Source organism: Magnolia sinica, chromosome 16, assembly GCF_029962835.1.
Source record: "Magnolia sinica isolate HGM2019 chromosome 16, MsV1, whole genome shotgun sequence".
NCBI classification, from domain to species: Eukaryota; Viridiplantae; Streptophyta; class Magnoliopsida; order Magnoliales; family Magnoliaceae; genus Magnolia; species Magnolia sinica.
Window position 1 is genome coordinate 70231301 of NC_080588.1, and position 144179 is coordinate 70375479.

The 144179-nt window shown below is 41.0% G+C and overlaps 2 protein-coding genes, 1 long non-coding RNA gene, 1 other non-coding gene and 2 pseudogenes across 4 annotated transcripts; 5 read left to right on the plus strand and 1 right to left on the minus strand.

Moving 5' to 3' along the window:
- Positions 1–4320: 4320 nt before the first annotated feature.
- Positions 4321–4797, plus strand: LOC131228923 (uncharacterized). Its single transcript, XM_058224759.1, has one exon. The coding sequence runs from the start codon at positions 4321–4323 to the stop codon at positions 4795–4797; it is 477 nt and encodes a 158-aa protein (XP_058080742.1).
- A 4735-nt stretch (positions 4798–9532) lies between these two features.
- On the minus strand, positions 9533–9639 carry LOC131230073 (small nucleolar RNA R71). Its single transcript, XR_009163799.1, has one exon. It is a non-coding gene; the product is annotated as a small nucleolar RNA R71 (small nucleolar RNA).
- A 13891-nt stretch (positions 9640–23530) lies between these two features.
- LOC131228924 (elongation factor 2-like) lies at positions 23531–35819 on the plus strand (annotated as a pseudogene).
- A 15498-nt stretch (positions 35820–51317) lies between these two features.
- On the plus strand, positions 51318–76303 carry LOC131229443 (cytochrome P450 CYP82D47-like; annotated as a pseudogene).
- A 30917-nt stretch (positions 76304–107220) lies between these two features.
- On the plus strand, positions 107221–107745 carry LOC131228606 (uncharacterized). The gene is made up of 3 exons (XR_009163020.1): positions 107221–107295; positions 107377–107430; positions 107643–107745. It is a non-coding gene; the product is annotated as an uncharacterized LOC131228606 (long non-coding RNA).
- Positions 107746–121195: 13450 nt separating this feature from the next.
- LOC131229439 (cytochrome P450 CYP82D47-like) lies at positions 121196–124452 on the plus strand. The gene is made up of 2 exons (XM_058225400.1): positions 121196–122295; positions 123730–124452. The coding sequence occupies exons 1-2, from the start codon at positions 121354–121356 to the stop codon at positions 124351–124353; spliced, it is 1566 nt and encodes a 521-aa protein (XP_058081383.1). The 5' UTR covers positions 121196–121353; the 3' UTR covers positions 124354–124452.
- The last annotated feature ends 19727 nt before the right edge of the window (positions 124453–144179 follow it).

Sequence of the window (144179 nt, forward strand, 5' to 3'; positions counted from 1 at the left end):
TTTGTTTATTTTGTTTTTAAGAGATCCAGCCCATCCATGTCCGGCTGAACCTCTTAGCTAGGGCTAAGAGGTGAAGCTTGCAGCGTGATGGGGGACCTTTTTGCTTGTGCCTTTTGTTTAGACTAAACTAATGTTGATTTTAGTTGATTATTAAAGGAATGTTTTTCTTAGTCTTTAATGGTCTGTTGTGACTGAAATTACAATGGGTCTGCAATGGCTTTGAATATTTCTTTTTCCCTTTGATGTTTATAACGTCAGGAAGCCCTGTTGTTCACCATCGTCTCATGGGCATGGTCGGATGACGGTACCCTCCTGACCTTCATGGCATGTTGATTGGTTGGTAATTAGTTTAATCTTGTTGTTTGCTTTGTCTCTTGGGCATAGTTTGGTGATGGAATCCATTCTAATTCATATACCTTCCATCTCTTGAAAACCAGATCAAGTCAGTTCAGTTTAAATTCAATAAATCTTGATGCAGGCATAAGATTTCCCTGATCTCTATAAGTGGATCCTTTGAATTCCTAGTTTCCTTCCTTTGAATTCCTTAAGTTATTAGATAATTATTCCACAATTACTCCTTAAATTCTATTTAATTTAGATTGCATCTTAGGCTAGTTCTATTTCTATCTAGTTTCAGGAAACGTACAAGTTTCAGTCCCTGTGGATTCGACCTCGGTCTTACCGAGTTTATTACTACATCACAACCCTATACTTGGGGAGTGAACAATACCTCACCAACTGGCACATGCCCAGAGGATCCCTCTCACACATCAAGTGAAGGAAGAAAATTCCATTGTCAAATCTCGCCAAGAATCGGTCACATTTCAAGAGAAATCATCAAGTCCATCACAAACAGTTCCAGACACAATCTCTTAGCATCAAGAACCAATGGTATACCTGGAAGGAAGAATGGTTCCCTCCTACAACCCGAAGGCAGCCCCATGGCATTACCCAGAATGCGCCGAAGTGGGCAACAACGGGAGGTATTTTAGGAGAGATAACCAGAATCCAAAAGAAACCCAGGGAACTTTATCAGGAACCACTTGCAAAACCGATGTTGCTTATGACATAGTAGCCCAACTCAAAATCATTCCCGGACAAATATCTATCTGGGAACTTTTATGTACATCAAGATCGCATCGAGAGATCTTTGCAAAAATATTGAATGATGCCCATATCTCTCCTGATGTACCTCCCGAAATGGTGGCAAGTATGATTGGACAACTCCTCACGCCACGAGCCATCACTTTCTCTGATAAGGAGTTGCCACCTGAAGGTCGCAGACATGGGCGTTCACTAAACATAGTTGTCTGTCATAAGAATTTCAAAGTCCCACTCGTGCTCATTGACAATGGATCCAGCCTTAACGTATGCCCTTTAAGGACTGCCGAACGGTTAGGGATAAAACCGTCTTATTTCAAACCCAGTACCATGAGCGTCAGAGCCTTCGATAACTCTCGGAGACAGGTTGAGGCAGAAATCGACCTTGAACTACAAATCGGACCAAACATAACTCTTGTCACATTTTAGGTCATTGACATTCCTGCCTCATTTAATCTTTTGATGAGGCGGTCATGCATCCATGCTGTTGGAGCCATCCCATCTACCCTCCTTCAAATGGTTAAATTCCCTTCGGGAAATCGAATCATTTCAGTATTGGCCAAACCAGAAACCATCCTACCAGTGATGGTCAATATCCCAGAAACCGACATCCCAGTGATTGACGTTTAGCATGCAAAGGATGACATATCATATCATAGTTTCAAATTTAAAAATGTGAACACAATCGCCAATCCACAACTTCTCACAGCTGAATATGTCATCCTCCTTGTTGAACGATTAATCCTGAACTATCGTACCGAGTTCCATAAAAAAAGTACGGTGGTAAAGCCAGCACGTGCCAACGTACAGAGACGGGGACTGAGATATCAGCCGACGCCAGAGGATCAAGCTGAAAGGCTCAAAAAAGGTCAACCATTTAGGTATACACCCATCAAATTTACTGGGATAGTTTGTGGAGACACGATGACTTCTCTTAAGGATCACCTCCAGCGGCTCAAACTCACAGAACATTCCAGCCAGGAATCCACTTGGCCCCCCATATGATGGGATAAGATCCTCAGGACATCAAAAGTACATCCGACACCAGGGGCAGAACCCCCAGACCCATCACATGAGGCTAGGGGCATGTAAAAGGATCCACCTGCAAAAGACCCAGAACTAGAGGTGCGGGAATAGGGAGACCCATCTCCACCCACAGTCAAGGAGGTACACCCCCACCACCAGCTCAGCAACACGAGGGGGAAAAACAACCCATCCATTGGATCGATAAAGGGAAGTGACCTTCCCATGACTGGACAGACGTCAAGGTTCCATCACAAAGTGAATCTGAGGAGCCCGAAGAGCTCCAGCTTCTGAGTGAAGAGATCGAATCAGACTCCGACTCTGAACCCAGCCCATCAGACATCATGTTCATCAGGACAGATGACCCATAGGAACAAATAGGTCAGAACAACGGGATCGAAAAGGGCAAAGAACGATGGTCAGCCATCCCCCTAACGATCGAATCAGCCGGCGAACCATTCATGGATGCCAGCCTTTAAAAAAAGTCAATATAAATAGTAGTTGGTACCCCGAATTAGGACAAGACCAATCATGGTTTTCAACACCGTCCTATTCGGGATACCTTAGCGACACAAAAAAATCAAAAAAAATTCAAAACACAAAAACATCATATATTCCCAAAAATACAAAAAAATCAAATATTCCTCAAAACCACAAAACATCAGAAAATTCTCAAAATACAAAAACAATAGAAAAATCTTTAAAAATCACCGTGCCAAACACTTCACATGCAATGCAGGAGTTTGAGGTCGACTCATATGATTTCGATCTAGAGTTGGACTTCGAGCTCATGGGTTTGGATAAAGGCCTTGATGAGGGAAATGATGATACTGCTCTCAAATTCGAGGATTCTCTCGAAAATTTTGAAATAAAAGCCAATGTTGTAGCAGATAATTTCGAAATTGTAAACTTAGGATCAGCGGAGCTCCCCAGAGAGGTGCGCATCGGAAGATCACTCTCCTCAGAACACAAGCAGAGGATGATGGAATTCCAGAGACCGAGGTTATCCAACTTTGCTTTCTCTTATAAGGATATGCCTGGGCTCGATGAAGATCTGGTGGTGCACCATTTGCCAAAAAAGCCAGACATGAAGCCTATCAAGCAAAAGTTGTGAAGAATGAAGCCCGAATGAGCTCTGAAAGTCCGTAATGAAGTCATCAAGAAATACAATGTGGGGTTCTTAATAGTCTCCAACTACCCGGAATAGCTCACAAATATGATACTAGTCCGAAAGAGGATGGGAAAGTCAGGATGTGCATCGACTTTAGGGACCTCAACAAAGCAAGCCCTAAGGATGACTTCCCTCTGCCTCACATCGACACACTGGTAGATAATACTACTGGACACAAGATCCTCTCCTTCATGGATAGTTTCTCTGGCTACAATCAAATCAAGATGGCCATTGAAGATCGAGAGAAGACTTTTTTCATCACATCGTGGGGAACTTTCTGCTATCAGGTTATGCCTTTTAGGCTGAAGAATGCAGGAGCTACATATCAGCGAGTCATGACTGCCTTGTTCCACGACATGATAAACAAGGAAATGGAAGTCTACGTAGACGACATGATCATCAAATCTTGCACGATTGAAGGACACTTCGAGGACCTTAAAAAGTTCTTCGATAGGCTAGAAAAGTTCAAGCTCCGACTCAATCCACAAAAATGTGTCTTCGGTGCAATCGGAGGCATGCTGTTAGGATTCATTGAGGGTATTCGGGTGGATGAGACCAAGACCAAGGCACTCATCGAAATGCCACCGCCTAAGATTGAAAAAGAAATTTGGGGCTTCCTTGGGCGAATCCAGTATATTAGCTGATTCATTGCACAACTCACTCCGGTCTGTGAGCCCATATTCAAGCTACTACGGAAGAACTCTCCAAAGGCATGGAATAACGATTGTTAGGCGGCCTTTAACAAGATCAAGAAGTATCTACTAAATCTTCCAGTGCTCATGCCACCTACCCTAGGAAGGCCATTACTATTATATATCTCTGTCGCAGCAGAAGCAATCGGATGTGTCCTTGGCCAACATGACGATACAGGGAGAAAGGAACAAGCGATCTACTATCTAAGCCGACGATTCACCAGCTATGAAGCCAAATACTCCAGCTTAGAGAAAACGTGCATCACCCTAGTTTGAGCAACACAACGGCTATGACAATTTATGTTCGCTCACCCAATCCTTCTGCTCGCTCGTATGGACCTGTTGAAATACTTGTTCGAAAAACCAACACTAACGGGCAGGATCGCAAAATGGCAGGTACTGCTTTCAGAATTCGACATCACATATTGCACCCAGAAAGCAATCAAGGGGCAAGCACTAGCCGATCACTTAGCAACACACTCTTTGCCTAATTACCAACCGTTGAAGACCTTCTTTCCTGATGAGGATATCCTCCTCATTGAGGAAGAAAAAGAAAAGAAGGCAGGAGCTTGGACACTCTTCTTCGATGGTGCCGCAAATTCAAAAGGAAGTGGAGTAGGCACCATACTCTACTCTCCCGATGACGTTCCCCTTCCCATATCCAGAAGGCTGGCATTCCAATGCACCAATAACATAGCTAAATATGAAGCATGCATCATCGGTCTAAAAGAAGCCATCATCCTCAATGTAAAGAAGTTACGAGTCTTCAGAGACTCACAACTAATCATCAATCAGATAAATGGCAATTAGAAGACCAAAGATAAAAAGCTGATCCCATATCACGTCTATTTGGAGAATTTAATGGAAGAATTCGACGAGATCACATTCTCTTACATGCCCCGAGCCAAGAACCAATTCGCAGATGCTCTGGCTACTCTCGCCTCCATGCTGGAGATCCCAAAGGGAGTTACTGAATGGGAACTCACGTCGAACTCCAGAGGGAGCCCGCATTCTGTTCACAGATCGACAAAGCTGAAACTCCCTCGAATGATCAGCCGTGGTATACAGACATCAAGGAATATCTCGAGTATTGGAAGTACCCGGAAGAAGCAACACCAGCAGATTGTCGCAATATCCAACGCCTATCAGCACAATTCGTGATTACTGGGGGCATTCTCTACAAGTGATCTTTCAACCAAGTCCTTCTCCGCTGCGTGGATGAAGCAGAAGCGACACAGATCATGTCAGAAATCCACGAAGGACTATGCGGCCCACACATGAATGGACATATGATGACAAAGAAGATCCTATGGTTCGGCTACTATTGGCTTCCTATGGAGACAGATTGTTGTAAACACGTCAGGAGATGTTTTAAGTATCTAAAGCATCCAAACCAGATCTATGCCCCTATATCTGAACTCTACAACTTGACGGCACCATGGCCCTTCTCTGTATGGGGGCTGGACATCATCGGTAAGATCAGCCCCAAAGCTTCAAATGGGCACGAGTACATTCTGGTAGCGGTAGATTACTTCACCAAGTGGGTAGAGGCAGCCTCCTTCACCACCATCGCAGCATCTTATGTGGTCAAGTTTATGAAGAGCAACATCATTAGCCGTTATGGGGTTCCTCAGGCCATTATTAATGACAACGGAACTCCGTTCGTGAATAAAATGATGGGCGACTTCCTCGACAAGTTCAAAATTCAACGCTATCGGTCAAGCCCTTACCGTCCCCAAATGAACGGTGGAGTCGAAGCTGCAAACAAGACCATTATACGTATATTGGAGAAGATGGTGAAGACATATCCTGACTGGTAGGAAATGCTTCCTTACACACTCTGGGCCTATCGAACGTCTGTACGGTCTGCTACAGGCGCAACTCCATATGAGCTTACATACGGAATGAAGGTAGTACTACTAGTTGTTGAGGGTCAAATATTGCATATCAGACCCATTTATTGCATAGATTTACAAGCATGACACCGTTTAATAGCCTAATTTAATTGAATTTGTGATGCAGGGCGTCTTCATGAGCTTGGACTGAGAAAGGACACTAAAAAGCATGGATTTACCGATCTGATGACACTAAAGCATGGGACGGACTCTAGAAGACCAAGAGCGACGAAATTATACACCAGGGGTCCGCGGAAATCGAGGAATCGAAGCTCAAGTGGCCTGAAAAGTGTCCAGAATGCAAGATCATAGGGTTCCCACCATCTGATCAGTTCGAAACTTCACACGTGGCTTGAGGACCAAAAACTAACCGTACACGTCAAATTTCAGCCATTGGATCCTCGTGAAAGTGGCTGAACTAACAGATCAGTCCATAAAATTCTGATTTGGGGCCCACCCGTTGTCCAGATAAGCTTTAACTTCGGCCCCCACGGCTTAAATGAAATGAGGAACAAGATGGTTGGTGTGGATTTCTCATAATAATCATACAGTGTACATAGTACACTTTTTGCACTTAACTTGCATGGCAACACAGGATTCGAATTCTGGTTTTTCTGCCACTGTGAACGCGAACAGATAGTCACGGCTGACATCTAGTGGGCCACTACCTTCGATCACACGGTCAATCCAGACCGTCCAGTCACTCCAGAAGATCGAACCGACCGTACAAAAAGAGTTTCTCCAAACCCATGCACGTATATATGCGTAGGTCTCGGTTTAAATGCAGGACGGACGGCTGAATGAAAGCATCCATGGACCACACCGATTTGGATCCAAAAACAGTGATTCCAGCCTGGTTTTTCGAGCAAAACACAGTGGACGAAGTGGATTTCCCAAAACAACATCTATGTGGGTCCCACCAACTTCGACAGCGATCCAGCGTGCGCAGGCTCTGTTTTCGCGTCCGGTTGAGTCCGGGATTCGCGGGGGATAGTGGGCCACGGTCATCGATAATTTGAGTGATCCATACCGTCCAATGTGTCCACAGGGAGGCCAATACCCTAGCCAAGCTTTCAGAATTGATAGGAAGATCGATATCAGGCTGGAAATACGCTCCAAACACTAGTCGTTTTGCGTTTTTTCTACGCATATGAACTCAGCTGCGTAAACGGAGGAGAAACCAACTCCGACTCCCGGCCGGATGGCAACACACCTCTCCAGGGCCTACCTACCTATAAGAAAAGGAAAGAAAGAAAGAAGGAGAGGGCGGAGACGTGAGAAAAGAGGGAAGAAACAAGAAGACAGGGAGCCTTGGCTGCTGCTGAGCCGTGGGAAGCAGCAGGTGGGGTCTCCGTTTTGGTTTTGTGCTCGGTGGGAGGATTGGAAGCAGCAGCTGGTTCTTTTTTTTGCTAGACGTGGCTGGAGAGAGAGCAGTGGCTGGAGAGAGAGAGCGTGGCTGGGACGTGAAAGAAAAAGGGAAAGAAGGAGGCCGTGGGAGTACAGGGAGGATTTGGAACGAGAGCAGAAGGAGGAAGCTAGTTTCTCTCTTTCCTTGTTCTTTTCTTTCCTTTATTTGTTTTTCTGTGGTTCTAGCATGATCATGCTAGGCTAATCCTCTTAGCTAGGGCTAAGAGGTGAAGCCTGTAGCGAGATGGGAGAGTCTATTCCATGCAAGTAGATTAAATTTCTGAACTTAATTTGATTTAGTTGATTATTATAAGGAATATTTGTATTAGTCTTTAATGGTCTGTTGTGACGGAAATTACAATGGGTTTACAATGGCTTTGAATATTTCTTTCCTTTTTTTATATCTATGAAGTCAGGAAGCCCTGTTGTTCATCATTGTCCCATGGGCATGGTAGGATGACAGTACCTTCCTGATCTTCATACATTGTTGATTGGTTGGTAATTAGTTTAATTCTATTGTTTACTTTGTCTCCTAGGCATGGGTTGGTGATGGAATCCATTCTAATTCATATACCATTCATCTCTTGAAAACCAGATCAAGTAAGTTCAGTTTGATTTCCATGATTCCTGATGCAGGCAAAAGATCTCCCTGATCTCTACAAGTGGATCCTCTGAATCCCTAGTTTCCTTCCTCTAAATTCCTTAAGTTTTACATTAATCTCTCACCATTATTCATCAATTTCTATAAGTTTTAGATAATTATTCCACAATTACTCCTTAAATTCTATTTGGTTTAGATCACATCTTAGTCTAGTTCTAGTTCTACTTGGTTTCAGATAACGTACAGGTATCAGTCCCTGTGGATTCGACCTCGGTCTTACCGAGTTTATTACTACATCACAACCCTGCACTTGGGGTGTGAACAAGTTTTTGGCGCCGTTGCCGGGGACTGACGGTTACGATTTTCTGAAATTAATTGGTTTTAGGATTAGTTTAAGATTAGGATTTTACTGACCTTAGTTTTATTTATTTATTTATTTATTTCTATTTGAGTTCAAAACTAACTTGTTTCCTATTTTTTAGGATCTGGACATAAGTTTCTCAATTGGTAATTCCTTCCTAATCTCTCTACTTTTTCTGTTTTTAGAATTAGGGTGTAAATTTTAGAATTTTTCTAATTCTAGGAAATAGTTTATTTTTTTAGAATTTAGGTTATTTCTTTCCCTTCTTAGAAATTAACTTTCTATTTTTGTTTCATCTTAGTAACTTTCTAATTCTAACACTTTTAGAATCTAATTTTGTTTCCTAATTTATTTTTAGAATATTTGTTTAGAAACTAACCTTCCTATTTTGTAGGCCTTTAAGATAGAAATTTCTAATTTGGTAAGCTCCTTCCCTACTCCCTATCTTTCAGTTCTCTTTTAATAATCTACTTTCTAGTTTAGATCTTTCCCAATTTATTTTAGAAATCTCCACTTTCTTTTAAAAATTCCTTCTTTTAGAAATTGATTTACTGCTATTTTCTTTTTAGAATCTAACTTATTTTTGTGTTATTTTGCAGGTCCTTAACTTAGGGGCATCAATTTGGTAATTTCTTTCCAACTCCCTCTCTCTTTTTCTTTTTAGATTTCCTTTTCCTTTCTTAGGATTAGACTTTGAATTTGATTGAGGGCTGCGAGTGTTTCATGCCCAAGTGGGCCCGTGACAACACTCGACGTCTCTTGACCGAAGGAGGATTAGTTGAGGGGTTGACTATCCATCGCAAGATTAGACACCGCTCGAACTCCCCTGAGTTAACTGAGGTTATGGCTGAAGATCAACCTCCTCTACTTCCACCTAGGGTAGAGGATACCCAAGATGAGAATGAGGTGCAACAGGCACCCCCGCCTCGTACTTTACGAGATTATCTACAACCGGCGGGAGTGAGTATGCCCTCATGCATGATTTTTCCTGAAAACACAGGACAAATGGACATCAAGCCAGGAGTTATCCAACTCCTTCCCAAATTCCATGGACTTGAATCAGAAAGTCCATATTTACATTTGAAAGAGTTCGATGAGATTATAGCTACATTATGTTTTCCTAATGTGTCTGAGGATACAATTAGGCTGAAACTCTTTCCTTTTTCCTTAAAAGAGAAAGCTAAGACGTGGTTACATTCACTGCGTCCTAGATCCATTGGCACATGGAACGATATGCAGAGGGAATTCATAAAAAAATTCTTCCCACATCATAAAACGATTACCCTCAGAAAAGCGATCATGAACTTTGCCCAAAAGGAAGATGAAACATTCTTTCAATGTTGGGAAAGGTTCAAAGATTTGGTCAGTTCATGCCCACAACACGGATTTGAAACGTGGCGCATTACAAATTTTTTCTATGATGGACTGACATCTTCCATGCGCCAAATGGTCGAGACAATGTGTAATGGATAGTTCATTAATAAAGATGTCGACGAGGTATGGGACTACCTCGATAGTTTGGCTGAAAAAACACAATCTTGGGACTATTATCCAAAGTCGAACACCACGTCTAGGCCGACTCAATTAAAGGAGAAAGGTGGATTATATCTCTTGAAAGAAGAGGATGATCTCAAGTGTAAAGTGACTACGCTCATAAGGAAAGTTGAGGCCATGGAAGGAAAGAAGGAAAAGGTCAATGAAATTGTTTGCGGCATCTGTGATTGCAACATTCACACAACTGAAAACTGTCCTACAATACCTGCCTTTCGAGGAGTGTTGAATGAACAAGCCAATGCCGTAAATAACTATCAAAGACCTTTTACTGGACCTAACTCCAACACATACAATCCTGGCTGGAAAAATCATCCAAACTTTAGTTGGAGGAATGGACAAACGGCGACTCCTCCAGGTTTCTTCAATCAAAATCCAAATCAAGTGAAACCTCAAGAGGAACCGGTTCAAAATCCCATACAAGAGCTGGCTCAGGCAATGCGGGGAATTACAGATTTTATGCAAAAGATAGATTCTCGTATGACAGTAATAGAAAAGGGGATACTTCCTGCACAACCTCTCCCCAATCCTAAACCGCAGTACGAGAATAATGATCACAGCTCTTCAAATCAGATGGGACATGCTAAATCCATCACCACTCTTAGGAGTGGGAAGATCATTGATAAAACTCTTCCGGTTAGGCCCGAAAAGCCTCAAGAACCAAAAGAGGACAACAATGATGGATCCAGTGATGCCCCACAGAAAGTAGAACCGGAACTTTTAGAGAAGCCAGTTGCTCCATTCCCCCAACGGTTGGTTTCACCAAAACCTCTCTCTAACTCTCAGGATATTCTAGAGGTGTTGAAACAGGTGAAAGTCAACATTCCTCTACTTGATGTCGTTAAACAGATACCTTCATATGCCAAATTCCTGAAAGACTTATGCACGACCAAAAGACGAAAAATTATTCAAAAGAAAATCTTCTTAACTGAGAAAGTGAGTGCCATCCTGAAGCAAGACGTGCCGCAGAAATTTAAGGATCCCGGTAGCCCAACCATATCATGTGTAATCGGGAACCATCGAATTGATCACGCACTTCTTGACTTAGGAGCGAGCGTCAATTTGATTCCCTACTCGGTATACAAACAGTTAGGTTTGGGTGAATTAAAACCCACCCTAACCACACTACAACTTGCTGATCGCTCTGTTCGTGTACCAAGAGGGATAATTGAGGATGTGTTGGTCCAAGTTGATAGATTCTACTACCCTATACATTATCATCCCGGACACCGAACCCATCAATAACATGAGCACTCGATTCCCGTCATTCTTGGTCGCCCATTCCTTGCCACGTCAAATGCAATTATCAATTGCGGGAATGGTATCATGACTATGTCTTTGGAAATTTGACATTGGAGTCAAACATTTTTTTAATAACGGCAGAAAAACTTCGAGGATGAAGACGATTCCCACAATACTAACCTGATTGATTCTTTTGTGAAAAATAGAGCACTTCTAACCTTATCCTCTGACCTTTTAGAGATGTGTCTAGCCCACTCCCATGATTTTGATGATGATATGATTAGGGAGATGAGGACTATGCTGGATACCGCGCCGGTACTTGAAGATAACCGATGGAGGCCACAATTTGAAGAATTGCCCCAAACCGATGTAGTGCCTCTACCGTCTAACCTCAAGGCACTAAAGCTTGACCTAAAATCTTTGCCCTCTGATTTGAAATATGTCTATTTAGGTCAAGATGAGACATACCCAATGGTGATTTCTTCCCACCTTGAGCAAGAATAAATGAGTATGCTCATTTCTACTCTCATTGAGCATAAGAGAGTCCTTGGATGGACGATAGCGGACCTCAAAGGAATCGATCCCTCGATTTGTACTCACCACATTTATCTATAGGATAATGCGAAGACCTCCCGGCAACCACAATGTAGATTAAATCCAAACATGAAAGAAGTGGTTAAGGCCAAGGTTCTTAAACTATTGGATGTGGTATCATATACCCTATATCCGATAGTCAATCGGTGAGTCCGACTCAGGTGGTTCCTAAGAAGTCCGGAATCACCATCGTAGCCAATACCAACAATGGACTTGTGTCAACTGGAGTTACTACTGGTTGGAGAATGTGCATTGACTACAGGAAATTGAATATAGTCACGAGGAAGGACCACTTCCCTTTGTCATTCATTGATCAAATTTTGGAAAGGCTAGTTGGTCATTCCTATTACTGTTTCCTTGATGGTTATTCGGGCTACAATCAGATAGAGATAGCTCCTGAAGATCAGGAAAAGACTATATTCACATGTCCCTTTGGTACATTCGCTTACCAAAAGATGTCATTCGGACTGTGTAATGCCCCTGCCACTTTTCAGCGATGTATGCTTAGTATCTTTTCTGATATGGTAGGGCAATATCTAGAGGTCTTCATGGACGATTTCTCTGTTTACGGTCCATCTTTCAGCAAGTGCTTGGAAAGTCTTAAATGTGTGCTGAAAAGATGTGAAGAAAAGAACCTGGTACTTAATTGGGAGAAGTGTCATTTCATGGTTCAAAAGGGAATTGTCCTTGGGCATATCATCTCATCCAAAGGAATCGAGGTAGATAAGGCAAAAATCGATCTTATCTCTAACCTACCTCCACCCAAGAACATCAGAAACGTGCGATCCTTCTTAGGACACGCAGGATTTTACAGGCGATTCATAAAGGACTTTAGTCTCCTCTCTCGTCCATTATGTAATCTTCTTCAAAAGGATATTCCGTACGAGTGGACTGAGCAATGCCAGGAAGCTTTCACCAAGCTTAAAGGCACATTAACCACTGCACCTATCATGCAGCCACCTGACTGGAACCTTCCTTTTGAGCTTATGTGCGACGCTTCTGATTATGCTCTTGGGGCGGTCCTAGGCCAGAGAAAAGACAAGAAGCCCTACGTCATTCACTACGCAAGTAGGACTCTAAATCCTGCCCAAGTGAACTACTCGACTACGGAAAAGGAACTCTTAGCCGTAGTGTTCGCCTTGGACAAATTTAGGTCCTACTTGATCGGATCCAAGATCATTATCTACACAGATCATGCGGCACTTAAGTATCTTCTTTCGAAAAATGATTCTAAGCCCCGCTTGATACGATGGATCCTTCTACTCCAAGAATTTGATTTGGAAATTAAAGATAAAAAGGGAGTAGAGAACGTAGTGGCCGATCACCTTTCTCGCCTTAATACCTCTGATTCCCTTGAGGCGACCCATATCAATGATATGTTCCCGATGAACAATTTCGAGTCTCCCATTCACCTTAGTTCGATATTGCTAATTATCTTGCTACGGGTGCTATACCACAGTGGACTACGTAAGATAAGAAGAAATTTTTACCGAGGTGCGCAACTTTTCGGATGATCCTTATTTATTTAAATATTGCCCAACCAAATTCTAAGGAGATGTGTACTAGACAATGAGCATCAGAGCATCTCCTTCTGTCACTCTCAGGCTGTGGTGGTCACTTTTCTACTAAAAAGACCACGGCCAAGATTCCGCAGTTGGCTTTTTTTGGCCCACTATGTTTAGGGACACTCATGAGTTTTGCAAAGCTTGTGAGCGTTGTCAAAAATTGGGAGCATTGTCCCGTCGAAATATGATGCCTTTGAATCCCATTCTTATCATTAAAGCATTTGATTGCTGGGGTATCGATTTCATGGGACCATTCCCCCAATCATTTGGGAATCTGTATATTTTGCTCGCCGTGGATTATGTCACTAAATGGGTTGAAGCGATTCCGTGTCGAAAGAATGACCATCGCACGGTCATTAAATTCCTAAAAGAAAACATCCTTTATCGATTCTGAACGCCTCGAGCCATCATTAGTGATGGGGGCTCACACTCTTGTAATAGACCATTCGAGAGCTTAATGAGGAAATACGGTATCTCTCATAAGGTGAGCACCCCATACCATCCACAGACAAGTGGACAAGCTGAGATTTCTAATAGGAAAATTAAACACATTTTGGAGAAAACGGTTAACCCCGATCGTAAGGATTGGTCAATCCGATTGACCGATGCCTTATGGGCATACCGTATTGCCTTTAAAACTCCTATTGGAATGTCTCCCTTTAGACTTGTCTATGGGAAAGCTTGTCACTTGCCGGTGGAGTTGGAACATAAAGCGTACTGGGCGATCAAAAATCTGAATTTCAATCTGGACAACGCTGCTCGCTACGCAAACTTCAATTAAATGAACTTGAAGAAATCCGGAACGATGCGTACGATAATGCGAGAATTTACAAGGACAAGATGAAGGCGTTTCATGATCAACATATTCTACGAAAATCATTCACGCCAGGCCAAAAGGTCCTTTTGTATAATTCTCGATTACATCTCTTCCGGGTAAGCTTCGATCTCGTTGGACCGGCCCTTACATTGTTGTTACTGTTTTTCCTCATGGTGCCGTCGAGATAAGAGATCCGGACAATGACAAGGAGTTTAAAGTAAATGGACATCGTTTAAAGCCATTTGTCGAGAAATTTGATTCAGAGGACATGTCCATGCCTCTGACTGATCCTGTTTACCAGGATTGATCTCCTAGTCTGATGGAGGTATAGGTAGGTTTCCTGTTTTCTTAGGACTAGAGTAGTTGCTTTATTTGTCTGGCTGAAGACGGTAAACTTAGCACTCCTGGGAGGCAACCCAGCTCTTCATTTCATTTCGTTTATATCATTAGTTAGTCCAATGTTTGTGGGTAACATTACTGCAAACTCTCACGAGACTACAACTCGTCCACTAGGGGTAACCTAGGGGTTTAAAGGCTTGTTGCATGCGCTAAATGCAATCGAGAGCACCTGCGAAAGTGGTATAGGTAGGATTTTATTTTTGTTAGTTTTGTGTCACTTTCTCTCACGTGCTGACCGGATTCCATGCTGCGATCTCTTGAAAAGTCTCTCACGATTCATCATCCAGGTACTATCTCCCCTTCACTCTTTCTTTACTTTTGTTGTCCTATGCGCATTCCATACTCATATCCTTTACATTGAGGACAATGTAGCTTTTAAGTTGGGGGTGGGAGATTAGGTTACCTAATCAATATTTTCTTGAGCAAAAATTGTGAAAATTTTTAAATTTTTTCTGGACTTTCTGGTGAATTCAAAGTGATTGGACGACCATCTTTGATTTAGAATTACAGGATATGGAATGTTGGTGATTTACTGCTCTTGGATTCAGTTGCTCGTTAGATTTCACAGTTACATTTAATTATTAATCCATGATTAGAAGTTGTAAACATTGATTGAGTCATGATTTCACATGTCACATCTCGCTTACACATTAAGATTTCAGTTTGAAACTGAAGGGTTAATTTGGTGATCAGTAAGCATAGAAGGAACCAACTTGAACAATTGCCCGTCAAGATCAATTAAAAGGAAGAGATACCGTTGAAAAAGGTTAGGCAAAGAATCTTCACTATAGGTTTGCTCCCTATAAGTGTGGACTTCATTCCCCTTCTTGGTTTTCAGTTTAAAAAAAAAAAAAAAAAAAAAAAAATGGAGGAATGAAAAGATGATAGTTGAGGCAAGCTTGGGTTATTATGTATTCTCTTGTTGATTAACAACGATATCCTGAAATAAAGAAATGAATATTAATGTTGAAAGTTGGGATTACACTTTACATCTGTGGAACTCAATGTTTAGGATTATTTCTAATTAAGGGACTAATACTTTGAATGAAGTTTATCGTGTGTTTGAGTCTAGGAGAGAGTAAGGCCCAACATTCATGAATTGTTGAATTTTAAATATCTAGATTGTGTTCCAAAATCACTTGAGTTCATAGAAATTCTCCTGTAATTCTCAACTTATTTTTCGCATACTTTGCTCGGGACTAGCAAAATGCTGGTTGGGGGTTGTGTTGAGGGTCAAATATTGCATATCAGACCCATTTATTGCATAGATTTACAAGCATGACACCGTTTAATAGCCTAATTTAATTGAATTTGTGATGCAGGGCGTCTTCATGAGCTTGGACTGAGAAAGGACACTAAAAAGCATGGATTTACCGATCTGATGACACTAAAGCATGGGACGGACTCTAGAAGACCAAGAGCGACGAAATTATACACCAGGGGTCCACGGAAATCGAGGAATCGAAGCTCAAGTGGCCTGAAAATTGTCCAGAATGCAAGATCATAGGGTTCCCACCATCTGATCAGTTCGAAACTTCACACGTGGCTTGAGGACCAAAAACTAACCGTACACGTCAAATTTCAGCCATTGGATCCTCGTGAAAGTGGCTGAACTAACAGATCAGTCCATAAAATTCTGATTTGGGGCCCACCCGTTGTCCAGATAAGCTTTAACTTCGGCCCCCACGGCTTAAATGAAATGAGGAACAAGATGGTTGGTGTGGATTTCTCATAATAATCATACAGTGTACATAGTACACTTTTTGCACTTAACTTGCATGGCAACACAGGATTCGAATTCTGGTTTTTCTGCCACGAACAGAGAGTTGCGACTGACATCTAGTGGGCCACTACCTTCGATCACACGGTCAATCCGGACCGTCCAGAAGATCGAACCGACCGTACAAAAAGAGTTTCTCCAAACCCATGCACGTATATATGCGTAGGTCTCGGTTTAAATGCAGGACGGACGGCTGAATGAAAGCATCCATGGACCACACCGATTTGGATCCAAAAACAGTGATTCCCTCCTGGTTTTTCGAGCAGAACACAGTGGACGAAGTGGATTTCCCAAAACAACATCTATGTGGGTCCCACCAACTTCGACAGCGATCCAGCGTGCGCAGGCTCTGTTTTCGCGTCCGGTTGAGTCCGGGATTCGCGGGGGATAGTGGGCCACGGTCATCGATAATTTGAGTGATCCATACCGTCCAATGTGTCCACAGGGAGGCCAATACCCTAGCCAAGCTTTCAGAATTGATAGGAAGATCGATATCAGGCTGGAAATACGCTCCAAACACTAGTCGTTTTGCGTTTTTTCTACGCATATGAACTCAGCTGCGTAAACGGAGGAGAAACCAACTCCGACTCCTGGCCGGATGGCAACACACCTCTCCAGGGCCTGCCTACCTATAAGAAAAGGAAAGAAAGAAAGAAGGAGAGGGCGGAGACGTGAGAAAAGAGGGAAGAAACAAGAAGACAGGGAGCCTTGGCTGCTGCTGAGCCGTGGGAAGCAGCAGGTGGGGTCTCCGTTTTGGTTTTGTGCTCGGTGGGAGGATTGGAAGCGGCAGCTGGTTCTTTTTTTTGCTAGACGTGGCTGGAGAGAGAGCAGTGGCTGGAGAGAGAGAGCGTGGCTGGGACGTGAAAGAAAAAGGGAAAGAAGGAGGCCGTGGGAGTACAGGGAGGATTTGGAACGAGAGCAGAAGGAGGAAGCTAGTTTCTCTCTTTCCTTGTTCTTTTCTTTCCTTTATTTGTTTTTCTGTGGTTCTAGCATGATCATGCTAGGCTAATCCTCTTAGCTAGGGCTAAGAGGTGAAGCCTGTAGCGAGATGGGAGAGTCTATTCCATGCAAGTAGATTAAATTTCTGAACTTAATTTGATTTAGTTGATTATTATAAGGAATATTTGTATTAGTCTTTAATGGTCTGTTGTGACGGAAATTACAATGGGTTTACAATGGCTTTGAATATTTCTTTCCTTTTTTTATATCTATGAAGTCAGGAAGCCCTGTTGTTCATCATTGTCCCATGGGCATGGTAGGATGACAGTACCTTCCTGATCTTCATACATTGTTGATTGGTTGGTAATTAGTTTAATTCTATTGTTTACTTTGTCTCCTAGGCATGGGTTGGTGATGGAATCCATTCTAATTCATATACCATTCATCTCTTGAAAACCAGATCAAGTAAGTTCAGTTTGATTTCCATGATTCCTGATACAGGCAAAAGATCTCCCTGATCTCTACAAGTGGATCCTCTGAATCCCTAGTTTCCTTCCTCTAAATTCCTTAAGTTTTACATTAATCTCTCACCATTATTCATCAATTTCTATAAGTTTTAGATAATTATTCCACAATTACTCCTTAAATTCTATTTGGTTTAGATCACATCTTAGTCTAGTTCTAGTTCTACTTGGTTTCAGATAACGTACAGGTATCAGTCCCTGTGGATTCGACCTCGGTCTTACCGAGTTTATTACTACATCACAACCCTGCACTTGGGGTGTGAACACTAGTCGAAATCAAAATCCCATCACTTCAGATACTACTAGAAAGCTAAGTTGAGGAAGGCAAGTGGCAATAAGCAAGGTACGATCAACTGTATCTGGTAGATGAAAAGCGCATGCGGGCGCTAAGCTACTCCCAATATTATCAAAGAAGGATCGCCAAAGCCTACAATAAGAGGGTCCGCAAAGAAGTTTCAAAGTCGATGACATAGTCATGAAACGCATCCTATTGCCTCACTTGCCAGATCCCAAAGGAAAGTTCAGACCCTCGTGGGATGGACCATTGATCATTCGGGAAGTACTCCCAGGAGGTGCTCTTCGGCTCACCAGTCTGAAAGGAGAAGATCTTCCCAAGCCCATCAACGCCGACAATTTGAAAATCTATCACGGGTAACCATACCTAACCTTGTCAATAATTACAATTGCAAAGCTGTACCCATCACTTTCCCACAAAAAAATGTATATACATCTGCCACCTCTCCCGTCAGAAACACCTGTCATTTCTCCCACAAAAAAGGAGAAAACCAAGGCAAATAAAAAAAAGAAGAAAAAAACAAAAACAAAACCAAAAAAAAACCCCAAAAAATAAGAAGACCTAAAAGGGAAAGGAAGAAGTCCATCCCACATCTCCAAATAACCCAACTAAAGACAGCTTACGATTGTACTCAAAGATAAGGATAGGAAGGTTACCAATTGGCTGGTTATGAAGGAAGTTTCTCCATCACACCCAGCACTCGAAAATAAAAAACAATTAAAAACTTGAAAGGGCGGCTCGAGTAAGAACAGCGAATATGTAACGGACTTAGTGAAAACCTGAAAAGGCACTAAGGGTAAAAACAGCACAGCTGCCAAGGGGCAGGCAATAGCAAAAACTCTGGACATGGTGAAAATTCGAAAGGACGTCATCGGCAAAAATGACGAGAAAGCCAAACATAGTGAAAACCTGAAAGGGCGCTACGGACAAAAAGGCAAGAAATAAAAATAAAATTATAATAATAATAAATAACAGTGCAGGTACAGAAGAAGCTGAGGCAGCAAGCACCGCGACGAGACACAAGGAAAGATCAACTTCGGATCAGTACTCCATCAAACTTTGCTCAAATCCAAAAGACGTGATCCTGAGCATCCTCTTAGGAAACCAAGACCCTAAGGACACAATCTAGACTACTGCGCACAATGTGGGCTGAGCCCAAGATTCTGATCCCAATCGTCCAAAGCACAAATCCAAACACAAGCAAATTTGGCACAAAATAAAATCTTTCACTTCTTTAAAGTCCTTTTTTAAGTACACTGTTTTCTTTCCTTTTTTTCTCAAAAAAGACAAAATCCTGCATGCATGCAAAATAAGCCGTCAGCTACAAAACAAGGGTCACAGGTAAACACCTATCTCTCATACATCGATAATCTCTGCCTGAGCCTCTCTATCTCCATGCGCAGGTAAAAGGCTTCATCCCTATCTAGGCGATGTGCCGCAAACATACTCTTGTCATACCGCCGTCCCACTGCCAATCGGCGAGCCATATCCTCACATGTGTGGCGAAGGACAGCGATCTCGGTGATCAGGTGACCATGGGTAGCTAGCAAGAAGGATGGATCAATGAAAGGCCGCTCCTCAAAGGCCTCGAACGAATCAATAACACATGAAGAGGATGAAGCAATATCGCCTACCATATCCTGATCAGCAACCTCATTCGCTAAATGCCATCTGGGAACCTGACGATAAAGTGACTGCTCGGCCACCCATCGCTGATATGGCACTGTGGCCAAAGGAGGAGCCCAAGACTCGAGCTCCAGCATCGTCACGTCCAGAGATCCCTGCCAGGAAATCCAGACTCGCTTGTACAGGGCAGTTAAGTCAGAAGGAAGAGGGGCATGCCCAAATCCAGAAAGGGCGAACTTCGGAATATCCTGCCAGAAACCAAATTGTCGGAGAAAACGCACGGGTTGATAGGAGCAGTACCCTCGAAGACCCAGCAACAACAGGAGAGTGCAAGCCGCACTACAGATCAATGGCGAGCGGCAAAGCTAGGTAGCCTCCCAGCTAATCTCCCACCCTCGAAGCTGAGAGAGCATGCGGCGGTATAACTGCTCAATGGCCTCAGCACTAAGGGGAAGGCCATCAAGCAACAAAGATAGCACATCATCGCGGCAGGAATCGGGCCACACAAGCATAGGGGTCATATAAAGATGTTCCCACAACCACACCTGGGAGAGGTATAAATCAAGTTCGAGTTGTAAGTAAAAAAAGAAGCAGAGGAAAGGATCAGAGCAAAGAGTACCTGAAGAAACGAGCAGCAGCCCCGAAGAATACGGGTACGTCCAAGTGAGCACTCGGTCAGCCCCAAAAAGAGCTCTGTCAGCACCACGGAAGTAATGCTCTTATGGTGCAAGACACGGCGGAATACATCCAACAAAACTGCCAACGATGACTGTCTTCATCCTAAGAAAAGCAGCTCGACTAAAACATAGAATATCAATGCATTTAAGCACTGAAGCTGGCGATCCGATCCAGGACCTCCGCGAGTGGTAGAAAAATGGTCATACAAAAGCTCCAATGAAAGCTCACCAGCCCGACCCTCTGCGGTAGGAAGAGCAGTAAGAAATTCAAACTAGGAGATCAGATCAATGGAAGGACCGGCTCGGACGAGGGAACATAAGGCTCTCGAGTCAAGAGAAGGCCGGACAAACGTGAAAACTCCTCCAATGATGGGCTTAGCTCCAAATCATTGAAGGAAAATAGATTCAGAGAGGGAACCCAATCGTTCAAAGCTATGCTCAATAACCGCCAATCTAGGCGAACCCGGTGGAAGTGAAGAACCTCTCGGAAGCCCAAGGAGCTCAGCTCGAAGAACTCAGACTCAATCAAGCTCTCGATCTAGATATGCAGTCACTTAGAACAGGTGTCACGCGGCTGTAAACGACAAGTCCGGACAGGTACACCCTCAATAATGTGAAACCCAGGATCCACGGGTGAATCATCAAAGATGGGCATCCCCTCATCCAACAGATCTATCTTGTGGTGTAGGAAAAATCCGGACTCACCCATCGCATCCCGCAAAGTATCCTAAAAAGTTACAATAGATGGCCCTGAGCTGCCAACGATCGCCACATCAGGGGCACTCTGAAATGAACAAGCCCCAGGAGCTGCAACACCTAGAGTATCCCAATGACTGACAGGATCTGTACCCTGGACCCTGACAATAGTTGACTGTCTCATCACTGCCTCGAAACCCGCATCAAAGATCTGACCCAAGCCATCGACAAGAAGCCTGTCACCTATTAAATCAAAGCCATCCAAACTGCCAAGATGGGGCCCGCCACCCATCCAAACCGGATCCATACCACTCAAACCATCCATCATCACCATGTTACCATCCATACCACCTATAGCCATCCCTCCATCAATCAAACCATCAGTCGCTATCATCGAGCCATCCTCACCCTCTAAACCATCCACCCTCATACTGATAACATCTACAAACCCTGGTGGCCCATCAAACCCATCCAATCCACTCAATCCACCCTCATGACCACCATTAATGGAAGAAGGATCCAAGCCATAAATAGCATTTACCTCTTCCAAATGGTCCATCATTCCTCCACCAACATCCATCAATCCATTCATAAATGGATCTTCTCCACCATTTATGGGCCCACCTACCTCCCCACTATTAATAAACCCACCGATTCTCTCATCATAACCATCCATAATATTTACCAAAAGGAAAGGAAAAGGATAAAAGAAGAAGAGGACAAGAAAGAAGAGATAAAAGAAAAGAGAGTGGGACAAAGGGAATGTCAAAGGACGGACGAGGAAAGGACTAAGGAAATGAATAGAGAAGAAGAGTGGTTGCTGGAAGAAAAGAGGAACGGGGGTGGTAATTGAATTACCGCTGAGAGAACTCGGAGTTCCGCTTCAGGTACTGACATCTCTGAATCACTATGGCATCTGACAAGACAGACAGAAGGACCCAGTTTTGGACCAAATTTGGCCACGGTCCACTGTAGAAGGCTGAGGTCGAGGAACGCACATCCACATGCTCAATCGAGATCGCAAAAATGATCAAGAAGTGACCTAAGAAGGCAACATTGAAGTTTCATATAAACATGAGGATTACATAGCTAAGGATACATAATCACATGATATAATGAACTAATCATCATCAGGAAGATAGGTATCTGTACCCTTACGATGAAAGTGAGGTCCTAGGATTCCTCCTCCAGCAAAACTGGCACTGCCGCCTGGAGCATAACTAGGTTGTAGAATCGGACCAATGCCATATTGCTCACACCAGGAACTATACTCTCTCTCTCTGGGTCGACGAATGCACTGGCCTCAAAACCCTCCAAGGCAGCAGTCAACTCCCTCTCAAGCATAGATCTCGAATTAGATGGACTGGACGGTGGACTAAGCGGAACCATTGGGCTACCGGTCAACTGTCAAAAGAGCCTCTCTCCAAGGTACCATTTCATCACTCGACGGTCCTTCAGAATGCGACGTCACAGTGAGGCTTGAAAAGCCTCCTGAGCTCCTGGAGTAAGCGCCGCATTTGATTGGAGATACGGCCTGGTGTGGAACTGCAAAAAAGGGAGAAAAGTTAAGGATCGACAGATAAGCAGAAAGCAACACATGGACGATACAGGGCGAGACAAATCACTCACATCATCTGGAACAAGGGCATCGATATTCGATCTCCAAGCGAGATCAGAAATAAGCGTGTGCAGCTGTGGTTACCCTTGTACCACAGCATCATGCAAGGAAAGGGACGCGAATGATCGATCAAGGTAGGAGCTAGATGGGGAAAATGATCGAAAAAGTAGACCTGCATAAAACTACGATCAGAAAAGACACACCAGATCATCCCCAGGGGAAATATTACAGAAATGGACATCAAGAAAGTACCTTAATGACTGGGTAAAAGCTAATCAAAGATCGGCTGATGCAGTGGCTGGCCTTGTCCAACCCTTTGTACAAATGGGCCAAGAGCACCGCATTCCACTTGTATGGCGTGGGGAAGGTGATATCTGCCACGAGTAACAACAGACAGGAACTCACAAGCTCATTCCCGTGGTAGAAAATCATCGCACCCATGGTATACAAAATCAAGGCTCGAGCCTTCACCACAGCCGCGGCTTCAGTCTCGTGGATGCATTGGGCAAAATTCGACAAGAGCCAAAGCAGCTTGAAACGATGACTAAAAAAATTGGTCGCATCTGGCATCATCCCCAGCAGCTCTATCCAGTTATCTTCGGAGGGTACCGGGAGATCATCCTCAAAAGGGACAGATCCCCCATCATATCGGAGACCTAGTTGTATGTATATGTCATAAGGAGTGATCCCCCACTCCCCAAAAGGCAACTGGAATGTGTGAGTCTCGGGGTTCCACCGTTTGGTCAAGGCGGATAAAAGGGACATGTTTGTCTTGCTCAGACGAACTCAAAATAGATTGGTGAATGGAGTACGCGCCAACACCTCAAAGAACAGATGTTGTGGATCATGGAACCAATCGGGCCAGTGTGTCCTAACCCCACGCCCTCTGAGGATCACAGGCGCACTGCCCTCCCAAGCTATGTCAGATAGGTGCCGACTCTCTCACGGCACATAGCATGGATCAGTCGATTGGCGAGACGGACAGGCCTCATTCCTACCCCGACGTGGCATACTGCACAAACAAGGCCCACAGGTAAGTATCCTTCTCACTATGAAAAGCAATGGGCTCCAATCTCAAAGCCCATTCTTAAAGCCCATTTTCAAAGGCCCAAGCCCATTCCAAAAGGCCCACTTCACAAAGCCCATTTTTGAAGGCCCAAGCCCATTCCAAAAGGCCCACTTCACAAAGCCCATTTTCAAAGGCCCAAGCCCATACCAAAAGACCCACTTCACAAAGCTCATTTTCAAAGGCCCAAGCCCATTCCAAAAGGCCCACTTCACAAAGCTCATTTTCAAAGGCTCAAGTCCATTCTTAAAGTCCATTTTCAAAGGCCCAAGCCCATTCCAAAGGGCCCATTTTCAAAGGCCCAAGCCCATTCCAAAAGGCTCACTTCACAAAGCCCACTTCAAGGCCCATTTCAAAAAGCCTATTTCAAGGCCCATTCCAAAAGCCCACCCCCAAGGCCTCTTCCAAAAGCCCACCTTCAAAAATCACCACCCATAACAAACCCATGCATCTGGACACATCAAGATCATGATGTGGGGCCCACTTGGAAAATCCCATCCGTCCATCATCCACAAAGTGGACAATTAACAAAGCCTACACCACCCCACACACTCAAGCAGGCCCCAGATCATCCATCCAACAGTCCAGATCATTAAAATATATATGATAATAATTTTAAAAAAACAACAAACAAACAAAATCCCAAATAAAAGGGTGGGGCCCCTTTCTTATCACACCCCACTCCATCAAAACACAAAACAAAAAAAGAAAAAACAACAAAACACAAAAAATACAAAAAAATAATAAATAATAATAAAATCCAGCCAATGACTTGGCCCAAGATACAAAATCCAGCCAGATCCAACGGTTAAGATCAAGTCAAGACAGATCGATGGTCCTGATTGTGGCCCTCCCAAAATCCATGAAGAAATCCAACCCAAGCTCTTTAAATGGATGGTCCAGCAAGATCCATCAAGAATCTAGTGATCAAGATTACCTGGGAATGAGGGAGGAAGAAAATACAAGAATATAAGCCAAAAATCAAGAAAAAGCTCCTTCAAGAACACTTCCAGGGACCACAATGGAGTCCCTGGACGACCATGGGTGTGTTTCAAATAGAGGGTGGAGGTCCACCGTTCGGACTAGCGCACCCGACGAACCAGCGATCCGTTTGATGGACCGGCGGTAGCCGGACTACAGCCACCGGTAGTCCGACTGTCGCCACCGACCGCCTGCTACATGGGACAGTGTGCTATCCCCCATGGTAAATTGCATTGACCGGTCCTTCCTTTGGACCGCTGGATAAAAACCATAAAAAAATAAAAATATATATATAAATAATAAATAAATAAATATCCCTAGGGAGTCTAGCTCTATGAAGGATGATTATACCAAAATACCAACAAATATATATATATATATAATAATAATAAATAAATAAAGAGAAAAGTGAAAAAAAAAAAGAAAAAAAAGAAGTATGTAAATGATTACTATAAATGAATAAAAAGAAGCAAAAAAGCCCCATTAATTTATTAGTGGAGCTGTCTACGAGTTAATAACAGCTGAATAATCTCAACCATCTGCAAGATGGAACGGAGCTTTTAAAAAAAAAAAATCATCAACCCCATTAAGTTATTAGTGAAGGCCATCTGACTCTTCTGTAAAACAAAAACCGGACGACGACGCCCTACCGCGAGATCGAACGGATATTTTCCAAAAAATCCAAAAAAATATATTTTTTAAATAAAATCTCCAAGGAGTCTAGTTCCAAAGAGGTAAGATTTTAAAAAAAAAAAAAAAAACGCGGCGCGCAGTATACTAAGGAATCTTCCATATTCTCCAGTTGCGGTCAGTGCAAACAGCTAAATAAGATTTAATCTCTCCCGGTTTCCCCGGAGGATGATCGAATCTGTACATGATACATGTATGATTGGCCCGATCTCTATATCTAGACAATCGTACGAATGCTAGTAAAAGTGAGTGGATCTATCTCTGGAAAGAACAATCAAAACTCAAAGTGATAACAATCCATTGTAACCAAAGTATCAGAATCAGCAGATTGCATGGCAAAGGAATACCTGCACATACCCAGTCCGGGATATTGGTAAAATTTGATCGAGTCCAAGTCGGCGTAGTGAGTTCCCCATAAGGCCGCACCAACGCGTAGGGCAGCTAACTACTTTGACGATCAAATGGATTGAATACTCCTAGGGTGATTACGTAGCAAAGGAACGGCAGACCAAATAGTACAAGAATCCTCGTAGAGCTGCACTAACGCGTAGAGGCCCTACTTTCAAACTCACCCTCCAATGCTATTAACAATCTAACGTGAAAGGGTAGTGATTGGTGACCCATAAAGCCGCAACGAATGCGCAGGGGACAATCACAACGTTTTCCTTAACCCTCATGATATGTGCCAGTCAACTTTTTCCAAACAATCATCTGACAATGATACAATGGCAGGCAACAGATTTGAATCACTATCCTTTCTGACTAGAAATGTGGGGTGTCTACTTGCTTTAACCTTCGGTTGCCCACAACCTCGGTCAAAGAGGGGCATCTGTAGACACCCCACCCATGCTAACATCTCAAGAAGGCTAAGACAACCCAAAAATCATGATCAAATCTTAAACCAAACCCTAATCCCAGCCATAACTTAACCCTAACCCAAAAATCTCAAAACTTCCAAACCAAGACCCAAAACCATGATCCAAACTGTTCAATCCACACATAACCCCCGCCTATACCTTATACCTTAACTAAAACCCATTACTTGAGCTTAAGCCCTCTTGTCTGAGCCATAAAACTCCAAAATGAGACCATCGATCGAACCAACACATCAAGCAAAACCTGCACGTGCGAACTCGGCCTGAACGAAGTTCGGGCAGTAGTCTGACTACCGCTGGTGGTACTCGGGGTGTCGCCACTCGAGGCCCACATGTGGACAGTTGTCCCAGCGTCCAAAAGTCAATTTTTTCCTAGATTTACCCCTCCCATCTTCACTATTTACCATTTTACCAACCCCAAGAGCCAATGAGAGCGTGCCACATGGCACTCTTCTCTCCTTAGCCAATCATAAGCCTCCATGTCATCATTTTAACCCTCACCTACCCCCTATTTACAACAATGCCATTGGAGAAGGTTATAAATAGCCCTCTCCTCTTCACGTTTCAACAACAACTCTTCACTTCTAAGCTTAAGTGAGAAGGAGAATGAGAGGGAGAGAAAGAGGAAGAGAGTGAGGGTGCGGAGGAGCTCCTAAGCCTTCAAGTCCAGATTTTTCAGCTATCCCCTTAGCCCACTCCCTATTTTCGAGTCATCCCAACCTCCAACCTAACTCAGTGAGATCATGGTTCGGTTCATGTTTTAGCCTACTCAAGATCAAGCCAAAGATCTATTCTATACACAAGTATTCATCATGACATCTACTTCCTTCTCACCCCCCTGCTTCTCTAGACTTCTAGTGAACGTATGCTCTGTGACTTGCCATACATCGGATCCTGTCACATTAGAAATTTCTAGTAATCTAGTCTATTTTATCTCTTTGGACATATGCTCTATGGCTCGTCGAAATCTCAGACCTTGCTACATCAGAAATCTGTGTGTGTGCCTAGTCCCATCTCGACCACAGCATCCATCGTCCTATGAGATTGTTTTACCACACGAAGTAGAGACTGTACGTTCGTACGGGTAGAGAGGGTGCCTAACACCTTCCCTCTTTGTAACCGAGGTCCCTTACCTGGAATCTCGGATCACAGATCAGGAGTCAATCTAAGGCAGGAGAGTTATCGAATTTCTCCAACCTTACATATTCTGCGGGTTCTAGCCGATCGCGGGATTCTGAGATTATTCGGCTAGTGGCGACTCCAACATCCACAAATCAGCCTAATCACCCCCATCAAAACACATACCATACCAATCAGCATGGGCGTCAAATTTTCAGTGTCTATAGCCTCACAAGCAAAATGGGCTCGCATTGTTAGGATCATCTAACGATAGGCTTTAATTTACATGTTTATATGATCAACTAGTAATAGGCTTATTGTTTACACCACCTGGTCTGACACAGCTCACATTATCTAAGGAGAAGCCGTCATGTTTCATATATATGAAGCTAGCGGGCCCTCTTTTTCGGGCTGCTCTTTCCTTTTTAAAAAAATGCTATCATTTTTCAACACACTTGTACAAATGCCAGGAGGTAAATTTGCTCTCATCAGGAGAGATTGTCAACACTTATCTGTCAGCGACATGTAGCATATTAAAGGCAACCTCACTCATTTATACACACGTCCACCAGAAAAAAGGCGAGCATTATTCTTAAGGCATGTGACGGATGCACAAGCCACACTGTGACCCTTGCGTATGTAGGAAGTTTCCAAAGTTCTGCTAACAGTAGAATATTCTTCACAATATAGCTTACGCACAGCATTGTTTACACCCCATTCAGGGGCCGACAAACTAATCAGAATACTCAATCCAACCCAGTCAACTCAGTTCAACTTAGTTAATCCCATCAACCCAACCAACCCGAAATCAAGCTCAACTTTAGGCTCATGTCCAAGCCCTGTTTAAGCCCATACCTAGGCCCACTAGCACTTGGGATCGCAATAACGAAAAATCAAGAGAAATATGGGTAATACACCACCGTAGTAACTCACCTACGAAAAATGGAGAGGATCCATGTGGTGGGGTGGTGATATTAGTTGGAATTCTTAGTAAGCGCCTTAGCAGGGTAAAAGACACTGCTGCTCTCACCCTTAGCCAAAATTATGCCCTATGCTATCGATCCAACCTCCTGCATTGCACCATGTGGTAGCAAGCAATCTAAGCCTTTGAAACCTCATTTACTCCTCGACTTCTCAAGATTTTCCTAAAAAATTAGCCCAAGACCCTATCAATACCCATTCACATTTTATTTTCAAATATTCTCTTAACCTTTTAACATTTACAAGTGAGCTTAAGGAAGAGTAGAGTAAGAGAGGGAGAGTGGGATCTAGCCCACCCATCTAGCAAAGAAGAGTCAGTGTAAGTGATGGAGCCTTTCTAACCTTAGGCCAGCCTTACCTAACCAACCTTTAGCCACCTAAGTACCCTGAAAGACCAACCTAAGCCACCTCAGTTGGTCCTTGTAACAAGTCTGTCCACCCACTTACCCTACTCTAATCAAGCTTCATTCAATACTTCCATCAACATCATGCATCATTCTCTCTACTCCAACCTCCCTACTAGTCTAGTTGGTCTAAGCGTATGCTATGCGCCTCGTTGGTGTACTGGATCTTGCCCATTAAAAACTCAGATTGACTAAGCCTCGATCACTTCTTCAAGTGGGCAAATCATTGTAGATTTATCTGATGTGGGCTATTGCTTGTTGTAAGCATCACATCATCACACTGCATTGCATAAACATTTGCATGATCAATATGCGTGAGTTAATCTCAATCCCTGATAGTTTATTTAGTCATGTGAAGTAAAGACCGTACAATTGTACATGCGAAGAGGGTGCCTAACACCTTCCCTCTTTGTAACCGTGGTCTCTTACCTAAAATTTTTTGTCGCAAATCAATAGTCCATTTTAGGACAAAGAATCATCCAATTCCTTCTCCTAAGGTTTCTAATTAAAGGGTATAGTTGATTGTGTAAATCTGATTAACCGGCTAGTGGAGAGTCTAGTAAAATATAATACACTACACTACCAAAAAATCGAATAAAGGCTACGGACTTTGAAAGCTTTTGGCTACAGATATAAACCGTAGCTATATTGCTACGGTTTTAATCCGTAGCTAAAAGCTACAACCTCTTCCGCCTCATTGCTAGAGGCAGACGCTTTGTAGAGGCTCTATAGGGTTCACTACAGTGCGTATGTTTTATCTAAGCCGTCCATCGATTTTGATACTTCGTTTCAGGCATGTATGTAAAAAAGGAGGTAGATCGAAGGCTCAAGTTGACCACATCATAGGAAATAGTAGAGATTAAGCACCTACCATTGATTTGTGGTGTGGTACATTTGGGATTTCGATCTGCCTCATTTTTCGGATGATGCCATAAAAATAGCTCTCAAAATGAATGGACGGTGTGGATAGACCACATACATCACAATGGGGCCCACGGAGCGCCTAATAGGACCGTCTGTTTCCGCTCAGTCCCATGCCCGAAAAAATCCCTCCATGCCCAAAAAGATCCCGCGCCCAAATAAAAAAAAACCCTACTCTTTTCCCTCTCTCTCTCTCTCTCTCTCTGTCTGTCTGTCTGTCTTGTTGAATCCTTGGTCTTCCAGTAACCCACCTCCCACATCCCACATCCCTTAGCTTCTCTCATCTTCCCGTAATTGCAAACCTCTTCAAAGCACTAAATTCTTTCTATCTCTCTCCCTGAGAACTTTCATTGATTTGGGCTTTTTTTTTTCTCTCTTTGACCCTAAAACGATTTGGGTTTTTCTTTTTGATCTGAAACCATATCTGATTTTTATTTTTTTATTTTTTACTCTTCTGATTTTTTATTTTATTTTTGTAATTTTTAAAAATTTGTCCGTGTATTTGTTGTCTATCTAAGAATTACCTTTGATTTGGTTTTTCTTTTCAATCCTGCATTAACCTGGTTTCTTTATATGCATTTTGAATTTTTTGAAGCTTTGTTTTGAAAGATTTTTTTTTTTCTGAAGCTTTTTGTGTTGCTATGTTCAATATATGATGGCAAGAAAGGCTCTGCTGTCACTATTTGCTCTTTGTAGGTGTCTGGGCTTTGGCACTTCATTTTTGCTTGTCTATGGCTTACTTTGTGGCAGTTAGTTTTGATAGCATCTTTCATGGCCTGTTTGCATGGAAGGTATTCAAACATGTTTGGATTTATTTGTTAACTGACGTTTCCTGGCAGTGTGCTACCTGGAGTTAACTGACGTCTCCAACATCATCTTCACCACTCTAAGTGCGGCCAACAGCCCCCACCCATCACCTCTTCCCTGGCCATTTCTGGTAAACAATGGAACCAATGATCTAGATAGTCTGGGTTTTTATAGATGTATGCCATTTATACAATGGATGCAGATATAGAATAGTCTTGTCATTCATCATTTGTTGTGAATGTTTAAGGTGTGCAGAACATGTGTTTGATGAAATGTCTCTGTTTTAACAATTTTCAATTTATATTTTCACATTAGTGGGCTCACTTATTGAATGGTGCATTCAGTAAATGGCAAACAAATGATAGACCATTAATATCCCTTAATGAATGTACCTACATGATTAAAAGACTCGAAGATTTGGATTGACTCATTCAGCCCTGAGTCGATTTGAGACTCACCTGAATTGGGCCTGAATCGGCCAAACTTGCCCAAGTCAGGGGTGACTTGGGGTGGATGACTTGTGGTGTCGAACCGAATCGGGTTCCAACGACTCTGGGCTGACTCGTTGAAGTCCCACCAGACTTGGACGAGTCTTAAAACCATGCATGCCTACTAATTGAGTGATCCAAAACATGAAATTGGTGGGCCATCTCTTGGTTTTGCCATAATAGCCTAATTGCATTATGGACAGAATTTTCTAAATTGTGGGATTGACAGATTAATTTTGAATTATCAGTGTGGGCAATGATGGGCTCTTTAAGATATTGATATCAAAGGAGGAATGGTTTGGGATCTATGAAAGTATGTCTGATTGGATGTTGAAGATAGTTCACACCAAATTTGGATGTAATTCTCTCAGTTTCATGATCTGAGTCTATCCTACCGAGTGAATGATCTAGTGTGTAAGCTATTATCCAATCAGCCTGCAGGCCAGTTGATCTAAACCGTGCTATTGATGGGCCAACTTATGGATTTGCCATCAAGTAACTATGGGGTTGATAGCTTGCTTTTGGACTTTACAATGGTGAATTCCTAATTAGGGATTTACATTGTTGAAACCCTAATTAGGGATTTATATGTATGATTTCCTATTCTGTCAGTGAATGATGATGCTTGATGATTTTCATTGCAACCGTCCAATAACTGTTCACCAATCTGAAAGTCATAAAATCAAATAAAAAGTATCTTTTTTTCTTTATTATGTATCAACTGGGACCCATACCATATTTTGTCCAGTTCATCCATCACACTTTGCCAGAGTATCAAAAGATCTCCTGATGTCATAATTTTATCCTTATCAGAGGCATGATATCTGAGAAGGTTGTTCCAAGTTCATTTAACAGCCATCTTCTTCTTATTTATTTATTTATTTAGTAATATAAATTATGCTTTATATTGTGTTTAAAGAAGGATAATTTCTGCAATTACTTCATATTTCTTATTTGTCAACTCCTACACTTCTCCCACTATCTTGTATTAAAAAATTTCAGTCTCATACTACATTATTTTGATAGCAGAGAAAGTTCTAATATCTCAAGTGTTTATTTTCCATTCATTCTTAATCTACTCCTGCATTGTTGGGTGAAGTTAGTCATTGTTTTTATTTTTCTACTCTCTTAGTTCACTATGTGCATCCAATCAGGTAAGTTTTGGTCTATCATTTGTCTGTAATTTACTGAATGCACCATTCATGGACAAATCATTTTATCCCCAAAAGCATCTGTTGCAATATGTTTTGGGTTGATTTTTGTTTCCACCACTATTTTAAATCTGTCGTTTATAACAATTGCTTGAAGGCTTTTCTTTTTTGGCTACAAATAGAATCAATCAGATACTTTTATGGGTTATATGTTGCGGAATTCATGAATTAAGCTAAATTAAGTAGTTTGATTTGGTATTCTGCTACAATTTTAACCTCAGGAACATAAATGGCTAATCTAAATTCTATTTATTTTCAGTCAAAACTATTCCTTGCTTCAAGCATTATGTTTGTACAAGTTCCTAGTTATGCACCAAGGGCCTGTTTGGATGACATTCATTTTTCATTTTAAAGTAAAAATAAAATTCTCCCATTTGGTCTTTTGGTTTGGATAATATCCAAGAAAACAGTTCAATCGTTATTCTCCTTAACAATCAGTTTGAGGTCCTTGGAAATACAGCAGGAGCCCTTGCCCATGCCAATACATGGTCCATGTGTAATAAGTCCATTATGAGGATCTTGGTGGGACAATACTATACACTTTTTTTTATTGATTTTTCTGAAATGCAAGTATATGATGTGCAGAGATACAGAGAGTGCAAATGTAATAGTGACTATTGTACATGACGGACTAAGATTTTGGGACATACGGTATGGATGAATGCTTGGTTCACTAGTCTTTTCAAATGAAAGATCACTTTGCTCTGTTTTTATTTTGATATATTTTCATGCTTATTGATCAGCAAGATGTGACTTGGTGACCAAGTTTTGTGAAATTTGTGAAACTACGTGCCATGTTTGGCTTTTCAGGTTTCCGTTGGCGATGGCAATGGATTATCAACAACTGTAAGATGGCAACTGTAAGTTGTGAACTTCCAACAACATAAGCAATGGTCAATATGCTTGTCAACTTTTTCCTTAGTGGCTTCAGTGAAATGGATGGTCCAGTTCATCCATCACACTTTGCCAGTGTATCAAAAGTTCTCCTGATGTCATAATTTTATCCTTATCAGAGGCATGATATCTGAGAAGGTTGTTCCAAGTTCATTTAGCAGCCATCTTCTTCTTATTTATTTATTTATTTATTTAGTAATATAAATTCTGCTTTATATTGTGTTTAAAGGAGGAGAATTTCTGCAATTACTTCATATTTCTTATTTGTCAACTCCTACACTTCTCCCACTATCTTGTATTAACAAATTTCAGTCTCATACTACATTATTTTGATAGCAGAGAAAGTTCTGATATCTCAGGTGTTTATTTTCCATTTATTCTTAATCTACTCCTGCATCGTTGGGTGAAGTTAGTCATTGTTTTTATTTTTCTACTCTCTTAGTTCACTATGTGCATCCAATCAGGTAAGTTTTGGTCTATCATTTATTCGATTCACCACACCGATTTTTAGCTACAAATGTTCTTAATTACTGTCCTTTGAAACCGAATCTAAGAGAATCAGTTGACAGAAGCATTTCAAAGCATCTGAGTTTTCTTGATTTCCATTCTTGTAAACAGAATTTCGAAAACCATTCTTGTAAACCATTTAACACCCTCACTCAGATGAATATGCGGGCTGTTTTCGTATTTGTCCTTGACAGCCTATTTTCAGGCCATAGAATGAAGGTCTGGAACTTAGGATTTGGCAACTGTGTTCCTAATCTTGAACCAGCAGGAATTGATCTTCTTTCTAAAATGCTCTGCTTGGAACCGAGTTGCATGAAAAGCTATTGTCTATGCTCCAAAACTCATGGGAAATGAGAGCTATTGTCTTTGCTCCAAAACTCATGGGAAATGAGAGCTTTGGTGTGGAGTAGAAATGAGAAGATAGTGATGCCAACAAAATGTGGGTCCAATGTTGCAAAAATGTGGGAAATGCTTTTATCATATTTGTTGTTTATGTTCATAGGTTATGGTTCACCCAGTGAATAAATTCTAACCTGCTAAGTGCATGGGTTATGGTCTACAAGCAATCTGTGAGTTATTTACTACATTTAAAAAAGTAGGTGTTTTGGGCAGAGGTTTGTGGGGTATGTCCTAAATTTGGGTTTCTTAAGGGCTTTTTGGGGCAGAAATCTGTGGAGAGCTCCACCTCAAGATTTGCTTGAAGGACTTGCAGGAAGATTTCATGGGCGGGGCTGAGATTCTTATTTCGGATCCTGTTGTCTTTTTTCGTGAGACGGTGCTTGAGAAGTCAGTCAGGATTGTAATGAGCAAGTCCCTTAACAAGCACAATCGTCTCTACATGGAGGCCCATCCCTTGGAAGATGGGTGTATCGGCCCTAGGGATGACCCAAAAGCCCGCTCAAAGATCCTATCTGAAGAGTTCAGGTGGGACAAGGATCTTGCCAAGAAGATCTGGTGTTTTGGACCCGAAACTACTGGCCCAAATATGGTTTTTGACATGTGAAAGGGAGTTCAGTACCTGAATGAAATCAAGGATTCTGTTGTGGCTGGGTTCCAATGGGCATCAAAGGAAGGAGCATTGGCTGAAGAAAACATGCGGGGTATATGCTTTGAGGTCTGTGACATTGTTCTTTATGCTGATGCAATCTACAGGGGCAGTGGACAGATCATCCTGACAGCAAGAAGGGTCATATATGCCTCCCAACTAACTACAAAACCCAGGCTTTTGGAGCCTGTCTATTTGGTGGAGATACAGGCACCTGAACAAGCGCTCGGTGGCATCTATGGTGTCCTAAACCAAAAGCATGGTCATGTCTTTGAGGAAATGCAGAGGCCTGGCACGCCGCTCTATAACATCAAGGCATACCTACCTGTCATTGAGTCGTTTGGGTTCTGGGGGACTTTGAGGGCAACAAAATCTAGACAGGCCTTCCCACAGTGCGTGTTTGATCACTGGGACATGATGTCGCCTGATCCAATGGAGGCGGGATCGCAGGCGGGGCAGTTGGTAGCTGATATCCGAAAGAGGAAGGGTCTGAAGGAGCAGATGACACCTTTTTCTGAATTCGAGGACAAGCTCTGAGGCGTCTGATTGGCAATGGAGAGATTCAAGTAGTAGGTAAGTTGGTGTCCATTTTGTCTTCTCTTTTTTTTTTTTTTTGTTTTTTAGTTTTTGTTCTTGTTTGGTTCAGACGCTGCCAGTCTCTGTTGGCTAAGCGGCTGTTTTTTATCCAGAGTTTTGTCTGTCTACATGTTCTAAGGGGATGAGGATATATACTCTATTTTACCTAACTTTTTCAATTATTATTTTTTTTAATTTGTGATTCTGTTTTGAAAAGGATTCCCGAAGCTAACTCCAAATACTTGGGACAAGTCTAAGGTGATGATGATGTTGAATTGGATATTATTACTGATATGAAAATGCATACGCTGCTGATCAAATTAGCTGGGACAATGATTTGACTTTTTTTAAAAAGTAAAAAATAAAAAAAATAATGATGACAACTCTACCATGATGCTGGTGACAACCCATGTAAATGCTGTATATTTCTTTTTCAAATTCCTTCAGCATAGTTGATGGCATATAATATAACGTTTCTGCTTTTATAGAATCTTGAGTCTCAGGTTTACATCATTATGACTAAATTACTTCTCCTAGTTGTTTACAGATAGCACGGGCATTTGGGGCTTCTGAAATTATTGCTGTTGATGTTCAAGATGATAAACTTTGCAATGCAAAGATGCTAGGAGCAACTCACACAATAAATGCGGCAAAAGAAAATGTCGTTGACAAGATAAAGGTGCTCTTCTATACCGAACCATTTTATTTAAAGCTTGAAACTAGATTAAGAAAGGTCCTTATAAAGGATGTGGTCCTTTTCACATGGCTGAAAGAGTTTTGAATGATTAACTTCTTTTATAATCATCAACCTGTTTATTTACTGGATTAAACTATTGAAATTTTGAGTACAACAGTTGCTCTATTATCATGATTGATCTGAAGGGTTCTCCCTCCTGTTTTATGTTGAAGTCAAGAGTTTCTTATGTCCACATACACCTTTACATGTGCCCACATGGACCTATCAGGCAAATCTATTGGACATTCAGATTAATGCCATGCATCAGGTGGGCCCAAGCATGTAAATTATGTGGTCCAAAAATCAGGCCCATCCAAAAATCATTGATACGCGTCGCATGTATCGATGATATTCAGGAATATTTGTAAATGGGAAGTGCAATATTTTGAGATATATCAATGTATGGCTACAACACTGAGTATGTCTAATATCCCCTTAAAAAAAAAAAAAAGAACAATTGTCTATACTGGAAAATGCTTTTTTATCTTCATTGATATATAGAGGACATGGTCCTCTTTGGGAGTTTATTAGTTAGTTTTCTTCTATCATACTTCCAAGAGTGACCCATTACTGACAGATTTTTCTCTAGGTTTTCTCCACATTGAGCCCACCTGATGCACATGTCAGACTTCCCATGCAAGTGGTAGGCTAGTACTGTGGCCTTGTATGAGGTGCATGTGGGCTTAACAAGCTTACTTTATTAGTTACTTCTTTTTTCTTTTCTTTGAAAGTTGCCAATTACATGCACTTTCATCTCTCTTCATATTTTTCAGTTTTACCACTCTTGATTCCCTTTCCATTTTCAAATTTTCATCACTTGACTAATGCTATGGTATTTTATTCTTATAATAAGGTATGTATGAATCATCTGTAGGTGTTTTTGAACTTGTTGTACTTCTATGGAATGTGTGGTGTAGTGAATGATTGCTTGCTTCAACAGTACTTTAGCAATGTATGAACGCTGTTTGGAGCATTAATTCAGTTTACATCAGGGGAATTTTATATTTTACTTGCATTTAGTTTTCATCATTCTTCAATTGATTGATTCTTTGTTTTTATGTTGCAGAGTCCTCTAGTGGTGGTTCGCCCTTGAATATAATTACAGAAGACGCGCGGAGAAGTTATCGGTATAGCTGTCAGATGTGCAAGTGGACTATTGATACTTGCATCCATTTTTTATCTATGGCGGATGAAGGAATCACCTGGCCATATGCAAGTGCACACAAACTCACCAAGATTTGTACTTTCAACATTATTGTAATTGTAATTGAATTGAATGAATGAATGATTGTAATTGATTCATTATTGAATGAATGGTTGTAATTGATTCATTGACTAAGTGAATGAATGATTGTAATTGATTGAATGAACGAATGAATGATTATGCAGGTGGTAATTGAATGAATGAATGGTTGTAATTTTATTTAAATATAGGCGATAGCTACAGATATTGACCGTAGCTGGTAATCTTACAACCGTAGCTGTTATTAAATACTGAATATTGCTATGGATTATTCTGTAGCTATTTTAATCTATGGCTACGGATTAAATCCATAGCCATAGGTTTTAGACCTATTGTTACGGTCGTGCTACGGACTAAAACTGTAGCCATAGGTCTTTTGCTAGGTTCTTGCTGAACTTTTAGCTACAGATATAATCCGTAGCTATAAGTACTTTAAGGCTACAGAAGCTATGGCTACGGTTTTAATCCGTATCCATTGCTTCTATGGCTACGGATAGAATCCGTAGCTATAGCTCTTTGACCTATGGCTACGGCATCAATGGCTACGGTCATGCTACGGACGATAACCGTAGCCATAGGCTTTTGGCTACAGTTTTTATCCGTATCCTTTGCCCCTTTTTTTGGTAGTGACACCTCCTACACACCGGCGAAAGCCCTTCAAAAGGCGCATGTGAGCGTGATCTAGCATCCCTAGAATGTCGACTCTATTGGGGATATGCTAGTTTCATCGACCACGATCCGACTTGAAAAATAAGACTTCACATATTTTTAGGGATTTCAGTTCTAGCACACTTACATTTGCACCTACCATTCATCCCAACCTCCAAAATACCAAAAAAGAAGAAGAAGAAGAAGAAGAAGAAGAAGAAGAAGAAAATCAAAACCATTGCGCCCGTCCGAGCTAAACGCCCTCGAACAAACCCCTTTTTCTGCAGTCCAATTCACACATGATCTCTCGAACAACTATGGCTAACCATCTAGAAAAATCTTACCCCTTCCCCACTCTCGATATGCCGGAAGTTGACCCTCCACAACTACAGCCAACAGAAATCGTGCTAACCTCATGCATTGAGGAGTTGGCACGACACATGAGACCGATGCAGGAAATGCTTCTCCGGCTCATGCAAGCCCAGGCAACACACGAGGGCGATGCAAGAAATGCTTCTCTGGCTCATGCAAGCCCAAGCCACATCGGCCAACAACTAGGCTAGCCCAGCACCACAATAACAACCTCCAGCTCTAACATTCCTCCCAACATCCAGTTTAGTTCAACGATAGCCGTCAAACTCTGCACAGGACATCCAGCACCAGCAAGGGCAACCCTCAACCTTAGGACATTTCTTTTAGTATCCTCCTGCAAATGGGAGTCAATCTTAAACCAATAATGCAGTTGGGATTCTTGGTTAATTTCTAGTAGTGGCGGCTTCCCCGAAAGAAAGCTAGGGGCAGGTTGTAGCGGATGCCTTCAGCAGGGGTTAGCACAGAGCCCAATTCAATCAACAGGCAATGGTGGATACCCGCAATGTGGGCCACTTCCTAATCACTCAGTATCCCTTGACTAGGAGTGCCTTTCAATTCCAATAATTTCCTACAACCAAGAACATATACATTCCAGCAAGCTCTTCCCTCACAGGAGCCATATGGTTAAAGAAGTCGACTACTATACTAAATAAGTTGAATATGCCTTGTCGCAAGAGATGCCATTCCCTCAAACTAGCAGATAGGAAATAGACAAGTTGCGGGAGCAGCTCAAAGCAATGCAAAACTAATAACTTCACAAGTACAAGGGAGTAGATCTTCCCTCTACCTATTTTAGGAACTTATATCCATTCCCAGATGTACAAGTGCCTCAAAACTTTAAGGTACCTAATTATTCAAGAGATATGCCGGTAGCGGCTACTCCACGACACACCAAAAGACTTTTTGTGGGGAGCTCAATGCAATGACACTGACTTCAACCATACAAGGAGCATCCCACAATAGTCCAATTTGGGAACCACTGACTTCAGCCATACAAGGAGCATCCCACAATAGTCCAATTTGGGAACCAGTGGTCCTAGATGGGGCCTTCTCAGCCTCCTAGCAAGGGGCAGCCCGAACCTGTCATTCTTTAAGGGCATTCCCTACTCCTGAACATATAGACCTACAAGGAGCACCTCCTTTTCTGCCTCATGGATTGGACCATGCCAGGAGGATCCCTGATCAACAGCCAACACCGAGGAATCGATTTTCATTCCCGGTGTTTCTTCCAATATATAGGCCCTCTTGCCTCCAGGTGACCAACCTAGAAAACAGACCATAATCATCTATGAGGACAGACCCAGAAAAATTCCATATAACACGGGCAAGATAGTAGTCCTACAGGTGAGATCCCCATACGCCGAACAACAAACCTCCGAATCCTTGACCGCGTCACCATGAGTTCCCGAGGAGAGCTACTAGTTCCGGAAAGGAGAGTGGCTCCCTCCTACAATTCAACTCATGCAAATGCTACCACATATGCAATCTTGGCAGACAGGTGCAAAATCCAAACCATCCAAAGGAAGGATGCCGCTATAAATTCTGTCCCAAGAATCAAGTTGGTCCACTATCGAATCCATCAAATTATTTCTAATATTACCATCAAATAATTTCTGATATTATGGTACACGTAATGAATAGACCACCTTTATCATTTTGAGGCCCACCTAATGAATGACTTAGATATTTCATCTGTCTGCCACGCTGGTATATGCGATTGGTGTGTGCTGACTTCTACACAGCGTGTGGGCTTGACAAAGCTGTGGTGCAAAACGAGGGAAGCCGATTAGGTACTGACAATGTCAGTCACCAAGTTCTGTGAGCCCTACCATGATGAATGTGTTGTATCCGTGCCGTCCATCCATTTGGAGAGATCATTTTATGGAGTGAGACAAAGAATGAGGCAGATCTTAAGCTCAAGTGGACCCTGCCAAAGAAAACAGTGGGGGAGTGACACCCACCGTTGAAACATTCCTAAGGCCTATCATGATGTATTTTTGAGATCCAACCTGTTCAAAGGTTAACATAGAGATAGATAAAGGGAAATCACAAGTATCATCTTGATCTAAAACTTCTGTGTGCCCTAAAAAGTTTTGGACGGTGAGTGCATCTGTCCCCACTGTTTTCCATGGTGGGGTCCACTTGAGCTGTGGATCTGCCTCATTCTTTGGCCCATGCCTTAAAATAATCTCTTCAAATGGATGGACAGTATAGATATAACACATACATCATGGTAGGGCCCACAGAACTTGGTGACGTCCCTTCAGTTGCCAATTGGCTAGTGACATTGTCAGTATCTAATCCGCGTCCCAAAACCGCATGGTTACGCCACCATTTGGCAAATATTTGCCAAGAACGTAATCCAAAATATCCTAACAGTATTTTTTATTTTTTATTTTTAATGATGAATATGTAGACGTGTTTGTCTGAAATAATTTATATTGTGCCCATCGAAAATAATCAGGAGGCCATAGTTATTTTTCTTTTGCATGAATTGCAGTTAGGGCCCACCATGATGTCTCCATGCTATCTAACCAGTCTAAAACTGTAGCTCCACGATAGAATGCGGACGCCAAAAACATCAAGTTCATGAGTTTAGCCGACGTCCTTGTACTGTGACTCACTCATTATGTTTACCATGGGGTAAGATTTTATTGGCCCAGCCCCACGGGAGATAAGGTGGAGTAAGGACATTCTCATGTCTGACAGCAACGTTAGCCCAATCAAGTATGGCGGCTTCAAGGCCTCACCTCCCATCACAGTCACTTAAGTTGACTAAAACTTGATCACCTTATCTGATTTTGTCCGCCTTCCCATCTATCGATTCTGAAGTGGATGAGGTCCAGCCCAGCTTGTCTGGGCAAAGGCTCTGTGAAGCTTATTATATATGAGCTTTATCTATGCTGGCCATCCATTTTTCCAAATAATCTTAAGGTACGAGCCAAAAAAAATGAGACGGATCCGAGGCTCAAGTGGACCACACCATAAGAAGCAGTGGTGATAATGATGCTGATGATTGAAACTTTTTTAAAGCCCACCGTATCGTTTATTTGCCATCCACATGTTTATAAGGTTACATACATAGACCTTAATGAAGGGAAAACTGAAATACGGAATGCAATTCCTATTGTGCTGTCCACTTGAGCTTCTCATATATACCTTAAAATTTTTCGGAAAATTAGATGGACGGCCTGGATAAAAACCATACATCAATAGGAGCCCAACAAAATGCCTGCTTCAGCCGAGTCCATCCAGGTGGGCAGGACGTAATCTGCAGTCTGGATTCCAATTGCCTATTTTCTAATTCGGTACCCTGTAGCATACAAGAAAATTCTAAGGGTTCCTTGTGATGAATGTGTCTTACACGTGCAATACATCCGTTTTATGAGCTCATTTTAGGGCATGAGCCCAAAATCATTTTAGGGCATGAGCCCAAAATTTAAGCATATTTAAAGCTCAAGTGGCCAACACCATAGGAAACAGGAGGGATAATTACACCTACTGTGGAAACCTTCCTAGGGCCCATAGTAATGTTTATCTATCATTCAACCTATTCGTGATGTTACACATGCATGGATAAAGGAAAACAATAATATTAACTTTATATATATATAAAATTTGTGGCCACAAAGAAGTTTTTAATGATAGTGTTTACACCCATTCTAGCGTGTCCATGCAGATTAATAAGATACTGCTACATGTTGGCACTACTTACTAAATGATTGACAAAATTCTAATTGCGTATCAAGGATATCTTTTTCCCCACATCCTTCAGTAGCACATCACCTATCAAAAGCAAAACAACACAAAATTGTATGCATGTCAGCAGATGAGACACTATGATGAGTGACACATAGCCCTAACATAACTATGGCGTGTGATTAAAGCAATATGGCCGACAAGTCTATAAAGACTAGCCGAGATAGGGATCCGATCTCAAACATAATCTTGCCAAAATTGAAGATCCTCCAAGAGACTATTAGTGCTCCCACGACGATTAGGAAGGTTCGAGAAGTAGATTCTTCTCAAAGCAAAAGGAAATAAAAGACATTGATGAGGAATCTTGGTTCAATGAGACTAATCCTGCAATGTCCATAAATCTCTGTAATCATACTGGTAGATCTATAAAAGGTTTGATACTGTTACCTTAGGAGATCTCTTTGGCCAAGCTAGCTAGGAAGATTTAAAAAAAAAAAAAGAGCTCTGCACTAGAATCGTTAAGGATCCTGAACCAATAAGGAAACCCATCAAGAATTTGCCACCACTCGAGCTATATATAAGGAGCACACGATAAAGAGCTTAAGGCACATGCTAAACACAATTAATCTACATAACACAACACTACTTAGCTTAAATTAGTCCATCCACTTCTGGCCAGCTACACTATAGAATGTTCATAGTTTATGTTAGCTTAAATTGCTACTGTGTAGCATCATTGCTATAGTATGTATAGGAGTAGTATAAATTATATCTGCAACCTACCATCATTGGATGCCAGATTAATCGAGTCCTTACTTGGAAGCTCAAATTACCAGTCATATCCTATTGACCATTGGCCTTTATTATTTATCTACATAGGCGATCACAAGTATTTATCTTTCATTTCTCTATTTATTTTGTTAATCTACTAATTGTACCCAGCTTTAAATACATATGAATAAAATTAGCATGTTAGCCTTTCAGTTTTAATTTTTTTTATCTATTAATGTTTTATTGAGAAATGCAAGGCCTGCAATCACCGTTGAGAGAAAAGTCCTTAATGCAAGGTAAAAGGAATTCATTCAGAAGGATTAACCCCTACCTTTCTAAATTTATTGATCATTGTAGCAATCGGTGGCTGAGAAAGCAGTCAATCCTATGGATTCGATCGGTCTATCTCAACTCTAAGGTCACCAAAGTTCAATCGAACTCAAGTCAGGTATGACTTTGGCACCCCCGCACTTTTCTAATCACACACATATGACTAAATACAAGCCTTCATTAACATGCATGGCCTCATGTTTGATTAAATAGTGCAAACAAGTGTGTGTTAAATTCCTACTTTTTCCTATGTAATGGCCCACTTAAGCTGTGGATATGCCTCAATTTGGGGGTCATGCCCTAAAATGAGCTAGTAAAATGGATGGACAGATAAGACACATACATCATGGTGGGCCCCACAAAGTTTACTCGCTTTAGTTACTAAGATAACAATCGAGGTCAGTGCAGTCCACTTTTTGTAGAGGTCACCGATTGCCAGCCCAACTACTAAAAGTTCCCACATTTTAAAACTAGGAGAGACTATTATGATATTTTTTTAAAAAATCCACCTCATCCAACCATCTTGCCAGTTCATGTTAGGACATGAGCCCAAAAACAAGGCAAATCAAAAACTCAAATGGGTCAGCTGACAAAAAAAAAAAAGGGGGAGGGAAATGCCCACCATTGAAACCTCATAAGGATCTAAAACTGAAGTGGGCTACTCAAACCATTCACAGGCTCATAGAATTAGGATGAATTGAAAACACACATAAAAAAACATGTAGTGCCACAAATGTTTCAACAAAGAGCGTTTAAATCCCTATTATTTCTTATGATGTGGCTCACTTCAGTTTTGGATTTGCCTTTTTTTAACTCATGCTAACATGAGCTATCAAAACGGATGGACAATGTGAATTTTTAATATAGAGTGGATTGCAAATCTATTCTTAGCATAGATGGATCGAAAGAAGCTCGAACATAAGTAAACGTAGTCTGTTGAATCCAGCCCAGTCCTACATGAGGCATGACATAACTGGGTCTCAAGCGTGTCCAGATCGAAGAGATTCATTCAAGATAGGGAGAAATTATTGTTCGAAGTGCAAATAGTAAATCAGCCGTAACTTTTGAATTCGAGGATTCTCCATGAGTAATTATTCCCCAGATAATAAAGAAGATTAATGGATTCTGAGTAATTATCCTTGAGGGAGATGGTGCTCCACCTCATCACACCCATCCCTACATCAAAACTGATCATGGAAGATTTACTATTCGTACACTGAACAACAATTTCTCCCTATATGTAAAGAATTTCTTCAACTCGGATGCGCCAAATGCCCAGTCACGTCATGCCCCACATAGCACTGGACCCGGATCTGACGGGCTTAGTCCGCTTATTCCAGCTTCTTTTAAATATCTGTGCCAAGGACATGTTCTTTTCAATATGGATGCTCAGCCCTACATTAATTTCTCACCAACATCATTGTCTTCCCCTACCTATCTTCCCTCCGCAGGATCGGCGTCTTATTTAAGAGAATGGCCCTTCTTTGCTAGGGCCAACTCACATGCTAACCGAAGTTTCATGCATAAATACACGAGTGCGGATCGTCTGTTTCCTGGATGCAGGAATTCCCTGACTCCAGCGTGTTCATTGGTCCACGTCACTTGTAAGTTCCACGTCACCAGTTTTTTTTTTAATATATTAAAAAATATATATTTAATAAGAACTATAACGGAGACGTTAGACATGGAAACGAACTGGCTACTCCCCATACCACCGGCCAATGGCTAGTGGTCAGTGCTCTATGGGCCCCATCATGATGTATGTGTTTCATCCATGCTGTCCATCTATTTTTATAGATAATTTCATGGTATGAAATCAACAATGACATATATCCCAATCTTGAGTGGACCACATTGCAGGAAACAGTGTTGAATGAACGTGGACCATTAAAAACTTTTTGAGAACCATACAAGTTTTTGATGAAGCTGGTCTTTGTTTTTAGCCTTCATCTGGGTCTGTACGACCTAATCAACGTATTTGATGTCAAATAAACAGTACAGTGGGCCTTAGGAGAATTTTAATGGTGGATATACAATCACTACTGTTTTCCTGTGATGTGGTCAACTTGAGATTTACTTACCTCTCTTTTTTTTTTCCAAAAAATACCTAAAATGATCCCTGAAAATGGATGAACGGAATGGATGAAACACATACATAATGGTGGGTCCCACCGAGCACCAACCACAGCGACCGGGCTGGTGGCAGGGGAGTAGCCAATCTGTTTCCGTTGGACACGGGGACGCGGATTTCCGGCCAAAGCCTCTTGCAATAAGTTCCTGCCCAAGGATTCTGGATAGGGCCCACTGCGACGTTTGTGATAAATCAAACCCGTTCATCCATTTTTAGATATCATTTTAGGACATTATACCAAAATTAAGGTGTATACAAAACTCATATGGGCCACACAAAAGGAAACAGTGGGGATTTAGTGACCACCGTTGAAATATTTATATGGCCACAAAAGTTTTGTATCCATCTAATTTTTTGGTGTTTTCACTTCTTCCCAGTAAAAATGATCTTATAAACGGTTTGGATGGCATATAAACATCAAGACGCCTAGGAAGGTTTCAACGGTAAGAATTTCTTTCTCCACTGTTTCATCTTGTATGGCCCAGTTGAGTTTTCGATCATCTTAATTTTTGGTTACATGTCGTAAAATGATCTCTAAAAATGGATGAATAGATTGGATTGCTTATAAACATCATGTGGACCCCACCTTACAGACCAGCGCTAGAACTTCGTGCAAAAGGCTTTCCCCAGTTAAACAGCCTCTGTTATACGGTTTCCATTCGAAACGGCTTCGCTACTCCCCTGCCACTCGGTGCTATGTGGGCCCACCATGATGTATGTGTTTCATCCATGCCGTCCATCTATTTTTCTAGTTAATTTTATGGTATGAGAACAAAAATGAGGTATAACCTAATCTCAAGTGGACCACATTACATGAAACAATTTTGAATGAACGTCAACTATTAAAAACTTTTTGGGGGCCATAAAAGTTTTGGATCAAGCTGATCTTTGTTTTTTTTTCCCTTCATCTGGGTCTTTATGACCAAATAAATAGATTGGATGTCAAATAAACAGTACAGTGGGCCTTAGGAGGACTTTAATGATGGATATTCGATCATCATTGTTTTCCAATGGTATGGTCCATATGAGAAATATATCCCTCTCATTTTTGGGATGAAGCCCTAAAATTATATGTAAAAATAGATTGAAGGAATGGATGAAACACATACATCATGGTGGGGCCCATAGAGCCCTGACCACCACCACCAGGATGGTGGCAGGGAGAGTAGCCAATCCGCTTCTGTTTCCATTTGGGATTCAACGCACACATTGTGATGTCACCTATTTATATGGATCCCACTATGATGTATGTTTTGTATCCACTCTGTCCATCCATTTGGAGAGATCATTTTAGGGCATGAGCCAAAGAATGAATCAGATCCCCCCCACAAAAAATAGTGGAGAGAGTCACGCCCACTATTAAAAACTTATAAGGGCAACAAAAGTTTTCGACCAAGCTGATATTTGTGTTTTCCCTTCTTTAACGTTTGTGTTAACTTATGAAGAGGTTGGATCTCAAATAAAAATCAAGGTGGACCTTAAGAAGGCTTCAATAGTGGACATCACTCTCGTCACTGTTTTCTGTGGTAGGGTCCAGTCCAGCGTTGGATCTGCCTCATTCTTTTGATCATGCCCTAAAATGATCTCTCTAAATGGATGGACAGTGTGGATACAACACATACATCATGGTGGGCCCCACGGAACTTGGTGGCGTCACTTCAGTAGCGAGTCTAAGTACTCAACGTTTCGGTAGCTAATCCGCCTCGAATTTCTTTCCTCTAAAATTTAATTAAGCCATGTCATCTCATAGCAATTTTATAAGATAAAAAAATTATTTACAAAATCTGCTTGATTAGCAAGGAATATTAGCTACGACCTAAGATGAGTGATGTCCGTAGGATCCTCACCACTGGCCCACCTTGATCTATGTGTTTTATATCTACTCCATCCATCCGTTTTCTCACATTATTTTAAGACTTGACCCGAATCAATATAATTGACTTTATCGGGGGCCAATGCAACTAGTAGGTTGTTGAAAAAAGTGACGGGTTGCCGAATAAAGTTACCTGGTTCCACTAAATGAATTGACGAGGTTGCAGTACAAAGTGACGGTGTTCACTAGACAAAATGACGAGGTTGCAGTACAAAGTGACGGGGTTCATTAGACACGGTGACGAGATTGCAGCACAAAGTGACGGGGTTGACTAGACAAAGTATTGAGGTTGTAGTACAAAGTGATGAGGTACAATAAACAAAATGATGGGGTGTTAACAAACAGAGTGACGAGGTTACAGTACAAAGAGACGGGGTTCAATAGATAAATTGATGAGGTTGCAGTACAAAGTGATGAGGTTCACTAGATAAAGTGACGAGGTTGCAGTATAAAGTGACGGGGTTCACTAGACACAGTGACGAGGTTGTAACACAAAGTGACATGGTTCACTAGACAAAGTGACGAGGTTGCAGTATAAAGTGACAGGGTACAGTAGACAAAATGACGGGGTGTTAATTAACAAACAAAGTGACGAGATTACAGTACAAAGAGATGAGATTCACTAGACAAAATGACGAGGTTGCAGTACAAAGTGATGGGGTTCACTAGACAAAGTGACGAGGTTTCAGTACAAAGTGACAGGGTACAGTAGACAAAATGACAGGGTGTTAACAGATAGAGTGACGAGGCTGTAGTACAAAGTGACGAGGTTCATTAGATAAACTGACGAGGTTTCAGTACAAAGTGACAGGGTTCACTAAACAAAGTGAGGAGGTTACAGTACAAAGTGACGTGGTTTTAACAGATAGAGTGACGGGGTTATTGGACAAAGTAATGAGATCTCACTAGATAAAGTGAATGGGGTGCTAGACAGAGTGATAAGGTTATTGTAGATAAAGTGATGGGATTACTGGACAAAGTGATAGGATTCGTTTAGATAAAATGACGGGGTTGCCAAGTAATTTGTCCAGTAATCCTGTCACTTTATCTAAATGAATCCCGTCACTTTGTCCAATAATCCCCTCACTTTGTCTACAATAACCTTGTCACTCTGTCTAACACCCCATTCACTTTATCTAGTGAAATCTCATCACTATGTCAAGCAACCCCGTCACTCGGTTTATTAAAACCCCGACATTTTGTCTACTATACACCTTTACTTTGTACTGCAATTTCATCACTTTGTCTAGGAAACCCTATCACTTTGTATTGAAACCTCGTAACTTTGTCTAGTGAACCCCGTCACTTTGTACTACAACCTCGTCACTCTGCCTGTTAACACCCTGTCATTTTGTCTACTGTACCCCGTCACTTTGTGCTGCAACCTTATCACTGTGACTAGTAAACCCCGTCACTTTGTACTGCAACCTCGTCACTTTGTTTAGTGAAACCTGTCACTTTGTACTGTAACCTCGTCATTTTGTCTATTGAATCCCGTCTCTTTGTACTATAACCTCGTCATTCTGTTTGTTAACACCCCGTCATTTTGTCTAGTGAACCCCATCACTTTGTAATGCAACCTCGTCACTTTGTCTAGTGAACCCCGTCACTTTGTGTTGCAATCTCGTCACTTTGTCTAGTTAACCCCATCACTTTGTACTACAAACTCATCACTTTGTCTAGTGAACCCCGTCACTTTGTACTGCAACCTCGTCAATTCATTCAGTGGAACTAGGTAATTTTGTTCGGCAACTCGTCACTTTTTTCAACAACCTACTAGTTGCATTGGGCCCCAATAAAGTCAATTATACCAATTCAGGTCGATTCTTAAAATAATGTGTGAAAACGGATGGATGGAGTAGATATACAACACATAGATCAAGGTGGGCCCACTGTGAGGATCTTACGGACATCACTCATCCTGGGTCGCAGCTAATATTCCTTGTTAATCAAGCATATTTTGTAAATATCTTTTTTATCTTATAAAATTGATGTGAGATGACATGGCCTAATTAAATTTTAGAAGAAAGAAATTAGAGGCGGATTAGCTTCCGAAATGTTGAGTAGCTAGACTCGCTACTCAAGTGATGCCACCAAGTTCCGTGGGGCCCACCACAATGTATATGTTGTATCCACACTATCCATCCATTTAGAGAGATCATTTTAGGGCATGATCAAAAGAATGAGGCAGATCCAACGCTAGACTGGACCCTACCAAAGAAAACAGAGACGAGAGTGATGTCTAGCTATCATTGAAGCCTTCCTAAGGTCCACTGTGATTTTTATTTGAGATCCAACCTCTTCATAAGTTAACACAGACATTAAAGAAGGGAAAACACAAATATCAGCTTGATTGAAAACTTTTGTTGTCCTTAAGTTTTTAATGGTGGGCATGACTCTCTCCACTATTTTTTGTGGGGGGGGTCCACTCGAGTTTTGGATCTGATTCATTCTTTGGCTCATGCCCTAAAATGATCTCTCCAAATGGATAGACGGTGCGGATACAAAACATACATCATAGTGGGACCCACATAAATAGGTGACATCACTTCGGTAGCAAGTCTCACTACTGAATGTGTGCGCTGAATCCCAAATAGAAACGGAAGCGGATTAGCTACTCTCCCTACCACTAGCTCGGTGGTGGTGGTCGTGCTCTGTGGGCCCCACCATGATGTATGTGTTTCATCCATTCCTTTAATCTATTTTTACATATAATTTTAGGGCTTCATCCCAAAAAAGAGAGGGATATAAATCTCATATGGACCATACCACAGGAAAACAATGGTGATCGAATATCCATCATTAAAGTTCTCCTAAGGCCCACTATACTGTTTATTTGACATCCAATCTGTTTATTTGGTCATAAACACCCAGATGAAGTGGAAAAACAAAGATCAGCTTGATCCAAAACTTTTATGGCCCCCAAAAAGTTTTTAATGGTTGACGTTCATTCAAAACTATTTCATGTAATGTGGTCCACTTGAGATTAGGTTATACCTCATTTTTGTTCTCATACCATAAAATGAACTAGAAAAATAAATGGACGACATGGATGAAACACATACATCATGGTGGGCCCACATAACACCGAATGACAGGGGAGTAGCAAATCCTTTTCGAATAGAAACCATATAACATACGCAGATTCACCGAGAAAAGCCTTTTGCAGGTAATTCCAGTGCTGGGATGTAAGGTGGGGTCCACCGTGATGTTTATAAGAAATCCAATCTATTCATCCATTTTTAGAGATCATTTTAGGACATGTAACCAAAAATTAGGATGATTGAAGACTCAATTGGGCCATACAAGATGAAACAGTGGAGAAAGAAATTCCTACCATTGAAAGCTTCCTATGCGTGTTGATGTTTATATGCCATCCAAACCGTTTATAAGGTATTTTTTTACTGGGATGAAGTGAAAACACCAAAAAATTAGACAGATACAAAACTTTTGTGGCCATATAAATATTTCAACGGTGGTCACTAAATCCCCACTGTTTCCTTTTTTGTGGCCCATTTGAGTTTTGTATACACCTTAATTTTAGTAGAATTTCCTAAAATGATATCCAAAAATGGATGAACGGGTTGGATTTATCACAAACGTCACAGTGGGCCCTATCCAGAATCCTTGGGCAGGAACTTATTGCAAAAGGCTTTGGCAGGAAATCCGCGTCCCCGTATCCGACGGAAACGGATTGGCTACTCCCCTGCCACCAGCCGGGTGGATGTGGTCGGTGCTCGGTGTTATGTATGTGTTTTATCCATTCCGATCATCCATTTTTGCTGATCATTTTAGGGCTTTTTTCAAAGAAAAAAAAATGAAAGGTAAGTAAATCTCTGGTGGACCACATCACAGGAAAACAGTAGTGATTGTATATACACCATTAAAATTCCCCTAAGGCCCACGGTACTGTTTATTTGACATCAAATACATTGATTAGGTCGTACAGACCCAGATGAAGGGAAAAAACAAAGATCAGCTGGATCAAAAACTTGTCTGGCTCTCAAAAAGTTTTTAATGGTCCACGTTCATTCAACACTGTTTCCTGCAATGTGGTTCACTCGAGATTGGGATATCCGTCATTGTTGATTTCATACCATGAAATTATCTATAAAAATAGATGGACAGCATGGATGAAACACATACATCATGATGGGGCCCACAGAGCACTGACCGCTAGCCATTGGCCGGTGGCATGGGTAGTAGCCAGTCCGTTTCCGTGTCTAACGTCTCCGTTATACATCTTATTAAATATATATTTTTTAATATATTAAGAAAACTGATGACGTAGAACTTACAGTGACGTGGACCAATGAAAACGCTGGAGTCAGGGAGTTCCTGCCTCCAGGAAACAGACGATCCGCCCTCTTAAATATACAAGAGTTTACTCTGCGGATGTACGCTATCTATATCTATGGATTTGCTCTTCCAATTGCTAGCTATTTGCAGCGTTTTAGCGACGCTTTTGTTCTACAAAACATACATAGCACGTACAAGTAGGCTTGAGGGCAAGAGCAAGAAAGCACCCGAACCAAGTGGTGCGTGGCCTTTGTTGGGCCATCTCCATCTACTCCATGGACGTGATCCACTTGCTCGAACACTCGGATCAATGGCCGATAAGTACGGCCCGGCTTTCATCCTACGGCTAGGTACGCGTCGTGCACTCTTTGTAAGTAGCTGGGAGCTAGCAAAAGAGTGCTTCACCACCAATGACCTGGTCCTCGCCACCCGTCCCCGATCAACGGCTGGAAAGTACATAGGCTACGATTACGCCATGGTCGGGTTCGCACCTTACGGTCCCTACTGGCGTCAAATACGGAAGATCCTCACCGTTGAGCTCCTATCCAACCGTCGGCTCGAGTTGCTGAAGAACATCCGTTACTCGGAGATTGACATGGGTGTAAAAGGGTTGCACCGAAAATTAGAGGAGTGTCGTGGGGGACCGGTTGTAGTCGAGATGAAGCGATGGTTTGGAGACCTGACTTTCAACATGTTGACCATGATCGTGGCTGGGAAGCGATATTTCGGTAGTAACGGAATAAGCGATGAGGTCGAGGCGAGGCGGTTCCAACATGCGATGGATCAAATGGCTTATCTAGCTGGTGTGTTTGTGGTATCTGATGCACTTCCTTTTCTCAAGTGGATGGATGTGTGGGGCCACGAGACTGCCATGAAAAAAGTCGTTGAGGAAATGAACAGTCTAGTCTCAAGCTGGCTGTACGATCATAGGCTAAAGAGGCAGTCCGGCAAGATCGATGGTGGCGATCGTAACTTCATCGACGTGATGCTGTCCATCCTGGAGGAGGAACCGCTCCCTGACCATGATAATGATACCGTAATCAAGGCCACTTCCATGGTATGTGTCACCTCACCGTTCTAGTGAGGGACCCGGGTGGGATCTAGCTGGGCCCATGGCTGGCGTTAGGCCTCTCTTGCATGGCCTATTGATTTTTCAGGCTAGGCTTGGGGCAAAGCCATTTTTAGCCCAACTCGCCAGGCCCAGGCCTTCCTAGCCCGACCCGACCCAACTTTATATTTACGTGTCATATCCTGCAATTATGCCTTCCTAATCCTTGATCGGGCAACCCATGCATTTTTAACATACACCATTGATTGCTTTCCTCTTGATGAGTGTTTATTTCGGAAGCGGATTGCGTCCTGCCCCGGCCTGGACCCAATCGGTCCAGGCAGGGTAATGTGGGGCCCACCGTAATGAATGGATTTTATCCATGCCGTTCATCTATTTTTTAATATTATTTTAGTCTATGATCCAAAAAATGAGGCATATTCAAGGCTCAAGTGGACCACTAAGTGAGGATACCGTTAAAAACTTGGGAGCCACAGAAGTTTTGAATCAAGCTGAAATTTGTATTTATTTATTTTTTTTTTCCCTTCATCCAGGCACATGTAGCATTATGAATAGGTTGGATGGAAAATAAACATCATGGTGGGCCCTAGGAAGGTTTCAACGGTGGCTTCATTGTCACCGTTGCTTCTTTGGTGTGGTCCACTTGATGCTTGGATCTATCTAATTTTAGGGTTGATATCCTAAAATGATCTGAAAAAAATGGATGAACGGCATGGATAAAGCCCATATATAACGTTGGGACACACAAAGCCCCAATCTTAACTGATTTCCTTCCAGTGGGGGCAGGACACAATCCGCTTCCGTGTTTTTCTTTGTGCATGTACGGCCTATTCATCTATGGTAGCGATCATATTAATTTACAAGCTGGATCTGTGGCCCAATTAATCAATTTTAAAAATTATTTAAGGTCACGATTGATAGCCGCCTAAAGTAAATTAGATATAATTAGAGATCTTAATCTCCAATTTACGATGATGGTTAGCATCAATTTGTTATGTATTAGAGATTATCAACTCTAATAATCTAATTTATAATCACTATTAGCATGAACTTATATTTTTTTTATAAAAGAGAATTTATATATATATATATATATATATATATATATATATATATATATATATATATATAAAACCTACCTAACTAATATTCACCTACCTAACTAATATTGAATTTACATTTCAATACCTTAATCCATATAAATATCATTCCACTATATTCTGCTAGGCGGTTCACGCCGGCAAATAGGTTAGTGAGCTCGAGTTAGCTCATTGTTTATGCAAAAAACCGGTGCCACTCCTTCTGTCCTCTCACCTGTGCAAGAAGGAGACAAAGGGGACCCTGGCTAGAGCCGGGGAACCTTTGATGCTTAAGTCAGTTTGACGGACGTAGTAGGAAGTTTTTAGGAGAGTTTTCTGCGTACCTTTCACCTTGGAAGTCTCCTGTATTTATAAGAACAGGAGGGCCCCGGTGTGCAGGGATTCTTCTCCTGATTTCTTAGAGATTTGATTTTGATCTATTTTTGGACTCCGTCCGATCCCGAGATCTTTGGGATCGAAGATCCTTTTACTGAATTTTCGAGACAGTATTTCCATTTACACCATCTTTTCCTTGTTTGGCTTGGTCTTAACCGACTCTGGTGACGAGTGGGCCTCAGCTGGGTACAAGGGTAAAACTATTTACCATCTGTCAGATGAAATGGAACAGATCCGTAATTAATATCCTTTCTTAATCCGATAGCCAACTCTGTAACCGCCCCAAACATGAGTCGGTTTTATAGTCAATCGGGTGGCTTCTAAATTTTGGGCCTTGATCCACCTCTTTAGATGTTGCCTCCTCGTTTGCCGAGTCAACTTTATGTATTTTATATACTTAGCCTTATGGCTCATGACTTATAAGTTTTGGTTGGAATTTATTCCCCGGAACCCGATCTAAGTCTCTCCTTTAGGCTTTTTGCTTACCTGGTCAAGCTTATTGCCTCAGATCACCGGGTAGTGTCAGTAGAGTTGGTCCATTCCATAGTCGAGCCTTCGAACTTGTACTATTTTTCCCCTAACAGTAAGCCCCCTACTCCTTGCATCAACGTGGTTGACGCTATGGAGTAGAGTAATCGCTGAGTTGGCTTGAGCTAGGATCGACTTTATGATGGACCATTTAATGCTCGCAGGAGTCTTATGTCATCAAGAGCACGCAACGGTTCGTCGATCGAGGTTGCACGAGATGGCAGCTATCGGAATGCTTCTTCCTGCTTATAGGCGTTGGACGCGTGGCGATAGTGGCTGTTGCGTCGTTCGAAATGCGCCACGTGTCAAGCGGGGGAGTTGAAACGACCGTTGATTTGATTCTTCCTTAAATGCCCTAACCACATGGCGCGACTATAAAAGGAGGAGGGGGACGCGCATTTCCCATTTTCACGCGTCTTCCTTTCCCTCTGATTTTCACTGCTCTCCCAATTTTTCGCTATTTTTCACTATTTTCCCCCTTCGTTTTCGACTTTCGCTTTCACGTTCGCCTCTTTTTCAGCCCTCCTTGCTATAACCGGTGAGTTTCATACTCTCTCCCTCCCTTTCATTTTTAGTTTTAATGGCAATGCACGGCTCCTCAAGCCCCCGAGAGGGAGTTTCCGATTAAAAGGGTGAAGCGAGGCGTCTCTGGGACGTCTCAGAATCACCTTCATTACTGGCGGAGATGGCCGTAAGTGCCAATGAGGCTTTCCAGCACTCTGAAAGGGTGGCTGGATCCTCAGCGAAGTATCCTATTTTTGCGGGTCCCTCCTGTGGAAGGGCGTCTCTGGCAACTGCCCCAGGCAGACCTAATCCTCCTGAGGAGGAATCGGAGGAAGAGGATGAGGAGGCCGAAGGAACCAGTGAGTCGGTCTCTACCCGGAGATCGGCGAAAGCTGTTGAATCGGCGGCCAAGGGAGGGGAGACTGGAGATGAGAAGAAGGGTCCGGTTCCCTCTGTTTAAACCGAGGCGGATCTGGACAGAATTAGGGTCGGGTATCATGTCCCGGACTCGGTCATTATCCGTCTCCCTCTGCCAAGTGAATTACCCGACTGTCCTCCTGCTGGGATGGTTGTTATCTTCCAAGTCGCTCTACAATGCGGCTTACGTCTGCCCCTTCAGGGAATAGCTCGGGATCTGCTTTCCCGACTTCAGATAGAGCCCGAGCAGATAGTCCCGAATGGGTGGAGGAACTTGTTCAAATGCTCGGTGTTATGGGCTGAGACAGAGCAGCCCCCACTGACTATCGATATTTTCTCCATCTGTTTCAAGTACAGCCGAATTCGCAGTAGCCCGGTTAGTACTTTTTGTGTGCTTGGCGGTACAAGGGCGGACCTTTGATAATCGACCCACCTACCTCCAACAAGCACTGGAGAGACAGATGGTTCTGGGCGTGTGGCCGTTGGGAGATAACCGAGCCTGGGCCCATCAAATCTCGTGTTCCTTAGGCGTTCTCCCAAGTAGGTGACTCGGCACGCACTTTTTCTTTATCTTCTCGTACCAGTGTCTTTGAGTCTAACTGAATGCATTTCTCAGATATCCCTATGCGAAGGCCAAAGCTCTGAGTAGGCGTTTTAGCTCAGATTAAGGATCTAAGGGAGCTGAGTCCGGAGCAGTGGACTTGGAAGAGACTTCCCCAACTGGAGCATCTGCTTGAATCGGGTTTGGACTCGACCTTAATAGGTACTTTCTAGTTGTCTCATTACATTCCCTTTTAATTTGGTTTAACTCATCTTATATTTCCTGATGCAGAGATGGCTGAGGCAAGGCCCATTCTTCATTCGCCTTCCAAAATGAAGGCCCCTCCAAGGTCAGAGGCTCGACCTCCACCTCCAAAGAAGTCGAAGACGGTTTCGAAGGCTAAAGGGCAAACTGCCCCGGCCATCCCAACTGTGATAATCCCCAACTCGGAGGGGGCAGAAGTGGCGGACGCGGTGGCCTCCAAGGTTCAAGTAGCTCCCGAGCCTCAGGTGGCTCCTGAGTCAGTACCTATCGCTGAGCAAGTTCCAGAGCAGACGGGGGAGGAGAGGAGAGGGGAGCCTTTAAGAGGGGAGACGACTCAACAGGAGACATCGCTCTTCCAGCGGGCCTTGTCGGACATGGTCCCTTGGGCAATTTCTCACAGGAGCGAGAAAGAGTTCGTTGCCTTCTTCAAAGCTCCCTAGAGGCGGACTCTCTCTCATGCGGCAAAGATTCTCCTCGAGATAAGACTTGAACTTCTCACTTATCTTGCCGATTCCTTCGAGCTTAATCTGACTTTGCATTTTTCTTTTGTAATTCGCTCCTTGTTTGCTCAAAGCTAGCGTAGATCTGGCCGAAGCTTAGAGTCGGACAGCGGAGGCGGAAGCAGCTCAGAAATGAGCAACGGAGGGGAAGCACAACTTGAAGCTGCCATGACTCAACTCAACATAATGGTCGGCGACTTAGGGCTTGTCAGGAAGGCCGTCGACGACTCTAAAGCCGTGGGTACTCATTTGGCCTCGCAATTGCAAGAGGCTTGGGAGAAGAGTCGGTTGAGTCGTCAGGCTCTAAATGCTTCCGAGCAGAAGTTGTCTCGGCTTAGGATCAAGATTAAGACTGCCATTGAGCAGGCCAAGGCCCAAGCCTTAAAGGACTTTCTTGAGTCCCGAGAGTATCTAGAGGAGCAGGATCGCTTGTATCAGGATGGTTACACTAAGTGTGTCAAACTGATGAAGGAATCCTTCCCCAATCTTGATCTTTCAGGATTTGATGAAGTGCCTTTGGGTCTAAAGGTCTGGGGGCCAAGGCAGTTTGGTCTACCGCTGCTGCGACTGATTCTAAGGTTGCTTCTGAGGCTACTCCTGAGGCAGCGCCCGAGGTTGCTCCGAGTGGCGGCACCAGCTGAGCTTGAATCAACTCTTGAGTTAGCTCCTGATGAACCTTGGAGCTGGTTTGAAGATGTCAAGCACTTTAAGCACACCAAGCTTCAAGCACTTCAAACACACCAGGCAGGCTCAAGAGCTTCTGCAACTGAGAGGGGACATAGCGTATCGCGGCCGACTCTTTTTGCCTATATCTTTATTATTCCATCAATATAATTTCAAAGTAGAAACTAATGTAATCCGATGTAAAACACATACTGATGAATGAATATACTTGGTTTTCTTATTCATTTGACTCAGTTTACATGTTTTTCATTCTTTACTTGATCCAATCTTTCCAATTGCTTAACGGCATTCCAAGGATAGGGGAGGAATTGCCTAGTTAGATCTTCTAACCGATACGTTTCGGGTCGGATGGTGCTCGAGACTATATAGGGTCCTTCCCAATTGGGTCCCAGTGTGCCTGCACCATCTTCCTTAGTGTTCGGGAACATTTTTCAGAGGACCATATCTCCTACTCAGAAGCGTCTAACCTTGACTCGAGCATTGTAGAACCGAGCTACTTGTCGTTACTGAGCTATTATGCGTAGGCAAGTCACCTCCCTTTATTCTTCCAAAAGGTCGAGTCCAAGATCTAACAATTCTTCATTGTCTCGCTCATTAAACGAACTGACCTGAGCTAAAGGCAGTCCGATCTCGACTGGAGTGACAACCTCCGATCCATATGCAAAGCAGAAGGGAGTTTCTCCCGTGGCCGTTCGAGCAGTGGTCTGGTATGCCCATAGTATTTTAAGAAGCTCTTCGACCCATGCTCCTTTAGCTCGGTCGAGTTTGATTCGAATGTGCTGTTTAATGATCTTGTTGACTGCCTCAACCTGTCCATTAGTTTGAGGATGATGGGGGGATGAGTAAACATTTCTGATTCTGAGATTATCGCACATCTCCCGATATCGCTTGTTGTCGAACTGCTACCCATTGTCGGTAACTATGGTCTGAGGTATCTCAAATCGGCAGACGATGTTTTTCCAAACAAAATTCGTGATCTTTTGCTCGGTTATCTTAGCCAGTGGCTCGGCTCCGGCCCACTTTGTGAAGTAATCTACTGCAACAACGACAAACTTGGTCTGGCCTTTCCCTAAAGGGAGCGGTCCGATGATGTCGATTCTCCACTGTGCAAAGGGCCAGGGGCTGACCATAGGGGTTAGTTTCTCGGGTGGTTGTCTCGAGACGGTTGCAAATCGTTGGCATTTATTGCAACTTTGGACGAGCTTGCAAGCATCATACTGAATGGTCGACCAGTAATACCCTTGTCGTAAGACCCTATGTGCGAGTGATCGTTCTCCCGAGTGATTCTCACAAATCCTTTCGTGGATCTCCTGCAGTACATAATTGGCTTCACAATGATTTAGGCAGCATAGCAAAGGAGTGAAAAATCCTTTTTTATATAATACTCCATTGATTATGGTGTAACGGGAGGCTTGGACCTTCAATCATTAGGCCTCGACACAATCCTTGGGCAACTTTCCTCTATCGAGATATTGGACAATCGAGTCGAACCAAGTAAGTTTCGAGTCGATTGGATGTAAAGTCAAGTTAAGCGGGTCGTCGATACTTGGATTAGCAACATACTCGATCGGAATGGACCTAGGTATACATTTTCGTCGGCAGATGCAAGTTTTGCCAATAGGTCGGCCTTGGCATTTTCTGTTCGAGGGATCCGAGTGACAATATATAGTTGAAAATCATCGATCAACTCTTTAGCTTTCTTCAAGTACGCTTTCAGTTGCTCTTTACGTGTTTGGTATACGCTAGTGACCTGATTGACGACCAACTGTGAGTCGCTGAATACGTTGAGATGAGTGACGCCCAGACTGGCTGCGAGTCGGAGATCAAGCAACAAGGCTTCGTATTCTTCTGTGTTGTTTGAGGCTTGAAATCAAGTCTTAAGGCATATTGCATATAGGTTTGGTCGGGAGTTTTCAAGACGACTCCGCCCTACTTGCTGTAGAGTTGGATGAGCCATCGACATAAAGCTGCCAGGGGGTTGGGTCGGGCGATGACTCGGGAGAAGCAGTCAGCTGTTTAGTTGACTCATCTGTAAACTCAATAGACAAGTCGATGAAGTCGGCAACGGCCTGTCCTTTAATTGACACCTTCGGCTTGTATTGAATGTCAAATTCACTAAGCTCTATCGCCCACTTTGTCAGTCGGCTGGAAGCTTCTGGTTTCTGAAGGATTTGTTGCAGCGGAAGGTCTGTCATGACGACGATAGTGTGAGTTTGAAAATATGGCTGAAGTCATCATGAGGAGACAACTAGGACTATGAATACTTTCTCTATAGGCGAATATTTTTTTCTACTGGTAATAACGCTTTACAAACATAATAAACCGGCAATTGCTTTCCTTCATGTTCACGTATCAAGGCCGAGCTTACGGCTACGTCGGAAACCGCCAGTTACAGTATCAAAGCTTCCACAAGCTCGAGTTTTCATAAGACAAGTGGAGATCCGAGGTATGACTTCAACTGCTAGAACACTGCGTCACACTCTTCCGTCCACTCTACCGTTTACCAACGCTTGATTGTTTGAAGAACGGGAGGCACTTATCGGTAGCTCAGGAGAGAAAGCGGTTGAGCGCTGCTACTTGGTCCTGTCAGCCTTTGTATATCCTTGATCATTTTTTAGGATTCCATGTCAAGCAATGCTTTGATTTTTTTCGAATTAACTTCAACCCCCCACTGACTTACCAGGAATTTGAGAAACTTAGCTGAGCTTACCCCAAAGGCGCATTTACCCGGGTTCAACTTCATCTGGTATTTGCGAAGGATGAGAAACATCTCCTCTAAGTCAGCAATATGATCGGCCGCGTGTATGCTTTTAACGAGCATGTCATCAATGTATACTTCTATGGTTCGACCAATCTGCCGAGTGAACATTTTGTTTACCAATCATTGGTAGGTTGCTCATGCATTCTTTAGACCAAATGGAATCACACGGTAACAGTAAAGTCCTTTTGTCGGTGATAAAGGTAGTCTTTGATTTATCTGATTGATGCATTGCAATTTGATTGTATCCAGAATAAGCATCCATAAAACTAAGAAGTTCATGTCCAGCCGTGCTATCCACCAGCTGATTGATCCTTAAAAGAGGAAAGTTGTCCTTTGGGCAGGCTTTGTTTAAGTCGGTATATTTAATATAAACTCGCCACTTCCTATTGGCTTTCTTAACGAGTACGACATTAGCTACCCATTCCAGATAATATATCTCCTCTATGAATTTAGCCTTGAGGAGTTTACCGACCTCTTCTTTAATGATGGCGTACCTTTCGGGGCCGAGCAGTCGTCGCTTTTGTCGAATCGGTCGGTAGGTCGGATCGATGTTAAAGCAATGAGTCATCACCGAGGGATCGATCCCTGACATATCTTCATGGCTCCATATAAATACATCATCGTATCGTCAGAGTAAGGATATCAGTTTGTCTCTTAGGGGTGACTGCATAGACGAGTCAATCTGTACTATTTTGGACTCGTCTGTCTCGACTTAGGGCACTGGGATAAGGTCTTCTACCGGTTGTCTTTGCTCATGTGTCTCGGCCCGAGGGTCCAACGATTCAATCGTGGTTACCTCGGATGGAGCCTTCACGGCTGTCGCATAACAGCATCGTGAGTCCTGTTGGTCACTTTTTACGACTCCTACTCCTAACTTGGTTAGAAATTTCATAAAGAGATGGTACGTCAATACCACAGCTTGGAGAAGGCACAGATAGGGCCGACCGAGTATAGCGTTGTAGATTGATGGTTGGTCAACTATCAGGAAGTTGACCATTACTGTCACCTGGTGCAGAGAGTTACTTGTAGTGAGTGGCAATGAGATGACTCTTTCGGAGAGTGTTCATCCACCAGAGAATCTGATTAATGGGGTGTGAACTGGCTGTAACGTCGATCGTTCGACACCCATTTTGTCAAACACTTGAGTGAACAATACATCTGCGGATGACCCTGTGTCAACGAGAATGCGGAATACCTTATGGTTCGCTATCGTGAGGGTGACAAGCGTCTTCATCAATGAACGAAATGCAATATTTCTCCATTTTCTTTTCTTTCGAAGGTCGAGCTAGTATCAGGATTTCGGACTCGGGTCGACTGATGCTCTTGGCATTATTTTTTCGAGCATTGTTTGAATCGCCTCCGCCTCAGGAACCACCAACGATGGTTCAGATTTCCTCCGTGGGTCGGTTGTCACCTGAACGTTCTTCCGTTGTCTCGGTTCTTTCGACGTGCTCTCTAAGACGGCCTTCTCGGATGAGTCGCTCGATTTCTTCATTCAAATGGTAGCAGTCACTCGTATTATGCCCATGATCGCGATAGTAATGATAGTACTTATTCTTGCTCCGTCGGTTTGGATTGCTCCAGAGTCTATCTGGCCAGTTGACGAATCCTTCGCCCTTAATTTCCATCAATACCTGCTCTTGCGATTTATTGAGCGGGGTGTACATCGAGAACTTACGATCTGCCCGTTTACCTGACTTACGCTCATCACGTGTCCGATCATCTTTACCCTTCTTTCTACCAGCCAAGTCAACTTCTTTTTTTATTGACTCTTTGACCGAGACTTTCGCGTTTTGGGCAGCTTCGCCCATGATCCGAGTCTTTCTTTGGCATCCGCATACTTATCTGATCGGGCTATGAATTGAGCCAGATTAGTAGGCGGGTTCTTGTCCAAGGATGCCAGAAATGGTTTGTCTCTGACACCTTGCATGATCGAGTTGAGTATTGTTTCGTCTGAATATTTCTGGACTTAGAGCAACTCGCAGTTGAAGCGTTTAATATAATCTTTTAGCAGCTCTCCCTCTTTTTGAACTATGTTGTTCAAGTGCGCAGGTGGCTTCAACTTTTTCTTCTCACCAATGAAATTGGTGAGGAAGGCATCGCTGAGCTCTGCAAACGAGCCAATGGACTTTGGTTTCAATTGTTTAAACCAAAGTCGAGTTATGTCGACTAAAGTGAGGGAGAAAACTCTCGGCACATTACAGCGTCCGAGGCATCGTGCAACTCCATATATGTTCGAAAGGATTCGATGTGCTCAATTGGATCGGTCTTGCCAGTGAATGACATAATCTACGGAAGACAGAATCGTTCCGATAACCGAGCTTGCATTCTCTTCTATGAACGGAGATGCTTTTGCCTCAGGCCTTGTTGGATATGTATCACGGCCTGCTTCATGTCCGCGATCTCTTCTCGCATTTCCGTCCTGAAGTCCTAGAGGTTAGCTTTCCAGGATTCGTCACTATTTCTAACGCCCTGAAAATCGGGGGTCGAGCACAAACTCGACTCCCGAGTTCCAACGCATCACTTATGCAACATAGATAACCATATTAGTGCATTAAACATGAATGAGATTATATCAAAATAATATATCATACTCCAGAGACAAGTAAATTTTTGCAAGCGGAAGACTGTATTAGATGTATAAGATATATGAACTGTAGTAAGTTTCTGAAGTATGATCAGGTTACTAGGTTAAACATGTACATGTATACTCCCAAAATGTAGAAAAAGAATATACATGTATACTCCAAAATACAATCATAATTAGTGTAATGATATCTAGTCAGCATCCCTATAAGCCCCGTCGATCAGAACACGGTCTACATAGACACGCCTGATAGCTGCATATAGGAGAAACTCTCCTCATCATCCTCAAAGTCCAGCTCCGCCTTGCAGACTATGCCATCATCTGAACTTATAACAGGGTCTGGTTGGTGTGTACAATACCGTCCCGTAACGTGGGAGTGAGTGATCAACTCAGTGGAACAATAAAGCAAATGTTAACATGTTATCAATTCAGTCAAGCAGTAATGATAACGCAATACAAGCAAATATCCCTAAGTACTGTGATTAATGCAAGAATGATATGAAATAATGATGCATGCCCTCGCCTGCGCTCCCTCAGCGACTTCATCTTACGATCGAGCATGAAACACTGCCTCAGTGCTTGACCTACTACGCCAAACGCACACGTAATGCGGTGCATGAGCGTGATTACCAAGTTCTTATTAGTCCTTTTCATACAGCAGGATTGGGAAGCTAAAGTACCTCCCTTATATAAATTCTCAAACAATGATTCATTCTAGGGTCGTCAATCCTAGTAAATCTCATACGATGATATGGTTCTAGGTCGTTGCAAAGGGCTCGTAACCTTATCAGTGCAGGCCTAGTGTACTCTTATTACTACGTAAGGGCTCGTCGCCTCTACACAGTCTTAGTGTATGCTCGAGGTCACTACAAAGGGCTCGTCACCTTATCAGTGTTGTCCGACAGCTCGAATACAGTGTCTCATACCACCGTATTCAGCTCACGAGTCTGGGTTGCTCACTGGTCACTACGGGGAGGCTCGTCACCCCAGCGTAGGCCGACAGCTCGACCACGGTGTCCCATACCACCATGCCCGGCTCATGAGTCTTAGCGGATCGAGGTACCAAGGTTAAAGGGGTTTTCACTGGTGAGTTTGGTACCTTAGATTCAAGCAGTAGCGTCCATACATGGTGAACATACATCGGGTCAATCGGGTTACTTAACGAGCTCGATTAGTACGAGCGCATGTTAAGTTGATCGATATGAAGTGCGCGAGCACTCTGTGTGGCCTAACCACTATCGACAACGGAAGTACGGATCAGGCTCATTGAACACGTCCTGTGGGCAAAAACAACCTCAGCCACCAAATCAGAACCTATTACCGATTGCCTGGACTATTTCATAGTCCCAACCACATTCAATTATAACAGATAATCATACAAGCTATCAGAATAGTAATGGATCAACAATTCCAATCATACAAGCATGTGAGCATTTGATGATTTCAACTTAACCATGAATTCACACATAAGCAGTGTCTAAGTAAAACAGACAAAAAAGATAAGTTACATGGAGGAAGTCATACACATCATTAAGGTAGTTGAGAATCTCTTCTCAATACCCATATAAAGTACAATTTATTACACACTTGTTCATTCAGACATTTTTACAAACACTTAGACTACATATTCCAACATACATGACGTATGTTAGTGATAGCACGTATTAGGACAAATCCTTACACTAGGGAGTTACGCCGTATACCACATGCACATACCCACGGCGGATAATCATGGCATGCATGAATCCGGGTTCCATATTCATTTAATCATTTTCGCAAACACTTGGGCTACACACTTTAACATGTATAACGTATATTGGACATGGCGTGATTTAGGGCAAGTCCTTTCGCTAAAGAGTTGTCGCATATATAACAAGCATATATCCACGACAGATAATCATGTTAGGCATAATTTCAAATTCCATACGTATTCAAATATCACAACATATATATAAAATACACTATTAGTCACATAGTTCATATATACTTGTAAAACGAAACAGACGACGCATTTTTCATGTAAAATAGCACCCACGTCAGCTATAAATCATTAACCAACATTGAAAGCTTTGAAAACCATAACCTATACGTTTATAGTCCGCACCTTTCGCCAGTAGACCCATAACGAAGTCAGTTTTAAAGCTAAGTCTTTGTCCACGACAGATTGGTAACCTATAGCATAAATTAGGTTAGCTATTTCATAACTTACACTATCTGAAACCCTAAAACAGATTAGGGTTAGGTTTTCTTACCTAAGAAAGGGATTGGTATCACCCGTATAGCGACACAAGAGTGGTGGTTAAGCACGTGGAGCGTCAGGGAAAGATCCCAACATCTATCTCTCACTCTCTCTCTTCCTCACTTTCTTCTTCTCTTTTCTCTCTTCTTTTCCTTAGGGTTTACAAAATTCATATGGCATATGAGAGGGAGTGTTTAAGGTCCTTATATAGGCCCAGGTTTGATGGGAATAGCCCCAGGGCCAAGGTATGCTTAGGTTTATCCAAATACGGACTGTTCCAGTCCAATGGAGCACTTCTGGTGGCCCCTTTTCCACGTGCGGTCGGACTTAAGCTCCCTGACCATGGATCTAGGTCAGGCTGAGTTTTCGTTTCGATCGGGTTTATAAATCAGCCGTGGCGAACCAGTTTCAGTTCAACGGTCACGGTCACTCGATCAGGGTCTCAAGTACACCTACATGTGTGGGATATTTCTCCTGATCCAATAGTATATTTGGGTCAAATTCTGATGGTTTGAATCCTTATATTTGGCCTGCAAGCGACACAACTCAGATTACTTAAATGTAGATTTTATTTCTAAATATTTTCACGTTTCTCACACTCTTTGCTCCGGGCTCAAGTTGTGCATTTCTAGAGACAATCAAGAGTTGATTTCTGAGGGGGTTGTCAAGTCCAGTAATGCAGTCATATCCGTATAGTTTTGGGGTAATCGGACTTTCGATATGCGGTCCAGGTCCGATACGGAGTTTCAAGGTGTTCCCGAGAGCAACTGGGTTTTGAGATGGATCCTAAGTTTCAAGATAATGTAGCGTTAATGATTCTATATATTTTAGGTCTTGTAGTTTATATTTAAAGTAGTTCGAGCTAATTCTATTGATTGTTCAATTTAGCACTTAACTAAATCGTGCCCTAATTACGATAGAATAAGGTCCTAAAGCAGTTCTATGCCCCTTTCTGGTACTTTTAATTGGTATATTATTTTAATTATTTTTATAATAGTTCTTCATCAAGTTCACTTCATCCCTACGAAATTTCATTAGATTTCATGTTGTAGAAAAATTCTAAAACTTCCAGAAACAGCAGCTGTCCAAACTAATTATTTTCAAATAGTTGTCACAACAACCTATATTTAACTATATTAAATATTTTATTATATTTTTTACTTATTTTTATATGAATTATCAATCTTCAATATGGATTTTGAATCACCTAAATCGGAGTTATAACGAGGGAGATATGACTTTTCAAAGTTGGATGAACATTACAAAATTTTTCTGCCAAAAACAGGCCATCGGCCCGCTTGGCGGCGAGGTCTCGCCAAACTGGCAAGCCCCTCGCTGGTCGCTGGACTCTGGGGTGATGACTCACCCCAGATGCGATGTCCCCCCCCCCCCCCCCCCGGGGGGTGCCAGATACATGCGGGACCCACCTCAGGTCCCCCTAAATTGTGTCGTTTGGCCCCCATGTTTGTGTGAGGCATTTTCGGGTCTAATTTACAAACCGGAATGAGTTTATTTAATGTGCAATATATGGTTTTGGGGTAGGAGACGCTAATCTATCCAAATAACCTATTTATTTTGTTAGATTCTAAAAGGCTAAGGGTCAAAAACCCATTTTATCCATTTAGTTACTATTTATGGTAAGTTTTAGTTTCTGTATTTTTCTTCATCATTTATACCCTAGGATTAGTGTGTATTATGAATGTTCTTAGAAAAATTTGAAGCATAGGATGGTGGAAGGTGAGATTTTTGAAGGAAATGGGAGATTTTGAAGGAAATGGGTTGAAAGGAGATTTGAGACTTTGGGATTGAGTTTTTGAGAAGTAATTAAGGTGTTAGGATCGACCCATTGCCTAAGTACATCTAACTCCAAGTTGGCAAAAATCTGGGGTGTTACAATCTACCCCCTTAAAAATAATTTCATCCCCAAAATTGACTAAGGGTAATAAGTAAGGATTCCATTATTTCTTTTTCCTATACTTTATTGGTTTCAAGTTAAATGTGTGGCAGGGTATGCACTATCTATGCTAGTCTGGCTCATTTTAGTTTACCCTCCTTAAAATTGTTTCTCCCTAAAATTAGCTAAGGCTCCTATTAAGTTCGTATTCAACGAGCACATTGTAGATACATTGACCTCGGCTACTGTAATTCAGCTCGTACCCATTGTTAGGCGTATTCTCTAACATGAATTAGTTTAACACTTGAACCCTAATTGCTTTCCTTCAAAGACTTCATTATAGACATTCTAAGGAAGATTCAGATCCTATTTAGTGACCTATCCCTTCGCACAGCCTGGATCAATTTCCTTCGATCCTTGGCCAGTGGGGCAGGGGCCCACCACGCTTCCGCTGCGCCACTCTGATCCAATAGATGTATAGACTGACTTAACTAGATTAGGTTCATAATGTTCTACCCCCCTTAAAAATTATTTTCACTCTCAAGGCTCAAGGATCTATGTCCTGATCCGTATGTCGGAACAAGGTGTAATTTAGGACCTATCCTTGACATGAAATGAGATACGATCTCTTAATACATTGGTCTTCCTTCCATCGATGATGTGTGCTATGGCATTGGTACCTTTGGTTATAGAAAGGAGCTAAAAATGATGGGTGTTGCGTTGATTTCGGGAACGGGTGTAAGTTTATGGCAAGATGCCTAATTCTACCCAAGAAGGAACTTTTACTACGGTCCCGACTTACCCTCTTTAATCATGCCCAGTTTAATACGATAAGATAATCTATATATTATTAGTGCATAAGGAAGTTGGACAAACAGGTTAACGGGCAGACTATTCTTCTAAGTTCATATGCACAATTATTTATGCCAGAATGGTCTGTGATTCAGGACCTAATCCCTATTTGAGAAATTTCTTGGGCCTAAAAAGAAAAAATATCTATTCGCTATATACTTTTGATACTTCTCAAAGATGAAGTAATAAACTTTTAGTTGTAAGTGGTAGGGCCAACACGGAAGGAAAGTTGTGTAGTGGGTCTGAGCCGGATACGTAGACCTTCTGCCTAGCTAGGACAGAGAATTGCCGTATCAGTTCTTAATCCTAGTTGATCCCGAGCTTCTGCTTGATTAGAGCATTGAGTTCATTGGTAACTACCAGGATTGAAAATTCGATTCAAACCACGAATACATCGCTTATATATTATTTCTCTACTCCGTGTTCCCGATTAAAATAAGTCCTTGAGAAGGCAATTATAGGCGGTGTATTGTTTTGATCTAATGTTCAATCCAAGGGATATATAAGTTTCCTCTAAGCGTGAATAGTTTCTAAGTCAAACAAGCTTCCTAAGAGTTACTAAAGAAGCCTATAAGTACCAAGAGGATTTAACGAAAGAATAAGGTCTCACTCCAACCTAATCAAGCCGACCAACTAACTCTATCATTCAATTGTCTTAGCATAATCAGTGTTTTACATTCCTTAATATAACTAGTTGCCTAGTCATAATTTATGAGTAGCGGTAATCCAATAGTTGGAATCCAAAGTCTACACTCATACGCTAGTTGATTTCATACCATCTCTAATACAAGAAATTGTTTTATCGCTTAGGGTCAAACGTTGTCTGATTGGAATTGAGTTGCCCGAACTTGAATGTAATTGTGCTCGTGCATTCACACATGACCATACCAGCTAAGAAGGTCTTGGGGTTCACGTTATTAATTTATTGAATTTCCCACACTGTTAACTCCTTTGAAATCTAAGAGTACCAACCTTAGGTCCAAAACTCTAAGAGCCTATTTGGCCAGAGGTATTAAGTTGTATTAAATGGATTTTGTTGCTAATCCCACCTCCGGATGTGGAAATAACATGTTTGGAAGGAGGGTGGGATAAAAAAAAAATCAATTTCATAGGCTTTGGAAAATAAGCCTTATGTTGGAAAGTGTGAGATGGGATTTTCAAATCCCATGATGATAAATTTCAAGTGTGATTTGAAAGGAAATCTCGGGATTTACTTTTAATTGCATACATTCCGAACATGGTGTTAGAACCCATGGGATACACCCAATCTAGGGACACTACCTTACACATGCATTTATTATTACTTTTATAATTCCATCCACCCTAATCTCACATAGGTTAGAAAATTCATATGGAATGAGAGAGTGAGGGTTTAGAGCTCAAATGAGAGAGAATGGAAAGGGTCGGCAGCTATGATAGAGGTTTTTGAAGGGGTGATGCAAGGGTTGCACAAAAATGAGAAAAGGAGCGTTTGAAGGAGGGGTTTGAATGAAAAATCTGGGATTTTTGGAGAAAAGGAGAGCTTGGGGTGGTGGTTTGTGAAGGAGAGGTGGCGTAGGAGGTGTTTTAACTGACTCCACATGCGTCCGTGGGCCACACAGCACCCAGGACCCAACGGCCCGAGCCAACCCGCCCGGCCAGGCCCGTTTGGCGACGAGGTCCTCGCCGGTCGCTGGACTATCCGACAAGGTCCTCCTGCCCCCTGGGTCCCAAAAAGGTGTGGGTCCCACCCTGGGTCCCCTTGGAGATATGTTATTAGGTCCCCGATTCCGTTTTAAGTCGTTTCGGGTCATTTCGAGCACTTTCAGATGCAACCTCGTCTTTTCTCGATTGTTGAAGGCTAGGATTGGGTAAATCATGGTCTAGACCCATTAATTGATGGTCTAGGGGTGATTCGGGATCAACTCATGCGAACACGGATGGGTATAGTCCCGAGCAAAGTGATCGATTTCGGTGAATTTTGCCAATTGGCGAAATCGGAGAAACCTATGCTTGTTTCTACATTTCTCTCACACCCAACTATGTCGAAAAGCGTCAACGTACGTCGTGTGACCATAACCCAGGTCCGGTTTAATCCAAATCATGCTCTGATACCATCTTATAACGCCCTGAAAATCGGGGGTCGAGCACAAACTCGACTCCCGAGTTCCAACGCATCACTTATACAACATAGATAATGATGATTAAATATTGTCCATATTAGTGCATTAAACATGAATGAGATTATACCAAAACAACATATCATACTCCAGAGACAAGTGAATTTTTGCAAGTGGAAGACTGTATTAGATGTATAAGATATATGAACTGTAGTAAGTCTCCGAAGTATGATCAGGTTACTAGGTTAAACATGTACATGTATACTCCCAAAATATAGAAAAAGAATATACATGTATGCTCCAAAATATAATTATAACGAGTGTAATGATATCTAGTTAGCATCCCTATAAGCCCCGTCGATCAGAACACGGTCTACATAGACACGCCTGATAGCTACATATAGGAGAAACTCTCCTCATTATCCTCAAAGTCCGGCTCTGCCTTGCAGGCTACGCCATCATCTGAACCTACAACAAGGTCTGGTTAGTGTGTACAACACCGTCCCATAACATGGGAGTGAGTGATCAACTTAGTGGAACAATAAAGCAAAGGTTAACATATTATCAATTCAGTCAAGCAGTAATGATAACGCAATACAAGTAAACATCCCTAAGTATTGTGATTAATGCAAGAATGATATGAAATAATGATGCATGCCCTCACCTGTGCTCCCTCAGTGACTTCATCTTACGATCGCGCATGAAACACTGCCTCAGTGCTTGACCTGCTACGCCAAACGCACACGTAATGCGGTTCATGAGCGTGATTACCAAGTTCTTATTAGTCCTTTTCATATAGCAGGATTGGAAAGCTAAGATACCTCTCTTATATCAATTCTCAAACAATGATCCATTCTAAGGTCGTCATTCCTAGTAAATCTCATATGATGATACGGTTCTAGGTCGCTGCAAAGAGCTCGTCACCTTATCAGTGCAGGCCTAGTATACTCTTATTGCTACGTAAGGGCTCGTTGCCTCTACGCAGTCTTAGTGTACGCTCGAGGTCACTACTAAGGGCTCGTCACCTTATCAGTGTAGGCCGACAGCTCGAATACAGTGTCTCATACCACCGTATTCAGCTTACGAGTCTGAGTTGCTCACTGGTCACTACGGGGAGGCTCGTCACCCCAGCATAGGCCGACAGCTCGACCATAGTGTCCCATACCACCATGCCCGGCTCATGAGTCTTAGCGGATCGAGGTACCAAGGTTAAAGGAATTTTTACTGGTGAGTTTGGTACCTTAAATTCAAGCAGTAGCGTACATACATGGTGAACATACATCGAGTCAATCGGGTTACTTAACGAGCTCGATTAGTATGAGCGCATGTTGAGTTGATCGACATGAAGTGCAGGAGCACTCCATGTGGCCTAACCACTGTCGACAACCAAAGTACGACTCAGACTCATTGAACACGTCCTGTGAGAAAAAACAACCTCAGCCACCAAATCAGAACCTATTACCGATTGTCTGGACTATTTCATAGTCCCAACCATATTCAATTATAACAGATAATCATACAAGCTAATCAGAACAGTAATAGATCAACAATTTCAATCATATAAGCATGTGAGCATTTGATGGATTTCAACTTAACCATGAATTCACACATAAGTAGTGTCTAAGTAAAACAGACAAAGAAGATAAGTTACATGGAGGAAGTCATACACATCGTTAAAATAGTTGAGAATCTCTTCTCAATACCCATATAAAGTACAATTTATTACACACTTGTTCATTCAGACATTTCTACAAACACTTAGACTACATATTCCAACATACATGACGTATGTTGGTAATAACACGTATTAGGGCAAATCCTTACACTAGGGAGTTGCCCCGTATACCACACGCACATACCCACAGCGGATAATCATGGCATGCATGAATCCGGTTTCATATTCATTTAATCATTTTCACAAACACTTGGGCTACACACTTTAACATGTATAACGTATATTGGCCATGGCGTGATTTAGGGCAAGTCCTTTCACTAAGGAGTTGTCGCATATATAACAAGCATATATCCACGACAGATAATTATGTTAGGCATAATTTCAAATTCCATACGTATTCAAATATCACAACATATACATAAAATACACTATATGTCACATAGTTCATATATACTTGTAAAACGAAACAGACGACGCATTTTGCATGTAAAATACCACCCACGTCAGTTATAAATCATTAACCGACATCGAAAGCTTTGAAAACCATAACCTATACGTTTATAACCCGTACCTTTCGCCAGTAGACCCGTAACGAACTCAGTTTTAAAGCTAAGTCTTTGTCTACGGCAGATTGGTAACCTATAGCATAAATTAGGTTAGCTATTTCATAACTTACACTATCTGAAACCCTAAAACAGATTAGGGTTAGGTTTTCTTACCTAAGAACGGGATTGGTATCGCCCATATAGCGACATAGGAGTGGTGGCTAAGCACGTGGAGCGTCAGAGAAAGATCCCAACATCTATCTCTCTCACTCTCTCTCTCTCTCTCTTCCTCACTTTCTTCTTCTCTTTTCTCTCTTCTTTTCCTTAGGGTTTGTAAAATTCGTATGGCATATGAGAGGGAGTGTTTAAGGTCCTTATATAGGCCCAGGTTTGATGGGAATGGCCCCAAGGCCAAGGTATACTTAAGTTATATCCAAATACAGACTGTTTCGGTCCAACGGAGCACTTCTGGTGGCCCCTTTTTCACGTGTGGTTGGACTTAAGCTCCCTGACCATAAATCTAGGTCAGGCTGATTTTTTGTTCCGATCGGGTAGATCAGCCGTGGCGGACCAGTTTCAGTTCAACGGTCACGGTCACTCAATCAGGGTCACAAGTACACCTACATGTGTGAGACATTTCTCCTGATCCGAGGGTGTATTTGGGTCAAATTCTGATGTCTGAATCCTTATATTTGACCGGCAAGCAACATGACTCAGATTACTTAAATTCGAATTTTATTTTTAAATATTTTCACGTTTCTCACACTCTTTGCTCCGGGCTCAAGTTGTGCATTTTTAGACACAATCAAGACTTGATTTCTAAGGAAATTGACAAGTCCAGTAATGCAGTCATATCCATATAGTTTTAAGGTAATCGGACTTTCGACGTGCGGTCCAGGTCCGATACGGAGTTTTAAGGTGCTCCCGAGCGCAACTGGGTTTTGAGATGGATCCTAAGTTTCAAGATAATGTAGCGTTAATGATTCTATATATTTTGAGTCTTGTAGTTCATATTTAAAGTAGTTTGAGTTAATTCTATTGATTGTTCAGTTTAACACTTAACTAAATCGTGCCCTAATTACGATAGAATAAGGTCCTAGGGCAGTTCTACGCCCCTTTCTGGTATTTTTAGTTGGTATATTATTTTAATTATTTTTTTAATATTTCCTCATCAAGTCTAATTCATCTCTACCAAATTTTATTGGATTTCATTTTGTAGAAAATTTCTAAAAATTCCAGAAGCAACAGCTGTCCAAACTAATAGTTTTCGAATAGTTGTCACAATAACCTATATTTAACTATATTAAGTATTTTATTATATTTTTTACTTATTTTTATATGAAACTAAACTTATCACGCTTCAATCTGGCTTTTGAATCACCTAAATCGGAGTTGTAACGAGGGAGATATGACTTTTCAAAGTTAAAAAAATATTGCAGAATTTTTCTGCCAAAAACGGGCCGTCGGCCCGCTGCGGCCCTACCAGGCCCGCTTGGCGGCGAGGCCTCGCCAAACCGGTGAGCCCCTTGCTGGTCGCTGAACTCTGGGCCGATGGCTCACCCCAGGAGTGATGTCCTTCCCCCCCCCCGCGGGGGTGCCGGATACATACGAGACCCACCTCAGGTCCCCCCGAATTGTGTCGTTTAATCCCCGTGTCCGTGTGAGGCATTTTTGGATCTAATTTGCAAATCAGAATGAGTTTATTTGACTTGCAATATATGGTTTTGGGGTAGGAGATGCTAATCTATCCAACTAACCTATTTATTTTGTTAGATTCCAAAAGGCTAAGGGTCAAAAACCTATTTTATACATTTCGTTACTATTTATGAGAAGTTTTAGTTTTGGTATTGTTCTTCATCATTTATACCCTAGGATTTGTGTGTATTATGAATGTGCTTAGAAAACTTTGAAGGATAGGATGGTAAAAGGTGAGATTTTTGAAGAAAATGAGAGATTTTAAAGAAAATTGATTGAAAGGGGATTTGAGACTTTGGGATTGAGTTTTTGAGAAGTAATTAAGGTGTTAGGATCGACCTATTACCTAAGTACGTCTAACTCCAAGTTGGCAAAAATTTGGGGTGTTACACTATTGGCCGTACCCTCAACCGGAGGCCTGCTGCGCCTCCTTCGATCTATTTCATGTCGTAGATCGGAGGCTGGTAGCGGGGCGGTCACGGAATGAGCGAGTGTAGGTTCTGGAGGACCCTGGTGCTGACTCTACTGAGGGATAAACCACGGAGCGACAGGCTGAGGGTTGGCGAATTTTTGCGGAGCATTCGCCTGGCCACTATTATATTGAGGCAAAACTTGCTAGCGATGGATTTACTCCAACATCTGCTTCATATAGTTCAGATTGATCCTAAGCTCTTGGACTTTCTTATCTAACCAACCATTTTCTTAGTTTCGTTGATTGTGCCTAGTTAAAACGGAGGTTGCTAGACGGGCGGCAGAACCCTGTCGATTATCGGGTTGGTTTTGGGCCCCTTGGGCTCCGTTCGTACCCAGCGGACCTTCAATTGCCGGTGGTCCAGTGATAACGACCTCAGTAGGCTCATTTTGAGCAGTTCTTCTAGTTTTCGCCATTGGAACCTATCTGAAGCTTTTTAATAGAGCCTGGAAAACGACTTTTCGTATCGTTTCCCATAAACGGCGCCAATCTGTTGATACAAAAAACTGGTGCCACTCCTTCCGTCCTCTCACCTGCGCAAAAAGAAGACAAAGGGGACCTTGTCTAGAGCCGAGGAACCTTTGATGCTTAAGTCAGTATGATGGACATAGCATGAGGTTTTTATGAGAGTTTTCTGCGTACCTTTCACCTTGGAGGTCTCCTGTATTTATAGGAACGAGAGGGCCCCGGCGTGCAGGGATTCTTCTCCTGATTTCTCGGAGATTTGATTTTGATCTGTTTTTGGACTTCATCCGATCCCGAGATCTTCGAGATCGAAGATCTTTTTACTGAATTTTCGAGACAGTATTTCCATTTACACCGTCTCTTCCTTTCTTGGCTCGATCCTAACTGACTCTGGTGACGAATGGGTCTCGGCTGGCTACAAGGGTAAAACTATTTGTCATCTGTCGAATGAAATGGAACAGATCGGTAATCGATATCCTTTCTTAATCCGATAGCCGACTCTGTAACCAACCTAAACATGTGTCGGTTTTATAGTCGATCGAGTGGCTTCTAAGCTTTGGGCCTTGATCGGCCTCTTTACATGTTGCTTCCTCTTTTGCCGAGTCAATTTTATTTATTTTATATATTTAGCCTTGTGGCTCATGACTTTGTAAGTTTCGGTCGAGATTTATTCCCCGGAACCCGAGCTAAGTCTTTCCTTTAGGCTTTTTGCTTACCTACCTCAGTCGGGCTTATTGCCTCGGATCACCGAGCGATGTCAGTAGAGTGGGTTTATTCTATAGCCGAGCCTTCGGACTTGCACTATTTTTCCCCTAACACTTATCATGATGTCTACGTCAAATTCATACTAACAGACAGGTGCATTCTTTCATTTTAGGCCAAAGGCTCAAAAATAAATTCCATTATTCATGATTAAGGTGAATCACATTATTAGAAATAATATACAGAAAACGCTCACCCTCCGTATAGTTATCATTGGGGTGTGGCCCACTAAAATGATAGATGAGTAAGAATTTTGTAAAACAAGCTTAAATTTTAGGTTTATGCTGAGATAAGCCTTTATTTTCTTCCATTGGATGAGAGGTGAGGAGGTTTTTCCTTTATTTTTTTAATCTTTTCTCATGTCGTTTCTTGTCACTTTATGCAGGCTCTCGTGCTAGCTGGCTCAGAAACGACAGCCGTCACTCTGACATGGGCCATCTCCTTGCTACTGAATAATCGCCATGTAATAAAAAGGGGTCAAGATGAGTTGGATGAACACGTAGGCAGGGACCGACTAGTGGTTGAGTCAGATATCAAAAACTTAGTATACCCCAGGCTATCCTCAAAGAAACAATGCGCCTATATCCTGCCGCACCACTTTTGCTACCACACGAGGCTGCGAAAGACTGCCACGTGGGAGGCTTCCATGTCCCAGCTGGGACTCAAGTATTCTTTAACGTCTGGAAGATCCATCAGGACCCACGGGTATGGTGGGAACCATCTGAGTTTCGACCTGAGAGGTTTATAACCAGCCACGTGGACGTAGATGTGAGGGGCCAACAATTCGAGTACCTCCCATTTGGGTCGGGCAGGCGGGCCTGTCCGGGTATCACATTTGCCATGCAAGTCATGCACCTGACGCTCGCTCGTCTGCTTCATGCCTTTCACCTGGACACACCCAATGGCCAGCCTGTGGACATGACTGAAGGATTGGGTATAACTATCCCTAAATCAACACAGTTGGAAGTCCTGTGGACCCCACGCCTTCCTTCTCATCTTTATAACTAGCACGAATACCATGATACGAGGGTGTAATAAGCAAGTCAGATTATTATGTCGGCCATGGAGCAGTAGATGATGCCATGTATAGGTCATGGATGTCAACCATACAGTTAGACAATGCACTAGTCATCATCAATATTCCACTACTCTTTAATGGTTATTGGCTAAACTCTTTCGTGTCATCAGTACTGGCCAGTCATTGATTTGAATAATTGAGAAAGATTCGCCCACATCTGAATCTCATCAACTAACATGTGCCGCTAGATCTTAAACTGGCGGCCACACAAGCCCAAGGGACCAATCAATCACCACATACTTACACCCCTTGAGATGAAATGGCCACCATCTGAAAAGAAAAATCAAAGCAAGCATATAGGTAACTATCCAAATAACCAACTAGCACATGATCTAGTTTCGTGATTTAAAAAAATGTCATTGGGATGCTTGGATTTGGATCAGCAAGGAACTTAGATGACAAGATCCAGGGGAAAAAATAATAATAATCTCCACTGATGTATGCATAGAGATCTTACTCTGATACACAGATCAATAGTCATTATCCTCGTAAGATCCTAAATGCATGAAATCTTGAAGTACCACAAAGATAAACCATGCCTGTTACTAGCATTGATGCTCATATGAGCTTCGGGACCAAGACGGTTTATATAGAAAAGGCCCTTGCGTACCAAAATCTTCCCATGGAAGTGTATGCAATCCCACTTTCATCCATGTGAATGATCACCTACCTAGGGTCCCTTGCATGCCTATATACCTAACCCATCCAGTCCGTTGATCAATTAATGCCACCAACTAGAATTTTTCAACATTGGTCTCACATGTGTATTTTACTAATGTCAGTACCCACATAGCTAAGTACCATTCTTTGAGTGGCTGTCAATAGGCCCAGTGGCCTATTGAGCTTCTAAGCCTGGCCCACCTTGGGCTGGAGTATCAAGCCCTAGAGAATATAGGGTTGGGCTTGGACGTCGGTATCAGAAAGCCCATAAGCCCAGCCCGTTAGGGTTTTCAAACTTTTTAAATACAAAATATTTCCATCTCCCCCCTCTCTCTCATTGCCTTTTTAGCTAAAATCTCTCTCTCTCTAGCCTTATTTAATGTAATCTATTATATATTCTACTTTCAATAAAAGCTGCATCAGAAAAGAGTAGCAACATAAAAGGTGATTTTCTTTTCCAACCTTAATTTTCAACTCCTTTGGGAAATTCGTTGAAATTTCATGCTTTAACTTCTCCCTTTCTTTTTATCTTGGGAAATCAGATCAGTTAAAATACACCTCCCTCTCTCTCTCTCTCTCTCTCTCTCTCTCTCTCTCTCTCTCTCTCTCTCTCTCTCTCTCTCTCTCTCTCTCTCTCTCTCTCTCTCTCTCTCTCTCTCTGCAGTTGCGATAGTCAAGTTACTCTAGCAGCCAACAAGGCCTGCAAAATCCTCAAGATATAGATATTGGTTGTCGAAATCTCCCGTGAGAAAGTTACTATTCTTTTATTTACAAATCCCGTCGGAGAAATTCCCCTCTTTTCTTGTTGGCATCCCCCTCTCTCTTGTCGGTACCTTTCAAGTTAGGCTTAGGCTGAACTATTTTAGGAGATTATGTACCTACATTGGGTTTGGACATACATTCAATAATGCAAGGCAGGCTGGGATAGAGCTTGGGCCAGCCCTAACTTGGCGCATTGGCACCCTTATCTTTGACTAGTCCATTTAATCAATGAAATCCAAGTGGCTATCTATATGTCCTATGATAGTGAGGCGATTTTCAAAGGAGCAAGAAAAAAAAACAGAGATAAGAAATACAGAAAACTGAAGAGAGGGGAAAGGACTCCTGGATATGCTTGCCCTTTGTCCAAATATCCCCTAAATTTCTTTTCTTAGATTTTTGTAAGCAACAGCGTTAAGAAGGGTAAAAGGTGAGACCAGGCAAGTTGCGCCTCCTGGCATGCATGCGTGATTTGTTGGGGGTGCGAAAGCAACCTCGGAGTTGAATAACACAAGTAATAGGAAAATACAAATAAAGTAACTAAAGACAACACACGATTTTATATGAAAAAATTATTGTCGTAAAAAACTATGGTGCAAAACAATAAACAATTTACTTTGGAAGTGAATTGCAAGAGACGAAATCAACTTACAAATGTGAAAACCCAAAATCCTTTTCAAAACCCTAGCTCTTATTTATCATATTCTAAAATATCTTAACTTGTGTGCTCCACCCTAATTCGCACAATTACAAACCCTTATATAGAGTTACACCCGAATTAGGAAACAAAATACGCATTTACGCAAAAATTATGCATACTGTCAATTAATCGACATCAATCAATCAATTGAATATGATCAAAAGTGTCCAAAGAGCTAATATGATTTTTTAGAATTATCTTCATCGATTGAGCCTATATGTTTAGTCGATTGAACATGTCTAAATTGTCTAGAGAGTTAATTGAAAATTTCAAGATTTTCTCGATTGATCAAGACTAAAGTTGATCAATCGAACTCCCCAGTTTCAACACCGATTTAAGTCACCAATTTTAACATGATTATTTGGACCGACCAAATCATTATTGAAGAGAGGGATTATCGGTCCATGTTCATAAATAAACATATGATTTGCTAATGCATATGATTAGGCATGGCATGGCTCGCTGTTCAGTGACCTGAACCATTGATCTGATGCACATGATTAGGTATGAGCATGACTCATTGTTCAAGGACCCAATCAAAGATGAGATTACCCCATGTAAGCCCGGTTTGATAAGATTTTTGTCAATGTGTCTCTGCGGGGTGTGTTGTTTATAAAGGGTATAGAGAGTGATCTTCGAATTTTACTTAGAGATTTTTTGTACAATAAAAGAGTGGAAAGATGCATGTAAGCATTATATTCTCTGATTTTCTTGTTTTAAAGAAAAAAATATTGTGTTGTTGCCTCACGAACATAAATATATTATCAAACCATGTAAATCTCTCATGTTTTACTTATTGGCTTTTGGATTTTGGCTAAACTCTTTTCTTAGTGGCTTTGTTCTAGTTGCATTGAGCACTCATGCCGGTGTTTTCTCACAACATTTTTCCTGGGAGTTTGAGGAATTCACCATTTTATACAGTTTATGATGTAGAGCGGGTCGCGGACAGTTTCATGGCCAAGATGGATTAAAAAAGGCCCGGTCAACGACAGAAGTGATCCGGACCGTCAAACCTTAGATCGGGCGTATCTCGTAATCCGGAATGAGTTACCTGACGTAAAATATATGACGCCGGGTTGCGCAGCCCGGAATTGCGAAAAACTCCTTGATCGACAGTCGTTTCCCTATTTTAATTTCGTCTTTACTATAAATAGTAAGTTTTAGTTTGATTATAACTCTTCATCCGCGGGCTTTAGGAGCTGTGTCCAACGTGAAAAGAGCTTAGAATAATTAGGGGAACGGTTTGGTGATGCCAAATAGGAAACTTACTATTTTTGGCCAAAAACCTTGCGCACTAGTAGACATCACGACCGTCTATAAATAGTAAGTCGCAGATTCTAAGAGTTTTAGTTATAGTTTGATTCTGATTTCTTTCCCATTGCTTGGTACCCCTATTTAAAGGGTTGTGAACTCGTTTTTAGTGATGAATTAATCAATTTCGAATTTATTAGAATTTATTTCTATTTTCTTCTTTCTTTCCTCGTGGATTTGAGAAGTCTCTGTGAGGAGTCCAGAGAAACTCCGTGGATTTGGAGTAGTTATCCTCATCACGTTCATCCCTGCGTCAGTTTAGCAATTTATTAAGAATTTAAAGAAAACGCCATTTAACATGGCATATTGCTGACGAGTGCGGATCATCAGTGTTGATGGCACACAAAAATACAGTGGCATCACTTCTCAATGGTCCACGTCATGGCCGATGGCGCTGCTCACAAAACAAGCCCATTTTCTCTCTCATGAATGGATTGCATACTACTCTACCTAACTTTTACTTTGTGGAACTTGTCTAGCCCCAACATGATTTATGTGTTATATCCACACAATCCATCAATTATTTCAAATTATTTTAGATCATGAGCCCAAAAATGAGGCACATCCAAAGATCAACTGGACCACACCACAGAAAGTAACAAAGATTGAACAACTAACGTTGAAACCTTCCTAAGGTTTATTTGCGTCTAACCTCTTCAGAAGGTGACGCACGAAAGGATGTGAGGTCGAGCACCGTCTTCCTCAGGGGGATAACTATTCCGAATCCACGGAACTTCTCCAGACTCCTCACAGGGACTTCTCGAATCTACGAGGAAAAGAAATAGAAATAATTTTAAGATATAGGAAAGAAACTTGTTGATTGATTGATAGATGAAATAAACGAGTCTACAAGCATATAAATAGGGATACCAAGGTTAGGAAGAAGTTTAAGAATTAAACTATAACTAAAACTCCCTAAAATTCGTAACTTGCTATAAGTAGTAAATTTTCTATATTTATAGTAAGTGTCCTATGTGGCTTAACCACGTTATTCTCCTAATTTTTCTAAACAATTTTCAAGTTGGCGCAACTGCTAAAGCCACCGGATGAAGAGTTATAATTCAACTAAAACTTACTATTTATATAAAAACGGAATTAAATATAGAATTCGACCATGGATAGGATGGAATCTCACAAAGTTGGCCCACCTTCTACCCCTTATTCCCAAAAGCTGATATTAACATATTTGGGTCTTGGAATTAAGCAATTTTAAGATTGATGAGCCCACCTACTACTCAATTTGCAAGAGTATAGATTGACAACTTTGAGATCTTCACTAATTTTAAGATTAATGGGAGCCACTTGCTGCACCCAATTCTCAAAAACTGGCATGGACAACTCTTATAAAAAAGGCCATATCCCACCTGAACGGACGTGAAAGAATCCATGAAATGTAGGTATTGCAGTGTAAAAGCTATAAATAACTTAAAAGTAGGGAATAAGAAAAAATTATCTGAGCAGTGGCGGTCATGTAATTGTTTGTTTCCCAAGATCAATCTACACAGAGATACTGGCTTATGACAAATCTATACTTGAGCCCTCCAATGCCTTGTTAAAATAGTCAATAACCTGCTCCAAATCATGTAATTGGACTATAAGTTTGAAGTTCAAATAAGATACTAAAGAAAGGCTCAAAAAGTTCCACTGATAAAAGAAAATTTAGAAACCAAATCATCCAAATGGTCACATTCTGACATAGAGGAGGATGATCAGATGGCAACATTCGCCAATAAACCAGGGACAACTTGAAACAAATGCAGACATACACAAAGGCCATGAAAGAGGCAGTAAATCCTGATAAAACAATCCTAGCTTCTAATCCATATATGGTATGTTGGTTGGCTAAAGTAGCTCATCCTGCCCAAAATCATATATGGTATGTTGAGCAACTCATTCTGGTTTGTGAGATATGCCTGTTTTAAAATTCTGACGGTCTTGATGGCTTCCGCCTTTGATTGGGCCTTCTCTGGTCCATCTTGGACATGAAAGTATTCGCAACCCGCTCTACATCATAAGGTCACATGGACAAACATCAGCTTGATCTGAGCCTTCAATGGTTTTTAACGGTAGGTGTTTAATTCCCATTGTTTCCTATAGTGTGGTCCACTTGAGCCTTGGATCTGCCTCTTTTTCAGTCTCATGCCCTAAAAGGTATGAAAAAAATGGATGGACAGTGTAGATCTAATACACATATCATGACAGGCCCACGGAAGTTTCACATGTCAATACTTTCCGTTTTCTTCCCTCCAGCAAGCAATGAAATTTCTTGATAGGTGGGCAAACGCATGGAATCAATGTATGATCCAACCAAACATGCAAGTTTCCTTTAAGACCATCTAATGTACCTGATAGGTGACCGCTGATTTTTTTCAGGCCAGATGATCTGTCGTGGGTCCCACCTGATAGACGTCTCTGATGTCCTACACAAGTCTGCCAGCCTATCAGACTAACACTCGCCAGGTTGCCATCTTTGTCCGCGTGCAAAGGTCACCACATCCATCGTGCCTCTCAAATATCAGTAACACCGACAGCTGAAACGACGAAAACACTCGTAAATGGGCCGTGTCTAGGCTTCTCCATCCAATCTTCGATGCAAAACTAGACCCAGGCTCGGAAGAGCCCACTAGCTAAGCAACTCACCTCAGCTCAAATGCAGCCAGACGACAGCCGTCCATCATGAGGTCCTTGAGCCTCAGAAGATATAAGACTCAAAGCGAGCTGGTCTGTATGGGCTCCAGCAAGCCCAGCCCACTTTCCTCCTAATAAGTGTCGAGCCCTATGGAACAACTTATAATATCAACAACAGCAACTTTGCAACTTCAATCACCAGGATATCATTATACTTTGGCTATTTCCTACAATTCTTTGGATGTTGTATCTACTACACGACCCAATTTCATCAGCGCCGCAGCATACAAATCGAACATGTTTTAGCCAATAGGGTATTTTCAACTGGACCTTATATTTATACTCGGAGATTACACTCATCTGTTGAGGAAGATAGAAATCAATTTGAGAGAATAGCAATCCGCGCCAATTACAGAGAAGTAGACTCTACCCCAATTTGATAGAGTTGTAATTGGGTCCAATTTTATTTTTATTTTTCCAAAATCGGCAGCCTTACAATCAACCTTTAAGTAATATCCATTCCCAATTCAGTAGATCTGTTGCCAACCATGGGAAGACACAAACAGTCGTCTTTGATGATTTCTTTCTTACATGCTGCCATCAACAATCAAAACCCCATTATCTTTCCCATTATTCCAGAAACATATAACTAACGTTAGCTACAGAATTCAAACTACAGGGAAGAAATGGAGATGTACCTCAGGAGTTTCATGTAATTATTGGGTATGACTCAAACTGAAATAGTCATACGCTCACTCGAAATAGAAAACTAACTTAGATTCAAAATAGTAACGTCGCAAAAAACAACTAATTCTAATTCCAATGAAGCTAAGACTTGAAAATCAAGTTTACTTGACTTCTAATGTCTTCCACTGGTCCTGTCTCTAGTCTAATATAGGCTCAACCAAGTCGGAATGAAATGTAATCTCCCAGCTTCCCGAGTCAAGGATGACTCGTCCGGGTGACTCAGTGTATCCAATCAAATTGAGTCCACCCAACTCCGAGTTGACTTCCACAAGTCACAAGGTACTTTGGGACTGGATTTTGAATATGTTGGGTTGGACCTATCCAAAACTTTAATCTTAATCTACTTAAACCAGACCCATTGTTAGTCATGCCAGAGAAGGTACACATGAAAGTTCGGGACTTGTGTGGGCTGTTCCTTGTAGCTTGCGCTGAAGAAATGGTGCGCCCAAATAGGTCTATGATGCTTGATACAGGCAATAGGAAATGGTGGAACTCATTGTTGCAGAGTCACGGTCCCAAATTAGGTTTGTTGAAGTATTTTTAACTTTTGATTTTGAGGACACTTTTTTATTGAAATAGGACCATTAATTGGATGTTTATTTTCAACAAATTCTATAGTCAGATAATCACATTCATGTAATTTTATGTTCATGTTATATCAAAACTGGGACCTTAATCTAAACAATTTACTTTGAATTTTTTTATTTTTTATTTTACGCCGCATTTCAAATTTCTAAGTGCATGGAAACATGTGCAAATTAATCGCAATGACAGGACAGGTTCATCCAAGTGGTGAATCTTTTTACCATTCCGGTAGATTACAAATCAAAGGGACAGGTTCCTCCAAGTGGTGAATCTTTTTACCACTCCGGTAAATGACAAATCTATCCTAGGATTCAAAACAATTAAAAAATAGTTATGACAACACGAGCAACAATGAACAAAAGGAAATGGTGGAACTCATTGTTGCAGAGTCAGGTTCCCAAATTAGGTTTGTTGAACCATTTTTAACTTTTGATTTTGAGGACACTTTTTTATTGAAATAGGACCATTGGTTGTTTATTTTCAACAAATCCTATAGTCAGATAATCACATTCATGTAATTTTATGTTCATGATATATATCACAAGTGGGACCTTAATATAAACAATTTACTTTCAATTTTTTTATGCTGTGTTTGCAATTTCTAAGTGCATGGAAACATGTGCAAATTATTCGCAATGATGGGACGGGTTTGTCCAAGTGGTGAATCTTTTTACCATTCCGGTAAATTACAAATCAAAGGGGCAGGTTCCTCCAAGTGGTAGAATCTTTTTACCATTCCGGTAAATGACAAATCTATCCTAGGATTCAAAACAATTAAAAATCAGTTATGACAACACGAGCAATGATGAACAAAAGGAAATGGTGGAACTCATTGTTGCAGAGTCACGGTCTCAAATTAGGTTTGTTGAACCATTTTTTTACTTTTGATTTTGAGGACACTTTTTTATTGAAATAGGACCATTGGATGTTTATTTTGAACAAATCCTATAGTCAGATAATCACATTCATGTAATTTTATGTTCATGATATATCAAAAGTGGGACCTTAATCTAAACAATTTACTTTGAATTTTTTTTATGCTGCATTTGCAATTTCTAAGTGTATGGAAACATGTGCAAATTATTTGCAATGACAGGACGGGTTTGTCCAAGTGGTGAATCTTTATACCATTCCGGTACATTACAGATCAAAGGGACAGGTTCCTCCAAGTGGTGAATCTTTTTACCATTCTGGCAAATGACAAATCTATCCTAGGATGCGAGCAATGATGAACAAAAGACACTCCATGTAAACTCTCATATACAGCTCCATCTTTCTTGCCAATGTGTTATATGTGTAGAACATTAGAACTGTGCAAATGGTGGACCACGACATGAAGATCACTTGATGCAAAAATCCATCTAGTGTGCCCATCATGCAAGCCCCACAATGTTGAAATCAGTGGACCACTCATGGTCTGAATCAAGATATGAGCATGGCTTATTGAGGCGGTGGACCATTATAGGCATGAGCGAGCATGGCATTTTCAAATATTAAACATATTTCCCTTCCCTTTTCACATGTACATGTGCGAAGCCTAGTTATTAGGCTTTAAGAAATTCTTAGGGTGTGGTTTATATCAAAAGAATGCATATACAAAGAAATGTATTTTCTTAATAGATAATTCTTGGTGAGAAATTTTTTAATAAAAAATTAAGAGAGGTAACCTAGTACTCTTGATTTCTACTATTTTAGTGAAGAAAAAATCTCTATATTATTATTCTATGAGCATAGTTATATTATTGAATTACATAAATTTATGTGCCTCTTGTATCTTATTTTTCGCTTTAACTTTCAACCTTAAGTTTAAACCTTTTCTTTTAATATATATATATATATATATATATATATATATATATATATATATATATATATATATATATATATATATATTACTATGCTTGCATCAATCATGTGCAATTAGTTTATATAACATGTGCTATTTAATAACTAAATGTATCGGCTTTGCAAACCAAGTTATCTACCAACATTCACATGATTTGGATGTTTTACACGGATAATAGATCAGCAAGCAAGTGGTGATGTATGTTGATGTCCACATCCACTGCCCTTTATAGCCATCCATTCCACAAATACACCATTAGTTTTAATTTTAGTAAAATGGTGCTTCATGAATACCACACAAATATGGAAAGGGTGAATCTAGTCAAACTTGGTGGCTGTGAATATCGATTCCTCAAAGAACAAATCCTTGATCAAAAGGTCAATTTGTTTTTTCATTAGGAGCTAGAGCTAGGCAAAACAGACCTGATCCAGTAGATCCGACCCAATTAGACCCGATCAGAACCGAACCGACAGTCTGGATCGGTGCGGATCGTATAGCTTCATCCAGATCCAAAATCTTTTTGGGTCGAGTTCGGATTGGCCCTGATCCGACCCGACCCGAAAACCCAGACCGAAAGAGTCCGAACCGACCCGACCCGGGATGTAAATATCCCTCTATTTTGTAAAATTTTTTTTCTTAATAAAGTCTTACCACCCATCCATCTTTGGCTTTTCGTTTGGTGCCAAAAAACCCTGCTCAATGTACACCCAAGCCCCCAACTCTATTTCTCTATCTCTCTCTCTATATCTGTCTATCTCTCTCTATATCTGTCTCTCCCTTTCTGTTGAAGAAGAAGGCAAGAGAGAGATAGAGAGATATCCCTCTCTTTCTGCTGTTCGGTTTTGAAGCTTTATGGGATTTCTCTGTTGGAGAGAGATATCCATTGAGAAATGGTGTATAGTTGTCTTCGGAAGAAGGAGAAAGAGAGAGAGTCTCAGGCATTGAATGGTTCGCATACAGCTATTTACAGGGTGTCGAGCGAATTGGCTAGTGTAACGTTAGCAAGTTTTGTGGGTCTGATCACGAGGTATGTGTTATATCCAAACCGTCCATCCATTTGGCAATATCTTATTAAGGCTTAAGACAAAAAATAAGACAGATCTAACTATTAAGTGGACCACACTACGGAAAGCAATGGGAGATTGAACGTCTACCATTAAAACCCTTTTTGGGTTCACAGAAGTTTTGGATCAATATGAAATTTGTTTTTCCTCTTCATTAAGGTCCTTGTGACCTTATGAATAAATTGGATGGAAAATAAACGTTACGGTGGGCCCTACAAATTGTTTAATGATGAAAATCATTATCTCCGTTGCTATTTATGGTGTGGTCCAGATGATCTTTGGATATGATTCATTTTTTGGATAATGCTCTAAAATGATCTCTAAAAATAGATGAATGGTATAGATATAATAAATACTTCACTATGGGGCCATGTAACTTTGATCTCCAACCGTTCGTACAACTCGGAGCTCGAGGAGCGTCAGTGCTCGTCTTGGCACGACATGTACCTAGAGCCGTGAGTGGCGGTTTAAGTCTCCCAACGAATAAGGAGAAGCATGTGAACTTTCACATACAGCTCCCTCTTTTCTGCCAACGTGTCATATTTATAGAAAATCCGAGTCGTTCAAAAGATGGGTCACAATATGAAGATTTTCTACTTAGAAATTTAGCTGATCCACTCATTATGTGGGGCACACATGAATGTTGAATCAGATAGGTAGGTTTCATTGATTTTGGTGGTGTGGCTTGTGTGATCAGTGGACAAGATTTATCCTTGCAATGGATGATCTTTGTGTTGTGCCCCACCTTCTTCACGGCTCAGATTTTCCATATTAGGACGTATTGGCTGGAAATGCTGGGATGTACCGTGCTCGACATGGCAACCTATGTCTCCAATGAAGAATGTAGGCTAGAGCAGCTGTATAGCTGGTGTCAGCTATAGCCATTAGTACAAAGCTTCTTCAAGAAGCACATTTCGTACTGAGTTATTTTATCCCACTAAGTAAACTATGTGGGGCCCGTTTTGAATTTTTTTTGGTTTATCCACACCGTTCATCAGTTTTTTCAGATCATTGTAAGGATTGATGCTAAATTTTAAGTATATCTAATAATCAAGTAGATCGCACCATAAGAAACAGTGGGAATATAACATATTGAAAAAATTTATATTCATGTTTATCCAACTACAATAGTTGTTCATGTACCTATCCATGATCGAGAGTGGTATAACGTAGGGAAAATATCTCATTTTACCTCCAACCATAGTGGTAATGATAATCATTATTATTTGATCTAATGAGATCAAAATCTATAAAATCATGAGTAGCTTAAAAAGAGTAAGCTCGGCTGCATATAGTGAGGACACACGTGCCACATATCTCATTCGCATACCAAATTAATTAGCTAACCACTATAGTGGCTTCATGACTGAAGTTGGGTATCGACCGAAACACTGTTACAACAAATGATGAGTCCAGCCGATGCACTATGGCAATGCACATGATCTTTGGAGCCAAAATTATTAGAGGAACGAAGTAATGACTATGTTAAGTTGGCCTAACGTCATGGCACATTTAAGTTGGCCTAACGCCATGGCACATTATTCATATTCATGTGAAAAACAAGATGATTATTACTGATACATATATAGCAGTGCAAGAGCAAATCTCATCCTAGTAATTAGAATAGAATGTGTGTGCAACTAATGGCCAACCCACAATGAACTACAAGCATACATGGTATCGTCTTATACACCACCATTATCTTTGGGTTCAGACGATTATCTCCACATTAGTGGACAAGAGTGGCTACAAAGATATCTCTCCATGTAATCGTCCCAAAATTTTATAAATAAAAGAAATATTAAAAAGTCTCAGGCCCTTACTAACCTAACACATATCAAAATTAAATCTTAGGAGTATCATTGTCTTTTTTTTTTTTTAATCCTAGCTTATCTTAGCATAAGACAACCCGTTTACAATACTACTACGTTAGACCGACTTTAGTATAGGATAGTATAATTTCATTTGTCTACGCTGCTATGTTAAACTGACCTAGACTACGAGTAATGTAATTCCCTTCCATCTACGCTAATTTCTAGATCAAAGTAGACTTAGATCTAAAATGCCTTATTATCTATGCCTTTGAAACTAAATCATCGATGGATATTTTTGTAAATTTTTACTTTTATTTCAATTAATATAATTGAGTTTCTTTTACTCTCATGTTGTGCAAATCGAATTATTTCTACTACTAAGACGAGGAAAAAAATTCCATTTGGCTAAGGATAAATAGGAACTCATTAGAAGTACACATCCAATTCCCTTTGGCAAATAACTTTTTTTACACACACCCACATCGCACATACACACCCACCCACACCACATAGGCGCTCGTTCTCATGCTTTCAATTTTGAAACGAAGTCTTTCCATAACTTGTCATGGAGTTGGACCCCTCTCCCTGCAAATCACTTGATTGCTTATATAAGTGGTCGAACTACTTCAATTCTCTAACACAAATGTCTGTCCATAATTTCCCTATCTGTCATGTCAATTGGGGTCATAGGTGTTCAGTTCCGATCGAGCAATAAAATGATCTTGTATACTCAGCACAATCCACACATATCAACAATTGAATTTCAAGCCAAACAATTACTCATTCTCATAACATTACAAATATAATGGCTAATCCAAACAAGCCCAAATGACTAGACTGGATTGACTCATTATGTGCCACCTGTCCGTAGAAGATGGGCTAGGCTGCACCCTGCTTTCAGAGCTGTAGCTGCGATAGTTCTCACAATATCCATGTAGCATCAACTCTCCATTAGTTTTGCCAGCTCATGGATTTAAAAAATAGGCAGATCTATAACTCAAAGCGGGCCAATGATGATTGAATGACAACCATTTGATATTTTTGTTCACATCCTGAACGTGTGTCAGTCGTAAGACATCCAAGTATCTGAACAGGTAGGCCTATCTTAAAGATCATTGGGTGGGAAATTCAAGTTGATCCATGTTGGGGGCCGTTAGATAAAACCTTAGGATCTAGCCTCCCAAAAACACTAGAATTATGGGATAATAAAGCAGTGAAATAAATCAAAGCACAAACCACACAACACGAGATTTTTATATGAAAAACTCTCAAAGAAGTAAAAACCACGGGACCTCATCTAGAGCAACAATTCACTATGAAGTAGAACGTTACAACCAATCACAAGCACACAACGCTTAAATCAAACCTTCTTCACTCACGCAAGAGTAGATAAACAATAAGAGAATAATGAAAAACGAAGAGATCTTACCGATTACGAGGATGTAGAAGCGCTGAGGTGTCGACTACAAAGTAGATCACCTCTACGAACAGAACCTCCCTTCCACAAGCTTCCTCTCTCTCTTTCTCTTTCTCTCACCCTTTGATAGCCCTAAACCCTTTAGCAAACCCTTGTAAAGCTTTAGGAAACTCTCTTGCATTCACTAGAACAACCCTAGGGACCCATACTTATAGTTTAGGAAACTCCTTTCCGCACCTCTGTAAAAACCGCCTCAAATTTAAGCAGTCCACACAAAATCCGGACATGAATCTGCATAACCTCGACTGGTCGAGTAGGGTCCTCGACCGGTCGAGCATCCCACTCGACCGGTCGAGCCTCTCCCTCGACTGGTCGAGCACCATGGAATTTTCAAACCAAAACTCGCTATACTTTGAGTGGAGTACCACTCGACCGGTCAAGCAGCTCTGTCTGCTCTTCTATCCTAGGGAGGAAAAACCTAGAGGTAGGCATCGAGCCGAGTCGAGTCGAGGTGGTCCAAGCTCGGCTCGGCTTGTCCATGGTGTACTCGAGTTTGAGTTCGATCTCGAGCTCAACATTGAAGCTTGGCTTGTTTGCCAAAGTTGTCGAGTCGAGTTAGAGTCGAGCTAGTGGTTCAAGTTGAGTCAAGTTTACCTCGAGTCGAGCTCGAGCTTGTTCATCTAATCTTTTACCATCTAATCTCCTCCTGATGCTTCCAGTTTCATTACTATATTTTGCACCCAATTTACATTAGTTAGGCAAAAAAAAAATAATCAGTCCTTGAAGCAGCTTTTACACTACTACTTCATGCTTAGATCAGCCCATGAATAGTCCACAAAATATTGAGCACCCAAACTATACAACCACAAGAAAAAATGTTGATTCAACACTCACCATTAAAAACTTCCTATGGGCCACTGTAATATTTATTTTCCTTCCAACCAAACCTCTGAAATTTACTGGATTGGATGAACGAAACTCTGATTTTCATGGAATACTGGCGTCTTTCTTGCATCTGGATTGGATGGCTACAATCAGAGTTTGTGGGCTACGAATCAGACTTTCGTTCTTAGTTAATGGACGGGTTAATTAGATTAAGAAGAAGAATATTAAGAAGAAGAAGAAATAGATTCGTGCATCCTGTCGAAATGTCGATCGAGATTGGCCGATTGGGCAAGATCAAGTGGACCGTGGACGCCCGGGCAGCATTACTCGTCGAGCGGGTGTGCGACGGTAGCGGGCTGGGTGGGAGGAAGAAAGGGAAAGGGAGGAAGAAAGGGACAGCCGTGCAGGTGGGTGGGATAAGGTTTTCCTTTACTGATATATATATATATATATATATATATATATATATATATATATATATATATATATATTATTGTTGACTAGATCTGGACGGCTCTTTGCTTCGACTCGCGAACTCCGAACCGCTTCAACGTCTCGAACCTGCACACTTGCAACAAGCAAAGGAGACCCTGGTCTAAGCAGGGGACCCTCTGATGCCTAAGTTAGGTCAAGGGAATCTGGGTCTAAGTTCGGGTTTAATAGGAGAGTGCAAGATGTTGCATACCTGTAGCAATGGAGTCTCAATATATTTATACATAATTATCAGACGGTCTAGGTCCATTAATCTCGGTATGATTCACTCAATTAGTGGGATACTATGATCGTGGAGATATGAACCGTAATCCGGAGATTGTGTAGCGTATCGTGCGTATCTGCGAGTGAAACAATCGGTCGTGTCCACTTAAGGTAGTTTCTTAGTTTATCGCATGAAGCATCCACATCCCGCCTTGGCCTCGACTCGGGGTTCTAGGCCAAAGAGGCCTCGGCTCCGAGCCTTAGACTTAGACCAGCATACGCATGGGCTTTTGCCATTGAGTTGTTAAGCGAAGACCACGTCCCGAGTCCGAGCCAAGCCCCGGCCTAGACTTATGGTGGACTTGACCTTACTTGTCTGTTGAATACTTCGGAGATCTCCACTTCGAGCTCTGAGGGAGGCGACAGACTTATCCTATCGAGTTGAGTTACCCCGTTACGAGTGATACAAATGTGATTGGTCTTACGATTTGTATCTGATTGGGTAGTAGTGGAGCGGTCCGAGATCTTGCAAGTAGGTTTCGATATGATCTTCATACTGACTACCTTGGTCTTGGATTACTCCGAACCGATAACTTTAGTGCTAAAGTTTCATTGAGGTCAAGCCGAGTATCGTCGTCCTTCAGATCAGTCTTGTTTTATTCTTATGTATCTGATCCGGTTAGTGTGGTGTCAGACCTCAGAATTGAAGGGGCCCGGATCTTCGCATAATAGAAGCCTCCTACTCTTCGAGTTTGGCCACAGACTCGAAGAGTAATCATGTACGAAAGATCAACCGCTTCCTCTGTCTTATCTTCCACGTGTGCGATTGCAATTATAATTTCTACATTTGAATTGTCGCATCCTCGGAATTTTTCGTACACAGGTTAACCTTCAGCGGACACGTGGCGATGGTTAAGATTTCGAATCGTGGCCGAATTTATGGTTGTTCGCCATTTATGTCATGGGAGGCGCTTGAGTGACGCTTCCCTTGCTCAAGTGCCGCTTCCGCTGCCCCGAGCTCGCAACCCAATGCTGGACACACGCGGCCTGGCAGAGCTTGAGCCACTGGTATGCAGCCACGTGTGTCCCAAAGTCGACTCGTGACGAGTCGTCTGCGGCCATCATGCCTCACCATTAATGTGAAGATCCTTCCCAAGCTATATAATCCCCAGCGTTTCAGAAATGCTCCTCACTTCTACATTCTGAATTCGTGTGGCTGCTGGTTCCCTGAGGAGGCAATTTTCGGTAAGGGCGATTCCAACCGATTTGAATTTTTCAGCGAGGCGATTCCTACCGATCTGGGGTTTCTGACGGAGGCGATTCCCGGTGGACGTCCGGTGAGCCTTTCCTTCCTTCTTTTAGCATCACTTCTTTTTCCTTTGCTTCTAAGGGATGTCGTCCGATATGGATATAGTCCGAGAAGACTATGATGATTCCCAGCCGACAAGCTCGGATGTCAAGAGAGGGGCATCCGAAGGCCCCTTAGAAGCAGTGTCTCTGTTCCCTCAGCCCCGAAGAAACAAAGAGGTGGGGGCTCGGACCCGTCGGGCCAGCAAGAAGAAAGCCACCCGAGCCCCCCGAGACTCGACTACATGTGTCACCGATATGCCTGCGAGCGGGCAGGCCTCAGAGATTGTCCCGGGAGGCTCCGTATTGACGGAGTCCCAATGGGGTGGATCCGTTCGGAGTTTGAGATCCAAAACTCCATACAGATTAGGGTGTTAGAGCCCCTCGACACCGCTGGTGCGCCTACTAAAGGGTAAGTCACCATTTTTCTTTGCAGTTGCAATGTGGGCTCCGACTCCCCACGCACCCTTTCATCCGAGTCTTGACTGCTTACCTGGGACTAGCTCCCAACCAGCTTACCCCTAACGCCTGGTGGGTTTTGATCTCTTCCTTCATCATCTGGCGTCAAGTTGGAAATCCAGAGCTGACACCAGAGGAGTTAGTAAGCTTGTACCGGGCCAAGCATGACAACCAAGAGCCGTGGTACGACTCGAGGCAGCAAGGGGTCAAGGCTGGTCATGAATCTTCCGTTCTTTAACAAGAACTGAAAGAACAAATGGTTCTGGGCTTCGGGTGAATGGGAGGCGCCAGCGGCAGAGCTTGGAAACTTGATAACTCGGGTCCCCACCCAACTCACTACACCAGGTCGGACCTCGAACATATTTCTTTTTATATCTTTCTCCCTTCTGTTGTAATTGGACTAAGGTTTTTCTTTTATTTCTGTAGATTTTTCGAGAAGTTCACCTCTCCTTACCTCGGACCTGAAGAATCAGGTTGCTAAGGAGACCTCTACTCCTGGTCAGATTTGATCACAGTAGCCAATCTTCATTGGTCCAGACTTTGCAAGTCCAAGCCTCTCTCCACTTCCTTCAGTAAGTTTATTTTGTGCTTCTTACCTTGAAAGGACTGAACCTCTTGACTTGGTTACTGATTTGTTGCTTTACGCGTAGGCATGGCTGAGGCAGCTAGGTCCCGAAGGAGGAAAGTTGCCCCTACAATCGACGAGACTGTTGGTAAACGAATTCAAAGAAGTCTGGCCTGAGAGTTTACCTAATGGATTACCCCCATGAGGGACATCCAACATCACATAGACCTCGTCCCTAGGGCTAGCCTGCCCAATCGCCCTCATTATCAGATGAGTCCGAAGGAGTGTGAGATACTTCAGGGACAAGTGGAGGAATTGATCCGTAAGGGTCTCTTGAGAAAGAGAGCATGAGCCCATGTGTCGTACCAGCATTATTAATGCCAAAAAAATATGAAAACTGACGCATGTGTGTCGACAGCCAGGCAATTAACAAAATTATCATCAAATATCAGTTCCCAATACCACGGTTGGATGACATACTCGATATGCTAGAAGGGGCCAAGGTGTTCTCTAAACTAGATCTAAAGAGCGGATACCATCAGATTCATATCCGACATGGTAATGAGTGAAAAACGACATTCAAGATCAAGGAAGGGTTGTATAAGTGGCTGGTCATGCCCTTCGGCCTATCGAACGCACCAAGCACTTTTATTCATTTGATGAATCAAGTTCTAAAACCGTTCACTAGCTGATTTGTGGTAGTATATTTTGATGACATATTGATATATAGCCAGCATGAGGCAGAGCATAGGAAACAACTCAGACAACTGCTAAAGGTCCTACAAATTAACAAGTTGTACCTCAACTTGAAGAAGTGTAGTTTTTTAACTGACAGCCTGTTATTTCTAGGATTTATTATAACGTCCACAGGCATTCGTGTGGATGATGAAAAGGTGCGAGCTATTAGGGAATGGTCGATCCCGACAAACATTAATGAGGTGAGGAGTTTTCATGGGTTGATAACTTTCTTTCATCGACTTGTGTAAGATTTTAGCACCATAGTCACGCCTATAACAGATTGCATGAAAAAAAGATCGTTCTAGTGGACCGATAAAGCTGACAAGAGCTTTCATGAGATCAAGCATCGTTTATCTACAACACCGGTCTTGGTACTTCCTAATTTCAACAAATTGTTTGAGGTTGAGTGTGACACTTCATACGTCGAAATTGGAGGAATATTATCACAGGAAGGCAGGCCGGTAACTTTCTATAGCGAGAAGTTCAACGAAGCCCGAAAGAAGTGGTTGACTTATGAGCTTGAGTTGTACGCAGTTGTTTAGGTGCTGCAACATTGGCGGTATTATCTGATTCAAAGAGAGTTTGTTATGTGCACTGACCATCAAGTATTAAAGTTTATTAATAATCAGACTAACGTGGATCGTGTGCATGCTAGACGAGTTGCGTTTTTACAAGAATTTACATTCGTTCTGAAGCACAAGTTAGGGCAGCAAAACAAGGTGGCTGATGCACTTAGTCGTCGTGCATCACTACTTGTTACGATGAGCAACGAGGTAATCGGCTTCGATTATCTAAAGGAGCTGTATGCTAAGGATGAGGACTTCAAAAATTCTTAGATGATGTGTCAAGAAGGTCACCCTAGTGACCTTCATATATACGACGATTTTCTCTTCAAAGGGATTCGATTGTGCATCTCCCAAAGTTCTCTGAGGGAACAGATTATTCAGGAGCTATATGGAGGTGGCCTTGGTGGACACCTTGGGCGAGACAAGACGCGAGCTCTTGTGGAAGAGCAGTATTACTGGCCACAATTAGTACGTGATGTGGGAAAAGCTGTACAACGTTGTCATATTTGTCAAACCTCTAAGGGGTAATCTCAGAATACGAGCCTCTACACCCCGTTACCGGTGCCTGATGGTCCTTGGGAGGATTTATCAATGGACTTTGTGCTTGGTCTCCCACAAACACAACGAAGCATGGATTCAGTATTCGTGGTGATAGATCGTTTCTCCAAGATGGCACACTTTATCCCATGCAAGAAGACCCTCGATGCAACACACGTGATGAATCTATTCTTCAGGGAGGTCGTACGGCTACACAGGGTCCCCAAGACCATTACTTCTAATCATGACAAGAAGTTCATTAGCCACTTTTAGTGAACTTTGTGGACTCGATTTGATACACGACTTCAATTCAGCAGTGCTTACGAGCCACAGACTGATGGGCAAACCGAAGTCGTGAATCGCACGTTGAGAAACCTCCTTCACTATATTTCAGGAGAAAAATTGAAGCAGTGGGATTTGGCCTTGTCTCAAGCAGAGTTTGCATTCAACAATATGGTGAACCGCTTGACAGGGAATTCACTGTTCTAGATTATCTACGGACGAGTGCCTCGCCACACACTTGACTTGGTCCCTCTGCCCAAGCACCCAGGCACGAGCATTGCAGCAGAACATATGGTAGACAATATCATGGGCATCCATGCGGAAGTGTAGACTAAGCTACATGCCTCGAACGAGAAGTACAAGGAACAAGCGGATAAGCACCGGCAACAAAAAGTGTTCGAGGTGGGTGAACGCGTTATGGTGCACCTGCGCAAAGAGAGATTTTCGACCGAGACGTACAACAAGTTGAAAAATAAGAAGATTGGACCCGTCCCAATCATTCGAAAGATCAATGACAACGCTTATGTTGTTGATCTTTTAGATGACATGGCAATCTCATGGACTTTCAATGTCGTGGACCTGACCAAGTATCATGAACCAGAGCAGGATGAGAACTCAAGGATGAATTCTTTTGAAGTTGAGGGGACTGATGTAAAGCAAATCACAGACAGTTTCATGGCCAAGATGGATCAAAAAGGGCCCGGTCGACGACAAAAGTGATCCAGACCGTCGGACCTTAGATCGGGCGTATCTCACAATCCGGAACAAGTTATCAGGCGTAAAATATATGATTTTGGGGTAGAACAAGCTACTTTAGCCAACCAACCTTACTATGCCGGGTTACGCAGGCCAGATTTGCGAAATACCCATGAATCGACGGTCATTTCCCTGTTTTAATTTCGTTTTTACTATAAATAGTAAGTTTTAGTTTGATTATAACTCTTCATCCATCGGACTTTAGGAGTTGCGTCCAACGTGAAAAGAGCTTAGAATAATTAGGAGAACGGTTTGGTGAAGCCAAATAGGACACTAACTATTTTTGGCTGAAAACCTTACGCACTAGTAGACATCACGACTGTCTATAAATAGTAAGTTTACTATTTATAGTAAGTCGCGAATTCTAGGAGTTTTAGTTGTAGTTTGATTCTGATTTCTTTCTTATTGCTTGGTACCTCTATTTAAAGGGTTTTGAACTCATTTTTATTGATTAATTAATCAATTTCAAATTTATTAGAATTTATTTCTATTTTTTGCTTTCTTTCCTCGTGGATTCGAGAAGTCTTTGTGAGGAGTCCAGAGAAGCTCCGTGGATTCGGAGTAGTTATCCTCATCACGTTCATCCATGCATCAAAAACCCTCAAAGAAGTAAAAATCACAGGACCTAGTCCAGAGAAACAATCCACTATGAAGTAGAACGTTACAACCGATCATAAGCACACACCGCTTGGATCAAACCTTCTTCACTCACGCAGGAGCGGATAAACAATAAGAGAATAAGAAAAACAGAGAGATCTCACCGATTACAAGGACGTAGAAGCGTTGAGATATCAAGTGCATAATAGATCACCTCTATGAGCATAACCTCCCTTCCACAAGCTCTCTCTCTCTCTCTCTCTCTCTCTCTCTCTCTCTCTCTCTCTCTCTCTCTCCTTTGATAGCCCTAAACCCTTTAGCAAATCTTTGTAAAGCTTTAGGAAACCCTCTTGCATTACCTAGAAAAGCCCTAGGCACCCCTATTTATAGTTTAGGCAACTTCCTTCCGCACTATGGCGAAAACCGCCTCAAATTTTCGTAGTCCGCATAAGATCCAGACTCAAATCTGCGTAAGCTCGACTGGTTGAGCGGCCCACTCGACCAGTCGAGCACCTCCCTCAACTGGTCAAGCACCCCGGAAAAAATAAACCCAAAGTTGCTAGATTTTAAGTCGAGCCAGGGCTCGATTGGTCGAGCACCACTCTCGACCGGTCGAGTGAGTCTCACGACCGGTCGAGCCTGGGAGGAAAACCCGTCAGAAGTCTTACACTTGACACTGGCTCACCTGATACATGGCTTCGATTTGGCAACTCCCATGAATGAGCCTGTGGACATGACCGAGGGCATTAGTTTAAGCATAACAGAAGAAAGCCGATTGGAAGTAATCTTCAGCCCACGTCTTCCCTTTAAGCTTTATGAATAGAAGAGTGAGTAAATGTAGAGAGCCCAGATCATGTAGTTGCGTGCATGATCAAAGCCATTCATCACATGGGCCCGTCTTAAACATTTCCTGATAAATTGGTGAGTGGCTGGTTAGAAAAAAAAAATGATGAGTTGTCTATGCTCAGTGAAATTGTTTTGCCTACCTGATAAATGGGCCAGCCGAATTTCTGAACAAGGGAACATTCAATATGGGTACCACCAAATGAATGTTCCAGATCTCACGTACATGTGCGATGATGGCATCATCAATGCTAGATTTTTATACCAAGGTTGTGAAGCGGGTTATAAACCTTTCCTTATAATAAATATTTCTTATGAAGTGTGCTATGTCATTCTCTGGTATACATATTTATAGATTCTTATGAAATGTGCTATGTCATTCTCTAGCATATATTTTTGGATAAGGGGCACACCCAATTATTTAGATGATCCAACTGGTGTTCTTGTCTTTTTGAAGAACTTTCGAGGCAAAAATCAGCCTCATCAGCTCATCAAGTGGGCCATGCCATTAAAAAAAATAAAAATTGATGGCCACCAACATCATACAAAGTACGCATGTGACTCACATAGTTTTGGATATCATAAGCACATGATACTTTGGAAAGTATTTGCAAGATGATTTGCAAGATGGTGCATAGCTAGCAATCATAGTTTATTGGACTTTGTCCGAGCTTCCCATCTAGATGAGGGGGTTAATCGTGCTTGATAAAGCTGGGTTAGGGGCCATTAAAAAGAAATCCTAGGGTCTGAAGGGGTGTGTCCGGTCTCCTTTATGTTTTGTAATTACCTTACATGATATGTGTGGCCTGTCCTTTTTTGGGGCCCACCCGAAGGGCTATATATTTTCTGGTGTTTAATGAAATCGTGGCATTAGCCTACTTCCCCTAAAAAAAAATTAAAAAAAAATTAAAAAATTAAAAAAAAAAAAAAAAAAAAACACGTTAGGCTCACAGGATTGGCTGGGAGCCATAGTTTTTTTTTTTTTTTTTTTTTTTTTTAAAGGTGGGAGTACACCTGTAATTTTGATGATGAAACGCTCATAGGATTGGCTTGGATTTGGTTGGGCTCACAAGATGGGCTTGGAATTGCTTCGGCTCATCCATGCCCATTGCATCCCATGATCTACATCCTCAGCTAGACTTGAGACTCTCCTATCTGGATAGCTGAAATTGAAAAGCAACAATTAATTTCACTGGGAATAATAGTTAAAAGAAATATTGGTAGAAATGAAACACTTTCTGATATTATTTGTTTCAGTACCGATTTTTCTGAGAAAATTGGTCTAATTTTCCATTTTATTTTGGTAGATCACTACGCCAAAAGTGCCGATTTGCGACGGACTTCGTCTGTCGATTGTTTGGTTTAACGACGGATTTAATTCATCGCTAATGGAAAAAGTCCGTCACTACGCCCGTCTTTCTCAAAAATCCAATCCAAACGTCGTGGAATTTCGCGACGGATTGAAATCTGTCGCTAAAATCTGATTTACGACGTATTTTGGTCCGTCGTAAGTTTTGATTTAATTTGTTAGTCGCAAATTCCCGCCCAAAATACCAAACAGCGATGCTTTTCGGTTGCTTTTGCGACGGATCATGGTCTGTCGTAAAAGGACTTTTGCCCTGACATTCTTTTTTTCAGAATATCGTGGAAAATCATGTTTTTTCTAGTCAAGGATTGTTTTTTAATACAAATTCAGTGGTTTAATTGTACATATTTGTATCTAATATTATTTTTTAACAATTGATTGAATGCAAAAAAACAAAATAAAATAAATAAAAATTGTTTTTATATCAAATGAGTGGAAATTATTAATTTTTAAAATTTAAAACTAATATTTAAATGATTTGTAATATGACAAGAAAAAAAATATTGAGAAGTTAAAAACAATTTAACAATGTTTAAGAAAAAATGAGATTTTGAAAAAATAAAAATCGTGATTTTAAAAAAAATCTATTTTGTGGGAAAAAAAGAATATTGATTAAAGTTGATAATTTTTTAAAAAAAAAAAAAAAAGAATTTGATTTCGAGAAAAAAATAATATCTTGAAAAAGAAAATTAAAAAGATTTCAAAAAATGTGAAAATTTTGACAATGTTGAAAAATGAAAATATTTTGAAAAAGAAAATGAGAGTTTGTATTTTGAAAAATAAAATAAAATTGAGAAATTCAAAAATAAATGCTTTAAAAAAAATGGAGTTAGAAAGAATTGAAAATTTTAAAATTAAACAATAATAAAGAATCGATACTTCAACAAAAAACAAACATTTTGAAACAAAAAATAAAGAAGTTGAAAAAGTTTGTGATTTTTAAAAATAATTGAAATGTTAAAAATTTGAAATTAAAAGGAAAAGTTATATATAAAAACACTGAGATTTTGAAAGAAAAAAAATATATCATTTTAAAAAGGAAAATTAAAAAGTTGAAACAAAATGATATGCTTTTGAAGGAAAAAAATCGGCATTATGGAATTTTTGAGAAAAAAATAAATTTTGAGAAATTTTTTGAGATTTTGAAAATAAAAATTCAGAATTTGTATTTTATTTTTTTAATATTTTATAATAAAATTGATATTTTGTTAAAAGTTTTCAAAGAAAAATTAAGCGTAAAAAATATACATTTTGAAAAAAATGTTATTTTTAAATGGAAATTAAAATTTATCTGTGAAAAAAATATGTAACCTGATCAGGGCGAGCAACTAGTCAAATTGAGGGTATTAATCAGTAAACTAGATTGAATGGACCAAACATATAAAATGGGCAAAATATGCTGGTCAAAATTGTGACCCAACTTATTGACCTCGCGATAACCTAAGAATTAATGTTAGTAAGTTTTGTGGGGTCCATCATGATGTGTGTCGAATATCAACAGCGTTTATTTGATGTGTCCCTTTTAGGTTATGAGATATCTCAAAAATCATCCGTATACGAAACTCAGGTGGGCCATACTATCTAAAACTATGTGAAGACATCCTAAAAAATATAAAAGCACTTGGTGGGGCCGACATGAGTTTTGGATGCGGCTGAAACTTGGTCTGACCTCTCATCCAAGTGGAATACACATAATTAGTGGGTTAGATATGTGAATCACATTTAGGTGAGCCCAATATATAATTATAAATGTTTTAAGGAAACCCTCTCTATTCCATTTAGGTGAGTTACTAATTACCCTTAACATACTGAGTAAACTCTGTGGGGTCCACCGTTATTTATTTATTTTATCCACTCCATTCATCCATGTTAACAGATAATTTGAGGTCTAAAGAACCAAAAGAAAGCATATCTAAAGCTCAAGTGGACCACACCACAAGAAATAGTGTGATTGAACCTCTACCATTGAAAAATTCTTGGAGGCCATAAAAGTACTTTTAGATCAAGCTGATGTTTGTATTTTCTCTTCATTCATATCTTTTTGATATTATGAAAAGGTTGGATGACAAATAAACATTACCGTGGGCCCAAGGTAGGTATAATGATGGAAATCATTATTCCACACTGTTTTGTGTGGCATGGTCCACTTGAGTTTTGGATTTATCGAAAATTTGGGATCAACCCACACCGTTCATCAATTTTTCAAGATCATTTTAGAGAACTATCCAAAAAATGAATCATATCTAAAGATTAAATGGACCACACCATAAATAAGGAGAACGGATTGGCTATTCCTCCTAACACCAGCTAATGGCTGGCAGTCGGTGCTCTGTAGGTCCCACCATGTTGTATGTGTTTTATCTATGCCATCCATCTATTTTAAAAGATTATCTTACAACATGAGACAAAAAAAATGAGGTATATCCCAATATGAAATGGACCACATTATAGGAAACAGTGTTGAATGAGCGTCAACCATTAAAAACATTTTGGGGGCCATAAAAGTTTTGGATCGAGATGATTTTTGTTTTCCCCCTTCATCTAGGCCTATATGACCTAATAAATAGATTGGATGTCAAATAAACAGTACAGTGGGCCTTAGGAGGATTTTAATGATAGATATCCAATCACTATTGTTTTCATGTGGTGTGGTCCACCCGAGATTTATATACCTCTCATTTTTGGAATAAATCCCTAAAATGATCTTTAAAAATGGATGAACATAATGGATAAAATACATACATCATGGTGGGGCCCACAGAGCACCGACCACCAGCAACGGAGCTGGTGTCAGGGGGAGAAGCGCGACTAGCTACAGAAGTGACGTCAGTAAGTTCCGTGGGCCCCACCATGATGTATGTTTTGTATCCACACCTTCCATCCATTTGGAGAGATCATTTTAGAGCAATATCTGAAGAATGAGTTAAATCCAAAGCTCCAGTGGACCCCAACACAGAAAAACCGTGGGACAGTGACGCCCACCATTAAAAACTTCTAAAGGCCACAAAAGTTTTAGATGAAGCTAATATTTGTGTTTTCCCTTATTTCATGTCCTTTTTTTTTTACATTTGAATAGGTTGGATTTTAAATAAACATTATGATGGGCCTTAATATAGTTTCAACGGTGGGAATCACTCTCCCCGCTATTTTCTGTGGTGGGTCCACTACAGATTTTTATCTGCCTAATACTTTGGCTCATGACTTAAAATGATATCTCAAAATGGATGGATGGTGTAGATATAACACAGATTTATATGGAGCTCATTTTTTGGTGGACGTAGCCAAAGGTCTGGCTTTTAATGGTGGACGTTCAATCTCTACTGTTTTCCCGTGGTGTGGTCCACTTGAGATTTATATCGATCTCATTTTTTGGGATTCGCCTAAAATGATATCGAGAAGTGGATGGACGGCATGGATTAAAACATATAAATCATGGTGGGACTCGTAGAGCACTATCAGATGGAAAGCGCAAGTGACGTTACATATTTACTGAGAAAATATGTGAGTTTTGTGTTTGATGTAAAAAAGTGGTGACTCATTCATATTAATAGTGGTAATGCTATAGAATTATCCAGACCATCTAAATAATGGGTCTAGTTGTTAATGGTTAATATTTATACTTTTTTCTATATAAAAATATCTTAATCATTCAGTAAACGGTCCCTTAAATGTATGGGTATTAATGTAATTGATCTGTTAAATTATGGAAAACTCACAGTTTGCGGATTTGAAAGTAATATCTCATTTCAGAAGAGGGATTGCCAAAGCCCTCTTTCGAATGACGCCCGAGCTCTGCTTGGTTTCTCATTTTCTTCTTCCGCCGATGGGTGAGCTCCGAATCTTTGAAGGATTTCAGGCATGCCATGGGTGAGCTTCTCTCAAAATCCCTGTTTTTATTCCAAAATCTATTCCATCTGTCATTGCTTTCTCTTTTCTTCTCATTGGGCCATGGTTCCGGTTGGCATTGATATGGGCCCATTGTTCTTGAAATGGACTGGTTAAATGCTGCATTACATAATGGGCATGGCCAATGCGGCTATACTATAACTGATTTTCAAAACCAAATAGGTATGGATCTTCAAAACACAAGGATCAATGAAATTAGCCGAACATGCAGTTATTTAGGTTGTCCATGTTAAATCTATATTCTGCATTCTTATTGTCTTTCATTGAGCTATTTGCTTGCAGGCAATCATTTACAATGCATTTGCTCCATCTTATGATATCATGGGCTGTTGCTTGTGATGTGTGCTACTTGGAACTTCAAAATCTAAAACCTGGCGAGACGCCAATAGAATTTGCAGAAAGGTAATTTTTACTGCCTTGCAATTCCTATGAGATGATCCTGGGCATTTGTCACTCTTTGTTCTAATCTCTAAAAGAAAGTCTATGTTGGTTCTTTCTTGCAATTGGAATAACCTTTTGTCTGATAAAATGGCTCTTGTTGCAGTCAGGGACATAATATCTATTCGAGCTGGTCTTAAAAAGGTTCCTTGGGATGGATATCTGAAATGCTCTCGTACTGGTCCAAAACACACCGAACAGAAGTATGTTAGATGTATCTTTTTCTCTTAAAAACCTATAGAGGATCTGGCATGGACAGTCATGGCCTGCCTGATTTTAGTTGAATATAGAGTTTTTTGGTGTATAGCCCTGCCCATGGTGGAACACTGCAAGATCTGACCCGTCTCTCAGGTAGGCCCATGGCATGGATTCCCAGGGCCCAATAATGAGGCCAGTGAATTCATCAGGTGGGCCAGTGTACAAAACAAATGGACTTCTGAAACAAGTTCTTTCAGCTATCTATTCATTTCATACCCTGTTACTGGATGAGTGGACCACTCTGATTTTTGGGAGATGGTGGTTATGCAGTGGGGCACACCAGATGGTCAGCTTGGTTTTTCACCATGTGTAGTCTTTGCATGTGTCCCCAGCTTGTAGATGGGCTCTCCTATACACGCCTGTGGCCTTGGAAAATCTGATGGATATAAAGCTTATCATACAACTTATGAAGAAAAGGAAGGTCTTGACTCTTGAGTTTTGCATACCAGCAACATGACAATCTAATACAAAAACATTGGCAATATCATAGCACTATTGTTTCACATTTTCAGGCAACAAATCTTTGCAGAGTCGGTGCTACGATATCTCGAGGAAAAATGAAGAAAAATCAGGCTCGTGTATGGAATTTTCCTTTTTCCATTTAATGTCCCCATGGGGCTCGTTATGTTCTATTTCTGGTTTGAATTATTTTAGTCATTTCTTTCAGTTAGTGCTCATTGTCAAATGAATGGTGAAGGTTAAAATGGTGAAGGTCTAAATTCTATGACTGAAGTTTATTTGATTGGTGTTAATGCAATCTCTATTCAAAATGGAGTCAACAATTATAAGCTCAATTTCTGCACATGTACACCACTTGAGCGGTGGGCGAGCTCTTCCCCTTCCCATTAGTACTCTACATATTATTACATTGAATTGATTTTTTTAAATGTCGGTATTAAGCTAATCAACAACATTAGTCCATGTAATTACGAAGATATACTCACATGTGCAACACATGCATTTTACTAGTTTATTTATGTAAAGTAATAGCTCCATAAACTACCAAACAGAATCTGCACCAAATATCCAGCTGCAACCAGCCAACCACATCTTCCAAAATTGTTTATCCATTTCAAAATAAGCAGTTTGGAGCATTTTATGATTGGTGGAACTGGATTTTCTTTCATGAATGTATATATACACATCATTTTCCTACTTTATGTAATTGGTTTGAGTTGTTGTCTATGCTGTGAAGTCTGTGAAATCTATTGCATTTATAATTTTATTTGGTCTTTTTTAATGGTTTTTTTTTCCTCTTAATGCCTTGTGGTTGCAGGGCTTGTAATCTAGAGGCACTGAAAGGATTCCCTTTCTTTTTTCTCGTATTTTCCAGTTAAAAGTAACTTGTTCAAATTGGGTGTTCTCCAATTCCCATCTCTTTAATGGAAATTCTTCTTCTGAATCTTTTATGCATGAATAACGGGTTTCAAGTTTTGGGGTGTCTGATTGTATTTAAAGTTTAGACTTTTCATTCTCCATTGAAAGGAGGAGAGATTTTAGAGATGACCTTCAGGAAGGTATATCCTCTATTGTTTGTTAGATTCTAATTTCAGAGGGCTTTTGTTTTTCTTAGATTCTAATTCCTGAGAATCCAATTTTCTGGAACATTTCTTGGTTGGTGGAAAAAGAATCTCGTCTGCTTCTTTTATTTTCATTTTGAAACAGTGGGTTTTTTTTTAATTAATTATTTTTTTTTATACATGATGCTTGCAATCTCTTCTTCCAAGAATATTTTCATCCAAAGAGAAGACCATAAGCCAAACCGACGAAGATTCATTCGATTCTTCCGATAAGTAATAAGCATCTCTTTACCCTTTAAATCCAACCAAATCTCTTAAATCCTTTTACCAATTTATTTATTCTGTTTAATTTTACTGCATGCCTTATTTCGTATTTCGCAGAAATTACCAAGCTCTTTTGCAGATTGCAAAACTGCCTTTTCTCTTCAATTCAAGAATGCGCTAAATTTTCCAAATGGCCCTCTGCTAGATCCGTAATTCATGTTGGTTTTCTAAGGAAATCAGTACCCAACATTCGAAATTTTTTCGGGGAAGTTTACCTAATGATTTATTAATTGGAGAATTTTAAAATTGCATTGATTTTTAGTGTTGGATAAGGTATTTCAATGAAAGATAGAGACATCTGAATTTCTCTGTCAAAACAGATGGCACAAGAGCTACTCACTCAACTCATACAGAGTATCTTTATAAGAAATCTATGTCAATGCTGCCAAGATGGTCCCATTATCAATTTATTGCAGCCCATTTCTTTTAGCTGAGACTTCATATTCAAGGAAACGAACTGAGAAAAAGACAACACGGTAGAAAAATAACTACCCATTGTAAATGAAAACAACAAAGGAGAATATTGTAGATAGCTTTTTGAACTTAGGTAATTCGATATCCTTTTAAGCTTTAACTTGGGATGTAAGAATGGCATTTTATGTGAGGAATTATGGAATGTGGAGCCTCAGGAAATGTGGATTTTACTGAGGATTTCAATTCCTTGTGTGTGGGCCTGTTGTCTGGTGATCTAGGCCATTGAGATGTTGAGCCTGCAATGGATGGACCATGCTCCCAAAAATCTTCCACCTTTTAAGATAGCAAAAATCAGTTGATTGCCTAGAGATGAACGGTTAAGAAAAAAATATAGGACCAGTTTCAATGGAAAAGAGAGAGCCAAAGATTGGGTGGATAGGGTCTTTCAATCTTGAAGACTTTTTGGGAGATGGGGGATGAAAGAGCAGCCCATCATATCAACAGTTTGGATCGCCCAACTGTGGGTCCCACACACATGGTATCTAAAGCCTGAGCAACTTCTGGATTTGATAACCCCACCCAAGAAACTTGGGGTGATTTTGGATGAAGTTTGTGTCTTTATCCTCTTCCAAGCTTTCCCTCTTATATCTAGTATTTCTTTCTTGCAAGAAATAACAGTGGAATTTGAGAGAACCTTGACTTTTTCAGCTCCCCCACCATCCTTCAGGAAAAGCTTATCTGGTATGCATTGATTTCATTGATTTTTCTGCCTATTTGTCTTTATCCCATCCAAAATTTTCCTCTTATTCTTTTATCTTCTATTGATTTTAGTTGCAGAATCAGAGTCTAAGGCTTGGGAGTCTAAATCTCAGTAACTTCCAGTCTCAGATGTCGGACATCTCAGACAGACGAGACTTCAGGTTTTCTAATCTTAATTTTCTCTGTTGTGCTCTGTTCCTAATTCTTGTTTGGGAATTGATGTGTACACTGTATTTGTGTAGGCCTTGGCATGCTTTCAGGAAGTCACCAACAGATATTGCCAAGAAAAGAAATCTGTATGTCTTGATTCGCCCAACATCTTTCCATATACATTGTTTTATAAAGCAGAATTGTATTAGAAATTGCAGTCTTAATTGAGTATGGAGTCCTGATGTCACTAATAATCATTATTTGGTTCAGACCAGAAATTAAATAGGAATTCGAGTTGTTAATGGAAATGTGCATCTAGATAGTGCTTGCCTATAACATTGGACTTGCTCTTGTATAGACATTGTGCCGAATGTTTATCATCAATGCTGGCCCTGGTTTTAGGTTGCTGTGGAGGACAGTGTAGTCTTTTATCGATAGAAAAACCACTTCAAAGATTCATGTACTCTCAATGAGGCTGTTCTTCTATTTGTATTTAATTAATTAATGTTCCGTCTTCTAGAAATACTGTGACAGTGTCTAGCAGTTGTTTTTGACATGCTTCTCTAATTTGGAAGGGCAGGGTTCTCAGAGTTTGATGAATATGTTCCCATGGTAGACAAAGCTATGGATTCAAGCTAGAAGAAAGTAAGCGTCCCATAAAAAGCTCCTCTCCTAAAGTATGCAAGTATATATTAGATTTCATTAGGGAGTTGCAGGCTTTTGCAAGTCAATGGTTATATGTTGTTATATGAGGTATCATATTTAGTGGATTCCATTTATGTGCATGTATTTTTCACATGAGGTATCATATAATGCTTTGGGAGGGAGTTTATTTTCAGTATGATTGAACCTTTTAGTTTGATGAATAGGATTTATTTTTTGAATAGAATTCTTATTAAACAATCGTATGAATTATTTTTTGAATGACTATAAGGTGTAAGATTCCAAAAAAAAATCTGACGATATTTTTATTTAATTGATTTTTTTTAATTTACAGATATTTTAGCGACGGACCAAATTCGTCGCTAATTTCTAAACAAGCTGAAAATCAACGACAAATTTGGGTCCGTGGACGGACCTTATCCGTCGTTAATACTTTTAATGACGACGTTTTTTCCGATTATTTGCGATGGATTTTTATTTCTAATAATCTTATCCATCGCTACTATGCGACGGACCTTATCCGTCGCAGATTAAACAACGGATTTTATCCGTCGAAAAAGAAAAACGACCCAGTAAACAGCGATGGACCAAGCGACGGACGAAATCCGTCGTATATTTGGCTTTACGACGGATTTGGTCCGTCGTAAATTCACGATTTTGGCTTAGTGAGACCACCTCATTTTCACAAAAAAAGAATTGGTATACATGTCAATAAATATCCTTGACCAAGGGCATATCTTTTATTGCCGCATATTTGACAAACTTGTTTAGGATAAATAGTAGTGGACCGCACATGGTTAAGATCATATAATAATGGGGCCATTGTAGAAATACAGATGGTTTTTAGACACATTGCCATATATGGAAATAGAAATCGTTAAGATAGACTAACAATGAGACCCAGATGGTTAAGAACATCCTGCTGCAGACTCCACATGTAAATAAACATGGTTATGATTGACTAGTAATGGACCCACGATTGTCTATAATGGCTCGGCACGGAAATAGATATGGTTATCTTCAATTAATTACAATGGCCTATATGGTTAGGATTACGTAATTATATGCCCTAAAAATATAAATGGTTAGCATCACAAGCAAAATGGGCTCGCATTGTTAGGATCATCTAACAATAGGCTTTACATGTTTATATGATCAACTAGCAATAGGCTTATTGTTTACACATGGTCTGACACAGTTCATGTTATCTAGTGAGAAGCCGTCATGTTTCATATATATGAAGCTAGCGGGCCCTCCTTTCCGGGCTGCTCTTTCCTTTATTAAAAAAAAAATGTTGTCATTTTTCAGCACCCTTGTGCAAATGGCAGGAGGTAAATTTACTTGCATCAGGAGAGATTGTCAACACTTATCTGTCAGCGACATGTAGCATGTTAAAGGCAACCTCACTCAATTATACGCACGTCCACCAGAAAAAAGGCAAGCATTATTCATAAGGCATGTGACTGATGCATGAGCCACACTGTGACCCTTGCGTATGTAGGAAGTTTCCAAAGTTCCGCCAACAATAGAATATTCTTCTCAATATAGCTTACGCACAACATTGTTTACACCCCATTCAGGGGCCAACAAACTAATTAAAATATTTAGTCCAACCTAGTCAACTCAATTCAACTTAGTTAATCTCGTCAACCCAACCAACACGAAATCAAGTTCAACTTTAGGCTCATGTCCCAGCCCTATTCAAGCCCATACCTAGGCCCACTAGCACTTGGGACTGCAATAAGGAAAAATCAAGAGAAATATGGGTAATACACCACCCTAGTAGCTCACCTACGAAAAATGGAGAGGATCCATGTGGTGGGGTGGTGACGTTAGTTGGAATTCTTGGTAAGCGCATTAGCAGGGTAAAAGACACCGTTGCTCTCACCGTTAGCCAAAATTATGCCCTATGCTATCGATCCAACCTCCTGCATTGCACCATGTGGTAGCAAGCAATCTAAGCCTTTGAAACCTCATTTACTCCTCGACTTCTCAAGATTTTCCCAAAAAATTAGCCCAAGACCCTATAGATAGCTCTTCACATTTTATTTTCAAATATTCTCTTAACCTTTTAACATTTACAAGTGAGCTTAAGGAAGAGTAGAGTAAGAGTGGGAGAGTGGGATCTTGCCCACCCATCCAGCAAAGAGGAGTGAGTGTAAGTGAGGGAGCCTTTCTAACCTTAGGCCAGCCTTACCCAACCAACCTTTAGCCACCTAAGTACCCTGAAAGACAAACCTAAGCCACCTCAGTCGGTCCTTGCAACAAATCCGTCCACCCACTTACCCGACTCTAATCAAGCTTCATTCAATACTTCCATCAACAACATGCATCATTCTCTCTACTCCAACCTCCCTACTAGTCTAATTGGTCTAAGTGTATGCTATGCGGCTCGATGGTGTACTGGATCTTGCCCATTAAAAACTCAGATTGACTAAGCCTCGATCGCTTCTTCAAGTAGGCAAATCAGGGTAAATTTATCTGACGTGGGCTATTGCTTGTTGTAGGCATCACATCATCACACTACATGGCATAAACATTTGCATCATCAATGTGCGTGAGTTAATCTCAATCCCTGATAGTTTATTTAGTCATGTGAAGTAAAGACCATATAATTGTACATGCCAAGAGGGTACCTAACACCTTCTCTCTTTGTAACCGTGCTCTCTTACCCAAAATTTTCGGTCGCAAATCAATAGTCCATTTTAGGACAGGGAATCATCCAATTTCTTCTCCTAAGGTTTCTAAAGGGTATAGCTGATTGTGGAAATCTAATTAACTGGCTAGTGGAGACTCTAGTAAAATATAATACACAATGCCTCCTACACACCAGCGAAAGCCCTTCAAAAGGCACACGTGAGCGCGATCTAGCATCCACAGAATGGGGAATCTGTTGGGGATATTCTAGTTTCATCGACCACGACCTAACTTGAAAAATAGGACTTTATGTATTTTTCGGGATTTTAGTTCTAGCACACTTACATTTGCACCTAGCATTCATCCCAACCTCCAAAAAAAAAAAAAAAAAAAAGAAGAAGAAGAAGAAGAAGAAGAAGAAGAAGTAGAAGAAAATCCAAAACCCGAAAATCAAAACCATGCGCTCGTCCGAGCTAAACGCCCTCGAACAAACCCCTTTTTCTGCAGTCCAATTCACACCTGATCTCGAACAACTATGGCTAACCATCAAGAAAAAGCTTACCCCTTCCCCACTCTCGATATGCCGAAAGTCGACCCTCCACAACTACAACCAACAGAAATCGTGCCAACCTCATGCATCTAGGAGTTGGCACGACACATGACACCGATGCAGGGAATGCTTCTCCGGCTCATGCAAGCCTAAGCCACATCGGCCAACAACTAGGCTAGCCCAGCGCACCACAATAACAACCTCCAGCTCTAACATTCCTCCCAACATCCAGTCCAATTCAACCATAGCCATCAAACTCTGCACAGGACATCCAGCACCAGCAAGGGCAACCCTCAACCTTAGGACATTTCTTTCAATATCCTCCTGCAAACGGGAGTCAATCTTAAACCAATAATGCAGTTGGGATTCCTGGTTAATTTCTAGCAGTGGCGGCTTCCCCGAAAGAAAGCTAGGGGCAGGTTGTAACGGATGCCCTCAGCAGGGGTCAGTACCGAGCCCAATTCAATCAACAGGCAGTGGTGGATACCCGCAACGTGGGCCACTTCCTAATCACTCAGTATCCCTTGACTAGGAGTGCCTTTCAATTCCAATAATTTCCTATAACCAAGAACATATATATTCCAGCAAGCTCTTCCCTCACAGGAGCCATATGGTTAAAGAAGTCGACCACTATACTAAATAAGTTGAATATGCCTTGTTGCAAGAGATGCCATTCCCTCAAACTAGCCGATAGGAAATAGACAAGTTGCGGGAGCAGCTCAAAGCAATGCAAAACTAATAACTTCACAAGTACAAGGGAGTTGTTCTTCCCTCTACCAATTTTAGGAACTTATATCCATTCCCAGATGTACAAGTGCCTCAAAACTTTAAGGTACCTAATTATTCAAGAGATATGCCGGCAACAGCTACTCCACGACACACTAAAAGACTTTTTATGGGGAGCTCAATGCAATGACACTGACTTCAGCCATACAAGGAGAATCCCACAATAGTCCAATTTGGGAACCACTGACTTCAGCCATACAAGGAGCATCCCATAATAGTCCAATTTGGGAACCAGTGGTCCTAGATGGGGCCTTCTCAGCCGCCTAGCAAGGGGCAGCCTAAACCTGTCGTCCTTTAAGGGCATTCCTTACTCCTGAACATATAGACCTACAAAGAGCACCTCCTTTTCTGCCTCATGGATTGGACCATGCTAGGAGGATCCCTGATCAATGGCCAACACCGAGGAATCAATTTTCATTCCTGGAGTTTCTTCCAATAGGCCCTCTTGCCCCCAGGTAACCAACCCAGAAAACAGACCATAATCATCTATGAGGACGAACCTAGAAAAATTCCATATAACACAGGCAAGATAGTAGTCCTACAGGTGAGATCCCCACACGCCAAACAACAAACCTCCGAATCCTTGACTGCGTCACCATGAGTTTCTGAGGAGCTATTAGTGGCTCCCTCCTACAATTCAGCTCATGCATATGCTACCACATATGCAATCTTGGCAGACAGGTGCAAAATCCAAACCATCCAAAGGAAGGAAGCCGCTATAAATTCTGTCCCAAGAATCAAGTTGGTCCACTATCTAATCCATCAAATTATTTCTAATATTACCATCAAATAATTTCTGATATTATGGTACACCTAATGAATAGACCACCTTTATCATTATGAGGCCCACCTAATGAATGGCTTAGATATTTCATCTGTCTGCCACGCTGGTACATGCGATTGGTGTGTGCTGACTTCTACACAGCGTGTGGGCTTGACAAAGCTGTGGTGTAAATCGACGGGAGCGGATTAGGTAATGACAATGTCAGTCACCAAGCTCTGTGAACCTACCATGATGAATGTATTGCATCCGTACCGTCCATCCATTTGGAGAGATCATTTTATGGCGTGAGACAAAGAATGAGGTAGATCCACAGCTCAAGTGGAACCCGCCAAAACAGTGGGGCAGTGACACCCACCGTTGAAACATTCCTAGGGCCTATCATGATGTATTTTTGAGATCCAATCTGTTCAAAGGTTAACATAGAGATAGATAAAGGGAAAAAAAAAAGTATCATCTTAATCTAAAACTTCTGTGGGCATTAAGAAGTTTTGAACGGTGAGTGTCTCTGTCCCCACTGTTTTCTAATGGTGGGGTCCACTTGAGCTGTGGATCTACCTCATTCTTTGGCTCATGCCTTAAAATAATCTCTTCAAATGGATGGACGGTATAGATATAACACATACATCATGGTAGGGCCCACAGAACTTGGTGACGTCACTTCGGTTGCCAATTGGCTACTGACATTGTTAGTATCTAATCGGCATCCCAAAACCACGGGGTTACGTCACCATTTGGTAAATATTTGCCAAGAACGTAATCCAAAATATCCTAACAGTATTTTCTTTTTAAAAAATGATGGATATGCGGACGTCTTTGTCTGAAATAATTTATATTGTGACCATCGAAAATAATTAGGAGGCCATAGTTATTTTTCTTTTGCATGAATTGCGGTTAGGGCCCACCATGATGTCTCTATGCTATCTAACGATAGAATGCGGACGCCAAAAACATCAAGACCATGAATTTAGCTGACGTCCCTGTACTGTGACTCACTCATTATGTTTGCCATGGGGTAAGATTTTATTGGCCCAGCCCAATGTGAGATAAGGTGGAGCAAGGACTTTCTCATGTCTGACAGCAACGCTAGCCCAATCAAGAATGGCGGCTTCAAGGCCTCACCTCCCTTCACAGCCACTTAAGCTGACTAAAACTTGATCACCTTATCTGTTTTTGTCCGCCTTTCCATCTATCGATTCTGAAGTGGATGAGGTCCACCCCAGCTTGTCTAGGCTAGGGTTCTGTGAGGCTTATCATATATGGGCTTTATCTATGCTGGCCATCCATTTTTCCAAATGATAATCTTAAGGTATGAGCCAAAAAAAATGAGACGGATCCAAGGCTCAAGTGAACCACACCATAAGAAGCAGTGGTGATAATGATGTCAAAGATTGAAACCTTCTTAAAGCCCACCGTGTTGTTTATTTGCCATCCACATGTTTATAAGGTTATATATATAGACCTTAATGAAGGGAAAACTGAAATACCGAATACAATTCCTACTGTGCTGTCCACTTGAGCTTGGATCTATCTGATTTTGGGCTCATATATACCTTAAAATTATTCAGAAAATTAGATGGACGGCCTGGATAAAAACCATACATCAACGGGGACCTAACAAAATGCCTGCTTCAGCCGAGTCCATCCAGGTGGGCAGGACGTAATCTACAGTCTGGATTCCAATTGCCTATTGTCTAATTCGCTACCCTGTAGCATACAAGAAAATTCTATGGGTTCCTTGTGATGAATGTGTCTTATACATGACGTAATCTACAGTCTGGATTCCAATTGCCTATTGTCTAATTCGGTACCCTGTAGCATACAAGAAAATTCTATGGGTTCCTTGTGATGAATGTGTCTTATACATGACGTAATCTACAGTCTGGATTCCAATTGCCTATTGTCTAATTCGGTACCCTGTAGCATACAAGAAAATTCTATGGGTTCCTTGAGATGAATGTGTCTTATACATGCAATACGTCCATTTTATGAGCTCATTTTAGGGCATGAGCCCAAATTTTAAGCATATTCAAAGCTCAAGTGGCCAACACCATAGGAAACAAGAGGGATAATGACACCCACTGTGGAAACCTTCCTAGGGCCCATAGTAATGTTTATCTATCATTCAACCTATTCGTGATGTTACACATGCATGGATAAAGGGAAACAATAATATTAACTTGATATATAAAAAAAAAAAAAAAAAACTGTGGCCACAAAGAAGTTTTCAATGATAGTGTTTACACCCATCCTAGCGTGTCCATGCAGATTAATAAGATACTGCTACATGTTGGCACTACTTACTAAATGATTGATGAAATTCTAATTGCGTACCAAGGATATCTTTTTCCCCACATCCTACAGTAGCACATCACCTATCAAAAGCAAAACAACACAAAGTTGTATGCATGTTAGCAGATCAGACACTATGATGAGTGACACATAGCCCTAACATGATTGTCGCGTGTGATTACAGCAATATGGCCGACAAGTCTATAAAGACTTACCGAGATAGGGATCCAATCTTAAACATAATCTTGCCAAAATTGAAGATCCTCCAAGAGATTATTAGTGCTCTCACAACGATTATAAAGGTTCGAGAAGTAGATTCTTCTCAAAGCAAAAGGAAATAAAAGACATTAATGAGGAATCTAGGTTCAATGAGACTGATCTTGCAATGTCCATAAATCTCTGTAATCATTATAGTAGATCTATAAAAGGTTTGATACTGTGACCTTCGGAGATCTCTTTGGCCAAGCTAGGAAGATTTAAATTTAAAAAAAAAAAAAACAGTTCCACACCAGAATTGTTAAGGATCCTGAACCAATAAGGAAACCCATCAAGAATTTGCCACCACTCAAGCTATATATAAGGAGCAAGCGATAAAGAGCTTAAGGCACATGCTAAACATAATTAATCTACATAATGCAACACTACTTAGCTTAAATTTGTCCATCCACTTCTGGCCAGCTACACTATAGAATGTTCATAGTTTATGTTAGCTTAAATTGCTACCGTCTAGCGTCATTACTATAGTATGTTTATGAGTAGTATAAATTATATCTGCAACCTACCATCATTGATCGAGTCCTTACTTGGAAGTTCAAATTACCAATCACATCTTATTGACCATCGGCCTTTATTATTTATCCACATAGGCAATCACAAGTATTTATCTTTCATTTCTCTATTTATTTTGTTAATCTACTAATTGTATCGAGCTTCAAATACAAATTAATAAAATTAGCATGTTAGCCTTTCAATTTGAATTCTTTTTATCTATCAATGTTTAATTGAGAAATGCAAGGCCTGCAATCACCGTTGAGAGAAAAGTCTTTAATGCAATGTAAAAGGAATTCATTCATAAGGACTAAGCCCTACCTTTCTAAATTTATTGATCATTGTAGCAATTAGTGGCTGAGAAAGCGGTCAATCCCATGGATTCGGTTGGTCTATCTCAACTCTAAGGTCACCAAAGTTCAATCGAACTTGAGTCGAGTACGACTTTGGCACCCCCGCACTTTTCTAATCACACACGTTTGACTAAATACAAGCCTTCATTAACATGTGTGGCCTCATGTTTGATTAAATAGCACAAACAAGTATGCATTAAATTCCCACTTTTTCCTGTGTAATGGCCCACTAGAGCTTTGGATATGCCTCAATTTTGGGCTCACGCCCTAAAATGAGCTAGTAAAATGGACGGATGGATAAGACACATACATCATGGTGGGCCCCACAGAGTTTACTCACTTTAGTTACTAAGATAACAATCGAGGTCAGTGCAGTCCACTTTTTGTAGAGGTCACCGATTGCCTACAGCCCAACTGCTAAAAGTTCCCACATTTTAAAATTAGGTGGGACTATTATGATATTTTTTCAGAAATCCACCTCATCCAACCATCTTGCCAGTTCACGTTAGGGCAGGAGCCAAAAACAAGACAAATCAAAAACTCAAATGGGTCAACTGATAAAAAAAAAAGGGAGGGAAATGCTCACCATTGAAACCTCACAAGGATCTAAAACCACTGTTGAAACCTCACAAGGATCTAAAACCACCGTTGAAACCTCACAAGGGTCTAAAACTGAAGTGGGCTACTCAAACCGTTCACAGACTCATACCACTAGGATGAATTGAAAACTGATGTAGAGCGGGTCGCGGACAGTTTCATGGCCAAGATGGATCAAAAAAGGCCCGGTCGATGACAGAAGTGATTCGAACCGTCAAACCTTAGATCGGGTGTATCTCGCAATCCGGAATGAGTTATCTGATGTAAAATATATGATTTTGGGGTAGAACAAGCTACTTTAGCCAACCAACCCAGCTACGCCAGGTTGCGCAAGCCGAAATTGCGAAAAACCCCTGGATCGATGATCGTTTCCCTGTTTTAATTTCGCTTTTACTATAAATAGTAAGTTTTAGTTTGATTATAACTCTTCATCTGTTGGGCTTTAGGAGTTGTGCCCAACATGAAAAGAGCTTAGAATAATTAGGAGAACGGTTTGGTGAAGCCAAATAGGACACTTACTATTTTTGGTCGAAAACCTTGTGCACTAGTACACATCACGACCATCTATAAATAGTAAGTTTACTATTTATAGTAAGTCGCGGATTCTAGGAGTTGTAGTCGTAGTTTGATTCTGATTTCTTTCCCATTGCTTGGTACCCCTATTTAAAGGGATGTGAACTCGTTTTTATAAATCAATTAATCAATTTCGAATTTATTAGAATTTATTTCTATTTTCTGCTTTCTGTCCTCGTGGATTCGAGAAGTCTCTGTGAGGAGTCCAGAGAAGCTCCGTGGATTTGGAGTAGTTATCCTCATCACGTTCATCCCTGCGTCAAAAACACACACAAAAAAAAAAAAACATGTAGTCCCACAAATGTTTCAACGAGAGCGTTTAAATCCCTAGTATTTCTTGTGGTGCTTCAGTTTTGGATTTGCCTCTTTTTGGACTCATGTCCTAACATGAGCTGTTAAAACGGATGGACAATGTGAATTTTTAATATAGAGTGGACTGCAGATATATTCTTAACATAGATGGATCGAAAGAAGCCTGAACAGAAGCAACGTAGTCTGTCAAATCCAGCCCAGTCCTACGTGGGGCATGACATAACTGGGTCTCAGGCACGTCCAGATCAAAGAGATTCATTCAATATAGGGAGAAATTGTTGTTCGAGTTGCGAATATTGAATCAGCCACAACTTTTGATCTTGGTATCATTACGAGATGCACGACCTATGAATTTTAATTGTAATAGGCCATCCGAGATCAATTGACCTGCATAAGGGGGTTGCATAGCTCCATTTTGTGAGAAAACACTGCCTTTCATTTTAAAATTACAATTTTATGAAAAACAACTATTTTTATTAAGTTTTAATTCAGACATATATCCTTCATTTTAGAGTTTTAGTATATGTCGTCTTCACAGGAATTTCTTCTAATCATGTTAGGAATCATTTCACGTGATTAAATTAGCACTTCATATTTTTAGTAATTTACTATTTTGGATAAATTTTATTTAGTCGAATTAGGACTCTTAATTAAGGTTTGTGTTTTATTATTTAAATCATTGTAATTTTGTTTCAGAGGAGACATCAATAGGATATTTCAATTTTTTCTTTGTTTCTTGTAGATTCAAGAGCCATTACGTGTTTTGGATTCAAGTTCATACCATGTAGAGGAAACGGTGCTCCGATGCTAACTTACATAGGGAAGGGGTGTAAGATGAATAGAGGAATAGCGTCATCTCCTCTATATGATATGAACCTTGAATCCACAAGGTGTAATGGCTCTTGAATGCACAAGAAACAAAGAAATTTTTGAAATATCTTATTGATGTCCCCTGTAAATTGAAATTACAATGCTTTAAATAATAAAATGTAAATCCTAATTAATAGTCCTAATTTGACTAAATTAGAATTGGCCCAAAATAGTAAAATTTACTAGAAATATAAAGTTTTAAGTTAATCATGCAAGATAACTCCTAACATGATTAGAAATAATTCCTAAGAAAGCATATATTAAAACTTTAGATCCATAGCTCAACTGGCAGACTGAGTGGAGATACCTCGTTTCAACACTTGAGGTCTTGGTATCGATCCCTAGTGGGGGTGGCTAACATGGAGTGTGTGTACTGACATGGGTGTGTACTAACAAGCTAACCCTAAAAATAAATAAATAAAAAACAAAATGAAACAAAAACAAAAACAAAAAAAAACAAAAAAAAAAACTTTAGAACGAATGACATATTTCTAACCTGAAACTTACTAAAAATATTAAGTTTTTTGTAAAACTGCAAGTTTGAATTAGAAGGCAACATTTTCTCACAAAATGGTGCAACGCGACCCGCTTAAGTGACAATTGATCAAGAATGTCCTATTACAATCAAAATTCATAAGTCATGCATCTCATAACAATACCCAAGTCAAAGGTTGATGTAGGACGTACATTCCTAGTATGGTTGGACCAAAAGAAGATGAATCGTAAATTGGCTATAACTTTTGATCTGGGTATTGTTATAGGGCGCACAACCTATCAATCTTTACTGTAACGGGCCATCTGAGGTGAACTGACCCACAACGTGGGTTGCGTCTGTTCATTTTGCTAGAAAACGCATGCTTTCAGCTCAAAAACTAAAAATTAAGAAAAAAAATACTATTTTTAGTATTTCTAAATTTTGAAATATTTTCTTACTTTCAGAGTTTTAAATTTTCTTCATTTTTAAAAAATAACCTGTAATCATGCTAGGACTCTTCTAGCAAAAGTTTATTTATAATTTTTATTTTTAGAAGTTAGGATTTAGAAGAGTTTTATTAGAATTAAGATTTTTATTAGAGTTAGAATTTTACTATTTTTGGTAAATACAAATTCTGATTTCTTGTTTTCTTTAATAATGGCATAACAAGGACACATACAGATGAGACAATTATCAATCAAGTTATTTTGATTTTTATTAGAATTTATTTCTTTCCCTCGTGGATTCAAGAAATCTCTATGAGGAGTTTAGAGAAGCTCCATGGAATCAAAGTAATTATCCCCTGAGGAAGACGATGCTTAACTTCATCACGCTCATCCCTGCGTGAGTTTGGTATCAGAATGAGGCTTTCTCCTCTGATTTATGGCTTCTAACGACGGGTTGAGCAACAATCTCATGAACAGTGCTCCAAGGAATCATCCTTTATCCATGGTGGCTTTCGAAGTATCGTAGCAAGAATATCTGCAAGTTATGTAAGGGTTGCAGGTTGTCATCGATCACATGACGAAGGCCCTCGGGCAACTCCATGTTCATGGCAGTGATCCTCCCCTAATATGCATTGGAACTCCCAATCATACTAATCGTAGGACAATGCCGGCAGTGAACCACATGATCACTCCTGAGAAGGCGGGATCCAGTGACATGACTCTACAACATCCTAGACGAGGCATTGATCAAATAGATCGAACGGATAGAAAATTTAAGATGAAAATTGATCTTTCTAGTTTCAATAGTCAATTCCACTTCAAGGACTTCCTTGATTGGTTGGTTGAAGTCGAGCATTTCTTTGACTACATGGACATCATAGAAGACAAGAAAGTTAAACTTGTGGCTTACAAGTTGAAGGGCAAAGCTCTGGTTTTGTGGGAACAACTTCAACTCGAATAAACGAGACAGATGAAGGCACCAATTCGCATATGGCCATGGATGAAGCAGTTGTTGCACATGCGATTCCTCCCTAAAGACTACGATCATGTATTATTCCAACCTATCAATCTTTACTATAATAGGCCGTCCAAAGTGAACCACAACCATTTTACAAGAAAATGTGTGCTTTCAGCTAAAAAATGAAATTTTAAGAAAAAATATTATTTTCAGTAATTCCGATTTTTGTAATATTTCCTTATTTTTAGAGTTTTAGATTTTCTTATTTTTTTTAGAAATAACTTGTAATTAAGCTAGTACTCTTCTAACAAAAGTTTATTTAGAATTTTTATTTTTAGAAGTTAGGATTTAGAAGAGTTTTATTAGAATTAGGATTTTTATTAGAGTTTGAATTTTATTATTTTTAGTAAATATGAATTTTAGTTTATTTATTTTTTGTTTATTAATGTTGTGACAAGGACATTCAGATGAGATAATTATCAATCAAGTTGTTTTCAATTTTTATTAGAATTTATTTCTTTCTGAATTCGAGAATTCTCTGTGAGTAATTATCCCCGAGATGATAAAGAAGATTAATGGATTCCGAGTAATTATCCCTGAGGGGGAGATGGTGCTCCACGCAACCACACCCATCCCTACATCAAAAGTGATCATGGCAGATTTACTATTCGTACATTGAACAGCAATTTCTCCCTATACGTAAAGAATTTCTTCAATTCGGATGCGCCAAATGCCCAGTCACGTCATGCCCCACATAGCACTAGACCCGAATATGACAGGCTTTGTCCGCTTACTCCGGCTTCTTTTGAATATCTGTGCCAGCCCTACATCAATTTCTCACCAACATCATTGTCTTCCCCTACCTATCTTCCCACCGCAGGATCGAGACAATTCGCATCTTATTTTAGAGAATGGCCCTTCTTTGCTAAGGGCCCACTCACATGCTAGTGGGAGTTTCATGCATAAATACACAAGAGTTTCCTCTGCGGATGTACGCTATCTGTAGCTATGGATTTGCACTTCCAATTGCTAGCTATTTGCTGCGTTTTAGCGGCGCTTTTGTTCTACAAAACATACATAGCACGTACAAGTAGGCTTGAGGGCAAGAGCAAGAAAGCACCCGAACCAAGTGGTGCGTGGCCTTTGTTGGGCCACCTCCATCTACTCCATGGACGTGATCCACTTATTCGAACACTTGGATCAATGGCCGATAAGTACGGCCCAGCTTTCATCCTACGGCTAGGTATGCGTCGTGCACTTTTTGTAAGTAGCTGGGAGCTAGCAAAAGAGTGCTTCACCACCAATGACCTGGTCCTCGCCACCCGTCCCCGATCAATGGCTGGAAAGTACATAGGCTACGACTACGCCATGGTCGGGTTCATACCTTACGGCCCCTACTGGCGTCAAATACGGAAGATCCTCACCGTTGAGCTCCTATCCAACCGTCGGCTCGAGTTGCTGAAGAACATCCGTTACTCGGAGATTGACATGGGTGTAAAAGGGTTGCACCGAAAATTAGAGGAGCGTGGTGGGGGACCGGTTGTAGTCGAGATGAAGCGATGGTTTGGGGACCTGACTTTCAACATGTTGACCATGATCGTGTCTGGGAAGCGATATTTCGGTAGTAACGGTATAAGCGATGAGGTCGAGGCGAGGCGGTTCCAACATGCGATGGATCAAATAGCTTATCTAGCTGGTGTGTTTGTGGTATCTGATGCACTTCCTTTTCTCAAGTGGATGGATGTGTGGGGCCACGAGACTGCCATGAAAAAAGTCGCTGAGGAAATGAACAGTCTAATCTCAAGCTGGCTGCACGATCATAGGCTAAAGAGGCAGTCTGGCAAGATCGATGGTGGCGATCGTAACTTCATCGACGTGATGCTGTCCATCCTGGAGGAGGAACCGCTCCCTGACCATGATAATGATACCGTAATCAAGGCCACTTCCGTGGTATGTGTTACCTCACCGTTCTAGTGAGGGACCCGGGTGGGATCTATTAGCTGGGCCCATGGATGACGTTGGGCCTCTCTTGCATGGCCTATTGATTTTTCCGGCTAGGCTTGGGGCAAAGCCATTTTTAGCCAAACTCGCCAGGCCCAGGCGTTCCTAGCCCGACCCGACCCAACTTTATATTTACGTGTCATATCCTGCAATTATGCCTTTCTAATCCTTGATCGGGCAACCCATGCATTTTTAACATGCACCATTGATTGCTTTCCTCTTGACGAGGGTTTATTTCGGAAGCGGATTGCGTCCTGCCCCGGCCTGGACCCAATCGGTCCAGGCAGGGGCTATGTGGGGCCCACCGTAATGAATGGATTTTATCCACGCCGTTCATCTATTTTTTAATATTATTTTAGGCTATGACCCAAAAAATGAAGCATATTCAATGCTCAAGTGGACCACTAAGTGAGGATACCGTTAAAAACTTGGGAGCCATAGAAGTTTTGAATCAAGCTGAAATTTGGCTTCTTTTTTTTTTCCTTTCATCCAGGCACATGTGGGATTATGAATAGGTTGGATGGAAAATAAACATCATGGTCGGCCCTAGGAAGTTTTCAACGGTGGCTTCATTGTCACCGTTGCTTCTTTGGTGTGGTCCACTTGATGCCTGGATCTATCTAATTTTAGGGTTAATACCCTAAAATGATCTGAAAAAAATGGATGAACGGTATGGATAAAGCCCATATATAATGTTGGGACACACAAACCCCCTATCCAGACTGATTTCCTTCCAGTGGGGGCAGGACACAATCCGCTTCCGTGTATTTCTTTGTGCATGTACGGCCCATTCATATATGGTAGCGATCATATTAATATACAAGTTGGGTCTGTGGCCAAATTAATCAATTTTAAGAGTTATTTAAGGTCACGATTGATATGCGCCTAAAGTAATTAGATATAATTAGGGATCTTACTCTCCAATTTACAATGATGGGTGGTAGACTCTTAGGAGTTTCAACTCCCGGTCAAGGGTTCGAATACCCATAGGTGGTGAAATTCCACTAGCGTAAGTGCGTGGGGGGTGTGTGTGGGTAAAAACATTAATAAATAAATTTTATTTTTTTTTTTTAAAAAAAAACAATGATGGTTAGCATGAATTTGTTATGTATTAGAGATTATCAACTCTAATAATCTAATTTATAATCACTATTAGCATGAACTTATATTTTTAATATAAAAGAGAATTTTATATATATATATATAACCTACCTAACTAATATTGAATTTACATTTCAATACCTTAATCCATATAAATATCATTCCACTATATTCTGATAGGCGGATATAAGCCTTTATTTTCTTCCATTGGATGAGAGGTGAGAGGGTTTTTCCTTTTTTTTTTTAATCTTTTCTCATGTCATTTCTTCTCACATTATGCAGGCTCTCGTGATAGCTGGCTCAGAAACGACAGCCATCACTCTAACATGGGCCATCTCCTTGCTGCTGAATAATCGCCATGTAATAAAAAGGGCTCAAGATGAGTTGGATGAACAGGTAGGCAGGGACCGACTCGTGGTTGAGTCGGATATCAAAAACTTAGTATACCTCCAGGCTATCATCAAAGAAACAATGCGCCTATATCCTGCCGCACCACTTTTGCTACCACACGAGGCTGCGAAAGACTGCCACGTGGGAGGCTTCCATGTCCCAGCTGGCACTCAAGTATTCTTTAACGTCTGGAAGATCCATCAGGACCCACGGGTATGGTTGGACCCATCTGAGTTTCGACCTGAGAGGTTTATAACCAGCCACGTGGACGTAGATGTGAGGGGCCAACAATTCGAGTACCTCCCATTTGGGTCGGGCAGGCGGGCCTGTCCGGGTATCACATTTGCCATGCAAGTCATGCACCTGACACTCGCTCGTTTGCTTCATGCCTTTCACCTGGACACACCCAATGGCCAGCCTGTGGACATGACTGAAGGATTGGGTTTAACTATCCCTAAATCAACGCAGTTGGAAGTCCTGTGGACCCCACGCCTTCCTTCTCATCTTTATAAGTAGCACGAATACTATGATACGAGGGTGTAATATGTGCCATTGAAAAAATGTATTGGAAATACTGGAAATAAAAATAAAATAAAGTTAATTATTTTTGTTTCACCATACTGAATCATGTAAACTTTCCATTGTCCTTAAAGCGTGACCGTTTCGAAGTAATAATCTAACCGTTCTCAGTAGCTTATAAAACCCCGGCTCATTTCAGACCCCTCGCACCTAGGCTCACATGCGAAGTGCAAAGTGCGCCAACTAGTGCCACTATAGCTACACTGCCCGTGCCTGAGCACGTTCCAATCACGCAACCCGAGCAGCTCAATCTTCAAAACTCCAATTAAGAATACTACACACACCTCCACAAATAAACTATAAGTTTTTCATTCTCGTTTTCGACGCAGGACAAAAGCATAGACCGTACTTTTCTTTTGAAATTTTTCAAAAAACATTTTTAACGGCAAAGTAAAAATCTTGAAAATTTTTGAATATTTTTTATTTTTCAAAAATCAAATTTCAACGTATATGACTGTACAAAATTTGTGTTAGATTGAAGTTGTTTAACATGTGGCTGTTTTTTTATGAATTAGTTCAAAACTAAGCAAGTCAGATTATTATGCCGGCCTTGGAGCAGTAGATGATGCCATGTATAGGTCATGGATGTCAACCATACAATTAGAACAATGCACTAGTCATCATCAATATTCCACTACTCTTTAATGGTTATTGGCTAAACTCTTTCGTGTTATCAGTACTGGCCAGTCATTGATTTGAATAATTGAGAAAGATTCGCCCACATCTGAATCTCATCAACTAACATGTGCGGCTAGATCTTAAACTGGTGGCCACGCAAGCCCAAGGGATCAATCAATCACCACATACTTACACCCCTTGAGAAGAAATGGCCACCATCTGAAAAGAAAAATCAAAGCATATGGGCAACTATATCCAAATAACCAACTAGCACATGATCTAGTTTCAACATAGTGATTTAAAAAAATGTCATTGGGATGCTTGGATTTGGATCGGCAAGGAACTTAGATGACAACATCCAGGAAAAAAAATAATAATAATCTCCACTGATGTATGCATAGAGATCTTACTCAGATACACAGATCAATGGTCATTATCCTCGTAAGATCCTAAATGCATGAAATCTTGGAGTACCACAAAGATAAACCATGCCTGTTACTAGCATTGATGCTCCTATGAGCTTCGGGACCAAGACGGTCTATATAGAAAAGGGCCCTGCGTACCAAGATCTTCCCATGGAAGTGTATACAATCCCACTTTCATCCATGTGAATGATCACATACCTAGGGTCTCTTGCATGCCTATATACCTAACCCATCCAGTCCGTTGATCAATTATGGCCACCAACTAGAAATTTTCAACATTAGTCTCACTTGTGTATTTTATTAATGTCAGTACCCACATAGCTAAGTACCATTCTTCGACTAGCTGTCAATAGGCCCAGATGGCCTATTGAGCTTCTAAGCCTGGCCCACCTTCGGCTGGAGTATCAAGCCCTAGAGAATATTGGGTTGGGCTTGGACGTAGGTATCAGAAAGCCCATAAGCCCAGCCCGTTAGGGTTTTCAAACTTTTCATTGCCTTTTTAGCTAAAATCTCTCTCTCTCTCTCTCTCTCTCTCTCTCTCTCTAGCCTTTATTTAATGTAATCTATTATATATTCTACTTTCAATAAAAGCTGCATCAGAAAAGAGTAGCAACATAAAAGGTGATTTTCTTTTCCAACCTTAATTTTCAAGTCCGTTGGGAAATTCGTTGAAATTTCATGCTTTAACTTCTCCCTTTCTTTTTATTTTGGGAAATCAGATCGGTTAAAAATACCTCTCTCTCTCTCTCTCTCTCTCTCTCTGCAGCTGCGACAGTCAAATTACTCGAGCAGCCAACAAGGCCTGCAAAATTCTCAAGATATAGATATTGGTTGTCGAAATCTCCCATGATAAAGGTACCATTCTCTTATTTACAAATCCCGTCGGAGAAATTCCCCTCTTTTCTTGTTGGCATCCCCCTCTCTCTTGTCGGTACCTTTCAAGTTAGGCTTAGGGTGAACTATTTTAGGAGATTATGTACCTACATTGGGTTTGGACATACATTCAATAATGCAAGGCAGGCTTGGATAGAGCTTGGGCCAGCCCTAACTTGGCGCATTGGCACCCTTATCTTTGACTAGTGCATTTAATCAATGAAACCCAAGCGCCTATCTATATGTCCTATGATAGTGAGGCGATATTCAAAGGAGCAAGAAAAAAAACAGAGATAAAAAATAGAGAAAACTGAAAAGAGAGGGTAAAGGACTCCTTTATATATATGCTTGCCCTTTGTCTAAATACCCCTAAATTTCTTTTCTTAGATTTTTGTATGCAACAGCATTAAGAAGGGTAAAAGGTGAGACCAGGCAAGTTGCACCTCGTGGCATGCATGTGTGATTTGTTGGGGGTGCGAAAGCAACCTCGGAGTTGAATAACACAAGTAATAGGAAAATACAAATAAAGTAACTAAAGAGAACATACAATTTTACATGAAAAAATTATTGTTGAAAAATACTATGGTTCAAAACAATAAACAATTTACTTTAGAAATGAATCGTAAAAGATGAAATCAACTTACAAATGTGAAAACCCAAAATCCTTTTGAAAACCCTAGCTCTTATCTATCATGTTCTAAAATATCTTAACTTGCGTGCTCCACCCTAATTCGTACAATTACAAACCCTTATATAGAGTTACACCCGAATTAGGAAACAAAATAAGCATTTGTGCAAAAATTACGCATACCATCAATCAATCGACACCGATCAATCAATCAAATATGATCAAAAGTGTCCAAAAAGCTAATATGATTTTTTATAATTATCTTCATCGATCGAGCCTATATGTTTAGTCAATCGAACATGTCTAAATTGTCTAGAGAGTTAATTGAAAATTTCAAGATTTTCTCCATTGATCAAGACTAAAATTGATCGATCGAACTCCCCAATTTCAACACTGATTGAAGTCACCAATTTTAACATGATTATTTGGACCGACGAAATTAATATTGAAGAGAGGGACTATCGATCCATGTTCATAAATAAACATATGATTTGCTAATGCATATGATTAGGCATGGCATGGCTCGTTGTTCAGTGACATGAACCATTGATCTGATGCACATGATTAGGTATGAGCATGACTCATTGTTCAAGGACCCAATCAAAGATGAGATTACCCCATGTAAGCCTGGTTTGATAAGATTTTTGTCAATGCTTCTCTGTGGGGTGTGTTGTTTATAAAGGGTATAGAGAGTGATCTTCGAATTTTACTTAGAGATTTTTTGTACAATAAAAGAGTGGAAAGATGCATGTAAGCATTATATTCTCTGATTTTCTTGTTTTAAAGAAAAGATATTGTGTTGTTGCCTCACTAATATAAATATATTATCAAACCATGTAAATCTCTCATGTTTTACTTATTGGCTTTTGGATTTTGGCTAAACTCTTTTCTTAGTGGTTTTGTTCTAGTTGCATTGAGCACTCATGCCAGTGTTTTCTCACAACATTTTTCCCGGGAGTTTGAGGAATTCACCATTTTATACAGTTTAGCAATTTATTAAGAATTTAAAGAAAGCGCTGTTTAACATGGCATATTGCTGACGAGTGCGGATCATCTCTGTTGAAGGCACACAAAAATTCAGTGGCATCACTTCTCAATGGTCCACGTCATGGCTGATGGCGCTGCTCACAAAACAAGCCCATTTTCTCTCTCATGAATGGATTGCATGCTACTCTACCTAACTTTTACTTTGTGGAACTTGTTTGGCCCCAACATGATTTATGTGTTATATCCACACAATCCATCAATTATTTCAAATTATTTTAGATCATGAGCCCAAAAATGAGGCACATCCAAAGTTCAACTGGACCACACCACAGAAAGTAACAAAGACTGAACAACTAACGTTGAAACCTTCCTAAGGTTTAACCTCTTCAGAAGGTGACGCACGAAAGGATGTGAGGTCGAGCACCATCTTCCTTATGGGGATAACTGTTCCGAATCCACGGAACTTCTCCGGACTCCTCATAGAGACTTCCCGAATGTATGAGGAAAAGAAATAGAAATAATTTTAAGATATATGAAAGAAACTTGCTAATTAATTGATAGATGAAATAAATGATTCTACAACCATATAAATAGGGATACCAAGGCTAGGAAGAAGTTTAAGAATTAAACTAAAACTAAAACTCCCTAAAATTCGTAACTTGCTATAAATAGTAAATTTCGTATATGTATAGTAAGTGTCCTATGTCGCTTAACCACGTTATTCTCCTAATTTTTCTAAACAATTTTCATGTTGGCGCAACTCCTAAAGCCACCGGATGAAGAGTTATAATTAAACTAAAACTTACTATTTATAGTAAAAACTGAATTAAATATAGGATTCGACCATGGATAAGATGGAATCTCACAAATTTGGTGCGGGCAACCTGGCATAGCCGGGTTGGTTGGCTAAAGTAGCTCATCCTGCCCAAAATCATATATGGTATGTTGAGTAACTCATTCTGGTTTGTGAGATATGTCTGTTTTAAGATTCTGACGGTCTTGATGGCTTCCGCCTCTAATTGAGCCTTCTCTGGTCCATCTTGGACATGAAAGTGTTTGCAACCTGCTTTACATCATAAGGTCACATGGACAAACATCAGCTTAATCTAAGCCTTCAGTGGTTTTTAACGGTAGGTGTTTAATTCCCATTGTTTCCTATAGTGTGGCCCACTTGAGCCTTGGATCTGCCTCGTTTTCAGTCTCATGCCCTAAAAGGTATGAAAAAAAAATGGATGGACAGTGTAGATCTAATACACATATCATGACGGGCCGATGGAAGTTTCACATGTCAATACTTTCCGTTTTCTTCCCTCCAGCAAGCAATGAAATTTCTTGATAGGTGGGCACACGCATGGAATCAATGTATGATCCAACCAAACATGCAAGTTTCCTTTAAGACCATCTAATGTACCTGATAGGTGACCGCTGATTTTTTCAGGCCAGATGATCTGTCGTGAGTCTCACCTGATAGACGTCTCTGATGTCCTACACAAGTCTGCCAGCCTGTCAGACTAACACCCGCCAGGTTGCCATCTTTGTCCGCGTGCAAAGGTCACCACATCCTCCGTGCCTCTCAAATATCAGTAACACCGACAGCTGAAACGACGAAAACATTCTACTTGTAAATGGGCCGTGTCTAGGCTTCCCCATCCAATCTTCGATGCAAAACTAGACCCAGGCTCGGAAGAGCCCACTAGCTAAGCAACTCACCTCAGTTCAAATGCAGCCAGACGACAGCCGTCCATCATGAGGTCCTTGAGCCTCAGAAGATATAAGACTCAAAGCGAGCTGGTCTGTATGGGCTCTAGCAAGCCCAGCCCACTTTCCTCCCAATAAGTATCGAGCCCTATGGAACAACTTATAATATCAACAACAGCAACTTTCCAACTTCAATCTCCAGGATAGCATTATACTTTGGCTATTTCCTACAATTCTTTGGATTTTGTACCTACTACACAAACCAATTTCATCAGCGCCGCAGCATACAAATCGAACATGTTTTAGCCAATAGGGTATTTTCAACCGGACCTTATATTTATACTGGGAGATTACACTCATCTGTTGAGTAAAATAGAAATCAATTTGAGAGAATAGCAATCCGCGCCAATTACAGAGAAGTAGACTCTACCCCAATTTGATAGAGTTGTAATTGGATCCAATTTTATTTTTATTTTTCCAAAATCGGCAGCGTTACAATCAACCTTTTAAGTAATATCTATTCTCAATTCAGTAGATCTGTTGCCAACCATAGGAAGACACAAACATTCTGTCTTTGACGATTTCTTTCTTACATGCTGCCATCAACAATCAAAACCCCATTATCTTTCCCATTATTCCAGAAACATATAACTAATGTTAGCTACAGAATTCAAACTACAGGGAAGAAATGGAGATGTACCTCAGGAGTTTCATGTGATTATTGGGTATGAATCAAAACTGAAATAGTCATACGCTCACTTGAAAATAGAAAACTAACTTAGATTCAAAATAGTAACGTTCCAAAAAAACAACTAATTCTAATTCCAATAATGCTAAGACTTGAAAATCAAGTTTACTTGACTTCTAACATCTTCCACTGGTCCTGTCTCTAGTCTAATATAGGCTCAACCAAGTTGGAATGAAATGTAATCTCCCGACTACCCGAGTCAAAGATGACTCGTCCGGGTGACTCAGTGTATCCAATCAAATTGAGTCCACCCAACTCCGAGTTGACTTGCACAAGTCACAAGGTACTTTGGGACTGGATTTTGAATATGTTGGGTTGGACCTATTCAAAACTTTAATCTTAATCTACTTAAACCAGACCCATTGTTAGTCATGCCAGAGAAGGTACACATGAAAGTTCGGGACTTGTGTGGGCTGTTCCTTGTAGCTTGCGCTGAAGAAATGGTGCGCCCAAATAGGTCTATGATGCTTGATACAGGCAACAGGAAATGGTGGAACTCATTGTTGCAGAGTGACGGTCCCAAATTAGGTTTGTTGAACCATTTTTAACTTTTGATTTTGAGGACACTTTTTTTATTGAAATAGGACCATTGGATGTTTATTTTCAACAAATTCTATAGTCAGATAATCACATTCATGTAATTTTATGTTCATGTTATATCAAAAGTGGGACCTTAATCTAAACAATTTATTTTGATTATTTTTTTTACGCTGTGTTTGAAATTTCTAAGTGCATGGAAACATGTGCAAATTATTCGCAATGACACGGGTTCATCCAAGTGGTGAATCTTTTTACCATTCTCGTAAATGACAAACCTATCCTAGGATTCAAAAGAATTAAAAATTAGTTATGACAACACGAGCAATGATGAACAAAAGGCACTCCATGTAAACTCTCATATACAGCTCCATCTTTCTTGCCAATGTGTTATACGTGTAGAACATTAGAACTGCACAAATGGGGGACCACGGCATGAAGATCACTTGATGCAAAAATCCATCTAGTGTGCCCATCATGCAAGCCCCACAATGTTGAACTCAGTGGACCACTAATGGTCTGAATCAAGATATGAGCATGGCTTATTGAGGCGGTGGAGCATTATACGCATGAGCGAGCATGGCATTTTCAAATATTAAACATATTTCCCTTCCCTCTTCACTTGTACATGTGTGAAGCCTAGTTATTAGGCTTTAAGAAATTCTTAGGGTCTGGTTTATATCAGAAGAATGCATATACAAAGAAATGTATTTTCTCAATAGATAATTCTTGGTGAGAAATTTTTCAATAAAAAATTAAAAGGGGTACCCTATTACTATTGATTTCTACTGTTCTAGTGAAGAAAAATTTCTATATTGTTATTCTATGAGCATAGTTACATTATTGAACTACATAAATTTATGTGCCCCTTGCATCTTATTTTTCGCTTTAACTTTCAACCTTAAGTTTAAACCTCTTCTTTTAAATAAAAAATAAAAAATTTTACTGTGCCTGCATCAATCATGTGCAATTAGTTTATGTAACATGTGCTATTTAATAACTATTTGTATCTACTTTGCGAACTAAGTTATCTACCTATATTCACATGATTTGAATGTTTTACATGGACAATAGATCGGCAAGCAAGATGGTGATGCATGTTGATGTCCACATCGACTGCTCTTTACAGCCATCGATTCCACAAATACACAATTAGTTTTAACTTTAGTAAAATGATGCTTCATGAATACCACACAAATGAAAAGGGTGAATCTAGTCAAACGTGGTGGGTGTGAATATCGATTCCTCAAAGAACTCCTTGATCAAAAGGTCAATTTGTTTTTTTTTTCTTTAGGAGCCATCTGATACTCTGTTAGAGTATGATGGATGATACGCAGGCACTCATGTTTGTATACGTGGAAAAGATACATCCAAATTAAACCTTCAAAATAGAGTAAAAAACTGTAGATGGATTATAAACAGATACTAATTGAATCATTCTAATATCTGATTTATGAAACCATATCTTTGAAATCAAACCGCTTATTACCTTTTGCGCTGGCAGTGGATTAAATGCCAACTAATCGACCTGTTATGAAAGGACTTCAGTCTATCGGGCCACTATTTGGACAATATAGTTTGAGTTACACATGGACCGCTTGCGCAGTTTTAGAGCGCCTGTGTATTATATATCACGTTCTGCCAGAGTATCGAAGTTTTTCTCTTTTGTTGAGGAAGCGGATACGGGTAGATGTCTCTATTTGATTAGTTCTCATGATTGCTTTCACGACTCGTAGAAATCACCTACAAACTAAGTAACAAGGCATGACTTTTGAAAAGGACTCTGATTGAGTGGCCCTCATGTTAGGGTCGGAACACGTGTAAGAGATTGACGACAGAGCTGAAACGTGTTAGAGATCTGGTCCATTCATCAGGTAGGCTGCAATGTTGATATGGCATGGACCAAAAATAACCGTGATCAGCTGATTAGCAGGTCAAGCTTGTACGGAAATGGGCGATTGGGGAAATAAGTCCAACAGTCCAAATCTAACGCGCATGTGTGTGGCTTAATTGATGAGTAATACCTTCGGATAATTGGCATATGGTATGCTTGCAGTGAGCCCTACCTAATGAATGGCTCCGTTCACTTGCATGTACCCGCCCGTCGGGATCTCTGGCACGTTTTCTGGGGCGCGCGGCTTGTGTACAACTAAATCAGGACCTAGGTAGAGATGGACAGTCCTGCCAGGGGATCTGTGGGGCCACCGTGGTATATGTGTTTTATCCAAGCCATCCATTCATTTTGAAAGATAATTTAAAGGTATTATCCTAAAAAGGAGGCAGATCAAAGGCTAGCAGGGACCACACCACGGGAACAAGTGGTGACAATGACCCCACCGTTGAAACCTTCCCAGGGCCTGACAAGATGTTTATTTTCTATCGAACCGGTTCATAAGGTCACATGGACCTAAATGAAGGGAAAAATATAAATATTAGCTTGATCCGGAACTTCTGTGACCCAAAGAGTTCCTCAATGGTAGGAATTTTCAATCTGACCCATTTTTGGGCTCATCCCCTGAAATGGTACGTCAAAATGGCTGGACGTAGCTGATAAAACACATACATTACAGTCAGCCACACGGAGCCTCTGACAGGACCGTCCGTCTCTAGCCAGGTCCTTGTGGTGTAGTACCCGATCCCTGCTGCCCCATTTTCTGTCACTCGAGGGGCCATTAAAAAAAACCATTGGATGGAAAATACTATGTATTGGCAACAATATAAACAGTCCAAGTAATAGGTCCTCTTTAAACTAGGCATGGCCCATTAACCGCAGTCACAATGCGATCCTGACTGTTCAAGCGGTGGCCGTTGAGCGAATGATTTATAAGGGGTCATTGTTGGAAGGTGATAAATGAGGTAAATCATTTACCATTTTTATTTGGATGCCCTAAAATGCTCTTAAATCATTATTATTATTATTATTATTATTATTATTATGGGTGAATCTGAACCGAGTCGCATCGAAGTTAAAGTAGAAGCATCAAGACGTAAAGCCTCGGATCGACTGCGTCTGACCTGAGGCGATTCTAAAGGCTCTTGTAGAGCTATGACACCGACCTGAGATTAAGTGGTCAAGCGTCCAACAAGCAGGACCTCGGAACAATGGCAGTATGTCTTCGACCTGCTTTAAGTTCACATGTTAACTTGGAATGCAGAAGAGGTCATCGTGCACCTGCCCAGTGTACCTCCAACCTGATCCTCTCTGCCTTGCGTGACGATGATCGGCTCACTCGTGGACTCGGATCGCCGAGCAGGGTTTGAGCCGTGAGGTCGGTTCAGATGAAAGCTTGATCAGTGATGATGTTTACGAAATAAACCCAGTAATGCACGATCGGGGTAATGCCTAGTGCACGATCTCCATATAATGGCCAATGATTGCGCGCGCGTAGTGGCGATAACCGTGCCGAGATTATCGGGCACATCCAGCAGGACTCTAAGGTATAAATAGAAATCATTTCTACATGAATAGGTACGCAACATCTTACACCCTCAAATAAACATTATGGTGGAGCGTAGAAAGGTTTCAATGGTGGGCATCATTGTCCCCATTGGTTTTAATGGTGTAGTTTACTTCAACTTTGGATCTACCTCATATTTTTAGTCTTGCCCTAAAATGATATTGCAAAATAAATTAGCAGTGTGAATATAACATATTGAAAAATTTTATATTCATGTTTATCCAACTACAATAGTTGTTCATGTACCTATCCATGGTCAAGAGTGGTATAACGTAGGGAAAATATCTCATTTTACTTCCAACCATAGTGGTAATGATAATCATTATTATTTGATCTAATGAGATCAAAATCTATAAAATCATGAGTAGCTTAAAAAGAGTAAGCCCAGCTGCATATAGTGAGGACACACGTGTCACATATCTCATTCACATACCAAATTAGTTAGCTAACTACTATAGTGGCTTCATGACTGAAGTTGGGTATCGACCGAAACACTGTTACAACAAATGATGAGTTCAGCCGATGCACTATGGCGATGCACGTGATCTTTGGAGCCAAAATTATTAGAGGAGCAAAGTAATGACTATGTTAAGTTGGCCTAACGTCATGGCACATTATTCATATTCATGTGGAAAACAAGATGATTATTACTGATACATATACAGCAGTGCAAGAGCAAATCTCATCCTAGTAATTAGAATAGAACGTGTGTGCAACTAATGGCCAACCCACAATGAACTACCAGCATACATGGTATCGTCTGATACACCATGATTATCTTTGGGTTTAGACGATTATCTCCACATTAGTGGACAAGAGTGGCTACAAAGATATCTCTCCGTGTAATCGTCCCAAAATGTTATAAATAAAAGAAATATTAAAAAGTCTTGGGTCCTTGCTAACCTAACACATATCAAAATTAAATCTTAGGCATATTGTTGTCTATTTTTTATTTTTTTAATCCTAGCTTATCTTAGCATAAGACAACCCGTTTACGATACTACTACGTTAGACCGACTTTAGTATAGGATAGTATAATTTCATTTGTCTACACTGCTATGCTAAACTAACCTAGACTATGAGTAATGTAATTCCCTTTCATCTACGCTGATTTCTAAATCAAAGTAGACTTAGATCTAAAATGCCTTATTATCTATGCCTTTGACACTAAATCATCGATGGATATTTTTGTAAATTTTTACTTTTATTTCAATTAACATAATTGAGTTTCTTTTACTCTCACATTATGCGAATCAAATTATTTCTTCCACTAAGACGAGGAAAAAAAAAATTCATTTAGCTAAGGAAAAACAAGAACTCATTAGAAGTACACATCCAATTCCCTTGGCAAATAACCTTTTTTACACACACCCACATCGCACATACACACTCATCCACACCACATAGGCACTCGATCTCATGCTTTCAATTTTGAAACGAAATCTTTCCATCACTTGTCATGGAGTCGGACCCCTCTCCCTGCAAATCACTTGATTGCTTACATAAGTGGTCGAACTACTTCAATTCTCTATCACAAATGTCCATCTATAATTTCCCTATCTATCATGTCAGTTGGCATCATAGGTGTTCAGTTCCGATTGAGCGGTAAAATGATCTTGTATACTCAGCACAATGCACAGATATCAACAATTGAATTTCAAGCCAACCAATTACTCATTCTCATAACATTAAAAATATAATGGCTAATCCAAACAAGCCCAAATTACTAGACTGTATTGACTCATTATGTGCCACCTATCTATAGAAGATGGGCTAGGATGCACCCTGCTTTCAGAGCTGTAGTTGCGGTAGTTCTCACAATATCCATGTGGCATCAACTCTCCATTAGTTTTACCAGCTCATGGATTTAAAAAATAGGCAAATCTATAACTTAAAGCGGGCCGACGATGATTGAACAGCAACCATTTAATATTTGTGTTGTAAATCCAGAACGTGTGTCAGTCATATGACATCCGAGTATCTGAACAGGTAGGCCTATCTTGAAGATCATTGGGTGGGAACTTCAAGTTGATCCATGTTGGGGGCCGTTACACAAAACCTTAGGATCTAGCCTCTCAAAAACATTAGAATTATGGGATAATAAAGCAGTGAAATAAATAAAAGTACAAACCACATGACACAAGAGATTATTACATACAAAACCCTCAAAGAGGTAAAAACCACGAGACCTCATCCAGAGCAACAATTCACTATGAAGTAGAACTTTACAACCTATCACAAGCACACACTGCTTGGATCAAACATTCTTCACTCACGCAAGAGTGGATAAACAATAAGAGAATAATGAAAAACGGAGAAATCTTACCGATTACGAGGACGTAAAAGCGCTGAGACGTAGACTGCGAAGTAGATCACCTCTACGAGCAGAAACTCCCTTCCACAAGCTTCCTCTCTCTTTTTCTCTCTCTCACCCTTTGATAGCCTTAAACCCTTTAGCAAACCCTTGTAAAGCTTTAGGAAACTCCCTTGCATTCACTAGAATAGCCCTAGGGACCCATATTTATAATTTAGGAAACTCCTTTCCGCACGTCTTTGAAAACTGCCTCAAATTTATGCAGTCCGTACAAAATCCGAACATGAATCTGCGTAACCTCGACTGGTCGAGCAGGGTCCTCGACCGGTCGAGCCTCTCCCTCGACTGGTCGAGCACCACGGAATTTTCAAACCAAAACTCGCTTTACTTTGAGTCAAGTACCACTCGACCGGTCGAGCAGCTCTGTCTGCTCTTCTATCCTAGAGAGTTAAAATCTAGAGGTGGGCATCGAGCCGAGTCGAGTTGAGGTGGGCCAAGCTCGGCTCGGCTTGTCCAGGGTGTACTCGAATTCGAGCTCGATCTTGAGATCGGCCTCAAGCTCAACATTGAAGCTTGACTTGTTTGCCAAAGTTGTCGAGTCGAGTTTGAGTCGAGCTAGTGGTTCGAGTCGAGTCGAGTTTACCTCAAGTCGAGCTCGAGCTTGTTCATCTAATCTTTTACCATCTAATCTCCTCTTGATGCTTCCAATTTCATTACTATATTTCGCCCCCAATTTACATTAGTTAGGCAAAAAAAAATAAAAAAAATCAATCAATCCTTGAAGCAGCTTTTACACTACTACTTTATTCTTAGATCATCCCATGAACAATCCACAAAATATCGAGCACCCAAACTATACAACCACAAGAAAAAACGCTGATTCAACACTCATCATTAAAAACTTCCTATGGGCCACTGTAATATTTATTTTCCGTCCAACTAAACTCCAGAAACTTACCGGATTGGATGAACGAAACTCTGATTTTCATGAAATACCGGTGTCTTTCTTGCATCCGGATTGGATGGGTACAATCAGAGTTTGTGGGCCACGAATCAGAGTTTCGTTCTTAGTTGATGGACGGGTTAGTTAGATTAAGAAGAAGAATAAGAAGAATATTAAGAAGAAGGAGAAATAGATTCGTGCATCTAGTCAGAATTTCGGGATTGGCCGATTGGGCAAGATCAGGTGGACTGTGAACGTTCGGGCAGCGTTGCTCGTCGGGCGGGTGTGCGGCGGCAGCGGGCTGGGTGGGAGGAAGAAAGAGACGGTCGTGCGGGTGGGGTGGGGTAGGGTTTTCCTTTACTTATATATATATAATATTTAAAAACCTAAACATACTCCTAATCGAGCCGAGTCGAGCTCGAGTTCGAGTTTCGAGGCGAGTCGAGTCGAGTCGAGTTAAAATGGCCCCTGGTCGAACTCAACTCGAACTCAACTCGAGCTCCACTATTTAAGTTTGACTCGCCCAACTCAACCATTCAAGCCGAGTCAATCCAAGTTGATTCGAGCTGAGTCAAGCGAGTTACTCAAGCTGACTCGACTCGTGAACAGCTCTAGAAAAACTCCATCAAATCTCTCCCTTTCCGACTCAGGAGGAATTCACATTCTTTAAGTCAACCTGGTTTCTACAAACCTCAAACTTGCCCTTGAGCAATGCCTTGGCCATCATATCTGACCCATTATCATCCGTGTGGACCTTCTCAAGCTTTTACACCTTCTGTTCCAAAGTATCCCTGATCCAATGATACCAAATCTCTATGTGCTTCGACTTAGAGTGCTGACTTGAATTCTTGCTCAAGTGTATAGCACTTTGACTATCGCAATAGACCACGTGCTGCTCCTGCTTCAGGCTAAGTTTCTTTAAGAACCTTTTTATCAAAAGCATCTCTTTACATGCCTCTATAACCGTAATGTACTCGGCTTCTGTCATTGACAATGCTACGACCTTTTGTAGCTTGCTCTGCCAAAAGACCACTCCCCCTGCAAACGTGAACATGAACCCCGATGTAGACTTCCTGGAGTCTATGTCACCTACCATATCTGTATCTGTGTAGCCCTCTAACACAGCTTTTCCGTCACCATAGCATAGGCTCAACTTGGATGAGCATCTTAATACTGCAGTATCCATTTCACCACTGCCTAATGTTCTTTGCCAGGATTGACAAGATACCGGCTAACAATACCAACTGTATATGTTATGTTTGGGCACGTACACACCATAGCATATATCAAACTTCTTACTGCTGACGCGTAGGGTATCTTCTACATCTCATCCACCTCTGCCTTTGTCTTGGGATACTGCCTGTCGCTCAATCTGAAATAACCATCCAGTAGAGTACTTACCGACTTCGCTGCATTTATATTGAACCGCTATAGGACTTTCTTAATATACCGCTCTTACGACAACCAAAACTTTCTGCTGCTTCTGTCATGGGTTATCTCTATTCTTAGGATCTGTTTAGCCGGGCCCAAGTTTTTCATCGTAACGACTTGCCCAACTCCTGTTTCAGCCTGTCAATCTTGCTGATGTCTTTACCCATGATGAGCATGTCATCAACATATATAACAACAGAACTAAGAAATCACCATCTGAGAACTTGCGCGTGAACACACAGTGATCCGACTACGTTCTGTCATATCCATGTTTTAACATGAACGAGTCGAACTTCTTGTACCATTGCCTTGGAGCTTGTTTCACCTATACAAGCTCTTCCTTAGCCTACACACCATATGTTTTTTGCCTTTGACTTCGATCCCTCTGGTTGGTGTATGTAGATCTCTTCTTCCAGGTCACCATGGAGAAAGACAGTTTTAACATCTAACTGCTCTATCTTCAGATCCATGCTAGCTGCTAACCCAAGTAACAACCGTATGGATGTCATCTTCACCATTGGTGAGAATATCTCCGGGAAGTCTATACCTTTCCTCTGACCAACCCTTTCATCACTAGTCTGGGCTTATATCTCATTTGTGAATTTTTTTGCTCAATCTTCTTTCTGAACACCCACTTGTTGCTCACAGCTTTCTTGCCCTTAGGCAATTTCACCATATCATAGGTGGGGTTCTTATGCAAAGATTTCATCTCCTCTTGCATATCTTTCAACACTACCCTTTATGCTCATCGGCTAAGGCCTCAGAATAATCTTGTCTCTCCCCCATCAGTGACCATAATGTACTCTGCGGCGAGTACCTCTTAGACAGCTGTCTGTCCCTAAATGTCCTCCTCACTTGTGACTCAACAGGTGAATTAGGTGGGAGCTGTTCCCCGGTCCATCTTCTTTAGGAACTCCCTCGTCCTCTACACTTTGCTGCACTCCCCCGTCATCAGGCACCACGGAAGGAATAACCGGATCCATATCCTCTAGCTCTCCTAAACTAGGCTACGTCTTTTCTGGCTTACAAATGTCTTCAATACATTAGTCTTCAAAGAAAACCACATCTCTGCTCCTGATGAGCTTCTTCTTGGTCGGATCCCACAATCTGTAGTCGAGTTTTTCATTACCGTACCCCAAGAACACACATTACCTGATCTTCGTATCGAGCTTGGACCTCTCGTCCTTTGGTACGTGAACGGATGCCATGCATCCAAACACCCTGAAATGATTGTACGATGGATCTTATCCAGTCCACACCTTCTCAGGTACTTATTCATTCAATGGGGCTAATGGAGACCTGTTTATCAAATACACTGTCATGTGCATTGCTTCTCCCTAGAATGTCTTGGACAACTTCACATGGGATAACATGCATCTGATTCTCTTTACAATGGTGCGATTCATTCGCTTAGCCACACCATTATACTGGGGGGTCTTGAGAACCGTCTGTTCATGCCGTATACCCAGGGACTTATAATACTCATGAAAGTCACCAATGTATTCATCACCATTGTCAGTGCTGATGCACTTCAATTGTCACACCCCAAACTCGGAAACCGGGCTCACAAAATCCCGATCGATGAATCCGGCACTGACAGCCTCCGTGGTGCCCCATTCTCGGATCCCAGCACTCGTATGCCAGATTCCGATCCTGTGATCCTATAAGGAGGATTTTCAGTATGATTTTTTTTGTAATGGAGCATAACCACAAGCATAACCAAGTCACAAAATAACATCACCACATATCCACTATATCAAAAACTTTAAGTACAATGAGGGAAGAGAAATACAAGGTGATCAAAAAGCTCCAAAATGATCTAATACGCGCTCCTGTCCTAGCGCTGCTGCGATGTAACGACACCTGCACACAATGGTTGTGCATAAACTTACAAAATCTTAGGGGGTGGTGTAAGTGTATGTGCAAGGCAAGTGCCAAGTATATATTATTAGAGTAATACGAAAATATGCGGGTAAGTCCATGAATGCTACCAACTGTACCAAAGCTATGTGATGCAAGGCATGAATGCTATCGGCCATACCAAGGCCATGCGATGCGAGGCCTATGTAGCCAAATGTCATATGCGAAATATAAATCAAGCATGTCAGTCCTCATCAAGTACACATATCAATATAGTTCCTCTCTGGGATATCCTCGAGGTCTAGTATACTCCACACTAACTGTCGCCTCCCTAGCCGCACAACCTAGCGAGTGGAATAGACCTCACTATCCGCCTGACCAGTAGTCTGCAAATACCTACCCGGTTCATCAATAGCGGACTCATTTGCAAGCTGGTCAAACTCAGCTTAACTTATATCCCCCTCACTCGGACGGATAAAGCCACACCCCCTTCTAACCGACCATGACATAGTAGGAGACGCGGCTTACTGGTATTCGGCACTCGGGCGCTCGTGTATCCACCCGGTCTAGACGTTGGAGCATCTCCTGGTACCAAAAAGGTTCTGAGACTTTCATCCAAGAACATCCTAAATGCCCACAGTGCTAGAACCAAGTATTTTCGGTATCCGATACGGTTATCCACGATGTGCCTATGAAGCCATGACCCTGATGTCACTAGGGCGTACAATGATCATGACACACAAATGCGAGATGCATGAATCACACTGTCTAGTCATGCAACAATCCTGCGTATACCACGCGCTCATGTGGGTAACTCCTATCAGTGAGTCCCATAAATAATTTACCCAATGGCATATGCTATGATCAATCACTACTCATATCAGGCATACATATATGATGCATATGGCATGAGTCATGGAATTATACTAAGCATATTATAAAGTAATGAACTATCCTTATAACACAAATAGGCTTAGACGACCTACACACAACAAGTATGGGCCTATCAATGGGCCCTAGGGAGAGTAACAATGCGGACATTTAATTAACATTGCACTTGCAACATGGGCGTCAAACCATCATTGCTACCAAGGCATAGCCCACTTTTTCACTCCCCAAGTATAGGGTTGTGATGTAGTAATAAACTCGGTAAGACCGAGGTCGAATTCCAAGGGACTGTACGTTTCCTGAAACTAGATAAAAATAGAACTAGCCTAAGATGCAATCTAAATCAAATATAAATTGATGAATAATGGTGAGAGATTAATGTAAAACTTAAGGAATTCAGAGGAAGGAAACTAGGGATTCAGAGGATCCACTTGTAGAGATCAGGGAGATCTTATGCCTGCTTCAAAAATCATGAAAATTAAACTGAACTTCCTCTGATATAATTTTAAAGAGATGAAAGGTATATGAATTAGAATGGATTCCATCACCAAACCATGCCCAGGAGACAAAGTTAACAAAAGAATTAAACTAATTACCAACCAATCAACATGCCATGAAGGTTGGGAAGGGTACCATCATCCTACCATGCTTAGGAGATGATGGTGAACAACAGGGCTTCCTGACGTCATAATCAAAATAAGGAAACAGAAATACTCAAAGCCATTGCAAACCCATTGTAATTTTAGTCACAACAGGCCATTAAGAACTAAAAATATTCCCATATTAAAATTACATGAAAAAACCCCTTCAATTTAAACAAAAAGGCACAAGCAACATCTCTCCCATCAGACTACAAGCTTCACCTCTTAGCCCTAGCTAAGAAGTTTAACTGGTCACAAACATGATTAGGCTAGGTTCAAAATAGACAAAAAGAGAAGAAAAAAAGAAGAAAAAAAAGTACTAACTCTCTCTCTCCCTGTCTTCTCATCCCAATTTTTAAGCACCCCCTCCCATCGTTCTCTTCTCTCTCCTTTATAGAAGACCCAAGGCCGGTGCGTAGGAGCGTGGAGACGCCCAGTCCAAGAAGGAGTAGACTGCGGAAGACTTTTTTACACATCTAGGCCGGTGCGTAGGTCTTTTTACAGCCAAGAAAACGGAAGAAAAAAACTTCCACTTCCCTCACATTTTTTTCAAATAAATAACGTCCCTTGGGGAATCTTTGGACGAGATACATGATGGATGGTTTGGATCATACATCTGATCAACTATAGTGGTCCAAAATCGCATGGAAATCCCGGATTTTTCGGACGCAAAACAGAGTAGCGTCATTGACGCTGTGACGATGATGGGGCCCCCTTCACTATTATTTTGAGAAATCCAAGCCATCCACTGCATTCTGCTCGAAAAATCAAGTGAGAATCACTATTTTTGGACCAAATTCTATGTGGCCCACAACATCTTCTACTCTGCCGTTCATCATGCCTTTAACGGTTAGGATTCTTCAACATCTTACACGGTCTCAAGAGGCCACCTTGATGAGGTAAATACCCCACCTATGCACACAATGGACGGTCCCGATTGATGCTTTGGAAGAGGAGTGGGCCCCACTGAGAGGAACCGGCGGACGCTGGAGCGTCTGCTGAAAGTTTTTGAATTTTTTGATTTGAGAAGATGAGTCGGTCAGCGCACGCTGACCGACTTAAGGTGAATTGGTGTACATCCGGTGCACTTATGTACATGCATACGCACTGTACATATAGGTCCCACGGAGATGTTTGTCACAAATCTGCTCCGTCCATCCTCTTTAGAACCTCATTTAAGGGGTTGAGACTAAAATTGAAGCATATCCAGTAGCAGGTGGGCCCAAAATCAGAGTTTTAGGAGCTGATCTGTCCGTTGGGCCACTTCCACAGAGATAGAATAGTTGAAATTCGACATGTACAGTTAATTTATGGTCCCAATCCCATGTATGAAGTTTCGAGCCAATCGGATGGCGAGAACCCTGTGATCTTGCATTCTGCGCCAGTTTCGGGCCTCTTTAAGCTTGATTTCTCGATTTTCTCGTGTCTCGGCGTGTAAATTCGTTGATCTCGATCCCTTGGAGTCTATCCCTTGCCTTGGTGCATTCTCGAGCGTTAAATCCGTGCTTTTAGCATCCCGATCCGGTCCCAGCTGCAATTACACCTCGCAACACAAACATGATTAAAATGGGCTATTCAACGGTACCATGTTCATAAATCCAGGCAATAACTGGGTCTGATATGCAATATCTACCAAGGCATAGCCCATTATAAGGGTCAACACATAAACCACGGTGGAATCACATTACAATGGGTCTTATGTATATCCCATTGG

Bases quoted from the DNA above. Each gene is read 5' to 3' on its own strand.
- LOC131228923 (XM_058224759.1), top strand. From the start codon at position 4,321: ATGGACCTGTTGAAATACTTGTTCGAAAAACCAACACTAACGGGCAGG.
- LOC131229439 (XM_058225400.1), top strand. From the start codon at position 121,354: ATGGATTTGCACTTCCAATTGCTAGCTATTTGCTGCGTTTTAGCGGCG. The intron at 122,296-123,729 runs GTATGTGTTACC...CACATTATGCAG, and splicing joins TAATCAAGGCCACTTCCGTG to GCTCTCGTGATAGCTGGCTC.